The sequence below is a fragment of the Haliotis cracherodii genome, unplaced genomic scaffold, assembly GCF_022045235.1.
Source record: "Haliotis cracherodii isolate W230 unplaced genomic scaffold, xgHalCrac1.p SCAF_8, whole genome shotgun sequence".
In the NCBI taxonomy this organism is placed as follows: domain Eukaryota; kingdom Metazoa; phylum Mollusca; class Gastropoda; order Lepetellida; family Haliotidae; genus Haliotis; species Haliotis cracherodii.
In genome coordinates, this window is record NW_027266341.1 from 30634964 (window position 1) to 30776078 (window position 141115).

The following is a 141115-nucleotide window of genomic DNA, read 5'->3' on the forward strand; positions in this document are numbered from 1 at the left end:
TTCGCTCTAAACAATAAAAATTCACAAATATATTTACTTGCAATAATTTTCTTATCTTAACTATAGTCAATAAAAGCCTCAGAGTAGCAGCTGCAAAGTTCTCGTACCGTATAATGTAATCGATCAGGTACGTTCTGCATGGTTAATTCATCATAAATGTAACCTGAATGTATTAAGTGAAGCCGTGTTGTATTCACAGAACATACGTACTTTCAACTTTATGTCCTCTTTTTGACAATCAATGAAAAAACTTTCCTTCTGTAATTGGCGCCTTAAATGCTCCCCTGATTTTATTTTATGGGTTTTTTTTTATCCTTTTGACAGTGATGAGTAACCGACAGATTCAGGAATTTAGTTTCAATTTTAAATGTAATAAACCTTTCTACAAGTTAATAGTTTGTTGTAATCCCCGTTTCGTACTCTCGCTTGTTGGAAGCAGCTGACGTTAAACGTCAATCAAACATAGGTTTATGATTTGACTGTGTTATGAGATCGGAAAGAAAGAATATATTTCATAAATCATCCCCTTCATGAGTCAGCCGTGCGGAATCCTCGTCAGCAAGGACCCTCAAAAGTGAGGGTTTGGATGTTGTTTTATGACAGCAACATGACACTGTTTTCACGGTTGTCTGTAAATGTCCTAGTCTGTTCCTGACAAACTAGGGGTTGATAGCACGAGGAACTATTAACATCGCTAGCTGTGAGGACCCACAGTGACCCAGATCACACAATGTGACCACCCGATCCCCGATTTGGGTGGATCAGGGACATCTTTTGTTTCTTCGACGCCGCATCACTGTGGATGAATGGGTTTTATCCATGTGGTGAAAAGAACCCGGCTACCGGCTAACTATTTGGCTAACACACCGCCCATTGATTAACCGTCATCCTGTCCCAACAGCGAGTGACAGTGTTCACGGTCGGTTTATTGAGGCGGAATTAAAGTAACCAGAGTTACAGGTATGATATAACACGGGCACAACCCCCCCCCCTCCCCTCCACTTCCTTAGGCATTATGTACCCACTCATTCATTCACTCGCCCAAGCTCTAATGCACTCACTCACTCACTCACTCACCAAGTCATGGCACGCACACGCAATAATGCGCCCATTCAATAGCTCGCTCACGCACTCACGCACGCATTATTTCACCAAATCATCGCTCGCGCAGCCACTAATGCACCCACTCAATAATGTCTCACGCACTAATTTACCCACTCACGCAATAATGCACCCACTCAATAATGTCTCACGCACGCACGAATATAACCACTCAATAGCTGGCTCAAGCAGTAATTTGCCCACTCACGCACTAATGCACCCACTCAATAATGTCTCACACATGCACTAATGTAACCACTGAATACCTGGCTCAAGCACTAACTTGCCCACTCACTCACTAATGCACCCATTCAATAACGTTTCACCCATACACTTATGCACCAACTCACGCACTAATGTAACCACTCAATAGCTGTCTCACGCACTAATATGCCCACACACGCACTAATGCACCCACTCAATAATGTCTCACTCACGCACTAATGCAACCACTCAATAGCTGGCTCACGCACTAATTTGCCACTCACTCACTAATGCACCCATTCAATAATGTCTCACTCATTCAATAATGCACTCACTCAATAATGTCTCACGCACTAATGCAACCACTCAATTACTAGCTCAAGTCACTAATTTGCCCACTCACGCACTAATGCACCCACTCAATAATGTCCCACTCACGCACTAATGCAACCACTCAATTGCTGGCTCACGCACTAATTTGCCCACTCACTCACTTTCGCATACTCACTCTCTCACACACACAGTCCACTGAGACAACTTTGTGTAATTACATAATACAATATTTAAACGCAAGGATTTATGATTAGAACATCAATCGGTACAAACGAATTTATACGAAAAACTTCAGAGGACATTTGCACATTAACTTTAACCAACCATATCAAATATAAACGGAAACATTCGACCGTTATAAACAGATGTTCAAACTCGCATCTCAATCAAACGTACAAGTGATACTTTCAGATGCCACCACAATGGAATAACACCAGGTGTTCGTGTGTATCCTGTCGGGTGCACCTGTCACGTGCGCAGATCAAGGCCACCAGTCACAATCATATTCACAATAGAAGTTTCGGAAGACGTGCAAATAAAAGAAATAGTTGGAGTATGGCGACGAGCACAGCCCAATATAGCCACACCCGATTCACAGTAGGAAGAACCAGTCCAGATTATGCTCAAAAACGAACTGTTTATTTTGTAACTAAATATTGAGATATGTATATCTTTACACACCCAAGGAGTTCGAGGAATAAAGTGAAAGTTATCGCTTGAAAATTGAATTTGACAAAAATTTCAAACGTTATCAAAACGTTACTAGCCTAAAAACAATCGCCGTAAATGTGAGGTCTTAACTCAGCCATGGAACCCGTTTCATATACATCACCATCGGACAAGCATAACGTTCTTTTGCCCGGTACTTTACTGGATTACTAAATACATTGAATAAATGTTATTCAATGTAAACAATCTCACTTAATCACGTCAACCTTGGTTACCATGGAGATAAACGTAAGGCTGAAAACACAACTTTGATACCCATATCAATACATCATCATACTTTTTTACTTTCTTGTTTGATTCCTTTTTTTACAGGGCAGTACATTTGAATAATTGTTACACTTAAAGCTAGAGTTTGTTTAGGGAACAGATGTTGTACTCTAGACGGCGATACTCGATGTGCACAGCTGCTACCAGAACCCTCTGTGGATGGTTCGAAACTAAGATTTGCACCGATCGTGATCATTGGTTTGTTTGCACCTATTGCACCTGTGATAACCGTGTCACCTCAATCGTTCATCGTCATCCGATTACTTTTTTAATTCGTCGACTCGGGGGGGGGGGGGGGGGGGGGGGGGGGGGGGGGGGGCGGGGGCGTGGCGTGGTGGTGGTGGCACACTGTCCGACTAGGCTGGCCGTACCGGCGCGGATTTCTTGTCATGCTTTCAACCAAAGGTGTACCAACCCCAACCTCGGTTATCTACCGGCTGTTTTCATAGCGTGAGTGAGTATGGTTTTACGCCGCTTTTAGCAATATTCCATCAATATCACGGCGGGGGACACCAGTAATGGGCTTCACACATTGTACCCATGTCGGGAATCGAAACCGGCCTTCATAACGCTGTGATATTTACTCACTAACACGCAATTATGACCCAATGGTCAAAGCTGTCAAACCTACTCACTCACTCTTAAGATAGCCCTTACCGCCTCCGTGGTTTAGTGGATAGTCTGCCGGGAGAGCAGAAATTTGGTCGTTCTATCCCTGGCCGCGTCACACCAAACGAATTTAAAAGATGCTACTTGTTGTTTCCCTGCCTGTCGTTTGGCATTAATGGGATTAAACAAGGACTGGTCGGAGTCAGAAGAATGTGTCTGCGTGGGGTATTCATGTTAAACTGAAGCATTGTTTCTCAAGGGGCTAGCATTAAAAAACTAGCGAAGGTCCCGACTAGCACAAGCAGCAAAATACATACATACACACACAAATACACACACCCGTGCGCATACACCCACGCGCATGCACGTCGCTATATATGTTCAATATCTCGAACGCCACAGTAAACGCCACTCCCTCTAACATCAACGAAGATAGCATTCGTCCCCGACTTAACACGCACAGATATAAGACACACATTTTGCATGCCGGTGACACTTAAAAACACCTGTTTGAATAGTATTCATTCTGTGAGCCGCAAAAAAATACAGAATAATTTGTCGCAAGGTGAACAAATGCATAAATGCATATCTTCCATGTAGAATGCACACATTTGTGATGTCTATATTATGGTGACCGAGCGAGTGTTTATCAAAGGTTAAGATGAAACAAAGTCTTGTAATCCAAGCTATTACTCATTTTAGTTTTATTTCATTTCACATTTTATTACCTTGTTGACAGAAACGCCCTTTATTGTACTCCACATTCGTCATAGAGGGGGGTCATTTCTACACCCATAGTGTTGATTTCCGACTTGTATTTCGTCATGAACGAAATGAAATTAAAGACTAATTGGGTCTTGTCCTCTGACAGCTGAAAACTGGAATGAAAGCCTTGCATGACACCGGCTTGTCACCAAGAAGGGATAGACCAGGCAACAGGTCAAAAATAACTCCGTGAGATTTGACACAAATGTGTTCCTGTGTTCGCTTGTCAGATCAAAGAGACCGCCTGTTGTCGTGAGCATGACATGGGTGAATATCTCTCTCCCAACATGTGGGTTCGGAAAGATTGCTGATTGGATAAGTAATGATTGAAAACTCAAAATTGTCAATGATACCTTTTAAATTACTCTTTTATCCCCCACAGTAATAGCTTTTCGTTATCAATTTTACCCTGCAACTTTCATCAGATATTTCAGCGAAATGAAAGTGGCCATTACCCTCGTGTTGTCATGCCTCACTGGTCAGACATAATTGCAACAACACAAAAAAGTAGAAGTTAAAAACAAATAAAAAATAATTTGAAAAACAGAAATGTTATATATATTTGAATGATAATATGTAGATGTAACGTTTAAACGTAACGTTCGGAAATTAAAATGAAAACATTTGTAGGTCAAATAATTATCGATAAGAAAAAAGAATGTTACTGTAAACTGGTTGTATTCCGTCGCCGTCAGAGCCTAGTCACGCATTGTTCAGCTTAGTGTGGGAACCACGAAGACAGCCAAGTATAACCTGTCATGTTACCAGTCATGTTACCAGCCATGTTACCAGCCATGTTACCAGCTATGCAACAATTATGTAACAAGCTAAAGTAACCAACCAATGTAATAAGCCATGTAACCATGAATGTAATCAGTTATGTAACCTTTCATTCGACTAGTCATGTAATTAGCCATGTAACCTGTCTGGTGACCAGCCATTTAACCCGTCAGGTAACAGTAATATAACCAGCCCTGTAACTTGTCAGGTAACCAATCAGGTAACCAGCCTTGTAACCAGCCATTTGAAAAGCCTTTTTGTTTGTTTGTTTGTTGTTTAATGCTGCGCCCAGCAATATTCCAGCTATATGACGGCGGTCTGTAAATAATCGAGTATAGACCAGACAATCCAGTGATTAACATCATGAGCATCGATCTACGCAATTGTGATACGGTGACATGCATCAACCAAGTCAGCGAGCCTGACCACCTTATCCCGTTAGTCGCCTCTTACCACAGGCATGGGTTGCTGAAGACTAATTCTAACTGGGATCTAAGAAAAGCCATGTAATGAGTCAGTTAATAATTCATGTATTCATTCAAGTGGCTATTCATGTAATCACTCAGGCAACCAATCGAGCATTCAGTCTTATAACTATTCATGAAATCAATCTGGTGACTATTCAAGTAACTATTCATGTAATCACTCAGGTGACTATTCAGGTAACTACTCACGTATTCAGTCATGTTACCATTCAAGTAACTATTCAAGTAATCAGTCAGGTAACCATTCATGTAATCACTCAGGTGACTATTCAGGTAACTATTCACATATTCAGTCATGTAACCATTCAAGTAACTATTCAAGTAATCAGTCAGGTAACCATTCATGTAATCACTCAGGTGACTATTCAGATAACTGTTCACGTATTCAGTCATGTAGCCAGTCATGTATCTAGTCAGATAACCACCATGTTATCAGACATGTTACAGCAATGATCGTACTTGGTGACCTGGTTGATAGCGCGGTGTCGTACCTCGACGACGTGTATTCTTGCGCATAGTGTCAATCACTGGATTGTCTGGTCCAAATGGACACGGATGATCCGTTCGTCTAAGATATCAGTGTTCAGAATTGCGTCCTTTAGGCTCGGCAGACCGCGAGTTTGAATCTCAGTATGAGATGGAGTATGATTCTTGGTTTCTCCGCACTATACTCGTCGTGACCGACTGAGACCGGCCCCACTCCGGGCTTCTCTTCCACATTAAGCTGGCACGCCGTGACACAACTGAAACACAGTTCAAATCGGTATTAAACCAAACTCACCAAGTCCCAGAAACGGTCAATGCTGTGTGCTAACTGTGCCTGGTTACCCCTTCTGAGACAACACCTCAGTGCTCGAGGCTTAGCCTCTTGTCACATATCTCATGGACGTACGTGACATTGTCACACATCCACTTTATATGTATTCCCCACCACTGACCAACCTCCCCGTCCCCATGTCCCGTATACTGTCTGTCACATCACAGTAGAATACACTGCATTGCTTTTGTGTTGTCACAATTATGAAGGAGCGTTGCTTGGTACCTTGCGACTTGGTTTCCTCCATGCCAGGGCAAGACGGGGGTGAGTCACGAAGTGTCACGTTCGGATTTCAATTACGACAGGTGATTGGTTGTGATCCTGACCGTGACGCATAAGCTGCTTATCATAAAAAAGACTACAAACACTCGTCAAGTTTGAATGTCATGTCAGTGTTATACATTTTATGGGTCATTTTGCAGTAAGCGACAGCAATACAAGTATCTGGATACGAATGTCGGCCTTTAAGACTGATTTTGAATATAAAACATCAACGTCCAGGAACAACCAGGCTCGATTATCCGACGAAACAGATCTCACCGGCGCAAAATGCAAAACAGCGATGGCAACTGATGAATGGAACACTGAAAACCACTGACACCAGGTGTTCGCGAAAATGGATTGTCATGTCCTTCTCTACCGGTAGCACCCACCACTCACACAACATGCGTGAAAAAGCATTTCCGTATTGAAGATAGCGTTCTACAAATAACCATGACGTCATAACAAATGACGATCGACAAAAAAATTAAACCTATTCGCCCTCAGGGCTATGTAATGCATAATTTATTCATTTTGAGAATGGAAGATTGATCATTAAGAGGACGTCATATAAGAAAGACGGAAATGAAAGAAACGACATTTAATGTCTTGAGAGAGATGCGTGGGCAAGGTAAATGGGTTCCACAGTTGCCTCCCTTAGCCCTGCCAGGAAGGTACTTTCCGGCATGTCGTCAAGGCATACAATTTCATTTTAAGCTAAACACATTACTGCATTTGTCGTGGCGGGACGTGGCCCTGAGCACAACTCACATGTCACATATCAAGTGAGTTAGTGAGTGTGGTGTTACGCCGCATTTAGCACTGTTCCATTAATATCAGGGCGAGGTACACCAAAATGGACTTCACACATTGTACCCATGATGGAATCGAACCCGGGTCTTCGGCGTGAAGAGCGCACACTTTAATCACAAGGCTATCCGACCACCCCTCAAATCAGGTGCAGTTAAGCAGCTTTGGTCACGGAAAGTAGGTGGATGGGTGACCGTGTGTGGCAGCTTGACTCCTGAGAGTTTCTAGGGCTTCGGTCCTACCCCACACTGAAACACATGTTCCATTAGTGGTCTAACCTTTGTCAAGTGACTGTTCGTAATATCCCTCTAATCACCAAGCAATGGATACCCGGTAGGTTGTGATAGTGATGTGAATGTTAAACTTCTAGCGCCTACCCGGACGCTTTGGCTGTATACTCCCCAGGAAGCTGAGATTTTAAATCGAGTGCACACTGATCCATGATTTAACGCTCTGATATCTATGCAATTAAGGTTGTCGTTTGTATATGAAGAGCAATATCAGTCTTAACTCACTGTCTCTGGACCCGTGAAGAACCGGGTTAGAACTTATCTTCAGCAACCCATGCTTATCGCAAGAGACTAATGGGATCGGGTGGTCAAGGTCGCTGGGGTGGTTGATGCATCCCAATTGCGTGGACTGATGCTCATAATCACTGGATAACACAGACCGCCACCATACAGCTGGAATATTGGTGAGAGCAGCGTTAAACAACAACAAACAAAACACTGTCTCTGGTCTTTGGGATGCTATTCAAATTCAGGTTAAAAATGCTGTTTATAGAATAACCATCTGTCGAATGAATCATCGATGTTTGTAATGTCATGACACTCCTTTTGTCCGAAATATAAATCACAAAAAAACTTTCTTACCAACCCTTGTATCCAACCCTTCAACACTAGCGTCGACTCGGTCTTTTAACATGTGATATCATATTGCGTATTTTCCGGTTTAACAGGCGGCGTCTACCACTGACTGTCTGTCACGGTGCCTCACCATCCCAAGTGAAGTTGTTCATGTAGCAGCCTCGATCTCTTTCACCATTCCATTGTGGACACGGACATATTGAAATTCACACATCACTATCCACAAAACCCGTAAATATGAACGATAACCTTCCCCGTGAAATTGTCCTGATTGTATGGATTCCGTACTCACGAATCATAGATATAGAGTTATGTCCCCTTGTTTTTTGAAGTGAAACTTTGTTTATCCAGATGCAATAGTTCGGATTTACAAGTGTTGTGTTATACTGATATGTTCGAAGTAAAGTCATTGTTTGTAAACAGTTCCAATACAGATCGTTTGGATGGCGAAGTTTCTGAAGCAACAGGGTCGGACATGACAGACTGCCACTGCATATACTGCCGTACCCACAGTTAGGCCGTGTACCGATTTCATGGGATTAGCCGTAGAACGATAGTCCAGCAGCTCCAGCCTTTGATGTCTACCTTACACAACTTTTGATGTACAATCGACCATGCTCTTTCTACGAAGATTTCAATGACCGTCATACGACTCTTGTCCAAAGTTGTTTGATCACGGTTGCATCATCCAAGGTCTCAGAAAAGCTTTCAAAACGCTTAAAAGTACACAATTCGGGGACATATCAAAATTTGTCGCATCAGTGACATGAATGATGACCGATGCAATTTTGAATTGTATCGTATGTTCTCGTTTTTATCAGGTGAACAATTGATTTGCCTGTACAAGTGTTTGTGACGAGTGCCACCGGCGGGGCAGGATACGATCGCCCTTTCGCGAACACCAGGGGTCGTCACTATTTGATAGTGATTCATAAACATCTGATTTATGATACATTCGGAATCGTTCAGTGGACTCGGCATTTAGCAGAGATTCATGTTGATTATCAAAAGTGTCTGTCTCTTCTAAATCTGTGTATATTTATAGAAGACACGTGTTAGAATTAACGCTGAAACTACTCAAATCACAGGAAATTACGTTTGGGTCTTTATTGCCTACGAAAAAAAATTCAACCGACATATATGCATGTTGAATGCATTTAAATTAAAACGATTAACAGCAATTAATGTCACTTTCTGCTTTTATAAAAAAAAATATTAATATACATGACTATAATTGTATATTTTTTTGTCTATATGAGAAATGATTACAATCATTTTGATATATAGACCATTCAACGACCATGAATTGCAAATATATCTATAACACCTGTTTCTAGGTAAAATATACATTTACATATTTGACGTAGCTATAATATCAGTTTCAAGAATTCAATGACAGTGATCTGAGCCTCCAAACTCTGCTGATCGTACACTAGTTGGAATGTTATCGATTACTTCCCCCCTCATCGTGGGAATACCGCTGTTGTGTCGGGCGTGTGTAAACAAACAAGTGATTTGTGGTCAAGAATTAAAACTAAGCTAAAACGAACAACTGGACAACCCACATAAATGAACTCCGTTTTCCGTGGGACATTCTCAGAGCAATTTGGAATAATCATTAAGTTTGCTGGAAATAAACTTGAATCAAAGTGCGTAAAGTCAATCTAGACCAATATTGAAAGACGGCTTGTCCACACATTTCAACAGCGCGGTGTCACTGTAGTCAATTAGTCGTATTTGGGGAATTTCCGGTTGTAATTCCCATCATGTTATGCTGTGAAACTGTCCCGAGCATCGACACATTTTCAAAATAGTTTTCATTTTGATCCGTTCCATGATGATATTTAAGATAATGGTTCATGTGATACGCCAATTTGGTATTCATTACATTTCGCGGCGTTCAGTCATGGTAACTTTGCATGCAAATTTAAATAATACTTTCTGTATCTCCAGTAAAATTATATGTCACCCATCACGAGATAAGAGTGAGTGAGTGAGTGAGTTGGGTTTAACGCCGCTTTTGACAGTATTCCAGTTATATCGCGGCGTGTCAGCTTAATGTGGGAGGAAAGCCCGAAGTGACGCAGGTCTCAGACGTTTACCACTTCGGTGAAACCCTCAGCACGGGTATGGTGCTGACAAACCTAGAAACATAATTGGGGCGAACCGGGATTCGAACCCACAATCATAGGTTTCTGGCGTGCCCAAGGGCGTGCTTTAGACGACTGGGCCACCCGTGCCCCCCCCCCCCCCCCCCCCCCCCCCCCCCCCCACGAGATAAGAGACCTAATAGGTAAAACAAATCACAATTATTTCGTTATAATATTTTAAAACTACAGTATCTTAGGAACACAAAAATACAGTTCACAAGCTTCAATTAATATATATTACAGATACATGGCATTAAACATTTTCTGACTTATAACCGTTTATGTTATAACAGCCGTTTTTAGATATAATGTCTGATTAATTGAAACGTGTATGCTGAAAGGTTTAGAAATTATGTTTACAAACTAACGAGAGAAAAATAAGATATTTTGTACAGTTCACACACACGGCGATTTTTACTGAAGTAAGTTGACGTCAAGCGTCTTTATGACGTCACATCACAATAGTATCCGTGCACCTATAAGGCCCCTTTTCACCCGTAGGATCACATATACACTTGAGCAATGTGTACTTTACCAGATATGAAAACAAATGTTCAATTATATTCTTTTATCCACCATGATCTGTCGCCGTATACTAAGACAAATTTTACGCTCATATTAAACTGTTTTCCTTGTGACAATCATCGTACAGGCAAAGGTAGTAATGTGTGTTAATATTTTCTGCGTTTATGACTGTATCTAATATTATATACTTATCATAAGAAACAGTCCAAAATTACACATACATTATATTTGAAATGTCTAGTAGGGTACGCTTACCTTTTCGCGAACACCTGTAATTATCACTATGTGATAGCGATTCCTGAACACATCGTCGGAATCGTATACAATTGACTCTGCTTTTAGTAGAGATTTCTTATGATTATGGAAAGGTTTTTTGCTTTTATTTACTTCAAGGAGGTGCCCAGTAAATGCGTCATACAACAACGTGTTGCTTATTGATTTACACATCGAATTATAACAAGGATGCTTCTGAAAGATATGACTAACAATGACGTTGTCATGGCACCTTGTCGATGCAAATCGTTCGAGTATAAACACATTATTATTTCCTTATTCCTTTTGTATGGACCACTCGACATACTGTGAATTAATCATTTCGATTGCTGGAGTCCACTTTGACTATGAATAACACTGTAACTAAGAAACATGCAATTGTACAACAAACTTGCGCCATATTCTGATCTCTGTGAAAATCGATTTATCGCCACTCTTTGATAAAATATATGTTATGAAATAAAATTAGAAGATAGCTTTTGATATACTGTTGTAAAATAGTAGTAACTTATATATAATTTTCATTGTATATAATAAGGCATATCTTAATCTAAAGAAACCTGGATCAATATATTCATAGCAATTCAACAATTCGAAAACGTTTGCAGAGCTATGACATAGTTGAACCTTCGTCCATTTTCTTAGCTTGTCTTAACTTTTGATGGGGTAAATATTTCAAGACTTGGAAATTGAGATGATGTTTAAAAGCCAAAGGTAAATATAGGAAAAGTGTGCTTAAAAGTAATTTATCAAACCGAACTATCTAAATTAATTAATTAATTTGACAAATTAATCTAAATGGCATATGTTTCTCCGGTCATAGTTTCATATTGTACATGCGCAGTATAAGTACTAGTATTTTAGACAAAGCAGACTCTTTTGATACACCCGCGTTCATTAATACTAATACATATGGAAACATCACAAGCATGGACAAACCAAGGGGTAACAGGAGAACAAAAACATCGTCATGAATATTTATATTGAAATAAAAAACAATAACATTATGTCCTTTACCATGAGAAATAACAGAAGGGTATTTATGATCAAGATTATGCATGTATCCGTTTCGATTTTTTTTCTATTTTGACACTAATAAATCAAATCTTCAACTTCATAAACAAGATTCTCAGATGTGCTTTAATCTAAAATGTTACATATTCTGACGCGTCGAATACAGACACCTGGTTCAGTGGGTATACATTCCTCCTTACTGATTACGGGGGTATTATAAGCATATGATAGATATACACACAACCAGCTATCTGAAATTTGTATTTCAAACTAATCCTACATGAATAAATATGCACGTTTAATTAGTTATATAAAATTTGAAATTTATTAAATCCAGCATTGAGACTTCAGGCATCCGGGCATCAGTTAAAGCATGGTGTAAGTAATTGAAACAGAATATTAACAGGGTTATAGCATAGTACTATGGATGTCGAATTTGACACTGAGAAATAAACGCTAATTAAACTGAGATGCCCTGGCCTTTCGGTGCGACTGGTACGTGGATCTTTCGTTTCGCTATCATTTAGCCGGCTGGCGCAAATTGTATGCTTTTAAGTGCAAGCGAGATTACTAGTTCCTTCACATTGCAGCAGTTATTACAGTTCGCCAACTGTATCAAAGATTTTCCCAGAATAAAACGTCTTAAATGTGTAATGATCATTTGTATGGTCCTCATTAAATGGGGTCATAGCATTCCAGTTGAATGATTTGATAACAAACGCATGTCAAATTTGATTAAGATAATAAATCCGAGAAACATATTTCGCTAATTGGTGATTTGGTGTTTGTTTTTGAATGGTTATATCTTGGAGATATTTCCTAACATTTCAGTTGATGTAAGAATTGGCATATCTCACAAGATCATTGAGCAGGATTTCAAAATAGTCTGGTGGCTTACACAGGCAAGCTTTGACAGATGTCAGTTAAATACGGGTATATTAATACTTGGCACTTAATTTGCTCGGAATAATCTTCAGTATTAATGTCAAATAGTTCATATTTATGAACAGCTATGCTATCATCTGTATGCACTGTAAATAAATATGATTTCATCGGAGAGGTCAGGGATTGTAAAAAGCAAAACAAACTTTGGGATAAACAGTATTTATTTTGAAAACAATTCTACAGGAAGTGGTGATGTATTCCACATAGTCAGTTTATCACAAACGTCTCGTCATTCTCTATCATGTTGAATCGTCAATGCCATTTTTAGCTTCATGATGAAGGTATTAGAATATAATGAGTATTTGCTTATATAATTTTAATAATTATGAAACTAGTTTCAAAGAAGGCCATTACACCAAACAGATTAACATGCCAGTTACTTTGTACAATATTCACTATTGTTATATAAGTTTTTAACAGAAATATAAGATAAGGTTTTGGTAGTGTGAGGAAATAACTTGAATGTTGGAAATCATGCATAAATGCATACGTCAGTTACATATTATCAGTGTCGAATAGTCACATTTCCTCACTGGTCCATACTTATCCCTATATATAGTCACTTCGCTCAATAACTGCCGGGAAAAAGAAAGTATTCACTTGAAAATTCGATTTGACGCAAACATTTCAAACGTTATCCAAACGTAACTAGCCTGTATACAGTTGCCGAAACACTACAAACTAAAGGTCTAAAACACAGCGTTGATACTCGTATCAATACATCGCCTTACTTGATTTCTTTCTTGTTTGTTTCATTTCAAGCACCATCAGACATGGATGTATAGTTATTTTATTTTGCCCTGCAGTTTATAAATTTGCTTTTAACCAAATTTTCACTGCTACTCTCTGCTACTTCAAACCTTCATCGGTAAACAACATTTCTTTTGAGGTGTAGGAGGTTTTCAAACATTCTTACATCAAAACCATTTCAACATTCTGAGCATGTATTTCAAGTTTCCAAAAAGTGCCAATAACATTGCCGTATCTTTCAATCAAAGACACGTGTTATAATCGGCTTCCTGGCAGTAATACTCCTCAGCAATAGTCTTCCCGTCTACATAAGTGTCCATTTCAATAATATATAACCTTCCAGTGCCGATTGCATTAGGTGTAATTGCATTTTTATTCCTCCTAACTATTTTGTTGTTTCTCAGATGTAATCAACGAAGAAAGAATGTTCGCACTGCACTACGTGACCTCTTTCCATCCGAAACATGGCAGAACCGTAATGGTAATCACGTGACTGAAACAACCAATGAAAATGGAAGAAACACTTAAAGCTAATACCCGAACGCTTAGTACGAAACTATGGTTTTCACGAATGTCATTTGCTAGGTTTTACGCATCTTTTATATACTTGTCCTCCGATATTGATGTGGAAAATACTGATAGCGATAGATTGGCGCAATACGAGACTAATTGATGTAGTTTTAACAGCTTGGCGGTTAGCAGCTCCAGCAGTAATTGCGGCAACGTTTCATCATCCGTTTAATATCAAAAGTAATATCCCATACTTAAAACGTCTCGCTCCGTATGAAGTGAGGTGTCAGTTAGTTTATCATAGGGTATGCTATGATAAGTATTCTAAAAGAAATCTGCAAACATTTTGTTGTGATGGAGTCAGTTAATCAGCGACCGTATTGAAGAGGTACCAGTCAGGCGCATTCTTCAGGTCTTGGCAGTTATGGAAAATCTGTCATTCTCAAGGCATTTTTCTCATACCGTTCTAAGGAAGGGTTCATCTGTCCGTAAAAAATGTTATATACTTTACTTATGTGCCAGAAAATAGTGCTCCCGCGTTTGATGTGTATAATCATCTGTATTGGCAGAGGTTTTCTGGTATCATGTCTATTCAATAGAGGTTCATTAACATATGATCATGATCTGGTTGGAATCGTACAATGGACTCTGCTTTTAGCAGATATTCCTTATGATTAGTGATTGGGGTTTATCTCTTTTATTTCGGTATGCCAGAAGACGCATACATGCACTTCTAGAATGTGTATATTCATTAAGTATCTGTTTTTCCAGGAAATCCATAAAGTGACAGAAACTCAATAAGAAGATTGATCACAATTCTACAATGGTTCAGTTTTCAAAATTATCAATATGTTTGTTTTAATAATGGTATTCATTCACCGGGGTAATTGGAATATTATTGTCATATATTTATAGTTTCAGATCATCCTACATCTGTGAACAGGCATCCAGATAGAAAACACCTGATGTCACCCCAGTAAAGTGACATTGATTCGTGAATGTTTGTTCTACACATCCTCAGGTTCATGACGTCTTCCTCTCTTGTGACTACTCCCGCCTCTCTCGTCCTGTGAGTGGACTCTTTTCTTCCTCCCGTGTGACTGGACACTCTTCTCATCTTATGACTGGACTCCCGTCTCCCGCTCTTGTTGGTGGACACTCTTCTTCCTCTCTTGTGACTGGACAGTCTTCTTCCTCTCTTGTGACTGGACACTCTTCTTTCTCTCTTGTGACTGTGTTCTCTTCTCCCTCACCTCCCTCTCTTGAGAGTGGACTCCGTTCTTCCCCTCTTGAGACTGAACTCTCTTCTTCCTGTCTTGTGACTGGGTTCTCTTCTCCCTCATCTTCCTCTCTTGAGACTGAACTCTCTTCTTCCCCTATTGAGACTGAATTCTCTTTTTCCTCTCTAGAGACGGAACTCTTCTTCCTCTCTTGAGACTGAACTCTCTGGTTCCCCTCTTGAGACTGAACTATCTTCTTCCCCTCTTGAGACTGAACTCTCTGGTTCCCCTCTTGAGACTGAACTATCTTCTTCCTCTCTTGAGAGACTGAACTCTCTGGTTCCCCTATTGAGACTGAACTCTGGTTCCTCTCTTGAGAGACTGAACTCTCTTCTTCCTCTCTTGAGACTGAACTCTCTTCTTCCTCTCTTGAGAGACTGAACTCTCTGGTTCCCCTCTTGAGACTGAACTCTCTGGTTCCCCTCTTGAGACTGAACTATCTTCTTTCTCTCTTGAGACTGAACTCTCTTCTTCCTCTCTTGAGAGACTGAACTATCTGGTTCCCCTCTTGAGACTGAACTCTCTGTTTCCCCTCTTGAGACTGAACTCTCTTCTTCCCTTCTTGAGAGACTGAACTCTCTGGTTCCCCTCTTGAGACTGAACTATCTTCTTCCCCTCTTGAGACTGAACTATGTTCTTCCTCTCTTGTGACTGGACGCTAAGAATCGTGTCTGGGCCAGACAATCCAGTAATTGATATTATGAGCAACTTCCTCGTCGTTTGGATACGTTGATGCAGTATCAACCAAGTCACCGAGTCAGACCGTCCGATCCATTAAGTCCCCACAGGTTGCTAGGGACCAAGTCTTACCAGGAATCCTCAACGGAAGCCGTTATCAGTTATCTTGAGAACGAGCATTCAAATAATATCCAACGGTTTTCCATACTTGAAAGTTGTATTCAAAACTCGTAATTCGAGTTATTTCAAAATCCACGTTTTCACAAAAATGGAAGTCAGACATACTTCCTTGGACCATTAAGTGTTTCCTGACATAATAAACAATAGTTGTTTCATTAGTTGTACATGAACTTAAAAACGATGTACGATGTATATATATACAGAGAATATGTGTCTTGTGATGTCAAATAACATGTTTATCTCACGCAGCGTCTTGACAAAGTTCATCATTTTAATAATTGCGCAGCCAGGAGTGAAAATGTTACCTTTTTCAAATCACGAGATGAAATTAACATATTATTTGACAACAAAAACACACAAATGTCCTGTTCATATACATTGTCCTACTGATCTTAACAATCTTACTCCGATAACCATTGTTATTGAAATGACAAGTATGAAAGCAGTTCCTGTACATTATGAAATATCGAATTTATATTTTCAGATACACCATCCCTTAAATACGTACTATATACGTCTCACAGTGTCAGCAGCCCTATTTTCCTTCACCTCAGTCCCATCTGACAATTTAGACTTCTTCAAAACCTTTAAGATCTTAAATAGACGCCAGTTGGTGAGAAGATTAAACTAAACTAACACACAGTTATCCAGAGATGAGATCGCAATATTTCTAGCTAGTTATAGAAGCAAATACTTAACCCGTGAGTCTATTTCATATCAAATTAGCTGATGACACAGATATGTCAACAATGCTATTCTCCCAGCGCACAAATGTTGCATTTCGTTCTGGCACATTGCTCTTGTAAACCTACGCCGAATGTCTGCCGTAAGTGGCTATATAACATCGCGGAAAGCCATGAGCCGTGTCAGAGAGGGTCGGCAAGTACCTTCACGTCTGAAAGCCAGATATCTTCAGCCCAAGGATGTAAAACAAAGCGGTAATTGGCATAATTTCTGTCGCTTATTAATCCCTCAAATCTAATGTTGTTGCTGACGATTTATATCTAACCCTCCAACTCCGGTACAGTCCGTAAGGAGATTGTAAAACAGTTGTTGGGGAAATATCATTTGAAATAATTTCGTATTGCTGGATATTACGATTGGCCTCGCCAGCTGTTTGCCATTGGGTTTGGCAGTTGGTTATTTAATTATCGAAATTCGACTCGTGTCAAAACAAATTAACTCCCACTCTTTTTAAGTGCGGAATAAGCATATGCATAATGTGAATATGGCTCTTTAATAGTTTACATAAAACAAGAAAACGAAATACAGTTATTAAAGGACAATAACATATTTCTTTATTCATTTGATGATATAAATATCAGGAAACAGAGAAAATGTACATTCGAGAATCGTGCATCAAATACTGTTTTATTGCAATTACCAAATTACAAATTATTAATACAGGAGTTTAAGTACTTTGAAAATGTACATACATGTCCCGATAAACTCACTTTTGAACATCAGTGAGTGAGTGAGTGAGCGTTTCAGTTCATACTATTTGCGATAAATTTAAGATTTGTTTGTTTGTTGTTCAACGCCTCACTCAGCAATATCACAGCTATAAGAGGCGGTCTGTACAAATATAGTCTGGATCAGACAATCCAGTGATCGATATTGCTAGCAACGATCGATGCCATCGAGACACGAGGCACGCCATTGTGAACACCCGATCCATTTGGACGCCTCTTACGACCAGCATGGTTAGCTGAGGACCTGTTATAACTCGGTATCCCCACGGAAGAAGGCTGAAGGTGGATGAAAGACCAAGTTGATAGTGCCGAAGCGTACACGGACTGTGTTGCTCATGCTATCAATCACCAGTTTGGTCAAGACTGCTGTGATGTGATGTAGCTGTAATATTGCGTGAGTCAAGAGTCACTCCAAACGTAGTGAATCGACAAATTCGAAAACAGATATGACATCGGTGACACCACATGTACTCATTAAAGGTGAAAGCCAAACAAGTTGTATACGGACGGTCGGGATTCGAGAGAATTGAGGGTGTCGAAGTCAACATGGTACCTTGAACTGTTGGCAATACAACATAGCTCTTGAACTGTTGGCAATACAACATAGCCCTTGACTTGTTGGCAATACAACATAGCACTTGAACCGTTGGCAATACACCATAGCACTTGAACTGTTGGCAATACAACATAGCCCTTGAACTGTTGGCAATACAACATAGCCCTTGAACTGTTGGCAATACAACATAGCCCTTGAACTGTTGGCAATACAACATAGCCCTTGAACTGTTGGCAATACAACATAGTCTCTAGAACTGTTGGCAATACAACATCGCACAGTAATATATTTTTAACACAGTGGTCAGTGTTGAAGAGACGTTGGTTTGTGTGTTGATTGAATTATATTTGTGGTCAGTTCATTTTTGTCCACTGCGATGAACAATCATAGATGATTACTTCAGCAAAAGGTAAGTCAACGAGCTAGCTGAACCACATAGCTTAAGTGTTAAGTTACGAGGACACTAGTTATGTGTCAAGCATGTTAGGCCAGTTCAGCAATTCCAGCAACTTGTCAAGCCTACTGGACCAAAAACGGTAACATCAACAACGTGTCAAGCATGAAAGGTCAAATTCAGTGACATCAGCAACATATCAAGCATGTTAAACCAAACTACACCAGTAATGTCTCAGGCATGTTAGGCCAATTACAGCAACTCAAGTAACGTGTCAAGCATGTCAGGCCAATTACAGCTGCACCAGTGATGTGTCAAGTATGTTAGGCTAAATACAGCAACACAAGTAATGTGTCAAGCATGTCAGGCCAATTACAGCTGCACCAGTGATGTGTCAAGTATGTTAGGCTAAATATAGCGACACAAGTAACGTGTCAAGCATGTCAGGCCAATTACAGCTGCACCAGTGATGTGTAAATTATGTTAGGTTAAATACAGCGACACAAGTAATGTGTCAAGCATGTTAGGCCAAATTCTATCGACAGAGGAAACGTCAGGCATGTCAGGCCAATTACAGCTGCACCAGTGATTTGTCAAGTATGTTAGGCTAAATACAGCGATACAAGTAATGTGTGAAGCATTTTAGGCCAAATACAGCTACACCAATAATGTGTAAAGCAAGTTAGGCCAAATACTGCGACACGGGAAACGTCAAGCATGTTCCGCCCAATACCGCGGCATTGGTATTTTAAACGACTCAAAACAATAGTTGCAAATAAAATTCTAAGTTGACGGATAGTCAAGTTAAAATATATACCCATGGACACATGGGACCGCACCAAGGACAACTATATAAATAAAAGCGACATAACCCTTTCCATATCCGATAGAAATCTCTGCTAAAATCAGAGTAGATTGTAGTATTGCGCAACCTGAAAACTTAACTGCCTAAACCACCACTTCCTCGTCCTAGCTTTACGTTGAATTGGAAGCATTCAGCAACCTGCCAACCACTGGCGGTAGGGGTAAGGCAGGGAGGCTGTTTACTCCCAACATTCTCACCTCTCATGTGTTGACTTCTCCGCTTGACACATGGTAAATCCCTGATAACTTGCTAGTTATAATCATGAGGGTAAATCGTAAAAAAATGTTGATCGGTTTAAGATTGTTTGTCAGCGGGGAAATCGATTACAAGAAAATTTTAAACAAATACAATGTTAACTAAAATATTTTGTTTTCGTGACCTGCTGTCGACGGTGTTGGTTGAACGAGAGAGACTAATTTGCTTAACTTTCAACGGCGTGGTTTCAATGATTCGAATTGGCGTTTGTCGTGGGATCGCAGCCAGGAAATTCCTTAAACATATCACAATGAAAGTTACTTCAGGGTTGGCAGTGAATGGAAATCTCTCATTTGGGCTTTCTTCACGTAGAATGTTTCGCTCTATGTACTCAATACAAAGAATGTGTTGCACAATTTTATTTCAATTTTTACAATGCTGTTTAGATGCCAATGTAGTTGTTCGTTGACGGCGTTGGTAATAATGCGCTTAGCACGTCCACCGTTCTTGTAATTTACAGTTTGAATGGTATTTGCAAACAAATGAGTGTCGAGTCCCTTTTTTGAGGCCGGACGCGTGTAGGCATATAATCAATAAAACTGTACTTATGTCATGTTGTAACCAATTTTGTTTTATATCCTCTCATTTTGCATAATGTAATACATCATTTTTGATTGAAATTATTCACTTGATATTGTGCACACGCAATTGTAGAAATCGTCATGAGGATATAATTACCATAACCTACGTTTTAATAATAATAAGAATAATATAAATATTATGAAGAAGAAGAATATATGTTTCTATGCTCGATATCATTCTCAGAGCCTGAAGTAAATGTGGAGTAAGTAAATATAGTAGACTTATTGCTCATTTAAACTAATTCTTAATACTATAAGCTAGATTTGTTTTTGTAATAATATCTAAAGGAATGGTTGACATAAGGTTTTGATGGTGTAAGCGATATTGAAAAGAGCTATTTTCATTAATGAGTATTTAAGTTTTCATAAAATGTTTTCATAATAAAATATTATTATGGTATGTTTTTTATAGCTTATAGTGTATCTCCTTGGTGAACATACTTTGTTTAAAAACAAAGCAGCAAAGAAGCAGAAAAGAAGCAGCAAAGAAGCGAAGCAGCAAAGAAGCGTCAGTTTATAAAACAATTATTACCCAAAGAATATTACCCTTTTCCCAATGCAAAATAATGCACCCGTATAAATGCATATATTTTCAATGTTAAACATATTTTCTCTCTTTATTGAAAATGTCAATTTATATACATGCATACCGTATTCTAGCGACTTTCAAAAAGATTAAGAAATATTCTAGTTATTTTTTTCAGATGGAAATTAATGTCTATAAACAATGAATTCTCAAGTGTTCTTTGTGATTTGTGAGTGAAGGTATCTATAGGTTTCGTTTTCATTTTGTATGGATTTTTGTTTCATGTAACAAAGACGCGAGTATGACAAACCCCTTAGTTTTGACGTGTTAATGATGCGTACTATCTAAAACATATATGATGAGACTTTGTGGTAATTGTACGAGGCTTTTTGGCGTCATAGTGTTTCCCATTTCTCCCAATATTTTGCTATTGTCAGATTATTCAAAATGTAATGTACTGTTTTACATAAAAGTAGGAATATATACACTGTCAAACGTCTACTTATCCATAATAGATGTATTGGTAATGGGCTATTGGGACACGTTTTTTTCTTGCAATAACACGTACCTTTCTCAGGAAACTTCATTCACATGAAATACGTCCATATGACACTGACACACATTTCCATAGTTTACTTAAATGCATGGCGGTGGCAAACGGATCGGAAGGCTCCTTCGTTTCGCGAACACCTGTGTCATCAGTGCAATATTTTAATAGGCCCTGTGGGTGTTTATAAATATGTAATTCATATACATATTTTCCTGTGACATATATACACGCATGAACCCCGAAGGCAATGATATTTTATAAAATTAATTCCCATGGCAATAAACTCTTCGCAGAGAAACATTTACAATGCAAATATGTAATTATCATATCATCATAGTAGTATTGTTTTTGTCATAGTTTTAATACATATATATCGTTTTTGATGTCATATCTGAAGCAATACGGCAACATCGGGATATGATTGTATATTTGCTCGGTATTAACATTCAATAGGATGTTATGTAGTACGTCCAATATGTATTAAAATGTACATATATTTATGGAAAATATATGTGTTGTCACATACAGTGTAAAAGGGTCTGTGACAACACAGAACATGGGTGTCGTAATGTAACGCTGTGATGTTTATATTGTCGGCCCGAAGGCAGACTCAGCGCAAAAAAAGGATTTATCTGTTAGGCTTTGTTATAATCTATAATTATGTATTTGTTTTGCCAAATTTGACAGTTGTCATCGTGTTAAAGGTACAACCTATTTCTGATCGAGAGATATCATTTATTTAACATGTTTTAACAGATTAATATAATTTATGTATATTGATTGATCTTATAATTGATCTTGTTTGTGGAATCAATTAAACCCAGTGTTTCTGTTTTATACGTTTTCCGTGAATAAATGTACGTATACATTGTGTTTATGCAATAACGTTTTTGTATATAAACTGCGTGACAAAAGAAAGTATAGATCCATGCTTAATGGTGGCTAAACATGAAACAAACAAAAATGGTTATTCGATGGTGATGTATTTGATACGGATACTATTGGCAATATGGGTCTAGGATATTATATACATATATACATAATTTAAGTGTATACTGTCTTTTGCCCGACAGTGTATAAAATGAGATATACTGAATATACTTGTAAATAAACTATTTCAACTTGACAACTGTGAACAGAAATTTACAAATCTGTGCATTAAAGAAAACATATTTTGGTGCCAGTTCATTGTGATGAAGATGTAAGAACCTACATATCATTCATGACTCGCATTAAAAAATAAAGTGACATGCATATAGAATATCTCATTTTATTATTCCTATAGTTTTACTTATCATATATATGCATCATAAAGTAAGTTTAATTAGCATATAGATATTTGGCATACAGTATCTGTTTGTTTATGATACTCTACTTTCCAAATTTGTGTATTCATTCCTATATGTCAAACGTCGTCGTCGTCGTAGTAGTAGTAGCAGTAGTAGTAGCAGTAGTAGCAGTAGTAGTAGTAGTAGTAGTAGTAGTAGTAGTAGTAGTAGTAGTAGTATATCAGTTGATTATTATACATGCAAATTACAAACATGATGGAAAAAATATATAATATCTATATATCTGTCTATATATATTCCAAAGTAACACTGACAAAAATAACACCTCATTCAAAATCCTCCCACAATTTTCAAGTTTTAAGGGGCAGTATCTCTAACTAAGGGCAACCTTGTCTACTTTTACTTGCATACATTATTCTTACTTGAACGTTTCAATCGATATGTTTTTAAAAGGAAAACTCAGATCTTAAGAAGTAGTGACACTGATATAAATATCTGACAAAGTGAAATTAATAACTAGGAGCATTTATCCCTAAACTTCCCATAAACTGTATCGAACAGGTTAGATGTCTTTGAACTGTATAAGTAAACTAGTTATTGGAGGGTTTAGTGAACAGGAAACTTCCGTTCAACTTTCTGTAGAAAAAAACGTGTTAGAACAGTTTACATGGTATCTTTACTTAATCGTCCTTGGTAACCTTAAGTGATCTGTCAAGTATCTAGTTTATGTCAAAATATACATAGGTTGGTGTTTGATCTCCGAGGATGAAGATGCTATGTTTATGATATATACACCATTTCGACATCAGTGACGACCGGGCTGCCAAATGTATGCCAAGTTGTCAGATAAACTGTTATCTGCTAAACATGAAAATACGTACAGAAATACTAATTCCCTGAGACTCCCAGTCAAGGAGTACATACACTTCCTAAAGAGGTCGTCCCTCGGCTCCAGTGGTGATTAATTGTGGTAAATTAATTACCTTAAGCAATTGGTAAATATATAGATGTACAACATCCGAAGCCCACATGTGCGTTTCTATTGAGTACAACATACATATATAAGTATATCTTCCTTCAATCTCCGTTTTTGTTCTGACGTGGGTTCTCTTACTAATATATTAATTGCTATGATGGAGCCACTGAAAATGTTATGTCAATATGGGATATTAGGGAGTCGGGTTTAACGCCGTCCTAAATGGTATTTGATGTAAATGACTGAACGTCAGCATTAATAAACAGAAAAGTAGAAAGTAAATCTAAACGACAATGCCAGAGAATAATCAGCCTCAATTATCCATAGAAACAGATTTCAATGGACGTAAAAGGCGAAAGAAAACCTGGATCACTGAAACAGTGGTGATGTAAAGAGGTCGTAGATGTTTGCACATGGGCATTAAGCGCTGACAATGAACATCATAGCGTTGGAGACTAGAACCCAAACAGGGCCAATGAACCATCTGTGTATTTGGCTCGTACTTAAACATGCGACCCAGACTGAAATAATATCAATTGATATTAGATTATGGTTTAGGATGGAAATATGATTATGTTCGATAAGTAAATAAAAACCTGTGTCATTAAGAACCTTTCAACCTCAAATATATCCTTCACAACTATTGCGTATGGTTATCAAAACTGACATAAACCCGATACACTGCCAACTGTATTTTTTGCCACAATCCTTTTGACATTTATTCTTCTAAAACATGCAAACTTTAAAAAAGAAGAATACAACTTATACTTATGAATCAACCTACAAATCTGACTAGTGTTAGAAATTATTTTTCCAAAACACAATACTCACATGCTACCCTCCATTCGTTAGATACGGTTTAGATATGCTCTTAAACAATGCCGTAATATATAGAGACAGAAACAGCGTTGAGGAAAATAGCTTTATTTAAGAGTCAGTATCAATAGCATCGCAGCTGATATCGGGTTTTCTCGTGAGAACGCCTCAAGGAAACGCATATTTTATGGGGAGGTTTGGAGTACGTTTGGTTGATTGCTGCGTCTAAATCAGTCCCCGGTACTGGGATACCGTCTAGCACTCGACCGTGGTACATTGACACGACCAGAGCAGCAGAAACATCTTTGCTTGCTGATTAAAAACGTAGAAAGGGAGGTCGACTTCATGTACTGGTACGTAATGTCTTGTACTGGCACATGGATGCGGAGGGCTTAGTTTGGCAGTACCAAATATATTGTGATTGATCAAATCATGTGGAATGTGTGCCGTCAAAAGAACATCCCAAACCACCACCATCATCATCATCATCATCATCATCATCATCAACAACAACATTGACAAATACATACACGCAGGTTTACGCTCATGCAGGCTAATACATGCACACGCAAATGTCAAATGTACGCATCCACGCACTTACGCAATTATATACGCATAAAAAGAGCGCGCACACTTCCGCTCGTTTTTCTGGTGCCTTGAAGTAGTCTTGTGGTTACAACGTCCGCTCGTCAAGTCGAAGATCCGGGTTCGATATCACATGGGTACAATGAAAGAAGCCCATTTCTGGTGTCCTTGATATGAATGGAATATTGTCAAAGCGGCATTCAACGCAACTCACTCACTCTCTGTAGTTCCTCTGGAAGGTCAGGGCTAGCCTTTATCAACGTTCATCACAAAAAGACGCAATTGCAAATAAAAAAAACCGCTTGACGCATACCAATTGTGGATAGTAAAATGAATTAATTCAGTAAAGAGTAGTTTGGTCGTGAGTGAATCAGAAGATGATTTGAGTCAGAAGGCGTCACCATTGAGGAATTGAACCCGGTCTTCGGTATAACCATGTTACCCTCTTGGCTCACGACGGCATGGTTGCGCAGTTTTTCATTTTTAATCACTATAATGTTGTTTCTACATATTGACATAGCTCCTTTATCTAACGAAGCGATATAGATCTTCCCGGAAACGACTTTAAGGACCATTAACTTCTTCACGACCTGCTACCTTTCTGTGGCTGACACTAGCAGGACACCCATGTAGTGTATCCCTGCTGATTATTATATGAACTGTGTTGACATGTATATATATCACCAGAGTGATTCGCATATAGATCAACATTTGCATATCATCTATTGTACATCATTGAAAGCGATACTTTAAATGATGCCACGTTCTCCTTCAATCATGTCACTATCTTTTAGGGTTGTTGTTGCGGTCAGTTTGTCATGCGATACTTTCAGATACATCTATTTTGGATTTTTGGAATGTGTCTGTAAAAACAAATCTGGTTAAGGAAAAATTTAAATATAGGTTGGCTCCACCAGGAACCAAATATCAGAAACCAAAGTCTACCATTCCTGATTCGAAATTATCTCTCCCGCTAGATTCCATTTACCAAGTGGATGCTCACAGCACTACACGATTATTCCCTGGTCAGTGGATTAGAGTGCATTCGATTTTCATTCTCAGCTTGCCCTTGAGGCGCTAGAAGGTAAACAGCCACTGTGCCTCTCATCCTACCGGGTACCCATTCACTGCTGGGTGAACAGAGCCACAGGAAACTCCCAGGAGTCAAGCTGCTGAACGCGGTCACCCATCCAACGACTCTCCGAGACCGACGTTGATTAATTTTACCTGATTTGTGACTTCTGCGCTGTACACAGGACCACGTACTACCATAAAATAAAGGTCACAATACGAAGGTCTGGGTTTCGACGTATCATTTATATATCATGGCTATATCTTTTTTATTTCATGGCTCAATACTCCAATGGGTCAGTTCTGGCATCATGAGTCACTGTTTACGGAGTTATTGTTTAGTTACGACTCATCCTTGGCCTTTGCGTGTACACTACCGTCTTCGATGTAACATCGTATAATAACACGATCACCGTGGAGGTTAAACAGTTTTCTCCAGTCTATAAAGTTAACAATGATTTGATTTTATTGTTTCTTTTTTTAAACAACAACAAAAACACAGTCTACATGCTCATGGGTTTCACAAAAATGGTTAAGTGTTACGAGTGATACAAGTAAAGAACCCCAGTTTACTCACTTATACACGGTCTGAATGATACCTATTAATTGGCAGGACATGGATATAGACAACGAGTACGTATGTAGTTACAAATGTACTCTTTTCTCTGCCCGAACCTATACTGAAAGGTGATGCAGTGATACCTCTGACATAGTTAACAAACGAAACTGCTGATAAACCGAAATCCTATCAAGTAGCTTGACATTAATTAGTTACAGTAAATCTGGAGGTTTTCCTGTTATAACTGATTCTCAGCTGTGAAATGTACACCCTGAACTGTGATTATGAATGTCGCATTGAAAGCCCTGGCATATGATAACTCATTTTAAAACTGTTTGATATTGTATATGGAATTGAAAATCCTAACATATGTTTATTCGTTGTCATACTGTTTGATATAATTGTATGAGGAATTGAAATCCTAACATATGTTTATTCGTTGTAATACTGTTTGATATAATTGTATGAGTAATTGAAATCCTAACATATGTAACTTATTTTAAAACTGTTTGATGGTGTATGTGGAACTAAAAACCCTTAAATTTGTTTATTAGCTTTAATACAGTTTGATGTAATTGTATACCGAATTGAAATCCTAACATATTATAATTCATTTTCAATCCGTTTGATAGTGTATATGAAATTGAAAACCCTGACCTATGTTAAGATAATTCATTTTAAACAATTTTGATATTACATAATTATGGAATTGAAACCCCTACCATATGGTAATTCATATTAAAACTGTTTGATACTGCATATAGAACTGAAAACCATAACGTGTCATTCATTTTATAGTGTTTGATATTGTACATGGAATTGAAAACTCTTATATATGTTTTTTCGTTTTGAAAACCCACACATATGATAATTCATTTTAAAACTGTTTGAAAACAGTAACATACGTTTATTCGTTTTAAAACGGTTTGACTGTGAGGTTTGTAAAACGCATAATATCTTATCCCTTTAACTCTTGACACACATGTAAGTAAAACTTTCTGTTCCGTCACATCTCAGTGTGCATCCTTCTACCCCGTGGGTATCAGTTACATAAATATAAAACTCAAATGACAAAGATATATACCTTTATCTATTTCACTTTATTGCTTGACATTCAAGCCGGCTTTATATGTCGTATCTATCCTGGGTGATCTCCACCACGTCTCAGTTATCTAGTGTGTCAACATAAACATAAAGCTACATTCATAACCATTTGCAGGTGCCATCGTTCAGCAGCACGCTAGCAACAACTAGGATAGACTTACTCACGGCTTCTGGGGAATAAACATGAAAGGATGCCATGTGATGTATCTACAAACCATTGTAATTCGTTTTTGCTCTTTTAGATGTGGATCTTTCTTTTTGTCAGAATCATACAATGGACGCTTTTTGTGGAGATTTCTTATGGTTATGAACTTATGAAAATGGATTTTGTCGTATATATTTACAAATATAAGATAGCTGTCGTATGTAGGCATATGTTATATACAGGGTAATATGTTTGTACATGTATATAAAACGTTCTCAGCAGATGGCTATCAAACCACGAATAATTATGAGAACATGTTTTCATTTGTGTTGGTTTGTGTGTTGTATAAGTCCGCGTATTCCAGCTATATAACAGCGGGATGTATGTAATAAAGTTTGGACTAGGCAATTATGGGATCCAGTGAATGATAAAAAGCAACGATTCAAGCCATCCCGGTACACGTGATCAGAAAGTCACCGAGCCTGGCCACCTGATTCATTTGGTTATCTCTATGACAAAGATACGTCTCTCGGAGCATCTTCTAACAGGGACTGCCCACGTGGCAGCCCCTTTTGGTGGAAACATTTGTATCTGTATTTATATATGAGTTTACTTTCATGGTTAGAGTCTTTGTATGTTAACCATGGATCGAGATTAACCAAGCGAGCATAGATCATACTGATAATATCGGGGTTTGTTCCCTAAAAAACAGATCAACAAGATATATTCATGCGTTTTCACCTTCCAACCACCTCCGGACAGTGTCGGACAATTGTAACAATGCCCTCCGATATAAGGGCACAAAGACTAACTGTTATCAGGGCTACTAAAATGTCTTCCAAATACTTATCAGATTGTCGTGCAGTATTCATATCTTGTCGGCGTCCGACCACACAGTCTAGAGACGATGGCCCTTACTGCAACTCCTACCATAATACGGCAACTATACTTCTCACATTACCTCTGAGCACTGGATGACTCCGCCTTGTGAGCGACACCTATACATTAGCTGTATGGAGCCTCACCCCTGACCCCGGAGCTCGTAAAATCCGTAGAATCGGAGGGTAATAATTACCCGCAGAGTAACATACTAACACTGGAAACACGGGTCTGGCGTTGTTTTGTGGCGAAGTCACGGAGACATGTTTGGGAAAATGTTCCTTACTTATTCGTTGAAAGATTTAAAAAAAACTTTTTACTGTTTAAATTCAACGGAAACATATATGTTCGGTTTGCTATATATCCGAGAACAATATCGGCAAATGATGTGGGATTATTGATGCATGAAATGGTATATTGGTCGTGTACAAATGTATATTTCAAAAGACATAAATATAAATATAGCCGACACAGAAATTACGTTGTGGGGTATAACACAAAACAATTGTTTTAATTTAAGTTATTTATGAGAAAATATTTGAAACAACAGACAAAATTTAAAAAGGGAAAAAGTATTCCCTCAATTTAGGGTTTTTTTTGGTCAGTATGTTTAAACTAGTGATCCTATTGTAAAATGTTACACAATAGAAGTTAAGAACAATCCGATTCTGACCTATTCTTTCATATTACTACAGTTAATACGTCATGCCATGACAGATATGGTAATATCAAAGAATTGAGTTGTCATTAACTTCTTTTCAATTGTAGATGATACATTTTAAGCAGCAATAGGAAAGGTTCAATTATCCACAAAATACTCTTGCGTTTCTTATAACGCAAATGTCTCGATACAGAATAATACATCCGAACATATAGCAGAAAAGGAAACATAACTGCCATACCTTCATTGTTATTTTGAGCATTAAACCAAGTCTTTAAAGTGGTTATATTTAGAATTTTAAAAATTATTTATATACAATTGATATTACTTTATCCTCTTGCGATTCAAACACATCATCATAAGGATGACGTAGCAGATGCGTTCAGGGGAGTTAGTTGTAAATTACAGGAATACAACGCATCCATCAAAAGGAAGAAAGAAGTACAGACGGATGAATGAAACCTTTAATACCATACGTCGGTGCAAATTACAGAGGAAACGGCTATTTTGAAGTGATATTTTGGTGTATTTCTTTATAATGACAATGTCTATTCAAACCGGACATAATATTCTTTTCTCTCCTTTCAACATAAAAGACAGTTTCTGCAAAATAAACACGATCGGAGATAAACCACACAAAGGGGAGCATAAACGCTGTTTTTAAACCAAACGGAGTGAATACCCATTTGAAAAATTAGAAATTTGAAACTTGTGACATTATTCAGATATATTTGGCAAAATACAATGTCCACAATACACTTATAATGTCCGTTTTTTGTGATTCACAATTCTGAAATATTATCAATCTCAATCTTTTGTAAAGCAAAACACATTATTTAAACTTTATGACACGGGGCTCATTGTTTGATAAACTGCGTTTTGAGTGAGACGTGACTGATTTACTAAAACGTCCCCTGCCACGGAAAGGCAGTGAATCGAGTCGTTCTTCATAATGCTGAAAAGGGGCCCATTGATGAATATTCATGAGGCCGTAAAATCATTGACATCCGCTCGCTGAGTCTGTAAATGGAAGCATGTCATCGCGGGCTTCATGCTCGATGAAATCAGCCGTTGTATATATCACCTCCTCCTCACACTCTGCACTGTATAGAGTGGTGTGGATTGCAGTATGTACAAACTCCGCCCCGTGCTGTCAAACTGACACGCGCAGTGCGCTAAGAATGCTAATATTGTGTGCGTTTCAGAATTCCGGATGCAGTTAGTGATGAAAGATTATTAAGAAACTCACATGGCACTTTTATGTCAAATATATACATCGGCAACTGCAATTAACATGCTAAAATGTTTGACATTAATGCTAAGACAGCCTCAGCTGATTCAAAGTCGCTGTTGTGCTGATTACACCTGCAACTTGCTGAACAAGACCCATGCATTAAATCCCAGCATAGTGATGATTAATAATTATAATCGATTTTCGACAGTTTGACTTACAATGAACACAACCAGCACACGTGTCATGTTCATAAAACATTTTGTAATGTGTGACTTTATATTGCAGAATAACATTATGATTAAAACAGAGAATAGACTGACGTTTTTAAGTTACATTTAAGAAAAAGGACATAGGTATGAATGGAATAAAGATATATGAACATGGCCCAATAAATTAAACTTAACATTTTTCCCATTTTCTATTTATGAAGTGTATTATTTCCTATAATACAACAGGTGTTCAAATCGAAATTATGTTTGTACTGTCATCGTGTGACGTGCTAGATGTAGTTAGGGTTCATGCTTTGATTACTATAGAGTTAAATGTACATGGAAATATTGAAATGAACATGAACATATTGAAATGTACATCGAAATGTTGAAATGTACTTCGAAATGTTGAAATGTACTTCGAAATGTTGAAATGTACATGAATGTTGAAATGTAAAGTGACAGATTGAAATGAAATGTACAAAGAAAGGTTGAAGTGTACATGGAAATGTTAGAATGTACAAGGAAATGTTGAAATGTTCATGGAATGGTGAAATTTACAGTAAAAGGTTGAAATATACAGGGAAATATTGAAATCAATAATGAGCCGATGCCATGGAAACGATTTAAAAAAAAATCTTTTTATTTGAAAACTGTTTCAACAGCGAACACACATCCGCTTTAAGGATTGTTAGTGTGATTCATATCCCCACACGCCCGATAAAAGCAAAATTCTCGTAAATAAGCCGTTTATTAATTGGAAGAAATGAAACATTTTATCACTCCTTGCATACTGTTTAATATGCGATTTATGGAGGCTGTTGACTTCATTGACATGCCAAGACGAAACATATCAAATTTAATTTGACAAATTGATTAGTAAATGATATAGAAGATTTATCTGAGTATAAATCGGGCATGTTTTGGAGTGTATTTTCATGTTTTAGGCGATTAATATCACATGTTCAAAATCTGCACTAAGCAATTTGGCTCTAGTTTTATTATGCTATCTATTTTGATGTGTTTCCACATCAGCTAAACACTGGCGAAATAATACATTATTTGGTTCTCCTATACAATCGATATCTATTTGAATATACGATATAAATATATAAAGTGACATAACACCCAGTGTCAACATTCAAACATCTCATTTCAAAACGCAAAAATTGATTTTGCATTGACTGTAATCAAAATAGTGTGAACGTTAACACCTAAAATATCAAGAAATACGTGTGATTTATGACTGTTATTCGTATTTGATATTTAATTAACAAGAGAATTCTATATGTCGTAATAGACTGTCTTCCATTTGGGTTCATGCTATGTTTTGAGGCGTGACTTTCTTCAAACATGATCACGCATATCTCTCACAGGTTATGAAAAGATTAAAACTATATTTCAAGGATAAAAAATAAGCATATGACAACCAAATATTCCTTTATGCATGCATATGTAAAAATGGAGGCGAATCATTTCCGAGTTAGCTTTCTACGTCCAATGTTATGTAATTACAAACAGAAATATTTACTGACATATAAAACTGATTATAGAAGCCATGTTGTTGCGCCACCTGCTTATTAGTAATGATATATGTAAAAACTTAAGACAACCAATTACACCGGGCGAGAAGCCTGTAATTGATTGTGTTTAACTAAACGTTAATAACTGACATTAACAAGCAGAGCACTTGACATGATGGCTGTCAATCATTAATATACCTGTCATGGTGATTATGTCATGTAATTTGTGAACCATGTCATGCAGATGGCTCTCGCTCCTCCAAGTGTTAATGTAATTATAGTCACAAGTATAAACACATTCGTATTGACAATGATGTGTTGTGATAAATAATAACGTATCAAGGTAACTGTCTGGTAGAATTTGTATGGCGGCTGAAATGCTGAAAGGGTACCCCCATTTCAAATAAGGCTTGGTGTGAAGAGGTGAGGTAAAAATAAAGAGAGTGTTACTCTTTAATGGTATTTGCATTTTGAAAAAGGAACATGGGTTACATGTTACTTTATAAAAAAAAGTAAACGTAGCATTACCATCACATAGCATGTATAAATCCTTCATAGCTGGGTAAGTCCTTTCATTATAGGAAAAACATTTGTTACCATTTGCTGTGAACGTATGTATCGCTAATGCTGTTGCTCAAGTTGTCTGTATATCAAAGAACTTGACCACCATCGAATACGGCGTTAACATATTGACGGGAAGCTAAATATAAGACAAAGGAATGGGCTACTGTCAGTCAATTCCATGATACGTAGACGTCAAGTTGTACTGATATTTTAATAATGGTCAAAATCACTTTGGCAGAGTATTACTAATCTTTAATCCATAACGTCCTCACATTCAAGAAGTACAAAGGCTATTTTCCGATATCACACTTAATGTGGTTGATTACAAAGTTCTCAAACGCCACACTCTACACCCCTCCCCCTCCCCCTCCCCATCGACCCTCCGGCCACCCCTACTCTTCGACTCCAGATATGCCCCACAACCCCTACCCCATAAAACATAATTACACGTTTAGCACGGGAAGCCATCGCCATTTCTCGCCACAAACCAGAGATATTATGCGGAAGCATACTATACCTTAAGTGTGCACCTTTAATTCATTTGGCCACTGATGTTTAGAAGAGCGAGTGAAGATTCGACCATCTGCTCTGTATCAAATGCTATCCTGCTAAACCCAGCGAAAATTGCCTGCCACTAACTCTATATGCATCAATGGCCGTGTCCAAAACTAAGATAGCCACACTGGTCTAAACACACAACTGGAGGGGGAATGCTGGCCGACCGTCCAATCCGGCCACAAAACTATTGCTTAGAATTAGGAGTTAATTGTTTGTAGATGCTTAGGAGAGATTAAGACTTGTCCTGCCCCAAGGGGAGCCTGTACCGAGTTAGGTTGTGTTTCTGATTAGGGCAATGGGTGGATTAACGAGTCACGTGTTCCAGGCTCTGCCTTAACGATTGTTCTGTGGGATGGAAGAAACACAATTTTGTGCTTGGTGTGATGATGGCTATTGATCTTCAATTATGCCTCTTGTGATGATCATGTAGCAAGAAAGTTTCAGGGTTTTTTTTCAAATGGGAACACCGGTTGTGATACACACAAAAATTATTATGTTTTTAGAACTATTTCATTGAAATGATATGATATGAACAAAGACACATTCAACTCGTGTTGGTGGTATGTACTCATATGAAAATATCAATTATTTAAGAAAGGAAATACTTATTTTCGTGCAGGATCTTGTTAGATTAATTGTCGATTTTGAACCTACAATTCAATTTCAATTCTAACGTGTCGATTCCCAAATTGAAACAATATGTTAACCAAGAAATCTGTACGTAAAACATTTAAGTGTGAAAGCAACAAACAACCATGGAATTGTATACAATCAACAGTTGTATTACACAATGAACTAGGTATAGAAAACAATATAAACTACAATGGCAGTATGCAATAGAGTGGTAGTATATGTTTTCAATTGCAATATAATTTTGATGGCAGTGGTCAGTATCAAATACGAAAACGTTGGTGACAACAAAAGTCAGTGATAACAATATATTCGCTAAGAGTGTTTTCACACGAAAACTGGTTTTGAGACAAGGGCGCGTCCGCTCTACTTATATAGTCTAACCAGGTTCCAGCACTTTCCACACAGTGCCAGACCAGTCCAGTGTGACTAGAACATCACTGAATAGTCCACATGTTTCTAAAACGCTTGCCATCCACCCATGCTATACAGAAAATTCGAACATCTACATACGATAACGTCCTCACCACTGCTTACATTAAATAGTACTACATTCCTGACAACTAATCCTTGTCCAAATACAATGCAATGAACCTCTATTGAATACTGAACAGTAATATTGTAATACAGTTACAATCATAGTTTAATAATAAATTACACAACCATATAACGTGATTTAGTTTTACATGCATGTAATTAGGATATGCATGTTGTATGAATTCACGATGGTATGATATTTCAAAGTTTAAATAAACAACGTCAAAAACGAGTGTGGCTTCGTTGATAAATTAACCAACAGCTGTTGCATCAGTTGTGTTTCAATTGTGGTCATAACAACACACTGTAATTCCATATTCAATGTGATAATCATCTTTACACATGTTGCTACAATTATTAAACAACCCTCATCATATCTACGTTCAGACAAGAAACTTGTCTTTCATGTGTAGAACCTTTGCTTGAACGTCTGATATTGCAAATAATAGTTCAACAAAAGGTAAATTTAAATGTGCCATCAAACCATATGTTTGTCACGGTTTTATAAAAATATAGTCACCAGCTGAGTATTGATCAGCACGTGGCGGGTTTGTTTCGCAAACATTGCTATCAATAATTGTACATTTCTGATACAGGCAAGCCCTGAACTCACCGTGACACGCACACCAAGGACACTGCATGTCCTTACTGAGTCATACGTTTCGAACTTCCTATGTAGTTAAAGAATAAGTGCACCGCTGTTACATGTTTTCCTTTGTTAACTCTTTGGTCACAAGAACCTCTTTAGATGCTATTTGTGCCTTACATTTGAGTTCATATCAGCGGAAATGGAGAAGTATGTTTCGTCATAATGGTTTACTAAGTAATAAATACCTAGCGCCCTTCATTTGAGATACAATGTCATGATCCTTTTTACCACGACAATTCGTATAGCATATTACTGCAAATGTTCCCGGCCAGATAATTGCACCAGTTAAGAATCAATGTAGATCTCCACTATAGACAATTAAATGGTAATGAAATATATACATTTCCAATGATGATAACAATAAACACAACTAATGAAACCATAGACAACCCCCAAGCTTTGACGTCCCGTCCGAACTGTGATAATGCCTATTTGCGCCACGTAAAAGAATTCTTGGAACCAAAAACCTTCTATTAAATGCGTACTTGTGCTTTTGTATAGAGAGTTATGTGTAGGAAGAGATTTGATAGAGACGTCATATGATGTGATGATGATATATATATATAGTGAATATATATAGTGAATATATATATATATATATATATATATATATATATATATATATATATATATATATATATATATATATATATATATATATATATATATTCACTTGTATATACATAGCATCGATTATCTCTGGAAAGTCTAGATAGAAACGTCATATGATGTGATGCTATATATATAGTGATTATATATAGTGAATATATATATATATATATATATATATATATATATATATATATATATATATATATACACACACACACAAGTATGATCCAATTGCAGAAGAGAGTGTTCAATACAAAGTAGAGCATAAATACAGATTTGAATACACCTTCCTTATATCATATGCCTGATGATCGTACGCAATACCATTGGTGCGTGAAACTCAGAGTTGCAAAATGATATAAGGAAAGTGTATTCAAATCTGTGTGTGTATATATATATATATATATATATATATATATATATATATATATATATATATATATATATATATATATATATATATATATATATATATATATTCACTAGCATCGATTAACTCTGGAAAGTCTATACAACAAATCACATTATCTAATTAGGGGTTGCATGAATACAAATAATTATCAGGAAAAGCATTGTCGAAGATAATAGCGCAAGGAAAAGCATCTCCTAGTCCACATCAGCTCTGTAGCCAATGCTAAGCCATTTGGAAACCCATCACGGTGGTTCACTGTCATGGAAACGGAGTAAATACACATTTCTGTATGCAAGTACGCAGATGAATACAATGTTCGTATATAACAGTACATTTGTGTGTGTATGCTCTTCGCCAGCAGGTCGCTACGCACATGTAAAAAGTGCAGGAGTTTACAATAAGTTGCCTGGAGAACTGGTTGCCTGGAGACTGAGTACTTAGCTTGTCGAGTTAAACTGTATGTATTATTTGTATCGACTACATCACAGAATTAGAATGAAGTCGAGACATGGTTCGTTTTACCCGACTATTCGTTATATCCGACATAACCATTGAATCTTAATCACATTTTGCTGTTGAAATTTTATCTAGTTGATCGAAATCTAATGTATTGTTTCTCATCTATAACTAGGAATGACGTGTTGTCAGTGCGAATGACGTTTACGTTAACATGTCTGCAATATGACACCATTGTGGACGCCAAGTTAATATTACCGATGAACAGTGTATTTGTCTTTAATTTCCCTACAGTGTGCGTATATAATGATATCAGATGTTAATTAATATCAGTACATATTTATTTTCAAAATAACAACATGGCATGTATAATATCACCAAACAAACATTATTATACGCAGTAAAATATTCGTTTTCATTGAATAAAATGAGAATTATTCTAAAACTATATCTTCATGAGTTGATGTAAATGTGCTGTGGGTTACGCGGCATTTCATATTGAAATGGACATTCGAAAGCAGAAAGTGATGCTAAGTAAAACTAAATGCATACCGACAAGTTCATTAAGGATTTTTCAATGCATGTATTATTTACAAAAGAACCAATTTTAATTACAATATGAGTTTATCGACTTCTCAGCAAACATATACAAAAGGAATGCGAAGAGAGGATAGTGAAACTGAATACAATACTAAATTGACACAAATGAAATAAATCAACGTCAGATCACCTGACCACAGCCAAATTGATATTGTTTGACGTTTATATTAGCAACACGATACGTTAATTACCCGTAATGTCACTCATCGGTATATTAGGCTTATCGTTCAATGTCATAGTGATTTATCAAATATCCCCGTATCGGAAGTCTAAATTAAAACCAGATTTCTTCGGAAACCTAAATTTGTGTGACATAAGTATTCGGTAGTGGTACCTCAGTGCGTAATGGCATTGTAAGTACGGCCATCGGAGCATTTAGTGCATTCTGTCAGAGAGCCGAACACAACAAGTGTTTATTACAAGAACACTCAACAGCCCATGGCCTAGCTGCTCTCCTTGCGGGACCCCTGCTGGTGCCGTTCGACGGAACATCGGAATCAGTGAAAACACGTGTAGTTCCTGCTCCGATTTCAGTCAAGAAGGAAACACGAGAAAAGCTGGGAATAACGTTCAAAGCAGGAAATTATTTAATCATTTGATTTAAACAGTAACTGTGTTCGGGTGACTTTCATCGGGTCGGAAACACCGTTTCGTACCGTGTGACCTTCACCGAAGAGTTAGATTGATCGTGTGTTTTTTATGAGCGTATTATAGTGATTTATAGTATTATTTCAGAAGAGTTTTTATTTTATTTTTTTGACGACTGACATACGGTTTTATAGATGGACAAAATAAATAACAGCTTGTGAAGTTAAGTACACACCGAGTGACATGTACTATTGGGTCCTCATCACATATTGTCGATCAATGTTAAAAGTAGTAACACCCTTCTGATGTATCGAGGTCGTGTATTGCAACAAATCTGTTAAGCGAAAGCTATTTGTGAAAATGCATATGTTAGTTGCAAATATGACTATTTGTGATTTGGTTTTACCCGTTGACGATTGTAGCCGACGTATCAAGAAAGGTATACCAGATTCGACATATGTTTTATGAAAATCTGACGAAGTAATTTTGAAATGTTTATGTTTGGCCAGAGTAATTGTAACAGAAGCGTCATCAAAATTATACAGAGTACATATGTGGAATATATACTACTAAAAAGAAGTTAAAGAATATACGTTTTACAACAGTGATATGAAAAAAGTAAATAGGTGCTCTTAAACTTTGAGTTGTATTTTGTTTGTTTTGTTTTGTTTGTTGTTTAACTCAGCACCCAGCATTATTCTAACTATATGACGGCGGTCTGTAAATATTCGAGTCTGGACCAGACAATCTAGTGATTGACATCATGAGTATCGTCTTGTGCAATTGACATATGATGGCATACATCAGAGACCATATTATATGGTCTCTGCATACATCAACCAAGTCAGCGAGGCTGACCGGGCGATCCTATTAGTAAATGTATCTGATATCAAATATAAATACAACGTACGGCCTGTCGGTAAATAAGATGGGTTTTAATATAAAACAAATGATGTCAACGAAATAGCAAAAACACAAACTATTCAAGAAAATGTCTCTCCTAGTCCTACATCGGGTCTTTGTATTTTCGTTCAGTAGAATCAAATAAGACTGTAAAGTTGTTAGTGTCCTTAGTCGTCTATAGTACATCTCGCAGAAGGATTATAAAAATAACAGCATCAACGCGATAATGGGTCGTCCATTCGTCTATACAAAGCATATGAAATACCCTTCTGTTAATAATATAAGGATAACGGACTAGTCGCTGTGTAATGGCGTTACCTAATGCGCCCCCTGTAGGATAAATAGGGGATCAAGGGGAGATAAATCTTTCAGACAGGCGTAAGTGAGAATAAGCTTCCTGCAGAGAAGGTATTGGAAGGATATGTGTCCTTATGAAATTACTGGTGTTTATATGGGGGGCCGGCTAGGTAGGATATTGAATGTAAGGCGATTCTTAATGGTAGACGCGTTGGAATAAATGTTACGAATATCGGTCACTGCATAATTTTATAACTTTATATGTGGTCCTAGATTTCGTTGTGATTTTGGTCAGCCATTTTGCGGGGTCTGAAACAGATTCTGTTTCGGTAAATCCCTGAATCAGTTGTATTTATTACTGACAACTGATTTACTAAACAAAAGGGTCATTTATTGTGTGTAAGTGCAACATATATACTGTCAGAGTCAGTGGAATTCTGCATGTTTTATACAAAGTGGTACTTTCGCCATATGGAAGAATCCCCAACAATAGCTCAATTGTTAGTACCACCGTTCTCTTACTATCTTTGATCTATACTAAACAGCAAATGAAAAAATAATAATCAGTCATTCATTGTTTTTTATGCTGAACTATGTTAACAAATAACGTCAACGCCAGAGTATAACCAGTCTCGATTATCTAATCAACAGATTCCATTTAGCGTAACAGGCAAACCAGCAGATAGAACTTTCATCATCTGTTGTTGGTTGTTCAGCTGGGATGGTAGATGCTGCAGCTAAAATAACTTTTGTCAAACAATGGTTTTCATACGGTAATCATAAACATGCTATAGATCCTGTTTTCGGGTTTAATTCAAACAAACAAAGACTTACTGGGGATATGACATCGGTCAGACTCGTTTACCCATACATATGGGTTGCATCAACATGAACTAAATGTATCCCTCGTTATAAGAGGTTTCCAGTCAATCATATATACTGCTTGAATCTGGGATTTCTATTTTGAAGCATTCAATTTTATTGAGGTTAGTGTTAAATTGAGATTTTGTTTTAAAACGCCTTGTAAGCGGACATTTGAGTTGAAATATATTTGAAATGAATAACCTCAATAAATAGATTTTGAATATTTGTGTATTTATTATGTGTTTGTGCAGTAGTTAATACCATTGTATGGACATTTTTTGCTCATGATCAATCTAGTTTTGTGTCATGATACATATGTGATGTTGAGCTTACTATTTTATTGTCCAATTCTGACAACATTATATTTAAGTGAATTACCGGTCAATGGAAAGTATACACCCATTTTTGATGGTGGCTAAAAGAGAAACCAAAATTAAATGGTTATTAGATGACGATGCTGTAGATAGAGATATCCAAGTTGTGGTTTTTTTCGTTAAGTTTGCAGCGTTTCGGCGTGTTTTCAGCCCATTAATTCTTTGACGTTTTTATTTTGTTGGTCAAATCTAATCTTCTTTCTGTATTCTTTCTTTTGCCTGTCATTTTATAAGTTGTTCCCGTCGATGTATGGCTGATTTTAGACGACCCGACCTTTCTCATTTAATATGGACGACATCGTGTTATTGCCAGTGCCATACTTTCCCTTTACAGCCGACTAGGACTGATGGTCGGATGGGACAGTAGTCAGTGGGTGATGATAAAAGCTCATGTGATCTGAATATTATTTTATGCAACAGGAGTGCGACATATGCGAGGAAACTTATGAATTTAAACCAACAATAATTTGCGCTTACTTTGTCGCCAAACTCGTTCATCTCTATGCAGCTGGTGTTGAATTGTGTTCACATTATCAGCCACTGTGTCGACATTATACAGAAAACGCTTCAATCAAAAGACATGTGCATATGTACATACAGACGACACGCCATTTTCATAATCATTAGAGTGAGTGAGTGAGTATGGTTTTACGCCGCTTTTAGCATTATCCCAGCAATATCACGGCGGGGGACATGGGCTTCACACATTGCACCCATGTCGGGAATCGAACCCGGGTCCACGGCGTGACGATCGAACGCTTTAACCACTAGGCTACCCGACCGCCCCCATAATCATTAGAGATCTGTGCTTCAAACAGCGTCCATTGGCATGAGCATAGGTTTATGGATCACATATCCGGTCATCTGCGACAGTAGGACCACTAAATGAAGTCAAGATAAGTACATATAAGCGACAAAACCTTTTCCATAGTCGTAAGAAATCGCTGCTATAACAGAGTCTTTTGTTCGAATCCGAATCTGTCAGGAACATATGTTTAGGAAACTCATCTAAGCTTTCCTGCGACTGTAGGACCAGGGAATGTACTCAGAAATTTAAATACACTTTTCTTGAAATTACAGTGGTAAATGTTGGTTGAGTAACTATTTAGATGGTTTACTGAGAACTGCTCACGAAAGGCCGAGGAAGGTTACCATTGTATGCGAGTAAGTGAGTCATATTAGTCATATCACAGCCTGCCAGCATATATTAAGTAGTGAGGGTGTGAGTATCGTTATAATATCCATGTTGGTAGTGTGTTATGATGTTCTACAGTGAAACCACATGAGTTCGGACCCCGTTAATCAAGTCAGACCGCCTCCGTGGTCTAATGGTAGAGCAACCGCCCGGAGAGCGGAAGGTCCGGGGTTCGATCCCCAGCTGCGCCATACCAAAAGACGTTAAAGGATGGTACTTGTTGTTACCCTGTCTGGCGCTCGGCATTAAGGGGCTAAAACAAGGTCTGGTCGGCTCGGAGTCAGTATACTGTGTCTGAGTGGGGTATTCATGTTAAACTGCGGCATGGTATCTCAGTGTGCTAGCACTATAAATCGGCATCAGTCCGGACTAGTACAATCAGCCACATCATGTGCTATATAAGTGCAATAATCTTGGACGCGACGTAAAACCCCATTTCACCTCACACCTCACCTAATCTAGTCAGTTCGTCCCCGCTGGGGACGTTAATTTACGCAGAGCAACGCTCATTTATCCGGGCATTGGGTTTTGTTGTATACGGAGTACCAGATTCATAATATCGAAGCTAATATGTGAGTCAAATGCCTGGCCAAGTCTACCAGTAACCGAAGAACATCTCAACAAACAACTGTGTGAAGCCCATTTCTGGTGTCCTCCGCCGTCATATTGCTGGAATATTGCTAAAAACGGCGTAAAACCAAACTCACTCACTCACTCACTCAACAAACAACGTGAGGAGGAACCGATTATCTAAATGGCAAAGTGGCAAAAGACATGTCCATAACCATTAAGTATACAGTAAACTACGTTTATAACGAACACACTTATAACGAACTGACCGATATAACGAACTTATTTTTTAGTCCCAGCCATTTGTTGTAATTATGTTGTACATATGCTTATAACGAACTACGGTTATTACGAACTACAATTAGCGGTCCCTTTGAGTTCGTTATAACCGTAGTTTATTGTATATGCTAAGGGCAGAGTCCATAGTTCGATTCTCACCATATCATAAGCATTTGTTTATGAATAAACTTTCAAATGGTAATGATACCAGGTTTTCAGGAAACGGCGAGCCTCATCGGATCCTGGTTTGCCCCGATTATGTTTCTAGGTTTGTCAGCACCATACCCGTGCTCGGGGGTTTCACCGAAGTGGTAAACGACCGAGACCCGCATCACTTCGGGCTTTCCTCCCACATTAAGATGACATGCTGTGATATAACTGAAATAATGTTAAAAGCGGCGTTAAACCCAACTCACTCACTGACCCATCGGTAGCTCATAGAATATTGCTCAATCATTGTAGTGATAATATAAACAAAATTATTTACCCCTAATAATACTCTTTGTTAATTTAACAGATGCAAGGTAAATAGTCCAGGTTTCGTAAAATCTTACACCCTGTCCCCATCATCTTCATGATGACAAGTGATGCCGGGGTGTCATTCAGCAGAGTGCTAAATCCGCACGGCTTGAAGCGCTCGTTAAATATCCAACCCAAGAAAGCAAGGCACAGGCATCCAATAGAAGGCGACGAGTCAATATGGTTCACGTTACATGCTTCTAAGGACCTTGACGAGAGGGATCAATTCAAATTCACTAAAAAAATTATTGGTAACTGTGGAGAGCAGAGATATTCTGCCCAGTCAAAAAATTTATCAAATGTACTTTTTTTCTGGGTTTTTATCTAACAGGGGAGGTAAGGTAGGCTAGTAGTTAAAGGGTTCGCTCATCACGCCGATGACCCGGGTTCGAATCCCTGTATGGTTATGATATGTGAAACCCATTTCTGGTGTCCCCCGCCGTGATATTGCTGAAACATTGATAAAAGCCGCGTAAAACAATACTCACTAACTATTTTTGTAAATTGTCATCCCCACGAGGGTCACGGTCAAAACAGAAATGACGTACGATAGGGCAAGGTAGTGGTAGTTTAGCATATTCGTGGATAAAAAGAAATTTACCCAAAATTACCCATCGTCATCCACTACAATCGAGAACACCTGGTTTCATCAGTGATGCATAAACACATGCTTGTATACGATAAATGAGCCGGGTGTAAACAGTTAAGGCACAATACGTTATTTTACTGTATATAATTTGTTTTAATAATGATACAAATGCTACGTTATATAAATATATACCTTAATAAAACCTTGGTATGACCTACACAGAAAGGATACCATTTCTCATTTCTCATGTACTGAACTAATTTACAGACACTTTACAGTTAAAGGGAGACAACTAGTGAAAACATTAGGCATCTAAAGCGTACGGAAAATCATAAACACAGTAAGTTGAGGTGAGATAAAAATGGGGTTTCACGTCGCGTTCAAGATTATTGCATTTATATAGCGGCGTGCATGCATGCACGTGTGTGTTTGGCTACTTGTACTTGTCCGGACTCATGTCGATTTATGATGCTAGCCCACTGAGATACCATGCCGCAGTTTAACATGAATACCCCACTCAGACACAGAATACAGACTCCGAGCAGACCAGTCCTTGTTTTTGACACTTAATGCCGAGCCCCAGACAGGGTAACAACAAGAACCACCGTTTAACGTCTTTTCGTATGCCGCGGCCTGGGATCAAACCCCGGACCTTCCGCTCTCCGGGCGGACGCTCTACTCCTGGACCACGGAGGCGGTCTAAACATAGTATGACGTAACAACATGTATGTGCTACAAGATACTACAACGTAATTATAAATATTATGATGAGTCCCAGTATCTGCTATACTTTTATTTGCTATTTCTGTAGATTATATGATAAGAACAAATAAAGATATAAATAATATAATATAAACATATATATAAACATGTTGCTGCTGATTAGGTCAGTAGAGCCAAAAACAAAAGAAACAATTTTAAAAAAAGACATTAAAAACATGGCGACTGGTTTCGAACCACAAAAAAGCGGACATGTGTTCTTGTTGATGCTTATCACTCAGTGCGCTTTATGACAGACGGAGTTGCTTCCCCTGTTACTAATGGCAAGCCACAAGAAATGCACGCGGAAGCGAAGGGAAAATGGATTGTTATAAGAATGTCTCACTCAATACGATGGAAGATTTTGATAAGCTAACCAGTCTCATCTGTGATGAAGACGCTACCTTTGATATGGTTGTGTCGTACGTGGAAACACGGAAATTTTCTCACAAACGTTACATAGATAAAGACATATATGATCTTCACCCATGTGTGTATCCGGTTATCAGCGCCGCAGAAAAAGGTCATGTGACTATTTTGGACTTTTTGATCAACTCTGGATTCGATCCAAACTATCGGAGAAATGAAAGGTTCTTTAAGCGCATGCCTATTCACTGCGCATGTCGAAACGGACATCTCGACGTCGTAAAATCGCTGGTCGACAACCATGGAGTTGATGTCGACTCAAATGACGCTGAATCAGAGACGCCTTTGTCGATGGCGATTTACAACGGTAGTCTTGACATTGTCCGGTTTCTTGTCGAATCCCGAGCAAATGTATCCGGGGCAATGCATTTCGAACGGACATCACCCTTGCATGTGGCGGCCAAAGAAAACCAACCAGAGATAGTGAAATATCTCATTTCAAAAGGTGCCATGGTAAACGAGGTCAACAGTTACGGATGCCCTCCCCTTCATTACGCAACGTTGCATGCAGATATATGCGTTGTTAGGATTTTGTTAGAGGCGGGAGCGAAAACTGAATACCTCGGTGGTAACACGGCGTTCTCGACAGCAACACATCGCGAGAACTTGGACATGATGAAATTGTTGTCTTCATTCGGAGCAGACCCGGAGGAGGAGGACTGCAACGGATACACTCCTCTGGAGCTAGCGATTATATATGAACGCTATGATATAATTCGGTATTTGGTCGTGGATTTGAATGTCCGTACACACAGAAGACGTTGTGGATATTCGCCATTGCACATCGCCGTCGAGGTGGGAAATGATTCTGCGGCCAAGCTTCTGTTAAAGTCGGGATGTCCAGCAAAGTTAGACTACTCTGGGTTCAACGAGGGACTACCAGTTACTAAACAGATTGTGTCGCATGTGAGACGAGTCGCTAGAATTCCAAATACACTAATGAGACTCAGCTGTTGGAAGATCAGGGATCAACTTGGTCGGAGGATTGCAGAGGTGGATTGTCTCCCTTTGCCACGTCTATTGATTAACTATGTTAAGCTTTCTGATATTCCTTAAGAGCTGCAATTCAATCGATAGAAGGAATGTCTCATGTCACAAGAATCGTTGTTTGCTAGTATATTGGCTATTAATGCTGTAGCCACTTGTCAAATTTATTCACACAAGCACAAGGGGGCACGGGTGGCCCAGTCGTCAATAGCGCCGCGATTCACTGTGCAGAGTTGCGTCCCCTGGACACGCCAGAAACCTATGATTGTGGGTTCGAATCCCGGTTCGCCCCGATTATGTTTCTAGGTTTGTCAGCACCATACCCGTGCTCGTGGGTTTCACCGAAGGGGTAAACGACCGAGACCTGCATCACTTCGGGATTTCCTCCCACATTAAGCTGACACGCCGCGATATAACTGGAATACTGTTAAAAGCGGCGTTAAACCCAACTCACTCACTCACTATTCACGCAAGGTCGACATACGCTTGTGTGTGTAATGTAGGGAGCATTTAAATCTGTGCAAGAACATCCACGTTTACTCTCTGTATACCGGGTTCTTATTATGTTTGTATATGAGCCTAATACGCAACCACATTCTTTTCTTTAATATACTAAAGCCGTACAGTGTTCGAGTAACATACAGCTTAATATATTTCAAAGATAATATATACAAATGATGATTTGCAGTTTTCTACCATTTTTTGTCAATGCTGTCAATCAATCTCGTTACTTTCAGTTCTCAAGGCGAAGTCTGTTTGTTTAACGCGGCACCCAGCAATAGTCCTGCTTGTAAATAATCGAGTCCGGTGCAGACAAACCAGTATTTGATATTTGGTACGCGGTCGAGCTGCTGTCTTTTCCTGCACATCGGTGAGGTGAGGTGAAATGGGCTTTCACGACGCTTCCATGATCATTGCACTTATATAACGACGTGTTTGTCTGCACGTACTTGTCCGGACTTATGCCGATTTTATTGTGCTTGCCCATTTGAGATACCATGCCGCAGTTTAACATTCCCCACTCAGACACAGCATACTGACTCCGAGCCGACCAGTCCTTGCTTTTGCCTCTTAATGGCGAGCGCCAGGCAGTGTAACAACAAGTACCCCCCTTTAACGTCTTTTGGTAAAACGCTGCCGGGGATCGAACCCCGGACCTTCCGCTCTCCGGATGGACGCTTTTCCACTAGACCACGGAGGCGGTCTCTTCATACGGAACCGGGACTCTATTAACTAAATAAATGAGTATATAAAGTTGATTATTATATCATACTAACAAGAAATGGGATGGTGAATTGTGGCCAAGCGGTTAAGCGATTATTCACAACGCTGGTTTCCCCACGTTGGGGACGTGTGAGGCAACCCTGTGTATTGCCGTAGCATCAACACCACTATGACTCAACCACTTGAAGTGCTTGTTATAGACATGTAACATTCTATTATACCCATGTAACCCCGTGAAGACACGGGTTAGAGTTGGTCTTCAGCAACCCATGCTTGTCATAAGAGGGGATCGGGTGGTCAGACTCTCCAACTTGTTTCATGCATGTCATCGTATCCCATTTGCGTAGATCGATGTCAATCACTGGATTGTCTGTACCAGACTCGATTATCTGCAGACTGCCATCATGTAGCTGTAATATTGCCGAGTGCGGAGTTAAACAAACAAGTAAATATACCAACGTTTCTTGCTGCTGCTGCTGCTGCTGAACACCTTAAGATGGGGATTGTAACCCATTGTTCTTGCGAGAAGATCACGTCGATGAACTACAACGGACACTTGTTTATCGCTTGTATAAGGTCACGGATTGATCTTTCATAAATATCTTGATGCCATCTTTGGAATGTGTTTTTGAATCAACTTCCGAGTACAGGAACCTAAATAGACCAACCACAGTTCTGTACCAAATGAGACATGTTCTAAAATCTATTTAGACACATTCAGCAGAAGTAATGGTGTCAAAAACCACAAAATAAATAGGAAAAACACGGTCATTTTAATAGCAGGGTGAATGTAGATTTTAACACATCAACTTCTTAAGTAATATCACCCAATCATAGCTGCTACCTTCTTCAATGCACGCTCTACCGCACAGCTAATTCCGATTCACAGAGTGGAACTCTGTCCAAATGCTCACCCTGCTTTTTCTAAAGTTTGTTCAGCAGCAAAATAATGCGTCAATAAAATATCCCGCACCAGCATATCGGCATGTTTGTGATTGCACTCTTTCATTGCAAGTGTTTTATGACATCACTGGGCCAGTAGGAGACATTTTTTAAGCGCGCTGTATTGCCCCATATTCGACGCAGATGGTATGCTTGTCATGTCTTCATGGTGGTATGTTTTGCGCTGTGAGTGAGTTTGTCTTGACGCCGCTTTGAACAATATTTCAGCTCTGGTACTTCGCGTCAGCCTGAGGTGAGGTGAGGTTAAATGGGGATTAACGTCGCGTCCAAGATTATTGCACTTATATAGCGACGTGCATGCACATTGTGTGTGTGTGTGTGTGTGTGTGGCTGCTTGTACTAGTCCGGACTGATGCCGATTTATAGTGCTGAGATACCACTGAGATAACTCACTGAGATACCATGGCGCAGTTTAACATGAATACCCCACTCAGACACAGTATACTGACTCGGAGCCGACCAGTCCTTGTGTCAGCCCCTTAATGCCGAGCGCCAGACAGGGTAACAACAAGTACCATCATTTAACGCCTTTTAGGTTGACGCGGGCGGGGATCGAACCCCGGACCTTCCGGGAACGATTACGGTCTGCCTCACTTTCCTCCCATATCAAGCCCAAACTCCCTCTCGGCAAGTTAATTCCTACAATGGCCACTGTATGCTGAAACCGTGCATATGTTCCGCAACTTATCGTTTTCTTCTGACTGTTTGGCCGCCGCGTGATTGGTCATACAGTGTCACCACACAGTCGGATTATGAAAGTTAATGTATGGGTGTTTCTAAGTCACAGTGGACCGCCTCCGTGGTCTAGTGGTAGAGCGTCCGCCCGAAGAGAGGAAGGTCCGTGGTTCGATCCCCGGCCGCGTCATACCAAAAGACGTTAAAGGATGATACTTGTTGTTACCCTGTCTGGCACTCGGCATTAAGGGGCTAAAACAAGGGTTGGTCTGCTCGGAGTCAGTATCTGTGTCTGAGTGGGGTATTCATGTTAAAACTGCGGCATGGTATCTCAGTGAGCTAGCTCTATAAATCGACATCAGTCCGGACTAGTTCAAGCAGCCACACACACACACACACACACACACGTGCATGCACGTCGCTATATAAGTGCAATAATCTTGGACGCGACGTGAAACCCAATTTCACCTCACCTCACCTAAGTCACAGTAAATCGAGCGTCAGTGATAGCTTCAACATAGCCTTCGGTCGTATCACGTAACGTTAATATCCATCATGTTTAGTTAACTGAAATAGAGCATTGAAGAGCTTCAGTTTGCATTGTGTCATGGAAATGTCCAATGCTACGGTGGCAACGAGATTGCACGGGTGTGTTCGATCACCAAGTATTAAGTCCATGTTCGAGGATACACCGGAAATACCCCAGGGTAGTGTTTCAACATGGCCATGACCCCGGGGTAAACATTTACTTGCTGACGTTCACCATTGCTGCCCAAGATTACTGATTAGTTCATCTTGCAAGTTCAAATTGATATTGACATATTGACGCTCATCTCGGGACTACGGCTTAATAAATACATCCATTCTAGGGGACTTATTAACAGCCCCTGGCGCTCAAACCAAGGACAACTCTTCATTGACTACTACAAGACAAAGCCTTTCTCCTTATGTAAGTCGGTAATGATCTTGGTCGTATATTGTAAGTATTCATGGTATGTTGGGTTATTTCGGGTGAAAGGAAAATATTGCTTTTCTGACATTTATCGAGTTCTGTTTTCATTCCAAGCCTGTCTATAGCTGTTGCTGTTGGCTGACGTCACAATGAAGATGTAGGGGATATATTACGGGGTTACGGATGAATTCTACCTCAAGGAATACCTGCATTAAGTACTACATGTATAATGCTGTTTTGGACTTCCTTGACTTCAGTACATCTCGGGTGGTCCAGTCGCACAAGTCGCCGCAATTCGCTTTGCAGATTGAGGCCTGTGATCGTGGGTTCGAATCCCGGTTCACCCCGATTATGTTTCATGGTTTGTCAGCACCATACCCGTGCTCGTGGGTTTCACCGAAGTGGTAAACGTGTGAGACCTGCATGATTTCGGGCTTTAAGCGGACACTCAGTGATATACTGGATTAGAGGCGTTAAACCAAACACACTCACTCACGCACTCACTCACTCACTCACTCACTCACTCACTCACTCACTACGCCCCGGTCTAGAGAGTCTGCCCGGAGAGCGGAAGGTCGGTGGTACATACCAAAAGACGTTAAAAGATGGTACTTGTTGTTCCTCTGCCTGGTGCTCGGCATTAAGGGGCTTATACAAGGACTGGTCTGCTCAGAGTCAGTATGATGTGTTAAAGTCGGGTATTCGTGTAAAACTGCGGTATGGTATCTTATGAAACTGATATGCCGTGATATAACTGGAATACTGTTCAAAGCGGCGTTAATCCCAACTCACTCATTTTAATGCTTCTACTTTGTTTCTCAGCAGTATCTGTTCAGAATGACTTGCATTTAGCACGTAATATACGGAAAATTCTCAAATTATTTCCTGAACTATCATTCCTGAAGCCATTCAAGGCTGTATAATAGTCGGTCTTGAATGCTTCACATTCGCGGTCCCATCACGGCGGCTGGTGGCAACACTCCTGGCATGTCACCCGTGTCGTCTGCTCATGTCATCCGTGTCGTCTGCTCATGTCATCCGTGTCGTCTGCTCATGTCACCCGTGTCGTCTACTCAGCTTCCTCGCCGCATGATTGTTGTTTGTTGTCAGGGTTGACTTCTGTATCGACGTCATCATATATGCGAGTCATTATTCTTTCTTATAGCTGTTTCGACTGGTCATCACACATTGATTCAGAGAAAGGGTCTCAATGGGCTTCATTCCAAATGTACTTGGTATTTCACACTTCTGGCGTAGTCGAATGATACGGCACATTTATCTCACACACAAGTCGGAAATGATCGCATTCGTCAATATCTGATACTCCAGAATGTGTATTTTCCCCATCAATTTTATGGCTGACAATGGTATTGTCAACAGTACTGCTTCCACCTTTGGCTGTACATTGGTAAACACATGCTCTTGATATATTTGGAATGGTACAATCGACTCTGCTTTTGGCAGCGATTTCTGATGAATATGGAAAGGGTTTTGTAGCTTTTGTTTTTAGACGAACAACTTTTCATGTTTTGCCGGACAGTCAGTTGCCAGACTGAAACTGTGAATCAATTGTCCATCAATAAGCTACCTGCTGGTCACGTGCACTGCGACAGAGGTTACAGATACAAAGTGAACAAGACGGGACCCAAAATGGAGCCTTGAGGAACACCACACTCTGGAACAGAGTTGTCAGATAATGCATTGTCAAACTGGACAAACTGACTTCTATCCGTCTGGTATTAAATACACCATTTCAGGACAGAGCCACTGAGTCCGTATTCATGTTGCAAAAGTTCTTTCAGCTTCTGTTGGTGGAGCGTATCGAACGACGCCGATACGTCCAATAGCATCAGCATTGAAACATTGTCAGTCCACCGATTCCTTAGGTTATTGAGTACAGAGTTTAAACCAGTTTCAATGCTATTGCAGGGCCTGTCGACAGACTGATATTTTAACCATGAGATCTTTTTTCTGAAGATGTAGAAAAAAAACGAAATTTTTCTTGTACGTTTGAATGAAGTGTTAATTTGAAACAGGACTGTAATGATTTAAAGCCTGAATTTCCAGTGAAGGCTTCTCACAAAGAGGTCTGACTTTAGCCTTTATGAAATTGTATGAAACGGTTCCCGAGAGAGTCTTAAGTTGACAAATCTTGTTAGGAAGGAGAGGATAGTATCGAGGATCGACAGGAGAACGTTTGTTGAAACAGGATCCAGACCACAGGATGTTAGCTAGCCTCAAGGGTACTTTTCTTGACATTGCACTCCGTACTCTCGTGAAAGCAGCAGTGCCAGTAAAATCCGTTTACTGGGTAAATGTCCTTCTGTCATACAACATGGGAATACAATTGTACCTTTTGTTATCCTTGTTGTCCCAATGTTGTTGGCAGTCCTCCCAATCATACCACTGCTAGTGCTATCTTCAGAAACTTCACCCAGACCTGTCCTGCTGTTAAAATCTCCAGCTTTGAATATTTCAGATTCATACCTGCAGTTGATCTATTGAGTTGAATATCGGGGTGAAATCTAAACAAATGGTGTTTCTTCGAGTTGATCTATTGAGTTGAATATCGAGGTGAAATCTAAACAAATGGTGTTTCTTCGAGTTGATCTGTTGAGTTGAATATCGAGATGAAATCTAAACAAATGGTGTTTCTTCGAGTTGAATATCGAGGTGAAATCTAAACAAATGGTGTTTCTTCGAGTTGATCTATTGAGTTAAATATCGAGGTGAAATCTAAACAAATGTACGTAATTTTATTACGAGTTTATACAATAACGACTGGCTCGTATAGGCTTTCTCCGTTCTTAACATTCATAACTCTTCAATCCACAACTACTTCCGTGAACCATGCTGGTTTTCTACTTAGCGTTTACACAGGTCTCCACTGTGTATATTTTCATTACCAAGCTCTCTGAGGCTACCTTACCCCAGTCCACAGGTACGGCGTAACTACACGTGTCCAGCACGACAGTTAATAAGGCCCATTCTATATATATTGTGCATCTGCGTAACAGTAGCATATACTATATATATATATATATATATATATATATATATATATATATATATATATATATATATATATATATATATATATATATATATATATGTGTGTCGTAGGAAATAATTAACATTATGCTTTATCAACTAACAATTAATCTATCAAACATAATACCCACAGTGCCTCGGGTAATTGATCCACAATGCTTTCGGGTAGCACGTCTTTTATTCGCCATATTGAAAGTTCCCGCACATGAATTATTTGTATACCTACCCACCTCGCTTTGAACAATCATCTGCATGTTATATTTTATTACTTTCTCACCATAGTTTGCCTACATACTTGCCTCCCATCCCTACCTTTGGGGACTGATTGCTGATTTGGGCCTCAAAACATTCTCCCACAGGAGAAACTGTTTTGGCCCCCTAAACAATTCCTTAAGTACCCGGCGTGCTAAGGGTAACCCTAGCAAACATCCGGCCTGTTACTACTTAGCTCCAGGGTCAGCGACAATCAGTCCTCCTAATTACCCAATCCTGTATTTACGTTCACAAAAACACATATTTTTCACATATTCTTTTTCTATGTCATTGGTTGAATAAATGGTGTTTCTTCGAGTTGATCTATTGAGTTGAATATCGAGGTGAAATCTAAACAAATGGTGTTTCTTCGAGTTGAATATCGAGGTGAAATCTAAACAAATGATGTTTTTCGAGTTGATCTATTGAGTTGAATATCGAGGTGAAATCTAAACAAATGGTGTTCCTTCGAGTTTATCTATTGAGTTGAATATTGAGGTAGCATTTAAACAAATGGTGTTTCTGCGAGTTGACTATTGAGGTGAAATATTAACAAATGGTGTTTCTTCGAGTTGAATATTGAGTTGAATGTCGAAGTGAAATTTGTACAAATACAAACTCAATATCTGTATCAAAACTACTTTGCCTCATAACACTACATGTAATAACATCAATCAAATGTGGGATAATTCTACCACACCAACTATGTAGTACACAAGTACAGCTTCACCACCATATTTACCAGGAGAATATAACCATGTTGCAAACCGAACAACAAGCATCTGATGTTTCAGTATTCCCTACACTGATATGTGGGTAAAATGTCTCTTTAGTTACACGACAACTATGCCTATTTATTTGCAGCAACGTCAAAACGTCATTCCGGTGTCACAGCTAATCACACCCAATTGCTTTGATATCCGGTGGACAGTGGGTTCTATCCATCAATGACAAAAAAAACAATGTCCAATGTTGATAGTATCCACGTTGTCATTAGCGTTCTTTTTATCCACTGAGAACTAATTTCTGGTACGGTATCACTTCATAGGAATCGATAACAAAGTTCGTCACGCTGTACCCGCGTCTCATCACGGAAAGCCTGTCTCATCATCTCCATCATTTTACTTTGCCAATTTCCTCACTAGGTTCGAATATCAGGATAACACAATGAACATGAATACATATTTCGGATTGCATAGGACGACACAATACACTCTTTAAAAAATTGTAGGGTTGGAAACAAACACTGTCCTATTTCAAACCAAAACGGTTGCAATACAAAATCAGACTCAAACATAGCATACGAGTATCAAGAGAGAGCTAAGAATCAAATGATGAGAGGTGACCACTTTTTGTTAAAGATATTTTTGTCATCCTATAGCAATAAATTTCTCGATTCAATATATGTTTTTAAGTAGTTTTAAAAGAATATCTATATCTTTGTTCCTTTGAATCCACTTACATGAATATGCCTTTTTCCCAATAAAAGTATATGATTGATTAAAGTATTAGTTTAGTTAGAACCAAACCAAATAAGATATTTTATCAATTTCTTTTTTTGTGAAAGATAATTGTTAAGCCAATGTTCAAGATCATTTCCGAAATTGTTTAGTTTCATTACATCCCAAAAGACATTGCTACAGCTTTAGTAATTTAACTCGGTGCATACACCCGGGGTAGAATAGGTCCTCAGCAGCCTATGCTTGCCGTAAAAGGCAACTATGTCGTTAGAGGCTACTGACGGGATCGGGTGGTCAGACTTGGTTGATGCATGACATCTTATCCCAATTGCGTGGATCGATGCCCATGATGTCAATCACTGGATTGTCTTGTCCAGACTCAATTATGTTTAACGCCGCATTCAGTAATATTCTACATATTTCACGCAAATGGGATACGATGACATGCATCAACCAAGCCAGCGAACCTGACCACCCGATCCCAATTGTCGCCTTTTATGGCAAGAATGGGTTGCTGAAGACCTATCCCACCCCGGATCGTCACGGGTCTATCGGTGGAAACTTAAAGTGATGCAGGTGTTTCCGTCTTTGTGAAACCCAGGAGCACTGATATGATGCTGGCCACGGTTCAAAGTCTTTATTTATCAGTATGAGATTTCGTCGGACGATGTGTCAATATATTGAACAAATGATGCACGCTGCACCTGCTCTCAGTAACGGAGAGTCCAGAGGTTAAGTCATTGGTTGATGTCGAAGTCCTGGTTTTAATCCCCACTTGGGGATCATCCCCGCCGTGATATACCTGATATATTTAAAAAAATGGCGTACACCACTCACACACTTACTCACTCAGCCACTCACACACTCACTCACTCACCCATCCACTCACTCACTCAGCCGCTCACTCAGCCACTCACATACTCACTCACTCACCCACTCACTTACTCACTCAGCCACTCACTCGACCACTCACTCAACCTAGCTGTCAAATACGAGTGTTGATATATAAGTTCTAAGCCTAAAAAAGGAATAAAGGACGTGATAGATAAATCTTTTATTGTGGGCTTGATCACTACACATTCCTCATGTGTGTCCATTTTCCGAGGGTCACAGACCACAAGCTGGAAGGTGTGACCAACGTCAACATATACACAAAGTCGTGTCAATAGACATACACTCTCTATCTTCTAACAATCAGTGTTTCCATGGCTGTGCCTAAGTGGTTTCAATAATACATCTGTGAATGATGCCTTCAGCGATGCGGATACTGACGCACAACGTACATTGTTATTTTCTGTATATACTTTTGCCGATGTAACGTCCTGTCAGTAAATCGTTAAAACACAATCAGTACAACATAACAATACGAATGGATGTTATGTCAATATGTCTCCTTTCAAAGACAGTCGATTGTCTCATTTCATGTTGGAATCGAGAGATCCATCTGCAGTACCCAACGGGTTAGATTGAAATTATGAAAACTGTAAGTAAAGATAATCAGGTTTGCTAAGCTGTATGTTCTCCGGTGTTAAGCGCCATTGGTTGCGGAGAGTAGTTGGATGGTTGAGCGAGTTTCTAGAGCACTAAATCACACGTAGCACACGTGATGTCTCCTTGTACAATTGACTGTTCGAAATGTGTCTTTGATCACCCAGCAGTGTGAATGGGTGCACGGTAGTATTGGGTGGTTATGTGACTGTTAGCCTTCTGGCGCCGAACAGGCAGCATGGGATATTATTATCATTATGTACAGATTAAAATAAAAATTGCAGCAAAGATGGTTTGGGCGATCCTTGCACAGTCAGGCTGGTTAGGCTCATCGTCAGGTTCCTTTGCCCCCTCTATACGCAGCCCAGAAAGCGAATGGGACTTCTCCCAGGAACCGCTGCCAAATCGAACCCACCCTTTGCGGAGAATGTGAAGACTCCCTAACACTGCAGCCTTGTGCATTACCCAGATTGTCAGGAGTGTATTCCTGTAGCAAACCCGGGTACTCTCCAAATGTCGGTCAACAGATTGGGAGGTATCAAATCTAAGGCACCGATAGGGAGTCGGAGAACTTGGTACCTGGGATGCAGGCGAGGCGAGGTCCGCATATTTGCCAAGTTTTTCCAGAATCTTGTCAATCACATTAGTGTCAAAGGGACAGAAAATTCAATAATATAAATGATTTCATTGGACAAGATCAGGTTTGCTGGCCTGGATACGTCTGAGGCTATATACGGGCTTATTCCAAGGAATTTTGTATTAATCATTTTCCATGACGCCCTATACATATATTGGGTCGTACCATGGATGGACCTCTGTGTCAAAACCACAAGCATGTCGAAGACGGTAATAAAATGATCGAGCCAGTCCAACATGTCGTTTAAGATACTGTGTTTGTGCCAAAGCTGGGCATCCACTGACAATGTGTTGGACAGTCTGATTAAATTCATTACATAATCTACAGATCATATTCACATTTTGATGCAAAATCACACATTGACGGTTTCGAGTTGGAAGTGACTGGTCATGATCCTCAAACAGAAAGCCTTCTGTTTCACTTTTCAGGCCAGTCGACGTCATCCACGCGAAGGACTCTGCAGGGTTGCTCTCAACACACTGCACATAAACTTGATGCAGTGCTCGTTCATATAGCCCCTCCTTGAAAACCTGTGTTTGGGCCGATTTGATATGTTACTTCGCTTGGCTGGCAGACATTTCTGAACCATCTAGCACTATGAATCCATCAACAAAATCAACATTGACATTGAGATTATGCCCCACACAATTTGCTCGTTTAAAAGAAACTGTGGAATGCCTTGTTTTCATCATGAGTCTTGACATGCTTCACAATAACATCATCAGACAAATAAATGTGTGCAAACGTGAACAACACACTTCTATCATGAAGAGCCTTTACGGTCAGGTTAAACCACGCTCTCCCATTATAACTGGTAAATATAAGCGACTGAGGGGAGAGCGAGGGTTGTGGGATCTTTCGTCTGAATTGTTGTTTCGTCAAATCAATACCATCAAAAGAATACGAAAGGGTTTGTGGCTTTGACATTATTGCTAGGGGCTAGGGTTGAGCTCTGAACTCCAGACGTATCTGTGATGTGCGACTTTGGGCATTCTAGAGTTTGTCTATGAACTGCATCCATAAGTACGTATAGTCCTGACCTTCCAGAAGAAGATCAAAAACTCTCAAAAACTACCAGGTCACAATTCCGATTACGAATATTGCATTTGTCGGACATGCCAATAAGCACCAGAAACGGTCTCGACAAGCAACAAGGAGAATCTGTTTAGGGCAAACCTTTTAGGTTTAATTGACAAACAGAAAAGCAAGCTACCAAAGGAATCTCCCTGAAATATTCCTCTTCTAATAGTGTTATTATACAAATTAGCAGGTTTTGCAACTTGGGACTGTACTGTTTTGTACTTTTTTGATGACCATGGAGATTGATTGTGCAAACTTGATCAATATACATGTAAGAAGAAATTTCAATTTTGTTGTATTATATTGGCGACTGCAAGGCTTGATCTCTGACAGACACTTAGTCTATATGTAACTGTGTATTGATTTGTTGATTCCAATAAAGCGTTAACGATGGGAAATGCACTTATTGGGTTTGGGTATCGATCGGGGTGATGTCAGTTATATAATTGTAACCAGTAATAGCGACGATTAGTTAGAACTACAGTACGAACAGAGAATATCAACATATCGATATTTCTTAACAGATAATATTTGCATTTATTCGTTTGTGTTGAGGCGTAAGGACGCCTCCGTGTTTGCTAACTAAATCCCATGTTAGGAAGAGAATTTTTGGATTTCAACTTCTTTATTATGAGGAACACAACGTTTCGGAGTAAATGTTTACCCCTTCATCAGGTGAATGAATGCCGTATGTGTATCACATCTGAATGCCTTTCAAAGACTTCAATCCCATGTACATTAGGAAGAGTTTTTATTAAAATATTTCGTGCTAATGAGAGTCCATTGATTGACTATATACATATGAAGATGTGTTAAGCAGTTTGCATTTTCAATATCAATTACGAAACATGTGTGTGGGATGTTTGATTGACGAACAATGTATATTCTGTTTTGGAGAGCAAGTTATGTTTCGAAAATTCAGTTCAGGTTTGACGTCAAAGTAAATCTGCATTGAATATGAGTTACAATTGAATTATATTCTCCTACCAAAAATTATACGGAAACCACTACGGAGAAGTTTTCACCTCTTTCTTTGTAACATTGTAAAGTATTGTTTTGGCATAACACAGCATATACACGTTACAAAAAAAGACTTCGTTCTCTGGTTATGATCACACATAACCAAATGTTTTCATATAGACTGTAATAATAATGTTATTTGGTTTTGAATAACAAGGCATTCCACAGCTACATGTACATGTTGACAGTGGCTAGCTTAGCCAGTTCCTTTTCAAAGTACAGAATGCTAAACACACTACCCACGTTCCGCATCAAATGTCACCTGCTTGAAAATACCTGTGGTCACATTCAGCCTACGTCATCATGTTAAAAACGACTGCAGTTAATATTGAAAAACATGGTCAGTGATGTACATTTAAAAAACATGAGCGTCTTACACAAATCCGAACACAGCTGTCTCTACGAAAGCTGCTGGTCGAGCGACTGATTCTGATTTGGCGTAGTTGACCTTGAGGAAGCCAATAAGCTATGGGTACTTCTGCTACGGCACAAAACGTAACCTGGTAACCTGGTAACCTGATTCGTATTTGATGATTGTTTCATTTACCGCTTATACAACATGGACACAATGAAGCCACAAAGAACCAAACCACAATCACATCATTTTGATATATAAGCCATTTAACATTTTTCAATTTGAACAAGAAAAAGCAACGTTTTATAGTCTGAAAGACCCATGGCCTCTGGACTTACAATGCTAAGAGCTCTCATTTAGTAATTACTTCAATGTAGACTGCCCTGAGTTGCGATGAGTTTCCTAGATAAATAAAAGCGTCAAAACCTATTTCAAAGCGCATCTTTGCTAAAAGTAGAGTCCATTGTATTATTTGGACAATATTATGTGTTTATGAATCACTGTGAAATAGTGATGATGCCAGGTATTTGCAAAAAAGTGAGAGTATCCTGCCCCACTGGTGGCACCTTCACAAACACATGCAAAGGCAAGTCAATTGTTCACCTGATAAATTACGGAAACATATGGTACACGTCAAAATTGCAGGGAATTGCATCGGACGTAATTTTGTGTCACAAGATGCTTCAAATTTGGAAATGTCCCACACATAAAACGTTTCAAGATGCTGAGTCGTATGCCGCTCTTTGAAGCACGTGTTTTGTGTTGGAATATTGTTCTATCGCTGTCACTGACAACATTATTAATAATGCAAAGGGTTATCCTTAATCGTATTTCTATCATAACAGAAAACGATAAAATGGGACTCACCATATATGTTACACGTGAAGATCCGGGTTAGGATGGATCCACAGCAACCCACGTTTGCCGTAAAAGGTGATAATGCTTGTCGCAAGAGGCGACTAACAGGATCGGGTGATCAGGCTCGCTGATTTGGTTGATGAATGTCACCGTATCCCAATTGCGTGGATCGATCCTCATAATGTCAATCACTGGATTGTCTGGTCCAAACTCGATTATTTTCAGACCGCCGTCATATAGCTGGAATAGTGTTGAGTGCGGTGTTAAACAAACAAACTTATATATGTTGATTAGCAGCTGATGTCATGATCGTGTTTACAATACAATTAATAATGGAGTTTCGTTTGAAGAGGCTGCGGTACACCTGCGTGACAATCGAGATGCAGGGTTTTTAGGGAAACGTGTTCAAGTCAGGATTAGTACGTTATGCAGTAGGAGCCATTGAGGCGGAACTCATTGTCATTGAGGGGGGCACGGGTGGCCCAGTCGTCTAAGGCGCCGCGATTCGCTGTGCAGAGTTGCGTCCCTTGGGCACGCCAGAAACCTATGATTGTGGGTTCGAATCCCGGTTCGCCCCAATTATGTTTCTAGGTTTGTCAGCACCATACCCGTGCTCGTGGGTTTCACCGAAGTGGTAAACGTCTGAGACCTGCAACACTTCGGGCTTTCCTCCCACATTAAGCTGACACGCCGCGATATAACTGGAATAGTGTTAAAAGCGGCGTTTAACCCAACTCACTCACTCACTCATTGTCATTGAAGAACTATCTATTGATAGTGTGTGCAACGAATGACAAATAACTGGCTATCAACTGTAATTTCCTTCATGAAACAGGTATATTTTATTCATTTTATGTTGGCAACATCATTTATACAAGTTCTCTATGTAAGTATTTCAATGACGACGAAAATACAAAATTTACTGTGTGACTTTGAGCGTGACCTTTGGAATCCGATTTATGGATTTATTTGGTTCAAATATTGATTGGCCGCTTTGTTCTTATAACCGCTTTATCAATCTATTTTTCAGACATGCCTTGCACATGTAACATAACATGATAACATTTTTCTGTTATGTTAAAATAAGTAACGATCACATCCCCGCATTTATACATTAATACAAAAAAATATTCAGTTTGGGATTCGATTATATTTACCGAATAAATCAATATTGTAAGGATCTTTACAAAGAGCATACATCGATAGTGTGTACATGCAAGAAGTAATCTTTTTGAATTGTAGCGGACCATTGGTGTTTCAATCATGCCTTGCTCTGTTTTCCTACGGTTCGGCGTTCTCTGCGCATTCGTCTCCTTGTGGCATAAAATCATGTCGTACATAGTCGACTGCATGAATCGATTCTGTGTTCATTGTGAAAATGGTACTGAAACGTATTCAGTACAATATTCGTGTGACACTACGACTTGGTTCTACCATCGATTTCAACCACAGAATTGTTCGATGACGCATGACTCTTCTCCCGTGCTGTTACCAATTAGAAATAAAATATGTGATTCCGTGTACCAATAAGCAGGTCCATTGTGTGGTTGTACCGAACTAATTCAACCTAAAGCATGCCGTGCATTCTGTTACTGGTGAGATTGTTTGCTACAATGTCCCGCCAGTTAGTATCCTGTTTCTATTACGGAACCGAGATGACCGCCTCCGTGGTCTAGTGATAGAGCGTCCGCCAGGCGAGCGGACGCTCGGGGATTCGATCCCCGGCTGCGTCATAACATAGATGATGATATTTGTTGTTACCCGTCCTGGCGGGTCTAAAAACAAGGACTGGTCGGCTCGGAGTCAGGTTACTGTGTCTGAGTGGGGTATTCATGTTAAAGAGTGGCGTGGTATCTCAGTGGGCTAGCATTACAGAATCGGAATTAGTCTGGACTAGTTTAAGCAGGCACACACACACACACACACACACACGCGCGCGCGCACACACGCACACACGCATGCACACACATATGGACGTCGCTAAGTGCAATAATCTTGGACGCGACGTTAACCCCATTTTACTTCCCCTCACCAGACCTTAGAACCCAGCCACTGTCTGGGCGAACCAGGGTTCGAACCTATGAATAGGCCACTCATGCCCCATGGTATAAAACATTACTGCAGCATACCGCCATCGTTTGTATGATATGTACGGGGTGTCATAGAAACATACATATCATAGTGCCGAACATAGACAGTATGTACAATACTTTCGCATACTTCAAATAGGTTTATTAGGAGGATGCATATACAAGTAGTAGAGTATTGAGCGGTGGAGGTCCACATTGGAGCGTATACATATTTTGAGCCTTCCGTATCTTCCTACTGTGCTGAGTGAGTGAGTGAGTATGGTTTTACGCCGCTTTTAGCAATATTCCAGCAATATCACGGCGGGGGACACCACAAATGGGCTTCACACATTGTACCCATGTCGGGAATCGAACCCAGGTCTTCGGCGTGACGAGCGAACGCTTTAGCCACTAGGCTACCCGAACGCCCCCTACTGTGCTGAATAGGTTACACATTTTAATGTATACTTGTAATAGCAGAGTGAGAGTCTCATCAAGACTCATCTCCAATGCCGTTCGGTTTGAGTGAGTGAGTATGGTTTTACGCCGCTTTTAGCAATATTCCAGCAATATCACGGCGGGGGACACCAGAAATGGGTTTCACACATTGTACCCATGTCGGAAATTGAACCCGGGTCTTCGGCGTGACGAGCGAACGCTTTATCCACTGGGCTACCCGATCGCCCCTCCGTTCGGTTTGACGCATTAGTGATAAATATGATGTCCAATGCATGTCCCTATTTTGACTTGTACCAATTTTCTCCGTGCCACAGGTTGGGCAGGATACGCTGACCTTTTCGTGAACACCCGGTATCATCACCATTAGGTAGGGATTCATAAACACATGCCCATCACATAGTAAATTTCAATAAAGTACGCCATTGACAAAAGATAAGGTTCTAAAGATAAACTGTTTTTTAATAAATTTATATGTGACTCTTTTGGATGATTTGTTTGTACCAGTACCGTTTCGGTTTCATTAAGGAAGAGAAAGATGGAGACAGAAGCTCGACTGTTTTTATAATAAGGCGAGTAGAATGACAAAATCGAAACAACCAGTCATTACCGCTGATGTTACATGATTGCTTGTGACAAACGTACGACTTTTTTCTGGCCATGGAGTATGAAGATCATACATTAACATATCTTAGTTACATGGAAGCAAGGCATATTATGTACAACTGCATGTATTATTTATGATTGAACAAAACATAGATAATTTGTTTAACACACTTATTTGTGTAATATTTGTGAGTGAGTATGGTTTTTAGCCGCTTTTAGCAACATTCCAGCAATATAACGGCGGGGGACACCAGAAAGGGGCTTCACACATTGTACCCATGGCGGGAATCGAACCCGGGTCTTCGGCGTGACGAGCGAACGCTTCAACCACTAGGCTACCCGACCGCTCCTTTGTATACTATTAACAACCTGTGGAATTTTAACACATTTCGGTTATTTTGACAACATCTAGCTAACAAATCGGTTCCTTCGATTTTTAACATGATGATAATGCACAAATGCATGAAATTCATTACCATCATCGCTACTATCACATAAACTACTTTTCCTGTCAATCAAGGTACTTGGCTCCAAAACCCACTTCAACTGGTAGCCTATGACATGAGATTCTTAATTGAATTAGTGAGAGCTATTAGGTTTTACATAATTTATTAAAATATTGTTCAAACTACAAATTCGGATTTTAATTTTCCATATGTGACAGTTTTGGATGATTCAAACGTTTCAGATGACCATATTTGTAAGTACTGATCGTGTAATTTATTTGACAGATTATATTTAAGTGAATGGACGGAGTTCAAACAATGCTAATGGCTTAATGCCATATTTACTACGTGGCGAGATATCTCGAAGAATTCATTAAATGTTACTACAGGGTTGGAAGTAGAGGATATGTCAAGGCAATTATGAATATAAATGTAATATCACATATGAACGGATTTCTGTCCAGTGAAAGCTGTTGTAAGATTATTTACAATAAATAATATATTTGAAAACAATTAGTATCACTGGGACATTTCTCACTGCTGAATACTACTCAAAAGAAATTTAAGATTATTATAATGTGAGTATGTTAATCTGTCATGACAGCTTCCTGGGAATTACTTCAGAGGACTTGCATTTCTTCCAGTCTTATGTCTTTACGGCGTCCAGTAACGTCAAATCGTAAACACGTTTCCTGATTTAAAAGCCCAAGTCGTAAGAAGAAATAATTTCCGTGTACAATTATCTGTTAACATGATTATTCAAGAAGTCAAAATGTTCCAGAGTAGTTCAAGTGATACGAGTGAATGCGTCTAGTACCCCAGGTGCATCTTTTATTCCGCATGACCTTTGCCGCCAGTCCATCCAAGAGCCATTGTGTACCTAACGAAGCCAAAGAAAACACTTGAAGAGTTACCATCACTTCCTTTTGTCGCCCGCTTCCTTCCAGCCAATCAAATTTAACACGGTGGCATCTTGTCGAAGATCGATGGCCTAGTCTTTCCAGACACGAAGGGTAGGTTCACCAAAACTGTGAATTCCTTGCGTAAACCAAGCTACTGGAGATGCAACCAACATATTAAACTACAAACCATTCTTGCGCATGTTTATGAGAATCCAGAAGAATATATAACATGTGGTTTTGAAAGGTCCCGTATTGTTTGTGTCGATATTAAGTACCCGATTCTATTGTAATGCTGTGGATATGATAAATTCATGAGAAGCTTTACATCCAGATCGATCTCAAAATCATTGTGTTTCCGTATCCATGTATATAGTCTAGCGGGTAGAAAATCGATTTCAGGACAAACACGGTGACAGAGACGGCAGGCACTGCTGGGCCGTGTGTTCAGAACCACGTTTGCTTTTTACTGTCCCATAAACAGTGGATTTGAAGATCAGTGGAGACTATTAAGGTAAAGTTTGAAATTTATGTTGATTATTGTGTTCATGTCGATATTGTGGGTCGGTCAGCTACACGCGTGAGTGTATATAGAAAACGGTTTGACATTGGAAGCTATGTCACCGCAAGTGGATACCCGCAGTAAGTTATCCTTGTTTCTTCCACTGTGTTATGTAGCACCGTTTTCACGTCGTGAGCGTACATCTGTTTTCTTCATCACAAACGTTGCTTTTCCTGTTGTTGTGGACACCTTCTGAAGTCTGGGTTTTGGGCAGGTTTTATATACATCTTTCAAAAATACGAATAATGACGCCATCTATCACTTCGACACGAGGAACGGTGTGGTATTTCAGTGGATAAAGCTTTCGCTTGTCGCGCCAAAGTCTCTGGTTCCACTTCAGACATATGAAGCCAGTCTTGGTGTTGACCGCCGTGTTGTCACCAATGACATTTTGAAATCTCATGGACCGCCTCCGTGGTCTTGTGGTAGAGCGTCCGCCCGGAGAACGGAAGGTCCGGGGTTCGATCCCCGTCCGCGTCATACCAAAAGACGTTAAAAGATGGTACTTGTTGTTACCCTGTCTGGCGCTCGGCATTTAAGGGCTAAAACAAGGACTGGTCAGCTCGGAGTCAGTATACTGTGTCTGAGTGGGGTATTCATGTTAAACTGCGACATGGTATCTCGGTGGGCTAGCTCTATAAATCGGCATCAGTCCGGACTAGTACAAGCAGCCACACAAACACACACACGTACATGCACGTCGCGATATAAGTGCAATAATCTTGGACGCGTCGTTAAACCCCATTTCACCTCACCACACCTTGAAATGTCAAGCAGTACAGTGTAGATGTCATTATGCACTTGTTTTGTTGCAGAGTATCTGAAGCTATGTTGACATATGATGCAATTTGAAAGATAAAAGTCCTTGAATATAATTTTACAGTGGAATCAAAGATTCCAGAAACACGTTGCTCTTACATGTAATCACGCGTGGGAGAATTTGGTTAAACACGCTTTGCATTTCTTCAGGTTATGTGTGAGCAAGCTGCGACAGGTCACGCAGGTCCGGAACGTTATCTCACTGTTGTGAAAGCAACAGATATGAGATCTACGGTCGACAACACTCTGCATTGCGAAATGCTGTTCACTTGAACACTTCTTTGGCCAGAGTATTATATCTCCATTATATTACTATAGGACCAATTTGCAACTATACTTTCATTCGTAACTGTCGTCAAGGAGTGGTTGGATAACCTCGTGGTTAAAGCGTTGGCTCGTTACGCCTAAGACCCCGGTTCGATTCCTCACATGGGTACAATGTGTGAGACCCTTTTTCCGTTATCCTCCGCCGTGATATTGCTGGAATATTGCTAAAACGGCGTAAAACGACAACACTCACTCACTCATTAACGTAACTGTCGTCACTAATTCCACCTTGCCTATAATTGTAATAAATTTGGACATGATTTCTCCCGCTCCTCAGAGCTATCTGACAGGATAGCTAAGTTTAGCCTAGTGCCATCCGAATTCGGCTAAAATACGAACTGTGGCAACGAATGAGTAAAAGGCACTGATCGTAACAGAGTGGAGATGCAATGGTGCATTGAAAATCGAGAATAGGACCCATAATTATCTAAACTGGAGCATCGGTGGTTTCTAAGGCGCCGTAATTCGCTTTGCAGAGTTGCGTCCCTTAGACGTGTCAGGATCGTATAATCGCGGGTTCGAATAACCGATTTGCCCTGATGATGTTTCCACGTTGTTCGGGAGATCATTTTTGTCATGTAAGTGACTCAAATACTTATTGTGATATTGTTCACAGGGACACAGATTACATCGTATGCTCATAGACATGAATGAAAGCCAGATTTAATACCCACGTATGTGTTATGTTACTTTTTGTCAACCTGAACGTTTTCTCATAGGCTGCGATCCGACGACAGTACACATATTGATCATGTATTCATTGGCCCTCGGTATCGAACGAAATGAAACAAATACTACGTGAAGTTTGTTTGTAAATTTCACTTCTCCATGCATATTGTCATTCGCCGCCTGTTGGGGAACCACCTTGTCCCTACTGCGTTAACTGTGTCGAGGGTTTACCGCGTGGCATGCCTCCTGTCTTGAAATTAATTGTCAACAAGAATTAGTTTAATTCATGCTTTTAAGATTTGAAGGACAATCCGGAAATGTTTCTTTTCACGTTGAGGCTATTCAGAATAATTATAACATTCATAATTACCTTTATGAGTTTATAACATGCATCGACTGAACTCCGAATGTAAGACATATTAAAGAGTGATTTATTCCAAAATCTAAATACAAAGGTCAACTCCTATTTCATTATCGATTTAGTATATATTGATATTTCGCATTAAAATAGGTTTCGTTATTAAGTAAAAACTATATTTAAAAGTTTAGACGAATTTAAGACTCAGTTATGTAGAGGTGTCGCCGAGTCCGCACAAAATGAATGTACTGGATTCACTGGAACCCGTCATCATTTCCAAAATAATTATTTTTTCGTTTGCTGAGTTTTTAAATTTAAGCTGGGCTGGTCGCATTAATTTCATAATGTTGAAAAGCGTATCAGTTTTGTGACGCATGAACTTTGTGAAATGCTGTCCATGCATGTATTAATGCTCAGGTTAGTTGAACATAAAAGAAATGGTTGAGGAACTTGAACTTCTTGTTAATGAAGTACCTATGCCTGGTCGATGGCCACATACATGCCTTAAGTTTATCGTTTAGATTTGTAACGTGTGATACCACCATAATAGCAGTTCGTTTTCTACAAATATTGAAGCATGACTTTCCGTCCAACTTTCTTCAAGGTTGAGTCTTGATGTTAGTTTAGACTCGCCCCTCCTCTTAAAACAAACATTAACAAGATCAGGTCAATGAAAAGATCAATCCACGCCACTTTTATGTTCCTCGTTAACTTGTAAAGTGAAGTAGTGTTTGAGTCACCAATCAATGGTCTGTAGTCTGTATTCCTGGAAGTGCCGTTCAACCAACAAGTCTTTACAATAAATGTGTACGACCAACCCGCTCCTCAAAACTTAAACGCAGTAACCCCAAGATCTAGAAACCACTACACATTAGTTTATGAAAAAATAAAATCAATTGTTTGTATGTTGCGTACTGTTAAAGGCCTGACGCTGGCTATTTTTCAAATGCAACAACACTCGCACGGCATCCTCTAATCATTCTGAGGGCGTGATGAAAATGTTAAATGTAAAATTCTTTGGAATAGCCCCGTAGACAGCCTCAGACCTCTCCAAGCCAACAAACCTGATCTTGAAATTTTTTTTATGAATCCAATCAAATCATATACATCATTGAATGTCTCTTTTGACACGAACGTGATTGACAAGAATCAGGAAATACATGTTAAATATGCGGATCTCGCTCACGAAATGTCACGCTTGCATCCCAAGTACCAAGTTGTCAACATACTCAACCCTCTGAATACCTGCCATTATGAAGATTGATGCACTGGTAACCGTTAGTACTTTTATACTATGAATACTAAGAACAATGTTTTGTTATTAAATTAACTTCGTTATCATTACCCGTATACAATGGTATGTGATCAAAGAAATAAAACCAAAAGTAGTAAATCCTATTGAATAAAAAAACAATAGGCAAAGAAGCAAGTTATATACAATCCTTAGGAACATAAGAAAAGGATTACTTAATTGTGAGATAGTTACATTAATCAGCTTCAAAGAAGAAGTCTGTATGAAATAACAAGAGCTAATTAAGCTCAAACCAAACCTTTTTTTTGTCAATAGGGGTGTAGGTTGTTTAAAATAATCTGTGGTAGACCAAATAGGAAAGGACATTTCTGTTTCTTTAGGACATATGGGACGTAGGCCAAATGGGACGTAGGCCAATAGGGGATGCACCATTGCTCTCGGTGCCTTATGTTTGCTACCTATAATCTGTTATCTGACATTAGGAGAGTACCCAGCCATTCGCTGTCTGGGGTGCGTGTAGAGGGAAAGTGCCTTGAGGATAACCAGACTGTGATAGGATCACTCACACCCTTTTTGCATTTATTTATTTTAATCTGTATATAATAATCATAACGATGATAATGATTATGCTTATAATGATAATGAAATACTCTTTAAAGGGTATCATCTTTCAACGTCTTTTGGAATTTTGCGGATCGAATCACCGACATTCTGCTCTCTTGGCAGACGCTCTATCCGCTGGACCACACAGGCTTTGCTCAACTGAGAAACAAAGGTAGTCGATGTGCAGTCTATTCTCAATGCACACATAATACCCACAAGGCTACCCAGTGTGTTAACTTAACAATTACGCATATGTATAATTAATAGTATGCAACTTTTAAAAATATGTTTACCACGTATGAAAATACGTGTAATCCAAAGAAAAACATAATATTGTGCTAATATTGAGCAAATATTAATTAAGAATTGACCTTCACTTTGTGTGAGTTCATTGGAGTATAAACCTCCAGAGAATGAGAACTGTACGAACGTCGGAGCTTGCGACCTCACACAATGTGAAAGTCAATTCTTATAATTTATTTAACACCTCAAAAGATGTAGGCCAAGATCTGATCACAATTTTATTTAGAAGGTGTGACTTCATGTTTACACTGACAGCCAAACAACAACCAGCTATTTTGCGGAATAAAATAGTTCCTCAAAAGGAGAGGTGACATGAGCGTATGGATGGACAACTAGCTCTTCAGAAACATCTTACACACATGTGTTCAAATCATATCCTCATTAGATGAGAAAGGTCTGTAAAGAACTACCTCAGTAAGTCAGTCACAATGACAGCGCGCCGTAATACATTTACATCAAGTACAAGACACGATAAACGTGACGGGAGACATTACCGAAGCTGTTAATGAACCGTGGCGGTTACATGTGTTAGTCATCATTGATCAACTGGCCAATCATTGAAAGGTGATTAAAGATGCGTCAAACAGACACTAGGATAAATTCGTAGATTGCTGGAGACGGTCCCTGTCAGCCTAGACACGGATCGAGTCGACACTACGATAGTTTGGATGTGCATTTCTTCGTATGTTCATTAGGATGGGCCATAGCGAGGATGTTCGTGAACAATCATGCAGTCAAGCTCTCTGACTTTTCTCAATGTATACTGAAACGCTGAGACCAAGATTAAAGGTTCTGAAAGATCAGAAATAACGCTTATGTATGTTTTCGTTTTCCACAGGAATGTGGAAGTAGTCCGTCAGTGTTAACGTCATTTCAAGAACACTGTCTTGTCAAAATGTCAAAGTGTGTCGTTCATACACTTATGAACGTCAATTTCGCGGTCATGTGACGGACCTCTCGTCCAATGGAAAAGCCGTATATCGTCAACTTCAAATTAAAAAAATATTTTATGTTGTGTGGCGACATTCAAATGTGACTTCTTGTAGTAATATGACGTCAGACAACATGATAACACTGTTATATTTATAAACCGATGTTATTTCCACTACCACTTGCTTTAGTGCGCGACCTGTCGTACCACGTGACTAGGTAACTGCTTAAATAGCGGCCATTATCAACAATCACTTTGCACACGCACCCGCCGAGGATTTGCAATATCACTCAAATGCTCGGAGAAATTAATAGGATGATAGACAGACTGTTTGCTTTATTGCGCAAGGCAATAATGATAGTTGGTTTAACAGGAATGCAATGGCTACTGCAAGCCACGCAAATGCGATGACACACTATTGATCAAAATTACATACGCGCATTCGTTGTTATCCCTTTAACACATAAGTGGTACGCTTCGACAAACTTGGGCTTCTCTCAACCGCACTCGCGAACTCACTCTTCCAAACACATGGTCTAAGAAAGATGTGTTGAGCATGCGCGTGTCCTGTGTTGAGTGTTTGTTGACGGGTGCACGTGGGGCATGCGGAGGTCATTTCCGAATTTGACACATCGGTGACAAAATTGATGTCCGATGCTAATCCCTGTTTCGGTATGTACCGATTGTTTCAGGTGAACATATCACTTGCCTTTGCATGTGTTTGTGATGTACTACCGCTGGAGCGGGATACGCTAACGTTTGCGCGAACATCTGGTATCATCACTGTTAGATAGTGAATCATAATAATAAAAGTGACAAAATCATTTCAATAGCCACAAAATCCACAGGAATTCTCAGCCACATGCTTTTGATACAGCCTGGATGAGTGAGTTGGGTTTAACAGTATTCCAGTTATATCGCAGCGTGTCAGCTAAATGTGGAAGGAAAGCCCGAAGTGATGCAGGTCTCAGACGTTTACCACTCAGACGTTTACCCACGGGTATGGTGCTGACAAACCTAGAAACATAATCGGGGCGAACCGGGATTCGAACCAACAGTCATAGGTTTCTGGCGTGCCCAAGGGACGCAACTCTGCACATCGAATCGCGGCGCCTTAGACGACTGGGCTACTCGTGCCCCTAAATACCATTAGGTACCCACAGTATTCCTAAAGCACATGTTAGCACCAAATACTATTGTTCATCTAATAACAACTGAACTGTGTTCCACTTCTCTATAATAATAAAGCGACAAAACTCTTTCCACATCCAAAAGAAATCTCTGCTTAAAGCAGAGTCCAGTGTAGTCCAAGGGAGCGTATCCTGCCCCATCGTTCGCAACCGTCACAAACACATGCAAAGGCAAGTCAATTGTTCACCTTAAACAACACGGGAACATATGGTACGAGTCAAAAAAGGTAATTGCATCTAACATCATTTTTGTCACTGATGCGTCAAATCTTGAAATATCCTTCACATAAAACTTTTTGAAAGCTTGACTTTGGCCTTTAAAGTTCTAACCTTGATCAAGCAACTTTTTGAACAACTCCGCAAATGTTCAGTAGGTGTATTTCTTTGTATGAGCGTGAATTGTGTTTTATGCCACTTTAAGCAGTATTCAAGTCTTATCACGCCGAGGGGACATTGTTCCCATGTGTCCTTCCTCGCGAATTGGGAATTCTGGAACCTCTTGACTACCCCACAACCCATAAAGGACCACCTCCGTGGTCTAGTGACAGCGCGTCAGCCCTGAGAGCGTAAGGTCGGTTCGATCCCAGACCGAGTGATACCAAAATACATTAACAAATCACAGTTAATGGTACCTGCTGTTACCCTGGTAACAACGCTATGAATTAAGAGGACACAATAAGGACTTTGTGTGTTTGTGTGTGTGGTGGTGGAAGGGGCTGGGACTATACTACTGTCGTTAGTCCGGCCTAGTGCTAACACCTACGAACGAACGGACGCTAAACCCCATTTCACCTCACCACCACCGTCTATAATTGGTGTGTGTCGGAATCCCGATGGAGCAATGCTTAAGACACCTCAAAATAATTGGCGGTATGTACACTCATGGAGAAACATAACACGACAGAATTTCTTCTTTCACTTAATAGTACACAAATATTGATACATTTCTAAAGGTATTGTCAAAGGTTTCCATGGAAGCCTCCACAGTCGATAGGACCGGACGTCAGTTGATAGATTTGTCAGTCCGAGGAGGCCCGAGGCATTAATTATGCGTGATGTGGATAAGATTAACTAATTACACTCTTAATAATCGAAATACGAAGAGACGTTTTTATATGATCAAAACTTTTAATTGGAAATGAATAGATTATTGTGTTTACCTACCCCCGATGTTTAAAAACAGAACAGGTTTGTTCGTGAATAAAAGTAGGTGACATCGATTGTGTTACTTTTTACCATTGCCACATCTTGAAAAACATATAAAAGCTGAACAGGGTTGGTGACACAATCCTACATATAGCACCTGGTGACACAATCCTACATAGCACCTGGTGACACAATCCTACATAGCACCTGGTGACATGATCCTACATAGCACCTGGTGACACAATCCTACATATAGCACCTGGTGACACAATCCTACATAGCACCTGGTGACATGATCCTACACATCACCTGGTGACACAATCCTACATATAACCTGGTGACTTGATCCTACATAGCACCTGGTGACACAATCCTACATATAGCACCTGGTGACATGATCCTACACATCACCTGGTGACACAATCCTACATATCACCTGGTGACTTGATCCTACATAGCACCTGGTGACACAATCCTACATATAGCACCTGGTGACATGATCCTACATATAGCACCCGGTGACACAATCCTACATATCACCTGGTGACACAATCCTACATATAGCACCCGGTGACATGATCCCACATATCACCTGGTGACACAATCCTACATATCACCTGGTGACACAATCCTACATATCACCTGGTGACACAATCCTACATATCACCTGGTGACTTGATCCTACATAGCACCTGGTGACACAATCCTACATATAGCACCCGGTGACATGATCCCACATATCACCTGGTGACACAATCCTACATAGCACCTGGTGACACAATCCTACATATCACCTGGTGACACAATCCTACATATCACCTGGTGACTTGATCCTACATAGCACCTGGTGACACAATCCTACATATCACCTGGTGACTTGATCCTACATAGCACCTGGTGACACAATCCTACATATCACCTGGTGACACAATCCTACATATCACCTGGTGACACAATCCTACATATCACCTGGTGACTTGATCCTACATAGCACCTGGTGACACAATCCTACACATCACCTGGTGACACAATCCTACATATCACCTGGTGACACAATCCTACATATCACCTGGTGACACAATCCTACATATCACCTGGTGACACAATCCTACACATCACCTGGTGACACAATCCTACACATAGCACCTGGTGACACAATCCTACATATCACCTGGTGACACAATCCTACATATCACCTGGTGACTTGATCCTACATAGCACCTGGTGACACAATCCTACACATCACCTGGTGACACAATCCTACATATCACCTGGTGACTTGATCCTACATAGCACCTGGTGACACAATCCTACATATAGCACCTGGTGACATGATCCTACATAGCACCTGGTGACACAATCCTACATATCACCTGGTGACACAATCCTACATATCACCTGGTGACACAATCCTACATATCACCTGGTGACACAATCCTACATAGCACCTGGTGACACAATCCTACATATCACCTGGTGACACAATCCTACAAAGCACCTGGTGACACAATCCTACATATCACCTAGTGACACAATCCTACATATCACCTGGTGACATGATCCTACACATCACCTGGTGACACAATCCTACATATAGCACCTGGTGACACAATCCTACATATCACCTGGTGACATGATCCTACGTAGCACCTGGTGACACAATCCTACAGCGCCTGGCAACATGATCCAGCGACATATGTGATGTATACGACTGTGCCGATCCTTGTTTCGACATGATCCCATTGGCGAGTTGCCAATTCTGTTAGCTAATGGCTTACGATAATTGTATCTCTTTTGAGTCAGAATTTCATCATACAGAACAAAATTAAGTATCTGTGGTTTTCCAATTCAGTATGCATGATCTGAATGTTAATGTCGTTTTCGGTTGGGTTTATATTTTACGCTATTTTCATATTATTTCGACAGTCAGAGTCCCTCTGATCACAGACATACATTGTACTGGTAGGGGTGTCACGACAAAATCGAAATATTGATATATTGCTATTGATAAGCACTTAAAGTCAATAAGTCGATTTTTAAATCAGTTTCCGATCAAAAGTATCGATTTCAGTTAGGAATATCGATAGTTTCGATTGTATTTACCATACCATGCGATTGAGTCACCGAAACACGCTCGCAAACGCAGCCAAGTGGGGATTAGAGTTAACTGCCCTTGATTCTTGGCACCCTGTCTTTCTTAAAGTAAAAGGCGGAGGGTGACAGTCAAGTGGAGGTTGTGACAAACTTGGGTGGAAAATCGAGTATTTGGAAGTCTTATGGGTATCACATTCAAAGGAAAGTTCAGTTCAAAGGTATAATTCAACTCTAAAATCCATCTAAAATGAAAACTGAAACTATCGATATTTATCGCAATAGTTGCTTTCAATATGAATATTTATCGCAATAGTTGCTTTCAAAATCAATAGTTATCGCAATAGTTGCTTTCAATATCAATAGTTATCCCAAAAGTGATATCTATACCAATAGTCACCTCTACGTACTGGTACACACTTTTTATGAAATCTTCGAGTACAGGTATAGTGCTGAGTGATGCTTGGAAATACAATCTCGTGTCGCTTCATTGGTTTGTTTCATTTGATAGAGAATGAATATTGTGATACTGGGACGGGTTTTTTTTAAAATCTAGTCATAGCGACATACTTTATCCACACACATTAATGCAAAACGGTTTATTTTCTAGCTGTCCAAACTGAGTATTTCCCATTTGTATATACAAGCGTGTTCCATATTCATAAGACATCTTGGATGAAAGCAGAATCGATTGTACGACTCTGACTATATCATGAGCATGTGTCAGTGAATAGTGATGTTATTAGGCGTGAGAGTATCCTGCCCCATCCATGGCCCCCGTCACAATCACCCGCAAACATAGAGAATTGCATCGGATGTCATCTGATATCATATTTATCACTGATGATATTTGGAAAATTCCTCCACATGTCTAGCATACAACGTTTCGAAAGCTTTACTGACGCCCTGAGTGTTGAAACATTGGCGAAACAACTTTTGAGCATGAGTCGTATGACGCACTTTGAAATCTTCGTAGAAAGTGCATGCTGGATTGTTCAGTTGGCAGACGCGTGACATCATGCACCGTTAATGTAAAAGAAACTTAGGATCAATAATATTTTAACGAGCATCAAATGTTTCTTTAAACACACCCCACAGTTCAAAATATGTTTATAGCGTCTCTATAGCATAATTTCCCTTCAAAACAAAGGCACAAAAAGCCATCCTCACTTGTGTTGATGGAGGAGCGGCAGGTGAGAGCAGTTTCCCATGGCTGAAGCAGAGTTTGTTATTTCGTACAACAAATTACTCGTCTTTGAAGGCATTTTATGGCAATCAAAATTCCAAATAGATATTCAGCTTATTTTCATATATTGATTCCATATATTAATGTCTTGAAATCAATACTGGTGAAATATGAGTCCTTGGTACTTTACTCGCTCAGGAGCATTTATTATTCAAAATATGAACATTCCTGGGAATACCTTAGTAAAACGCATGAGGTCCTATTTCGCGATTCCTTCAAGAGATTCCATCATGTGCTGTAGCTCCATCAAGCACGAACATCCCCATCAGACATAACCCTCATAAGAAAAAATCAATACTGCAAATTGTCTATAGTTGTCATAGTAACGTCATGCTTTGTGAGGTTTACCATTCTTTTATCAGATTAGGTTTCAACGCTTGCATGCTTATAAAACGATTTAATCTTTGATAATGATTTCCTGTGATTCGTGATTGTAGGTTACTGGCTATGTTCGAATATAGACGGCGAGATATGAACATATCACCTGAAGTATTGACATACATATTTACAGGTCCATTATATTTTCAGTAAGCAACCTTGTTATTAGAAACATATTGTTATGAATAATAATGTATCGACTGATAATCGATCCGAATATGCATACCTGTGCAAAACTCGTTACAATGATTTATAATAGAGGTTTTAATTATATTCAAATTGAGCATACGATCATCTTGAATTAGTTGACGAATTGAATAATGCCTCACCGAACTGAACAAATGCTTTATCCACAAACAAACATCAGAGGCGTTCAAATTGGTATTATAATTGCTATTCAGTGTTATGTTGCAATGAATAATGTATTTCTGTAGAAACTTATTAGTTGGCTTCTGTCAAAGGAAGCAAAAACTCATAAGAAGAGGGTATTATTATGAACATGAGACGGATCATTTGCGATCGATAACAAAGTAATAACGTTACGAGTTTGGTTATCGGGGAATATTTGAAATCCTCGCCTGTGCAAGCAGTATATTATGTCCAAATCCACTACAAATGTGTTTATAATGGAACTACACACACGTTTTGTCTGACCAAAGCTGTATTTATTGCATGTCCTGCCTAGACTTCTCCATCCTTATCTTTTACACAAATATTTTTTAAATGTAAAGCCAGCATGTCGCGCCAACATGGCAGCACCTATAAAACCTATAACACAGAGACACAGGTTTTGTGTTAGTTGTTTATCCCCGTGCTCAGCAATGTTCCAGCTGAATGACGGGGGCTTTACATGATCGAGTCTATACCACGGCAACGACCCATGCCTTAAGCTCAGCATTAAGGGAACAGAATAAGAACTGGTCTGCTCAGAGTGTCTTAGTGGGGCGTCCATGTTAAACTGCGGTTTCTCATTGGACTTGCACTATTAAACTGTCATTAATAGTAATGCACACACAAACACACACAAACACACGGGGCAGTTGTGTGATTACATTACTTCACAGTAACACTTTGCCAACCTCAGAGTAGAAATGGACATAACATCGTGTATTATGCCTACGATCTCATTTGAAGAAACGCCAGTTGCTGCTTTCAACACAAAAGGTGCCTCAATGTACCTGCTATTGTTTCAAAACAAAAAGCCTTCATCCGCGTCATCAACGAGGCTCCCAGGTTGTTTGTTAAAAAAAGAAATTCTTACTGTTCTTTCTGTTCCAATTACATACATATTGTTTAGAAATGTCGAGAGAAAACTGGTGTAATCAAGTGCACCTATATACCCTATACCTCGCCAGGCAATACAGATTAATTCCAATATATATTCCACTGTGAAGCGTTTATTGACCAAAGAATTAGACATTGTTGATACAAATACCTCAACTGTCCATACATGTCGAATCGGAAACGCATTTTGTGTAGTCTAACATTAAATATTGACAGCAACGTAATCGGTTCCTAACAGTGTTAAACATAAGGTTAAAGTTAGTCATTTACTCTGTTCCGTCACTCGATTCATTGTTCATATTTTATGTGTCAACCATTGTGTCGTTGCTCACGGTTATCACTGACGCTGGTTTTAAGAGAAAATAAGAATCCGAGACGCCTAAATTTGCTTAGTTTGTGTCACTTGACGTGCAAATAAAATCGACTGTTGATGTTACGCCAGAAGGGAGACAACCACGAGTTCTACTATGATAAGACGAATAATGTCAATAAAGGCAACAAAACCGCTTCCATATTCACACGAAACATCCGTTGTAGGATTCTGACTATTTCATGAGCATGTGTCTATGAATAATTATCCAACAGTGATGACAATAGGTGCTCACGAATAGGTGAGCGTATCCTGCCCCAACGGTTGCAACCGTCACAAAAACATGAATAGGCAAGTCAATTGTTCACCTGACAAAACCAACAGGAACATATGGTATAAGTCAAATTAGGGAATTGTGTGGGACACTATTTTTGTCACTGGTGATACAAATTTGGAAATGTCCTCCACATGAAGCTTGTTTGAAACTTTTGGGTCGCAAGGCCTCTTTAAACTCTTGGCAGAAAGAGCATGCTCGAGTATACCTCAAAAGCCAGGTTATGTGTGCTATCGCTGGTACTGCTGCGTTTGTCGATGCAGACATATGAAGCAACCTCCTCATAAACAATGTTGTTGTGAAATTTACGATAGAGGCTCTCAATTTCAATCGTAAACATCCACGTATTGTCTCTTGTAAATAGACCCTAGTAAACAGCAAATCCCATGTTGAAGCAAAAGCTAAAAGGATACTTTGAATAATTAACATGCTGTTTCATACTTCTTTCAAAATGTTTTGCCATTGAGTGTAAACCAAGAAGAGTTCAAGTAGAAGATAAACCTACAGTGTTTTGAAATTGGATGTAGTCCCTATGTAGTGTAGACACCTCTTATTTTAATTTGGAACCGAGCGCTTTAGTGCATTGCGAGAGAGCACCATTTCCAAAGAGCTCTTGTCGACATGGTATTATGGAGATAAACCTACTGTGTTTTGAAATTTGATATTGTCCCACTGAAGAGCAGATGCCTCTTAATTTACGTGGAACCGAGCGCGTTCAAATATATAAATACGAGGAATCTACTCTACTCTATTTCCATCCTACCACGTGAACACGAGTACTTTCTCTACACAGGGTACGAAATATCTTAGAACATTCCGAAAAGGGGTCATAGGTAGTTATAAATGTAATAAATGTTACTCAGGTTCAACATTAACATACCTACAGTCTTCACTAGTTAAAATATGTGTTCATACACAAAGCATTTCAAAAATAAGTTGACTAATAAGCCTCTTAACTAAGTCTAAAGACGTATGTTTTAATTTCATCGCAACCTGTTGTGCAATGTTTGGACTCACCAAGTCATTTCTTGAAAATCAGCTCGACAGTCAGACGAGCCGGCTACTTTGACACAGAGGATTGGATTTGACCAGTTAATTTCAAGATTTGTCACAGTTGTGACCCAGAAACAGTGGTTCATGTAATATTTGCTTAGTTGAGCATGTGCTGAAAAGAATTTAATTAAGTTTGATAAGTTGTTATGATCAAGTTCCTTGAGACTTCAGTGATGTCAGGACATTGTTTCCTTGGCCTTTAATTTTGTAATCTCATCATCAAAGCAGTCAGAGTTACGAAGGAGAACGTCATACCCTCGCAAAAACATCCGATATCACAGTACCATATTTCCTCTATTAGTCGCTAAGCGCGCTGTTAATTTTGCGAGAGTCGTTGCTCTGGCGAGTATTAGTGACAATGCGTGTATTAAGGATCCTGCGTGTTATAGAGGAAATACTAAACGTTTTACAGTTCCTATGGGTGATCGATCGGCGGCCATTTTTTATGAATCAATATGTAGGCTATCGACGTATTCTTATGCACGTTTTTGTGTGAAAAGGCTTAAAATATTAAAAGAGGTTTCTTTAGCAAAAAGGAAACGTATTTTCAACCAATCAGAATAAATCATTCTTCAATGCCATGGTAGAATGTCTCTCAACTGTCTCTATTCACTTTGATTTTACTTCTCAGCCAAAGGAAAGTATTAAGGAAGTCAGTAATGTTTAATTATATGGACGGACAGGCAAATGCTTTTATACATATCACGTTACTCTGTCGGTATAATTAGCAAATAGACCAGGCCAGGCGACGATTGTGAAAAGGATTCGAATGTTATATCGACGGTGAATCTGGTTGTCTCACTCGGCTCTCTACTCCAAGTCACCACCCATGAGTGTTTTGTGTAAATTGTGTGAATGGCAGGTGCTATCGTTATGGCAGGAGATGCTTACCCTTTTCGCGAAGGTTGGTGTCATGTCTGATTTTCAGTGATCCATTCTCATAATTTTCAACGCTATTTTGCCTTTATGGCACAACAGAATCTGTTTCATCAGATAATCCAGACTCCCTTGGCTCGACGTGTTATATTTATCTCACTTCATACCAAAGACAGAAGACTGCATATGTCAAAATAAAACAGAGAAACTATTTCAAATATGAACAAATTCACATACTAAGACTCTAACGACACCTTGTCATGTTAACCGAGTATGTGTCGTTTGATGATGCCCTAAGGATTGATCAACGCTGTTGGAATAAGATGACATTTAGTTGCTTCTTACGTCAAACCAAGGTTGCTGGTGACCTATATTCTTTCCCTGAATCAATTCCGCAATGTGTATTTTAGTGCAACCATGTCAAAAAATATTTAGAGACAAAGATGTTTAAGTTACAAAAAGATATCTCCATTGAGGATTCTCCTGTTGTTATTTTGGGAGTGAAGTAATTTGTTAGGAACACAGATTGATCAGTTGTTATGTTTGGAGCAGGACAGTGAAGCATCACGTACGTAAGTAGTGAGAAGAATCTGTTAACTCTTGTCATAACCGTTAAGATGGATTGAGCGCTTTGTATGTTCACGGTACTCTGGCGACACGACATTGACTACATTGTTATCAAGAATACTCGAAATCTAAGTACTTATTCAATGTACTTATCGTCGATATTTGTCTTTGTTATGTAAGTTGGCATGTGAAAACTTTTTAATGACCACCCATCCGTGGACGGATGATCATTATTATTTTCGAAAGTGAACCTGGTGATCTTCTTGGGTGGTTTAAAATTTAGCTCTATGGTTTCAACTGCAGATTATCTGTAACGAATTGGAACTTTTACTTAACCCTTTTCCGCATTGAAACTTTTTAGCTCATGCATTAATTCTCAGCACATGCATTACGAATGTAATGGCTACAACGATCAAATCGTACATAAAGCATTTGTAGTTCGAATAAATATGCATATGGGTCAGTTTAAATGCAGCGTTGATATCAAAGCACGAAATTAAAAATTCTCATGAATTACAAATGGACTTTATGCAGTATGTGTTGTATTTATTTGTGTTCATTTATTAATTTATATTAACGTTCAGGCTGTATTCCAAATCTGTTTACGGCATATTGTGTTATCTTGATGTATTCTAAGTCTGATAGATATTGGTTATAAATAATTATCCTTGTCCGCTCGCTGCCTCCCACATCATTTGTAACTATTTGGGCGTTATCCTTTACCTAAAATCAACATATATCCCAGGGGAACAGATGGCATGGGTGTCTAGAGCACAGACATTCGCAGTGCAGAGTTGTGTCTCTTAGCAGTTCCAGGATCCGCATTTAATTAGGATCATTGAAGTCAGTCAGCACAACAGACATGCTCATAAGTTTCACGAAATTAAACCAGGTGGGAAACGTACAATGGATCCTGCTTTTGGCGGACTTTTTTATAAATACGGAAAGAGTTTTGTCGCATTTATTTACTCACTCAATGTAATATGAAGAAGATATTCTTTGCGGCGTTAACGTTAACGCAGAATGAGCTTTCACACGAATGAAATGATGAAGTCTATCTAACAGTCCAGGGATGACCATGACTGGTTCATCACTTGCTCATTTTTTACACATCCATAATATCTGCATACTTGATTTAGGTTAAAACAGTGTTAACGCCAGAGAACAGCCAGTCTGGATTATCCGCCGACATAGATTACATTGTGGCAAAGGCAAAACAGTGATGAAAATTACATGAATGGTAAAGAAAAGGTTACAGTCGGTCTAAATATTATATCCTACCAATTAATCTGGTTATTGGTTATATATGGTTATATATATATATAACCAATAACCAGATTAATTGGTTATATATGGTTATATATATATATAACCAATAACCAGATTAATTGGTAGGATATAATAATTAGACCGACTGTAACCTTTTCTTTACCATTCATGTAATTTTCATCACTGTTTTGCCTTTGCCACAATGTAATCTATGTCGGCGGATAATCCAGACTGGCTGTTCTCTGGCGTTAACACTGTTTTAACCTATATATATGTCACAAGGCTGTTGTCAAATGTAACGTCAGCGCTGTGACTCCGTGCGCATTTAAATGCAAAAGTAAAAGTCTTTATGTTATCTCTATAGCGATTTGTTTCAGAAGCAGATATCTCAAAACTGTCTTGCGATGGTGTTCGTGTTTCATTTGACGGTACAGGGCCAACGGGTATTTCTGTCCTTTCATGTCGAGAAATATTCCAGTAGTGTCCGCCAATTCCCTTTCACTGATTTACCTGCCTGTACTAGAAGTGACGGAGACAAGTGGGACCGTCTCATTTGTTTCATATTTTGATTAATGCATAAAGATTCAGGGTGACAAAATATTCTCCATAAGACTGTATGACAAGAGGGGTGACTTCAACTTTCCAATAGTCAACTTTCCCTTTGTCGAGCACTATTCCAGCAGCTCCAGCCTTTGGTGTTCACATTTCACAACTTTTTAGATATCGAGCATGCTCTTTCCACGAAGATATCAAAGAGCGTCATAGAAATGTTTTATGGTAGACTTGTGTAAGTTATTTCCCTATTCGACAATCGACGACAACAATATTTCCAATGCAGTCACTATTTTGACTTATGCCACATGTTCAAGTGTTTTATTCTGGTGAACATTTGACTTGCCGTTGTATGTGTTTGTGACGGGGCAGGGTACGATCATCTTCTTCTGCGAACACCTGGTATTATCACTATTGAATGACCAACACATTCTTGTGATCTGGTTGGAACTGTACAAAGGACCTTACTGTTAGCACAGCTTTCCTACAATTATGAATAATGATTTGTTGCTTTTGTAAGCCATATAAAACCAGTTATTTCTAGTTAATTTATATTATGACATCTTTGGGCGTGTTTGACATTGATACTTCTTGTGGCTGTCATATTGACCACATGTATAAATTGTGACTTCATCGTAGATTATTTTAATACACTGATGTATGCCTTTATATTATTACTTACAAAGTGTCACTGTAACTATAGACATATTGGAAGTTTAACGACGAGGAATCTCAGTTCCAATGTTGTCTTGTACACAATGGATAAAATGCTTCCGTGGGGTACGTGGATTATTAGAATTTTGCTCAAAAAGTGCTAAACAAATCTCTAAGAAGTATGTAGCAGCAGATTGTAGATGACAATTTCAGTTTGTACACATCAGTGATCGAATTTATATCCTATGCAATTCCTTTTGTGACTTGTTTCATGTATTCCCGTGCCTTCGCATGTGCTCATGGCGCAGGATACGCTCACGTTTTCGCAAACACATGGAATCACGACTATTTGATGGCGATTCATAAACGCATACTGATGATGTAGTCGAAAATCGTACAATGGATTTAATATTATCAGTTCGTGTATATTGACGTTATTGGTCTTATCTAGTATGTGCAATCAATGTAGATTGAACTTTCGGCTTCGTCCCTTCTCACATGGCATCGACACACTAGTCTAGATTTTCATGAAGGTCGAGACTTAAACAACCGACAAATTAACAGAATTCATTTGCGTGTAACGTACATTGGCCAAACGTACATTTTGTATAAAGTAGATTCAATGTATACATTGTGAACAATTAAAACAATAGGTTATTTCGCACTACGGAATGTGATCGGTTATCAGACAATAGATGTATTTCCTAAGTCAGCAAGGCCCTTTGTCAAGAATGTAATTCATTTACCTGATTGTCAGGATGTCATTCATTTATCTGATTGTCAGGATGTAATTGATTTACCTGATTGTCAGGGTATAATTGATTTACCTGATTGTCAGGATGTAATTGATTTACCTGATTGTCAGGATGTAATTGATTTACCTGATTGTCAGGATGTAATTGATTTACCTGATTGTCAGGATGTAATTCATTTACCTGATTGTCATGATGTAATTCATTTACCTGATTGTCAGGATGTAATTCATTTACCTGATTACCTAAATAATGTAAATTGCTGAAGGTATGTGATATAGTGTCTCCTAGAATTCTGTAAGGGACTTACTGTGATTAATTGTAATGCAGGTATTGTATGTGTCCTTGTAAATCCAGACGGCGTTTCGTACTGAAGACTAACGCGATAGGTGTTTCATGCTAGAGTGGATGAGCCAAAACGAGACACAAGAAGTCATTATAACTCGACAGACCGACAACACTGGAAACGAACGGAGAACTTTGAAATAGATCAATTAACGAGTACCTCAATATCACTGTATCTCACGTACACAAACGTTAATAATTAATCAAGTTTGTATACCCGCCAAGATCAATATGCAAATAAATACCATGTCTTGGTAACCGCAAGTCTTAGTGAATAAAAGGATTGCTTACAATTATGTCGATTTTTGCTTCAGAGTTATTTTCATTTCTAGCAAATGCCATGTGTTTTGGCGTTAGTAGGATACCTGTGACCCATTTTCTATGCTAAAGATATCTGCTTACAGGACATGTGGTTTCTCATTGGTCAGGTAGAGCCTTTGACTGATGTTTTGTATACAACAGGAATTAATAATTACATGTGATGCATTTTTCAAGACGGGGTAAGCTAACAGTACAAATTTCTTATCCTTACTTAGTATAATGGATGCAAGCAGCAGCAATAATATCCATACCTTTGTCTCTCAGGGTAATGAAATATTTATTTTGACGAGGAAACCCAAACAGGTTCTGCTCTGAGCAAAACTGTTGAAAGGGCATCATTATTAATTCATACCTTTCCAGGCTCAAGTCAGGGACAAGACATCCTTACGCGGAGTGATATGCAGCTAGGATAACACGCGAGTTGTGGTAGTGTGTGTGGCCAGTTGCTGTGAGGTTTCCTTCGCGACTAGCCGCCATCTTTGATTTTGGAACATGTTGACGGCCAAGCTTTTGACAATGTGGGATACAGGAGGTTGGAACTTTAAGGTAAACGATTACGATTTGAAAATATGTGTTCTTTAACTAGTTGCACAATTCTCACAACTAGAAAAAAGAATAACAGTGGGAAACGCCACATGACACTTAAACTGTTTTCATAAATATTTAGTGAGTTATTATATTTTATCTGTATTTTTACCAAAAAATCAATAGATTTAGTTAGACAAAAACATGAATGTGTTATTGATCAATTTCAAGAGCAGGAAAACACATCTTGTCGAACGTCCTGTTCAACTTTTATGGCAACGTTCTTATCATTGTTATAAAAAATCTAGTTATGTCTAGTTGACGTTAAAGGATATTACTTGACGTACGGACAAGGCTAAGATGTTCGTCATGAACATGTGATGTAGTGGCGACATAGAGACTACTTACATTATATTTATATATTTATATGCAAATTAACAACTTGTCAAATATTTTTAAATACTTATCATCAAAGATAAAAAATGGCTTGTAGATATTTCCATATGGTGATGAAATAAGATGATTGATACTGAACAACATGATCTGAGAAACAGACGGAAGGAACATGGCAGTCAATGATTGGCCAGATTCTTACATAGGCCGCGACTCACAACTGTTCATGCCGGCAGTGGTGTCAGACTCTAGCGCCTCTTATGTAAGGGGCGACCGCCTCCGTGGTCTTGTGATAGAGCGTCCTCCCAGAGAGCGGAGGTTCCGGGGTTCGATCCACAGCCGCGTTATATCAAAAGACGTTAAAGGATTGTACTTGTTTGGATTGTTGTTAAATTGTCTGGGTCTCAGAATTAAGGGGCTGAAACAAGGACTGCTCGGCTCGGAGTCAGTATAATGTGTCTGAGTTGGATATTCATGTTAAATTGCGGCATGGTATGTCAGTGGTCTAGCACCATATACTCGGCATAAGTCTGGACTAGAACAAGCAGCTACACACAAAAACATGCATGCACGTTGCTATATATCGATAACAACTTAATTATACTGTCATGGCGACGTTTCGGTACACGTTGTCTTGTACCGTTGTCAAGCAAGGCTGAAGAATGAACATGACACAGAACATCTATCGTAGGTGGAGGGTTAACAGTAACAACAATTGCATAAGAGATTAACATGAGTAGGTTAAGTAAAATAACAGTAGGATGATACTGTCCACCATGTTGTTACAGTGTCATCCTTCTGTTATTACTTAACAGAGTCGTGTAAATCTCTAATGCAATTGTTGTTACTATTAATCCTCCACCCTCCATATACATTCTGTACCATGTTCATTATTCAGCCATGTTTGACAACGGTATAAGGATCAATACGGAAACATCTCCATTACAGTACAATAACAAAATTATTATCCATAAATTTTGTCTACTTTGTTATCCCTCAACTTCTAAGTAATGCCAGTCAAACGTTCAAAGAAAAGTTTTTGATGTATTTGTCTCCTGTTACATTAGGACTCTGATTATTAATTTGGCCAAAGGCCAATGTACATAAATTCAGCAGGATGTGTTTTACAGTGACATATGGGCACTTTAATTTTACTTTTGAACATTTCTTAACATAAGCATTATAACAGCCTCTCTCACACACTTGGCACATTTGATTAAAATACTCTTCCTGTTACCAGACCATATCATACTGAATTTACTCGCGTTAGGGTTATTTCAATAATACTTCATTAGTTATGGTATATTTTTTTATCTTAAAGCGGTGAGGGAGCAGTCGGGTAGCCTAGTGTTGGAAGCGTTCGCTCGTCGTGCCGAAAACGGGTCCGATTACCGACATGGGTACAATGTGTGAAACCATTTCTGGTGTCCCCGTCCGTGATATTGCTGGAATATTGCTAAAAGCGGCGTACAATCATACTCACTCACTCACTAAAGCAGTAAAATGAAGGTACACCAACTTATGTTGGTACTCATCTTCCAGTATTCAAAGCAGACAGTTTATACAGCCGATTACAACTAGCAATACCACTGCCTTACCGCGTTGTTCATCAATGGCAGTTCCCCAATTCTAAATATTAGACTTTATTGAAATTTTTTGTGTGTATATTCACGAACCGCTATTGTACATAAATAATACTCAGCTGCAAGAAGTGATTACTATTCTTGATGCAGACATAGTTTACTAGATTCACAAACTCTTGAACACCAGTCATATGGTTTAGAACCCTCTGATTTGTGTCTATAGTGGATAGAGCGTCAGGTTACTGTGTCTAGGTAGGGTATTCTTGTGAAACTGGTGTATGCACGTCGTTATGTAAGTGCAATTACTGTTACCGCGTCGTTAAACTATTTTACCTCACCATCTGATTCGTGTCATGCGACAGGAATATGAACATATACTCAACATCATCACAAAAGGGTCACCTAGGTATGTAGATATGTCTGAGTATGTTGACAAATACGTTTAAAAATTGAAGAATATGTTATTCATGTATGTGCCACAATAACTGAATGCTTTTTTGTCACTTGGATATTGGATAACTACAATTACTAACAAATGTGGTTACGATTGTATACTGAACAACAAAAGTTCCTGTGACATTGAATAAGATTTAATGCAAAGTTATGTTTTTTACCAAATCTGAAACAATTTCGGTTTGCAACATATAAAAGACCCCTGTAAGTGTTCAAATGGTATAATTCGCCATACTGACTTCAGAAAATGCGTGATTTCATAAAAACCATGAACATGCCCAAATATCAATTACAAATCAATAGCGTGTGTGTCCACCTCTGGTTGCGATGCAAGCAACACATCTTCGTCTTATGGAATGGACCAGGCGTCGCACAAATTCCTGTGGGATATCTGTCCATATCTGCTGGCGTCGATCCTTCTCGTCCCACATGTGTTCGATTGGTGAGAGATCAGGGGAGCGAGCCGGCCTGGGGATGACATTCACGTTGTTTTGTTGAAGAGAATCCTGAACAAGTCGAGCAATATGAGGCCGGTCGTTGTCATGTTGAAAGGTTATGCCTTGGCCATGACGAAGCAAAAAACGGTAGAAAAACAGGGCCGATGATCTCGTCGCGGTAACGCTGTCGATTGATTTTTCCCTCTACCACTATCAAACGGATTCTCTGTCTTGCTGTAATCCCACCCCGTACCATAATGCTGCTGCCCCCGAACCAATCTTCCAAGATACAATTATTGACGTAACGTTCACCCCGACGTCGGTACACTCGAATTCGTCCATCAATGTGGCTGAGGTGAAAACGAGACTCGTCAGTGAATAGAACTTGTCCCCATTGCATGGCCGTCCAGCGTAGACGCTGTCTGCACCACTGTAGACGTGCTTGACGGTGGTTTCCTGTCAAAATGGGACGTCTGGTGGGTCTTCTGGCGACAATTCCTGCACATCTGAGGCGACGACGTACGGTTTGTGAAGATATACGTCAAAGGCCAGGGATGCTTCTTGCAGTCACTGTTGCTGGCTGGAATCGATTTCGTAGGTGTGTTGTTCGAATCCAGTTGTCTTGTCGATTATTGGTTACGCGTGGCCTGCCACTCCGAGGATGGTCTGTGACTGCATTCGTCTGTTGCCAACGTTGCCATAAACACCAAATGGTGTTTCTGTGGACGTTAAATTGTCTTTCAACATCACGTTGACTCGATCCTGCTTCAAGCATACCAATGGCTCGCAGATGCTCATTTTCGGACAGGCGTGGCATTTCGTAGTGTTGAATAATAGCGTCATTTTGTTGTTTTTCTGAGTGGTTGAGCACGATGCTAAACAATGCATATGGCATCACTTTAACGCACATGTTTTATACCCATTCTTGGGTAGTGAAATGCAAGGAGCTTGCATAAAAGTCAACTTTTGCATAGAATGCATGCTTTTCTGTAGCAGTTGCGTTTCTGTGACTTGTTTCTTTACATGTACTACAAAATTGAAAACCAAAATTTACTTGTTTGAATAATACACTAAACTATTGGTGTCACAGGAACTTTTGTTGTTGAGTATATATGAAACAATGAACATGTACCCCAAAATCAAGAAGGTTCACAAAGACAAACTATTGTTGATATGTTCATCCAACAGTGGACTTCTTTTGCTGTTTCGTCAAGTAAATATGGCTACTATTAGTTCTACAAATCATTATTATCTACTGAAAGCTATTTAATAGATGTGAACCTGTGAAAGTTTAGAACACATAGATTAATGATTGAACTGGGAAGACCCAATAATACACCAAGAAATAAGAGATTTAGTGGGCTATGTAATTCAAATTAAGTGGAGGATGAATATCACTTTTTATAGATATATACTAATATCGTAACCTGAGAAAAATAAACCTAAAATGGTTCTAATTTGTTCATCCAAATGTAAATTAATTTGTTTCTGTAATGAAATCAGTTAATACAAATATTGTTCGTAACTTATCAATGTATATTTATCATGCCATGTCAATTTAAAAATAATTAAAGTACAGCCTCTGATCTTGTACTTTGCAATGTATGTACTGTGACCTGTGACCTTTCAGTATTTAGAATACAAAATATTGATTGATTAAATAATTAATTGATTACAATCAGTGAAAAGTGGAACATTTAAAGCGATAAAAAAAACTTTCCACACCACAAGCCTAAACGCCACCAGTGGTTTAGTCCATGACAATACATGGCAAGTGAAAGTCAATGCGGTTACAAAATGGTTCATTCCAGATGCAAATGAACTGCACTCTTGAAAGTTTCTTATTATCAACGTGACCCTTTCATAATGACGCTGAGTACATGTACCCCAAATGAAGAGTGGTATTGATCAACGTACGTGAATTACATAAAGGCTACTTCGTGATCACTGCAGTAGTGGGATCTAATTTTTGGGATAATGGGATGTAAAATTATACTTTCCCTTTTCGCGATCCCCTGGTATCATCAGTGATGTTCGCTGATCCATACATATGACTTGCAGCACTATTTTGCCTTTTATGCCCAATGAAATCTGTTTATCGAGACCGATCATCCTCTTGCGTTGACGTTTGAATCAACACTATGCATGCCCATGGACATGTATGCGTTACACACACACTACAATTACAAACCCAGCGATATTATTGTCACTGTACATGAGAAAATTCTCTGAAATGACAACTCTCAGCTACAATTTATACATTTGTTCTATAATTTGAAAGTGAAAACTGATTACTTATATCAATATTGTCTTTATATAATCATGAAACATTAGTCCTTGACATAGTTCTTAAGTTTTGTCTGATTCATTGCAATTTGGGGACACTATCATGTCAGCAATCCTGGTGGCTCTAGCCCCAAAAGCCTCTCTTAGGCGTTCTAGAAACCTACCAACTTGGGTTCCAGTCCCTGTTTGCCCTCATTGTGTTTCTAGGTTTGTGGCACCCTACCTGTGTTCGTCGGTTTCATCGGTTTCACAACGTGCGATGGGTGTGTAAGTAAAAGCAACAAAACAATTTGCAGATTCAGTTGTGGGATTCCGATTATATCATGAGCATGTGTTTATAAATCATTATCAAATAGAGATGATACCAGGTCTGCCTAAAAGGGGAACTGTTTCAACATTTGAGACAGAGTCGTGTGGCGTTCTTTAAAATATATTGATTCCGACTATATCATAAATATGTGTTTATGAATCAGTGAACATACCGGTTGCTCGCAAAAGGTGAGCGTATCCTGCCACGCCAGTGGCACCCTACACAAACACGTGCAAAGGCACGACATTTTTTTCCCTAAAAAACAAGATAACAAATGGTAAAAGTCAAAACAGGAAATACATCAGACACCATCTTTTCACTGATGCGTCCAATTTGGGTATGTCTTCCACATGTCTACCATAAAACGTTTTGAAAGCGTTAGTAATGCCTTGAATGTTGTAACCCTGATCAAACAACTTCTGAGTCGTATGAGACTCTTTGCTATCTTGGTTGAAAGAGCATGCTCGATTGTACATCAAACGTTATGAAATATAGGCATCGAAAGCTGGAGCTGCTGGCATATTGCTCTACATTAACAGAATGTTGACTTTTGGAAACTCGATATCATCCTTCATGTCATATGGTTTAACAGAGAGGTTTTTGTCAGTCTGAATCTTAATGCACAGATCTAACAATGAACAAGATAAAGCGTTTTCTCTGGTGTCTTAAATTTCTCTTCCATAAACTTCTTCACCAAATTCCCTTGTTTTTGATTTTGCCAATCTAAGCAGAAATGCCGATTCTTATGCATATAAATAGAGATGAGCAGGAACAGCATAGATAAATATAGATAAGCAAGCACAAAACGTGACCATGGGATGCCAACTGTTTGCCTGAAAATCGTATCCCCAAATTTCACATATTGTGTTCTCAATAAACTTCAGACGATATCGGCTTTAATTTTTTACAAAATTGCTTTTGGCTGTTGGCTGTACCATATAAAGCGACAAAACCCATTCCACATCCAACAGAAATCTCTGCATAAAGCAGAGTCTATTGTACAACACATAAGCATGTGCTTATGAATCACTATCAAATAGTAATGATACCAGGGTTTCGCGAAAGGGTGAACGTATTCTTCCCAACCAGTGGCACCCGTCACAAACACATGCAAAGGCAAGGCAATTGTTCACATGAAAAAACACGGGAACATGTGATACAAGTTAAGATAGGGAATTGCATCGGGCATTATTTTTGTCACTGTGGGTCAAATTTGGGAAAGTCCTCCACATGCCTACCATAAAACGTTTTGAAAGCATGCTTGATTGTATCTCAAAAGTTGTGAAATGTAAACACCAAAGACTGGAATACTGCTCGTCATGAAGGGAAAGTTGACTTTTGGAAAGTTGAAGTCATCCCTTTTGTTATACAGTCTTGTAGAGAGTGTTTTGTCACCCTGAATATGCATTGATCTAAATAGGAAATAGATGAGGCGGTCTAACTGGTCTCCTTTATTTCTAGTTCAGGAGGGTAAATCAGTGGAAGGGAATTGGCTTTTTGATCGTTATTGAACGATATCAGATCATCGGTATACCTGAAGCTTAAGTTAAACTTCTTGGCCAAATTGCATTGTTTTCACTGCCAATCCGAACAGAAATTCCAATTGGTTCCCGTGGGGATGCCTTCTTCTTGCCTAAATGTCTTACCCCACCCACATTTTACGTAGATGTTACCAATGAGGAAGTCCAGCATTTCATGAATTGTTTTCTCAGTAAACTCCAGATTATATTTCATTTATCATAAGGGGCGGTTGGGTAGCCTAGTGGTTAAAGCGTTCGCTCGTCACGCCGAAGACCCGAGTTCGATTCCCGACATGGGTCAATGTGTGAAGCCCATATCTGGGGTCCCCCGGAGGCGTAAAACTATACTTACTCACTCACTCACTCACTCAATTCATTTTTCATAAATTGTCCTGAACCTCTGAATATAGATACCTAACTGTATCGAATTTCACCACGTTTTGTAACAAAATGGATCAGGGAATGACGTTTTCCTTAAGTTTGTCATTTTGGATAGTGGTGTACAAAGTTGAAAAATCAAATGTTTTGACCGAATGGAACATGGTTGTTTTCTGAGATTTAAAAAAAACTGACGGCATGAGTTTCAGATAGGTTTCAACGTTTTGAATTGTGCATAATAATGTATATTGGAGGAGGAAAGTAGTTCACTATACAATGTTTGCTGAAAGTTGTATCTCAAACGTTGTTGAAACATTTTTAGAAATATTGTTTTGTTTCCATACTTTGGAAAAAAAACACTCATCGCCAAATCCTAGTTTACACAAACAATTTCTGATCTTTGTAACCCAATTTGCCTTACAATCTTCATCATAGATACACATCATATTATAACATTTTCTTGACATGCGACATTCAGACATTGTGAGAATATTAAGCCAATATTTAACACATGTATAAACGGCATTTACATGAATCGGGTATATTCCACATTTCACAAAAACTCCATTGTTGGATGCTGACATATTTAAACCAAGAAGCCGCTTGCAAGCATATAACTGAACTACGCCGAGTGTTTAACGTTTTCAACCCGTTTTCAGGACGTAGGGAATTTACATTTCTCAAAATAGCTATCCAAACCCGTTTAGCTTGTCAAGCTATGCTATCAAAGGTTTTTGACCAGTTGAGCAGATTGTTAAAGCACAATCCTAAACAACTTCAATCCTCTCATTTTTAATAAACCACTTTTCGACACGTGATAATCCACCGCAATGTTAGAACACGGCAATCTTTGCTTTAGACATATCAACTGACATTTTCCACGTGTCAAAATTCTAGTCCAATATCTAGTACATTTAACTTTCTTTGAAGATTATATACATCAAAAGGTATCACGTCATCAGCAATAAGGGAACATGAATAACGTCAGGATGTAACTGTACACCATCTGGGCATTCATGATCCATCTGAATAACTAACCCATTTATAAAGAACTGAAATAGAGAGGGGCTAAGCACACAACGTTGTCTGACAACAGTGGGGCAATTAAAGCAATCAGACATGACATTTTTTGACCGAACACGTGATTTAACATCCCTTTAAATTGATTCTAACATTTTACCCATTGTTTGTGCTTAAACCATGTTTAAAAAATACAATCCACAGACGATGACGTACGGAGTCGAAGGTCTTTGTGAAATCTATGAAGGCCACATAAAACTTGCCATCCTTGCATGAGAGAAAACGCTGGACAATAGCATTTGGAACAAAACAGTTACCTGCGGTAACATAACCCTTCCTGAATCCAGATTGACACTTATATATTTTGAATAGGCTATCCGTCCAATACACCAACCTCTTCCCCAAAATTGAGGTAAATGCTTTGCTAATAATACTCAAAAGACTAATTGCCGTGTCAAGAATGGTTTATCTCCAAAGGTATTATGATGCCAATTGACCAAATGCCAATTGACACCGCTATCATACATGCAATTAAACAATATCTCAAAATATGGAGCGATAACGTTTGCTTTAGGTATTCACATAAAATATGTTCTATGCCAGCAGATGTGTTGTTGTCTCAAATACTCTCCAATAATTCATGCCTTGTTACGGGACTATCAAGAATGTCATGTGAGATGTCTTGTTTGGCTTTGGTTTATTCATTGCCATTCCAATATCCCATGAATCTGACTGGATCGAGTCCTAAGCTGTTGATAACAGTGTATTGAAATATTCAGCACATTCACCCACAGCGACAGGATTATGACTGCGGGTACGACCAGACACGCATCTGACAATGTCCTCAAATCGATTCGAGTTGGTGGCTGATTTGATTAATTCCTCTCTGATACGTTGCTGGTGTAGCTCCGCTTTTTTCTACAAAACGATCTATACTCATTACAAACTCTGTTATTCATGGCTTAGTGTTCAGGTGTCTTTGTTTTGAGTGAACGACAACGTTCCTGCTTTTTAACAAGGCACTATCGTCATACCATGGGAAGTTACATGTGCGTCTTGTCTCCATTTTAATCTCTCGTCTAAACACACCGGCAGAAGAGCGTATACCATCCGTAACAAACTCACTGCTTCCGTGCTCTCTGTGCTGCATTGTCCAACATATATTTAGATCTGGTGACGACATGCGAGTGTTGAATGTCTGTTAATGTCTCTCACTTCATACAGACTTGTAGTTCTCACTATGCTCAGAGCTAGGGTTAACATATATTTCATGGTTTAGGCACTGGTAGATGATCGCAGTCGGTGCGGGAGAGTACAGTAAATTCTCAAACAATTTGGATAATGCTCGAAGATGCTAAAGCATAGTCAATAACACTTCTCCAATAGTGCCAATACATGTGAAATCGTCAGATTCTCATCCGAATCTGCCATTTAGTATATAAATTGTCAAGAATTGAACACATTTCTAAAAGGGATTTGCCAAAAGAGTTAACATTAAAGTCACAGGATAGTCTTGGCTCATCAAATTTCGATATAATTTCGCTCAAATAATCATCTCCTTCAACGTAACAGATAATATCGTCTGTGACGTAATCTCGATTTCTACCTGTTCTACCTGATCCCCGAAGGATAGAGGTTGAGTATTTATCCAACACACTACGTAGGACGTGCGATAAATCAACACCATTATTACTATCTGTTTTGTTCTACGATGACGAGCCCTCCAGTTGTACTTAGCTGAATACACATGATTTGTGTCTATCATAACCAAACATTTCGTTGTCAAACAAAATTTAACTTAGCATCGTGACAACATCGGCAAGAAGAGACAAAAACGCGACTTGAATCTGTATATATAGTCAATGTTACAAAAGGGTGATAACTCTCAGGGCCCATCAATATTCCATGCCGCTAATAAATGAATTTATCCTGGTATTATATCTTTTTAAGCGGCTAAATATGATTAATATACATTTTAGCAAGGGCAATTTAACTAGAACCAAAATAACCCCGAAATAACGAGCAAACTCCGATATCTTGCTTGCAGGTAAACAAAACGTTTTATATTGTTGAAATTGTCTGAAATCTCAGGTGTCCCTCATTTTATAATGTCATACCTGCTAATGAAAGAACAAAAGTCGGTATAGAGTTTACTACGAAGTCCTCCAATATTTCAGGAGCAGAAACAGAGTTTTGCTCGTCATGGCCCTGGCCACACCTCTATTTCCTGATGTCAGGGGAGTTAGTCTTTCATGTTTGTCTTGGTCGGAGTACACGATCCTGGTCCCCGGATGCTGTTATAGTAGAGTCGGTGTCACTGACATTCGCCACAGCAGCAGAGTTTGATGGCGGGGGCAAATCTTCCACTATCAGGCGCCCACCCTTGTAGAAGCCCTTCTCGTTGTCGAATCGTAGAGCCCGTAACTTCTCACGCTGACGTAAAGTCAAGTCATTTGATACACCAATATTGATTAAAGCAAGGTCTGACCTACGTTTAAAGACCGCAATCTTTTATCTGAATGTCCAAACCGCGCTATTATTGGTCTTGTTTTTCCATGTACAGGTTTGCAAAGTCTGTGGCACTTACGATATCGGACTTTGATTACACTGATTCTTACTTTTCCCCAATTAAACAAATCTTCATGGATGCCACGTACTGCAGATGCTAGTCACTTTTTTTCATTAGAAGTTGTATCAAGTTGTACATACATGGTTTCCAAAGACGTTACCTCAGCTTGAAGAAAACTACCTTTGTCACAAATGTCAATTTTGTTTAATGACATTTCTTCCATTAAAGTGTTTTAAGAGATTCTAAGGCGGCTTCTAAATGTCGTGGATTCCACATCCCAAGCACATAACAACATCTTGGGTACCCAAAACGGCCTTATTCTTGATACACTAGTATGTGTAAACCACAATGAGCGGGGTATTGAGGGATAGACGTCATTACTGTCAACAGTGTAATTGGGGTGGCAATTTCCAATATTTTCACATAGCCATTAAAAAGAGTCCTTGCACACACCACATACCTCGCGGGTCATAATAACACCTGGTCCAAAGGCTGGAAGCAGCCGGGTCATTGCAGTGAGCCGAAACGTGAGATCGTCGATGAGTGTCCACGGCGATGTTTGGTCAAGTCTCTCCACTTGACGATGTTGGGTCATATCTCTCCACTTGGACAACTCGTAAAAGATACAGTCTGTAGAAGCGAGTTTGGTTTTACGCCCCCCTCATGGTTTATTCTCCCTCTGTGTTTTATTGTACGATAAACAACCCCTACTAGTCGTTTATTTCATAAATATAATATTTAGTTTTTTGTCTGGTACATCGCTGAGCGATTTGTTGTGTACTCCATGTTTGTAATTTCAAAATTTTGCTGTCAATTAACGATTGATTAATTGATTGATTGTCAGGGCTACGTGGTAAATAAAGTTAATGATAAAGTGTTAATTCAGACCCAGTTTGTTTTGAAATAAAACATCTTTTATTCTGAATGATTTTCTTGTCTCCTCCCCGATGTGTGTGTGTATAAATGGTGATGAAAGCGGGTTATTTTTTCATGCATACTCTGTATGTCTTCATTCTGAATATATTTACTTTTCAAATATCCTCAAAACAATAGCGATTACATTTAATTTATAATAAATTATTGAAGAATATATCAATTGATTTCCTTTCTTTGTCGGCCGTTATTATCCATGAAAATCTATTCACTAAACCCTTCCGTGGTGATTTCAATAGAACTGTGTATATAGTTATTTCTGACGTAAGAACAACGATTTGAACAATGCCGTCCAAAAACGGTAGAAATAACGAAATCGGACATGGATACAATTAGTTTGAATATACTATATATGTCAAATAGTGTTATAACGTAGTGGAATATTTCAGAACAGTGGTATAATAAAGGGAAATATTTCAAAATACTGGTATCAGGAAGAGGAATATTTCTAAATAGTGCATACAAACGAGTTAGAATGTTTCAATTTAGTGGTATTAGTTGTGAACTTTTTCAAAACAGTAAGCATTAAGTGCAATGATGCTCAACAGCGGTATAGAAAAGTAGAATATACATTATTGCAAAATTGTCAAAAACAGCGACAAGGCCGTACAGAAAAGAAGCATACAGCGAAGTAGGACGTATAGAAAGTATAAACCGAAATGAAGTTTCTACATCGCATATGTCATATATTGAGAACAACTATGCGAACATTTGACGAGCATATGTTTGTATTCCTAATATATGATATTTAGGATATGTAAATAAAGCGACAAAACTCTTTCCACATCCAATAGAAATTTCGGCAGTCGATTGTGCAATATCCGACTATATCATGGGCATGTGTTCACGAATCACTATCAAATAGTAATAATGCCAGGTGTTCGCGAAGAGGTGAGCGTATCACGTCACGTCGGTGGCACCCGTCACAAACACATGTAATTGTTAAAATTAATTGAACTTATAAATATGCTTTCTACAATCGCAGATGTTTTGCACCGATACGATACCACTCCGTGTGAAAATTTGAGGGCACTCCCAGGAGGGTACGTGACATGATTTTTTAATCTGCCAATTAACATGAATATTCTAAGTTATCTGAACAAGTGAGTGCAGTATTCAGACGGGCATCAATATGTCTATATCACGAGAAAAAAATATAATCGAGGAATTCCATAGATTTTTACAAACCGGTCGTTTCTGAGCGCCATGCGTCATCAGATCTTGATGCAGATGGGCATCATCTCAAAGATCTGATTTCAATGAGATTGTGCTTAATTTTTTTTCTTAATGGCCGGTATCCATGATTTACCACCCCAACGTAACGCCGGCGCATATTGACACCCAACTCGGTTGTTACCGTCGACCGCCATCGCCACTCCCTTCAATGTCTATCAATACGTCATTTCCTTTTGCACTGTCCTATATGTACCTAAATGGGCCACACATACTACATGAATATAGGAAAATTGAACAATAATCAATAAGTATTGTTTCACGTCAGCGTGATATCGACAGTTGGTATCGACTCAGCGGCCATATTGGTGCTCACGGGATGTAAACAGCAAACATCTTGGGATTATTGACGTGCTTACTGAGCATCCCAGTACATTCTCAACTTAACACTATCTCAAGGACTTGCATCTCCTTATGGGACATTGTTCACACATCGGTTAACAGAAAGCAGATCATGGATTGAAAATGTATATGAGTCAGTGAGTTTAGTTGAACGCCTCTTTGAAGAGTATTTCAGTTATCATTATGATTATTGTTGTTGGTGTTGTTCTGAAAAATCAAGGGAACATAATGGTACAATTCAAAATAGGGAATTGCATCATTTTGGACAAATGTGCGTCAAACATGGAAATGTTCTCCAAATGTCTACCTTAAAACGTTTTGAAAGCCTTAAAGAGTCCATAATCATAAGCAATCTCTGCTAAAAGTAGAGTCCATTTTACGATTCCGAGCATGAGCCGATTCGTGAGCAAGGTGGGCGGATCCTGCCCTACCGGTGACACTGTCACAAACACATGCACTGGCAAATCAATTGTTCCCGAAAAGGACGGGATCATGTGATACAAGTCAAAATAGGGAACAACACTGGACATGTGTTGCTACAGATGAGTCAAATTTGACATGCCCTCCACATATCTGGCATAAAACGTTTTGGAAGCTTTACTAAGGTCTTGAATTGCTAATCCCGATGAGTCAACTTTTCAACAAAAGGTGCATGACGCTCTTTGCCACGTAAAACAACATTATCAACTTTTGAACGGGACTTTAAGGTATAACTGAATGTGTCTATCTACTGAGTTGCGTCCTAAATCTCAGAGAGGAATCGGATGAGTTGTTGAAACTAAACAATTGGTTACGTGTTAACCTTAAAAATGTACTGGAACTATCATAAAAATGAGTGAGTGAGTTGTTTTACGACGCCTTTAGCAATATGCCAGAAATATCACGGCGGGTGACTACAGAAGTTGGCTTCAAATATTGTACCCATCAAAAAGTACCCTGTACTCCCGTATGCGCTCAAATTAATTTATGTTTAGATGTATTTGTTTGTTGATTAACGTCGCAATAATGTGGAATATAGCAATGGTCCAGCTGTTTGTTGGCGGCCTGACTATCCATTAGTTGATATCATGAGCATCCATATACGCAATTGGGGTACAATGACTATCAACCAAGTCACATATCCCGACCACCCGATCTATTCAGTTGCCCCAAACGACAAGCATAGGTAAGTACTCGCAATACATACGGGTATATTTAGCATGGATAATCTTATGGATATTAAGGGATCGACCATTTGGTACCCACCCCTCCCCCAACCCACACCGCACCACCTACCACACACACACACACACACACACACACACACACACACACACACCAGAATATCAAAACATGTTATTGTCATAGCTTATTGATATAACTCACAATGACGAACTACTGCATTGAATATGTTACGTATTCAACGCATAGTTCGTGAAAGGAATTATTAACAGTGAAAATACCAATTGAGCAGGTTTCGAGTCATAAACCATCATGTGAATAGGGCACGTCAAACCATCACGCCCATTGGTGCCATTACTAATTAGTTTCCAGCTCAATCGATGAGTCCGCATGGAAAGTGTAGCTCCACCGATTTATTTTGAACACAAATGAGCAATATTAATCTCGTTAGTAATGTTTGTATTGCATGACATAAGGTATTAGGTGTAAGCGTTCTGAAAATATGGTTTCATGGTGAGAAGTATGATACACATAAACACAGCCATGGCGTACTAAAAACGGTTATGTATTTCAAGTACTATTAGGTCTCCGGTTCCAACGCTGATCATGTCTGGTGCCTGTCTCCAGTTTAGAAGTGTGTAAGAGGTACCACGTGTGAGATTGAACACTCAGTAACACAGAGACACACTGCTCGACTCATATACATAATGACATTTGAGTAGGCAGACTAACAAAGAACGTTTCAAGGATTTGACTTAACCAGACCGCCGTCGTATAACAGGAATACTGCTGTGCGGCATTAGGTAACACACAAACACTTACTATTGCAGACAGACAGACAGTCTATTGATAAACTGTCTGTCTGTCTGTCTTACTATTGTATGCAAATTGTGTGAGTGGCCGGCGATACCGGTTGAGCAGGACATGCCTTCCCTTTTCGCGAAAAAAAGATGATAAATGATCCATTTAAATAAATTTCATCACTTTTGTAACCTTTACGCTCAATGGAATCTGTCAGGCAGATAATCGAGACTGATTATTCTCTTGCGTTGACGTATTGTGTTAGTAAACATGGCGTGTAAACCATTTGGTGTCTGGAAGAATCCGGTTATAAAATTCTTTTATGGATGTTGAGATTGATCGGAAGTTGAATGAAGATGTATCTTTCCTTGTTTAATCTATGCATCCATGATTGGTAATTACTTTGACAAAAAGAAGGGTAAATGCTTCAGACGAAGTGTCGCGACGTTGACAATGCAATGTAAGTCGTGATTGTCATGTGATTTCCATTTCTTACAACGTATATGTAATTAATTTCACTCATCCATTGGAGATGAATACCACATTTATTTCAAAGTTCATCTTTAAATACTGAAACACAATGTTTAATACATTCATACTTCTACCAATTCCCTAACTAAAGTCCAAGAACTAGTTAATAGTCAAACCATCCCAGTATTAGAATAAGCTATGTAAATGTATATCTTAAGGAAGAGAATATGTGGATGGCAACTTCTTTATCAGAGGTTACAACGTTTCGGAGTTTATACTTACACCTTTATCAGGTGAATAATTGCTACGAGGAAGAGATCGTATATATGCACCTATATAAGAACAACAAAAGTAATAATATATCAAAGGTGGAAACTTAACAATGTGAGCCAACAAATAATTTGCGCTGATTATCAGTGGAGGCCGGGGGATGGGGGGGATGACAATGGACAAATGGAAGCAAGCTAGATAATATGTACCAACAAAGAGCAATGCAATAAATCCCAAGTCACTAGGCAGATAGGTTCCCTGGTCACGGTTCGTGGCTGGCTGGTGTCAGCTGATGTCAATGGCGTCTTGTAGTTTTTATCTGTTGATAATCAGCGCTAATTATCTGTTGGCTCCACTTGTTGATTTTCCACTTTTGTTATGTTATTAATTTTGTTGTTGTTTTTACAGGTGCATACATACGTTCTCTTCCTTATGTGTATCACTTCTAAATGCCTCACAAAGACTTGGGTGTATTTATTGTTCACTGATGTGAGCTACCTCCAATGTGTTTAAATATACACATGTTGTGAGCCCTGTCCCACGTATCTCTGCAAGCGGTTCTTATGAAATACAGAACGAAATATTAGCTTGTCATTTCAAGTCTTAAGTACACATTGAGTATAGGATGATAATACATGGCCATCACATACAATTATTTATCCTATAATGGGTAGGTTTCTCAGCAGGATAAAGCCAACGGATAAAAACGATATCCGTTGGGGTCATATGCGGATAGAGATACAAATATCAGAGGGCAAGTAGGACTACTTTCACTGTTTATAAACAAACATGGCTTCGCCCTCGTCATTCGGCGATCGAGTCAGAATTAACCATCGGGAATCTGGATAAACTACAGGGATAATTGCTATCATTATCAAAAGAACAGTCTAATATACTGAAAATCAGTGTCTAACTGTGACATAGCTAAGGAATTTTATATGTTTTGGCGACTTTGGAGATAGAAATTTTGAAACAATTTTGCGAGGGCACGAGGCCTAGCCAAGCGGGATCAGTAGCCATATCTGTGCTTGTAGACATCTGCAGCTTGAAACCTTCTCCACAAATTAAAAAAGTTTGATTTGGCCGAAAAATGTTTGAATTGTTACCTTGTTTCGTTTTGTCGCTGTCTGTACATCTGACTACACTTCTTAACGTTATGACAGGAGAGGTCGACTGTCAACAACGTCTGACCGTGGCCGTGACGTCTCATAGACTAGGGTTAGAGTAGCTTCCCTTTGACAAAGGACAGTTACTCTAGCGGACAGACCGATGGATTGCCGCGAAAGGCAATTAAAAAAAACTGGCTCGCTAAATACAATGTATATTCCTTATGCAGGATATTTACCATCCCCAAACACACTCGCGTGATAACCTCTATAATTGTGGTTATTACTTTGAATATAACATTTTTAATCATAGTTATAACATTCACTATAACATTCTTAATTGTTATTATATGTATAGCAAACATCAATCAATAATACACTACGCAAAGGTAACTTAATAGTTAATAATTATTGAAAGAATGATAATATTTTTGGACATTAATAATACAATCACTGGTACATATATACGTTATTAACACACATATTCTTAGTGAGTTTGTATTGACGCGAAGTAATCAGTAAGAGTGGCATTGTATGTAGGAGTGGAAATAGCTTGGTAAAGTTGACTTGTCAATTCACAGTTCTTAAGGAAGAAAGAGTTAACTTAAGTATTTGAACCTCCTTATTCATTGGCAGTTCTACTTCTAGGATGTCACTTAAGTATATCACATTTACTAATGGAAGCGACAAATGCAGTTTCCACGATCACAAGCAATCTCTGCTAAAAGCAGAGTCCATTGTACGATTTCCACTATATCGTGAGCATGTGTTGCACGAGCAAATATGCATTGTGCAAAGTGAGAGCTTGATCGTTTTAAGTTGACACTTTTGTTAACACTGCACAATGTCCCTTTTGTTGCCATATTTTGAATGGCAGTTGAGCAGGACTTTGTTACATTTACACGAAGTGTACCTTGTAACCCGAAGCGACAGAATGTTTTCATTTAGAACAAAAACTGTGTGTTTCAATGTTGTGGAGACCACGGGGTATGACGGTGATAAATTGAATTGTGTAACTTACTACCTTCGTGACAAAGGTAATCGTGAAAATAGTTGATGTCAGGGAGTAAAAGATATGCTATTGGCTATGTCTAAAGTTTGGTGCAGTTTGCCGACATACATTTCGACTTGTAAAATCGCTTTTAAACAAGGTATGTCATTGTGCATACATAACCATACATACATATACACATGTTCATGATATAGTCGGAATCGGACAATCTACTGTGACTTTAGCAAAGATTTCTTATGAGCATAGAACATCTTATTTTTCAACTTTGTATACCACTATCCCACATGACAAACTTAAGGAAAAACTTCATTCCTTGATCCATGGGGCTTTCGTTACAAAACGTGGTGAACACAGATACAGTTACGTATCTATATTCAGGGATTCTGGACAATTTGTGAATAATGAAAGCAAATGCCATTAGAATTTTACTGAGATAACAATATGTGAAATGCTGGACTTTTTCATTATCTATGTTGTAAAATGGGGGGGGGGGGGGGGGGGGCGTTTAGGCAAAGAGTAGGCATATATTCCAGCAGCTCCAGCCTTTGGTGTTTACATTTCACTACTTTTGAAAACAATCGAGCATGCTCTTATTTAATCAAGATTTCAAAGAGCGTCATGCGACTCTTTCTCAGAAGTTGTTTGATAAGGTTACAGCATTCAAGGTCTCAGTGAAGCTTTCAAAAAAATATGCTAGACGTGTGGAGGACATTTCTAAATTTGACAAAACTGATGTCCGATGCAATTCCCTATTTTTACTTGTACCACATGTTCTCGTGTTTGTTCAGAGAGTCCGAGAGTCTTATAACGTGATCCAAATTCACAGCCACTTACGAACGGCAGTAGAATGGTGTGGTGTCAAGTACTATTCTAAGCTGGGTCCCTACGATTTAAGTATTACCAGTGATGGAATATACATTTTACTTTGCTTAAACATTTCAGTCCAGTGGACACACATTCTTTATCAATCTTGCAATTACATTGCTGGAAACATTGCAAACGTAAGGTCAACAACCCAACTATGATACTTGCATCAATCGATTAAAATCGAATAACCATGTTTTGTTCTTTTCATTTTTAGTATACTGTCTTTTGCACGGCAGTTAATGAACTTTGTATCAACATCTGTCTACATTTGAATATATATTGTATACTGTATATATATTTATAGATTATATTTTATATTCTGCTCAAGTTAAATAATCAATGCAGTCCGATAGAGTCTAATGCAATCCAGTGAAATCCATATATGATATATTCTTTAAAACATTTTATCTGTCACTCCAATCATAAATGGTTTGGATTAAATCTTCTTTCCATATCCTCTCAAAACCTTGAACAAATTTATTCCAGTGTTAAAGAGGGTCAAATGGCAGCTCTCGCTGGTTTTGAACCCATTTTGTTGATCTGTCCATTCAAATGTTCAGGTTTAAATAACTCAAACAGTTTACCATGATGACATGTATTAGTTTCAAAAGGTAACACTGACAACATCATACTCCACCTCGACTGAAATTGGAACCAGACCACGGAGCATCCATAGTCACCCTTTAACTCCACCTTTGGGGTTATCGTTTATATTTACATTTAATATCAAAAGTTACCTGTAATCTGTATCTTGTTTCAGATGCTGGCCTTATCTCTGTTTGCTGCATTCCTGATGTTCGAGTCCATTGCCGTCACAGGTAAGACACACTTACTCTGGATGTAATGTAAACCTATCGCTCGGGGACACAGGGAGCCCTTTCGTCTAAGGTTCCAGGATTCGCCGTGCTGAGTTGCATACTTTGATGTGCCAGAAAATTATGATCGTGGCTTCGAATCCTAAAACCGGAAAAGCGTCTACTATTGTCAGCACCATACCTGTCCTCGATGGTTTATTTGGTAAATCTGTCGCACCTGCATCACCTTGGGCTTTTCAGAAAATATACCTACACCCAACCGTCGCTCCTAATTGTAATAAAGAAGTTGTTCATCCATATATCTTACCCTTACATAATGGCCCAGACTCGATTATTTACAGACCGCCGTCAAATAGCTGGAATATTGCTGAGTGCGGCGTTATACAACAAACCAACAACAACTTACATGAGCTATGGCCCAAAAGGCTTCTGATACTACTAAAACGAGTCAAATCCAACAGTTATTGGATACGCCGGTGAGGAGTAAATGGATAATTAATCGGGGTCAGTTTTTTAAAATGAATTGATTTTAACTATCTGAATTAATTTTGCATTATCGGACCCTAGACCCGAAACCTATGAGTCTTGATATCTACTCCCGATATTTGTTTTTGAACATAATCGTGGTTGTTGAGTTACAGTTACAAAAGCCAGCGGGAAATAATAATAAATCGAACAATTACAATAGGGCGCTGAGCCATTGAAGCTCGAGGCACTAAAATCATGATCTGGACATATTCGCATGTTATCATCAGCCCTGTCAATAATTACAGAAATACCTCTTATCCTATAGGTTACAGAGGACCTTTTTAACTCCGCGGAAAGGTAAATCTTTCCTATGCTAATGATTGACGTCACAGTTTGCCCAAGAAGTTATTTTCTGTATTGACGTCATTGTTTTAATGTCTAATGAATACAGATACATCTCTGCTGCGAGTGCTCATAACTATATTAATCTATTAATCTTATTCGGCGTGACACAGTGTCCTTTGATGTATTTGTCTCTCCTGAACACTGAAATGTATACGTCTGAAATAACGGTATAACACAAGGTGAACTGAATTACCCTTGCAACGTGAGTCAATGAAACCTGGATCTATTTTATTTGGCCCTATACAAAGACTATTTGTATTATAGAAATTGAATAAACAAATGAATTATTGAAGCGTTTTCCAGAATAATTCCAACAAAGAGCAACAATTGTGCTCATTTCAAAACTCTGTCTTTGAGAGTTATATATTATCAGGAAAATGAAACCACCCGCATAATCAACAATAAAAATGATATGATTGTGTCCCTATCACTGACTGATCAGGTAATCTGCAAACATTATTTAATTGTAAAACGAATGGGAGAGTGGGCTGCCTCTTTGATTGGTTTCAAAGCGTTATGAAATGGCTGTGGTCCCGGAAGCCATCCGAACTTTCTTACAACTTATAAATATTTTTTCTTTATAGTATCGTATCTATGTTTTCTTAATCATAAACTTCATTTTGAGTGGATATCCATTGGCGAAGTGGACACCCATTTGTAAAATAATATATCATGACGTCATAACATTCCAGAATGCCTGTCTCACAATTTTGAGAGTTCACGAAGCCCGAGGCCACTTGTGACTAAAATGTTACAATTCCGATAAACATTATTTTGTATATAATGTGTAGGTTTCTTGACAAGTCAAAGCCAAGGGATACAAACGATATCCGCTGGGGTCATGTACGATTACATATTCAAATATAAAATGTCAGGTGGGCACTACTTTCAGTGTTTGCAATACATAAAGCGACAAAACCATTTCCATATCCAATAGCAATCTCCGCATTCAGCAGAGTTGATTGCACGATTTCAACTATATCATGAACATGTGTTAATAATTCACTAACCAATAGTAAGGACACCAGGTTATTCACATGAACAACACGGGAACTTATGGCACAATTCAAAAACTTGACCAATCGGTACATGTCGAAACAGGGAATAGCATCAGACATCATTTGATGCGTCACATTTGGAAATGTCTTCCACATGTCTACCATAAAACGTTTTGAAAGCTTTACTGAGGCCTTGAATTTTGTAACCTTGATAAAACAACTTCTGCGCAAGAGTCGTATGATGCTCTTTGAAATCTTGGTGAATGAGCATGCTCGATTGTATCTCAAAAGCAGTTAAATGTGAACACCAAAGGCTAGTGCTGCAGGAATATTGCTCGACATAAAGGAAAAGCTGACTTTTGTAAAGTTGAAGTCATCCCTGTTGTCCTACTGTCTCTTGGAGAGCGTTTTGTCACTTTGAATCTTAGATCTAAATATGAAACAGATAAGGCGGTCTCACTGGTCTCCTTTTTTAGTTCAGGTGGGCAATTGCGGGCAATCAAGTCAGAATAACTGGGACGATTGTTATTCTCATCGAAACAATAGTCTGAGTTAAAGAAAATATTGTTTTTGATCTTCTTATTTTAATAGCTAAATCGTTTATATATTTCTGTAGATTTAAAAAAAATATCTTTGCTTCGCAATATTTCAAAAAGATGTTTGTCTGAGATACAAAATTGAGAAGAATGTAGCCTTTATGAATGGTAATGTAGCAACATTTTATAAATCATGGATCTTTTATCACATATTGTATGAAGAAGCAGAACAGCAATAACATATGTATCTCTTTCTTATATTTGTTTCTTGCCAGGATCAGTGTTTGAATACTATTTTGAATGCTTGACTGTGTGTATGTTTTGTTATATTTCTTAAAAATCACCTTGGCACCATTTCCAATACTTTTTCTTATTTTTTCCCAAATGCATACACACATTGTCTTCAGAATGTGAGGGTGACCATTGTCCTGGATGGCCATCCTCTTCGTGTAACAGGGAAAAGGGGAAATATAAAAAACAAAAAAAAACAAAAAAAACAACAACAATAGTCTGAGATACAGAGGGTCAGTGAACAGGTACGTATGTTAGAGGCATGTTACATGCTAGGGCAACTTTGGAGATATAAATTCTGAAACAATTTACCGAGGTAAGTTTCCATGTCTGTGCTTGTAATGAGGTCTTTTCTCCAATAATATCCTGTTCATTTCAAACAGTGGGCCGAATATTTTCTTGTTTCATTTTGTCGCTGGTTGGACACCTGACTGCATTTCGTGACGTCAAATCTGGCCAGGCAGACTCAGACGTCTGACTCATACGTCAGACACAAACGTAATGTCTTATAGACAAGAGTAGCTCCCTTTGATATAGGACAATTGTTCTAGCGGGAGGACCATTGATAAGCGCGAAAAAATGCAAGAAGAAAAAAAATGTAAAGACAATTGTTTTGTCAATATGAAGTTACGCCACTGCCTAAAAACAGGTTTCAGTTCGAACTATTTTGAACGATGTGGCTGTCCGATTCACTAACGTCCAGACGTATTATATTAAAGTACACGTTCCAGGACAACTTGCTATGATTTGGCACCCTTTGTGATAATAGGTTTTTCGACGACAGAATTGTGGAATGATAGAGAGGTTATAACGCTCATGTGTTCTGTGATGGTAAATATCATATCTTGTATTAGGAATTAACACAATAGAAATAGCTCGCAAACGCTCACTAAATATATGCTTATCAGGAATAAACGCGTATAGCTCTCTAATTACAATGTTTTTAATTAAGACAAGGGTTGTTACCATCCCATAACACGTGAATACCTCTATGTATGCTTATCTCCTAAATGACACTTTATTTGAATTACATAAAAATAACCAGAAATAAAACTAGATCTGAAAACCAGTTTGTATATAGGCAACAAACACTTCTTTCTTTTACCGGGTGCTACTGGAAGGGCAGGACATACATGTTTGCCTTCTCGCGAACACCTGGTATCAATTTATGTACTTTTCACAACTATTTTGCCTTTTAAGCTCAGTGGAATCTGTTTCGGTGGATATGCTGGAGTGGTTACTCTCCTGGTCTCGACGTTCCATATTTATTACTTTTGCATCAAAAACTCGTGGTCTCTTTTCTAAACTTCGGCTGATATTATGAATATTTAGTTTATTCTAAAATTACGCTATTACGCCAAGTCAATATGATGTGTGTTTTTGAATATGAAACAATGGTATGATCAATATGAGATGTGACATATGAAAATGGCAATAACGAACCCCTGTGCGATTTGATATGCTTTTGCCATGGCCTCACTTTATTTTACCGGAATTCAGCACGAGGACAGCGAAATCGTGCGGCATTAAAACAGTTGAAATTTAATTAAGACATGAAACTGCTATCCTGTGTAAACACATTAACATGTATCTATGTATTATTTAATACGTTTAACTCAGTATTCATTAGATGAAGGGGACAAAGAAGTACCCCTGTAACATCGTCACAAACAATAAAGATGTTATCCACAAAACGTTTCATGTCGTCAAAAACAAGTTACATGTAACAATATGTTAACCAAGAAATCTGTTATTAAAAGAATGTTGTGTGAAACCAACAAACAACCAATAAATGGTATTAATCAACACATGTATTACAAAATTGGCTAGGTTTACTAATCAATACAAATTACTGCACACCAATTACAATAGTGGTAGTACAACATTCATTGGCAATATGTAATATGATGGCAGTGGTCACTATCAAATACAAATACATTAGTGATAGAACAAGTCAGTGATACTAATAACGTCATCCAGAACCACCAGCTGTCAAGCTTCCAATATGGGCCTACGCTGGGAATCCTTGGTGATCTTCACACGAAAGCCGGTCTTGATGTCATAAAATGTGAGATGAGACAGTGAGTATGGTTTTACGCCGCTTTTAGCAATATTCCAGCAATATCACGGCGGGGAACACCAGAAATGGGCATCGCACATTGTACCCATGTCGGTAATCTAACCCGGGTCTTTGGCGTGACGAGCGAACGCTTTAACCACTAGGCTACCCGACCGCCTCGATGAGACAGGGAAACGCCCGCTCCACTTATATAGCGCAACAAGATTCAAGAGCTTTCCACACAGTGCCAGACACGTTTAGTGTCACAAGAACATCACAGAATATTCCACGTTTCAATAATGCTTGACACCCATCCATGCTATTCCAGAAGTTTACGAATTGAATCGAAAATAACATTTTAGTCACAGATGCTTTAATTTTTAACAATATTCCCTCCACATTTCTGCCATAAAACTTTTGGTAAACAGTTCTAATGAATGTAATGTTGTAACCTTGATCAAACAAATTTAAACAGAAGTAGAATCTTTGAAATCATCGCATAAAGAGATACGTACCTCACTACGGAAGTATTGACACCAAAGGTGCATAGTTGTGTGTCACTGAAACTTTATGCCTGTAAATATGAAACAGATGAAGCCGTTTTACTGGTTTCTTTTGTTTCTAGCATAGATACAAGGGAATTGTCTATTGTCCATTATTGAACAATATCATATCATCGATATACCTGAAGCTTAAGTTAAACTTCTTGGTCACATCACCTGTTGCAGACCCGACACTGGTCCATCTTCTGCATTGATGTGAATTTGGTTTGTGTTTGTGTATGTCACACTGTAAACACACAAACAATTTTTTGTCAAACTTTGAATACCGGATGCGAATTTTGAAAATGATTTTTCAACATTAAAACTAAATAAGTGTTTAATATTTCTCCAGGTATATATAAAGCTTAAAAAGATTTATTTAACGCCATTTTGAAATGTATTCCACTCATATCACTGAAGCTATTCTTGTCAACATGTGTATGTGACGTCATATTTGCATAGAGACTACCTGGCTTTTCAGAACGTTTCCGAAATGCAGTCTTATGTCAAAACGACGACAAATGAAACAAGGTTTACAATTGAAAGCCGTAAGTGATGCAGGTCGTCGAGATTTACGACCCACGATTCTTGATGTGAACATCGATCACACAACAACTAGATCGCGGCGAGAACTTAGGGACAGAGACCGTACAATCTACCATAATACAGTTAAATGTTAGTGTGTGCTAAAGCTGAATTATCATTCAAATTGGAGCTAAACCCATACTTGACCCTTGTTATCCTCAGATGGGGCAACAACTCCTGTGAAGTACCTCTATTATGTTGGCGATCAACGTGTTGCAAACTGGTCGAACGCAGTGGCCAAATGTAACGAACAGAGCGGAAAGTTGACTGGAGACATCGACATTGACGACTGGGAACTTCTGTATGGCATGAGCAGGTACGTATGTTTAATAGCGATCGGGTGGTCAGGCTCGCTGACTAGGTCGATGCATACCATCGTATCTCAACTCCGTCGATCGATGCTCACAATATCAATCACTGGATTGTCTGGTCCATTTATTTACATATCGCCGTGATATAGCTGGAATATTGCTGAGTGTGGGGATACAACAAACAAACATCTTCTCCCTTACACATACGACTTATTAACGGAAAGAATTTTTCTCAGATCGACTAAACACATGACAGCATCATGCAGCTGACATATTGCTGACTGCAGCGTTAAACGACATTCACTCACTCACAAGGCAACCAAGACTACCCTACCTATCTACTCTCGGGGGGGGGGGGGGGGGGGGGGGGGGCACGGGTGGACCAATCGTGTACGGTGCCGCAAGTCTTTGTGCAGTGTTGAGTTCTGTAGGCACGCCAGATTCGAGGTACGAATCCCGGTTCGCCCCGATTATGTTTCTTGGTGTGTCAACACCATACCCGTGCGCCAAAGTGATTGAGTACATCATTTGGGCCTTTCCTTACACATTAAGCTGACACGCGTGATATAACTGGAACACTGTGCATAGCGGCGCTAAACCCAACTCACTTACACAATCACTGACAATTATTATCTCTACTAAAGAAAATGTATCGTTTACTCTCAACTGTATACAAAAAGTCTAATTTCCTAAGGGGTAGGGAATTTCCAACTGAGTGTATTGTAGTGTTTACAAATAAAATTCGCTTTGCAGATTGATGTTAAACACCTGATTTGATTGGGTGAGTGTGTGAGTTGGAAAATCTAACGTCGCACTGGCATTATTTCAATGGGCCTTTAAACACTATTGCGGAAAGAAAAATGTTTTGAAATGTGCATGTTTATAATGGTTGGTTGGTTGGTTGGTTTGTTGTTTAACGCCGCACTCAGCAATATTTCAGCTATGTGACGGCGGTCTGTAAATAATCGAGTCTGGACCAGACAATTCAGTGATTAATATCATGAGCATCCATCCACGCAATTGGGATCGATGACATGCATCAATCAAGTCAGCGAGCCTGACCACCCGATCCCGTTAGTCGCCTTTTACGACAAGCATAGTCGCCTTTTACGACAAGCATGGGTTGCTGAAGACCTATTCTACCCCGGAATCTTCACGGGTCATGTTTATAATGACACATTGACATTACCACGTATGTTTATATCATGTTTAACCTTTCAGCATCTTCTTGGACGACAACTACTTCTGGATCGGCCTGGAAAGACAAGCGAATAAGGATTGGAAATGGCTTGGTGGCGCCGATCTGGATTTGAACATGACTGCTTCATTCCCCTTGAGGCCTGAATTCAAGGACAATATCACGTGGGATTGCGTGCAGTGGAACGTGAAGGAACCTTTCTACGTCCCTCAAGGTTGCGAAGTCCCCTCGCCTTTCATCTGCGAAATTCCTGGTAAATACCAATATCATTCACTTATGATGTTTGTTGATTAACGCCGCACTCAGCATTATTCTAGCTATTTGACGTCGGTTTGTAAAAATTCGAGTAACAATCCAGTGACTGATACCATGAACATTGATCTACGCAATTGGGATATGATGGCAAGCATCAACCAAGTCAGCGGCATCATTGACGTCATTCGAATATTAGTGTGACGTATTGTTGGAATGACGTCAAGCTAGCCACGACGTCATAGCTGTTGACATTATTCGACAATTGTGGTTTTCTAAGACGACAGTCTTGATCATTGCATTTTTCTAAATGGAACATTTAAAGGATTAAGAAATAACTTAACTATTACACTCGCTTGTGGGTCATATTGAAACTCGTGTAGGAATTCATGTATCATCGTCGCTGAAAGGGGTCTCAGCACGAAGACGCTTGTTTCACCAATTCTTTAAAACACATTTTTGGCAACACAACACAAGTAACACAAGAAGGGAGTTCACAAGAAAAGACTGCGAAAATGTTTTGTTTGGTTCTGTCGCCAACACAAATGGTTAGTTGGTGCTGAATCAACTTGATAATTCATATGTTTATTATTTCTATCTGCCCAGCAACTAAATGTGACTTCAAAACCCACGAGGGAAAAATGTTGAACGAAACAATGCTGCCACTTGTAGGTAAGTGCCATTTTTTTTATTTCCCGTATATATTGTATGAAAATAAAAGCGACAAAACCCTTTCCATATTCATAAAATTTGTTTGTTTGTTTGTTGTTAAACGCCGCACTCAGAAATAGTCTAGCTATATGACGGCGGTCTGTATATAATCGCGTCTGGACCAGACAATCCAGTGCTTGACATAATGGGCATCGATCCATGAAATTGGGATACGATGACATGAATGAACCAAGTCAGCGAGTCTGACCACCCGATCCCGTTAGTCGCCTCTTAAGACAAGCATTGTCGCCTTTTACGGCAAGCATGGGTTGCTTAAGACCTATTCTACCCCGGATCTACACGGGCCCCTTGAAATCACGCAGAGTGGATTGTACGATTGCGACAAAATCATGAGCATGTGTTTTTGAATCACTATAAAATAGTGATGATACCATGTGTTCGCGAACAGAGTGAGCGTATCCCACCTGTGGCACCCTTCACAAACACATGCAAAGGCAAGTAAATTGTTCACCTGAGCAAAAAATGACGAGAACACGAATTCATTTTTTAATAAATATTCTAATGATTTTTGTGTCCTTTGGTATCCTTTAGAGAACACATTTACTGTGTTTTAATCTACAGTCTCAAGTGGTTGGGTAAGACGACAGACCATCGGCATGGGCTCCCAAGAAATTTAGGACCACCACTCCCAGTGCAGATTGCGTACATTCGTTTGATCGTGATTATTAGCAAGTCAGCGCGGTACCCTTGCTTGTTGGTGAACGTGTGCGACCTTCATCGCCACGGGCTTTAATGCCGTAACTGAAATACCTTTAAACGGCTTTCAACTCTAGCCCACTCAATCTGTTGCTCTCATGCCGAGGAATTCTAGTTCCTATATTAGATGCGATCTGATTAGAATCGAATAAGTCATGGTTGGTTTGGTTTGTTTTTTAACGCCGCACTCAGCAATATTCCAGCTATATGACGGCGGTCTGTAAATAATCGAGTCTGGACCAGACAATCCAGTGATTAATATCATGAGCATCGATCCACTCAATTGGGATCGATGACATGCATCAACCAAGTCAGCGAGTCTGACCACCCGATAACGTTAGTTGCATTTTACGACATGCATAGTCACCTTTTACGGCAAGCATGGATTGCTGAAGACCTATTCTACCCCGGAATCTTCACGGGTAATAAGTCATGGTAGAGTAAGGATAATGTCATGACCTGATGAAAAAGAGTTAATAATTTTACTTACCTAGGTCTTTTGATATATGGTTTTACTGTTATTCTAGTTACCCCGCCAGCCCCCGGTGCAACCCTACCTGTTCTGTTGGTCTCGAACAAGACCCACGACCAATGCAAATCTCAGTGTGAAACTGAATACCCTGACAGCAGCAACTATGAGTGTTGGCTGTACCAATATGACAGCAACTTGGGCGCAACCAGCTGCACGCTCGTCATCAGTGAAGGCAAACCCGTCCTCATCAACATCCAAGCTGGCACCAGCGTGAACCTGTACACCAAGTACTGTATTGAAGGTATAGTTGGAGACGACATTAAGCCTGGCCCTCGGTACACCTTCAAGGTGATGTCCTAAAGGGACATAACTCTCTTAAAGCCCCTTCAAGGTTTTGTTCTAAAGGGACATAACTCTCCCCAGTACACATTTCACCTTATATTCTAAAGGGACACAACTCTCCTCAGTACATCTGTAAGCTGATGCCTTAACGGGACATAACTCTCCCCACAGTTTACGGCTATGTCCTAAAGGGAAATTACTAAGCAGTACCAGGCAATGCAAATAAAATAACCCGAGAGATTGGTTGCTTTTATAATAATGTATTTGGATGAAGTACTGTGGTACCTCATTAGTAGGGACGGGGTGGTTTAATAACTATTTTGACATCAGTACACCGTACACCTCTAAGGTAATGTCCGCAACAGAAATAAATCATCCCAGTACATATTCAAGGTAAAGTACTGATTATGACAAATTATGACCTTTACATTTATCATGTAAGTTACTCTAAAATGTCCAAAAAATTAGATTTGGCATTCTTAAAACTGATACTGGGAGAAGATTATATTTCCATTTGCATGTTGTATTATGTATGTTGTATGCCTGTGTGTGTATATTTGTGCACTTGGTGTTAATATGGTTTCAGTAATAATTACTTTGCAAAAGTTGTCAATGTTTTGTAGTAACATGTCTGATGGACATAAGCATATCACGATATGCATAAATTAGTGATGGTGCCCAAAGAATGCTTTCGAAAAGAAACGGAATCGCTGTTATTTACTCGTTTATTATCCACTTTGTGGCTTACTGTATGTGCCTTACAGAATGGTTGGTTAGAACTGTACTTGTCACCAGGTATATTATCTGTGCTTCGTGTTCTTTAACGCAGTCACATTTTAATGCCAAGGACTTCGTCCACCAATACGATCTTATCCCTTCATCTTCGTAAAACCGCGTTAGGGTACGAGACATACGATTGTCTTAGCGCTAAGATAATTTGGGGGACAACATCTAGGGCACCGTTTCAGAAAGGGATCTTAGTGACTTGATTGTCGTAAGGCTTACTGAAGTCGTAAGACAAAGGTCGTTTCTTGGAACCGGCGCCCTTTCTGTTCGAAAATGTAATAAAATGGATTTCATTATAAATTTGCCCCAAACCTGGCTATTATCCTGCGCAGCCAGTTCAGCCTTTGTCAGGTCCAGCAGCAGAATATGATGTAATGATGATGAAGGAAGTTGATAACTCGAAGTTTACCTAGGGAGGAATTGCACGCAGAAAAAGGCTACAAAGGTCTCCTGCAATAGGTGAAGTTTTAACGTCTCTCTTCCGCAGTTGAAAAGTTCACCGATTGCAAAGACGGCGAAGAATGCATCTGCGGCAATGTAACGTCCAACCCGACGCCAGAACAGTTGGAAGAGATCTTGGAAGAGACAAAAGAGAAACTGACCGTACCCACAAAAAATCTTTCTGCAACTATCCGAAAGAAGACCAGCGCGGCCGACGACCGACCCTCCTCACAAACCATGGGTTACTTTGGCATAACAATGATCACTGTCACCCTTGGCGGGCTTGTACTGTTGGACTGTACCTCAATGCTACGGGATTTGAAAATTATGATGTACAATCTACAATGCGCCACAGGCGGTGGAAAGGACTTACCGCCCCCTACAACTGTCCACGTCAATCTTCAAGGAGGTCCAAAACAGAGCTATGCGTGAATGGTACACTTAATACATGACCAAAGTAGGTTGAGACTGCGTGCAACTTCCCCCTGGGTTTTCTTCAAAACTATTTTTATAATATTTCAGAATGTATCAACATTTATGTTAATGTAAGTTGCTTCCTTTTAACCCCATTTTATGGCACAGAAAAGCAACTTCTGATTCTGAATCCCAGTCTCAACCTTTTTTGAAATGGTGTTTTATTTCTTTGACAAATATCATTTAGGTGTGCAGGTTGAAATGAATATCATGCTTTAGCATCATGAATTATCTATTATGCAGGATGTGATATCAAACATTGATAAGCATTTTGATATACGTTTGTTGTTAATATTTCTACATATGTATATAGCAAGCGGAGGCAGTCAAGATCTATATATTTTCCTTTGATTATGCGGTAAGATGGATTTACGGGTTGTATATAGACAAACAAAAGGCCGAATCAATATTTATGCACAAATGCGAACCATGGTCCAGTTATCCAATACACTGATCTTCACAGGTATTGCGAGATGTGGATTAAAGCTGGTCCAATAGGTAACATACGTTGATCGAAATATATTAATTTATATTAGTTATTATGATATGTTATCTACAAAGAGTAGCCCAAACAATAAGTAGCCCAGTGGTCTTAGGGGACATAGGTTTGATTACAGAGTTTCTGCCCTTGATAGTGCCAGGATTAACTAAACATGGTTTCGAATCCTAGATTCGCCCAGAAATTTCCTTATTTCGGTAGCATCATATCCGCACCTGGGGAGGTCACTAAAGAAACACGTCATGAGAATAAACCTACGAATAAGAATCTGGAGTTTCACTGAAATGGTACGACCTCCGTTATAAGAATCTGGGGTTTCACTGAAATGGTATGACCTCTGTCATAAGAATCTGGAGTTTCACTGAAATGGTACGACCTCCGTCATAAGAATCTGGGGTTTCATTGAAATGGTACGACCTCCGTCAAAAGAATCTGGGGTTTCACTCAAATGGCACGACCTCCGTCATAAGAATCTGTGGTTTCACTTATCCTCCTCCCGTATACAGTGCATTCATTCATTTTATATTTCGAGTACTTATATTTACTGTTACAACAGTTCAAATGATTGTTCAATCTCATTAAAATCAGATATTAGTTCTCGCTACCGCTGAACAAAGATCTGAGGACATCCCATTACGGGTCATATTAGACCGACCTTGTGCGAACTCTGTTCGACCAATGGAATGACTGGCAAGAAGTCGACATTAGCCAATCAGAAGGCAGCTTACCCGTGCTTTACGGCACTAATTTCAAATTGGCGACTACGCTTCAAAACATATTTTGACAAATTCTCGATTAAAAATTTGAAACCTGAACAATACCTGGCTGATAGATGGTCTAGATTGTATGGATTCAGTCGTTAACCCCGTAACTATCGTTCGGAATACCCCGTGTAAAAAGTTTTCAAGGATGAATGATTAGAAATCACATTCCGACTGTCACTTTCATGATCTGGTAAGCGACGCTCTGATTGGTCGGATGAAAGGTCGGTCTGACGTGACCCCTACTTGGATGTCCTCAGATCTTTGTTTAGCGGTAGCGAGAACTAAGATCTGATTTTAATGAGATTGAATGATTGTACCAAATGTCAACACCCATCCGGTGCATAATATCCCTTTGGGTACAATGTCGCGTTCACGATGTGGATTTTGGCGATAATAGTTTATTTAAAAATAAACCAAGTATGAAGAAACCACCTGAAAAGAAACAGAACTGACTTTGACGTCTTCACATCACATGAGACGGATGTACCTGAAGAGAAACAGAACTGACTTTGACGTCTTCACATCACATGAGACGGATGTACCTGAAAAGAAACAGAACTGTCTTTGACGTCTTCACATCTCACGAAACGGATATTGAAGGGTTAATTGTAAATGTGGCCAACGTCATGTCATATGTTTACCACAGCGATGTGTAAGCTACTGTTTGGAGATTTTTTAACTATAGTTTTACACGTATGCATACAGATCCACATTTGCAAATCGTGTGCGTTCTCCTATTTAGTTTGCTTTCTTATGTGACACACTGAACACTTTTAGAATATCTTTTAGCTTGTGTGCCTTTGTTTGAGCTGCGATCCATAGACTTACAGAGCGTTGAGTGCTGGACCCTACTGGCGTAGAGTGTTAATCGGGTGTGGAAATGGGTGCGTGTGTAGCGTTAAGGCGTTTAGATGGGGTGATATGGAAATGGTTCTTGGGTGCACGGGCGTAGGAACATGCAGTGTTGGGATGTAGATGGTCGATGCATGTTTCTGATGCATGTTTCTGATGCATCAGGATGATGTTAATGATGATGGTAAGGATGATCACATATTTTGCTTCAGTGGAGCTACCTTTGTTTTTAAAGGTTAGACTTTACGCCATATTCCAACGTGCACACTAGTGCAAAACTGATTATTTTGCCGGAATCGGTATTTGTAAATGGTTCTTTTTCTGAAGAAAGAAGGGATAAGCATAACCTAGATACAACAACACAATCAGTCCAATACTGCATGAAGGTATTTGGAAATCGGAAACACTACTTTGAGTTAATTGTAATATGGTCATTCTTGTAAACGGGGGCGAGTTTGGATTTATTCATCTTGCCCAAACCCAATATTCTTATCCGTCTTTGTACAGCGTAGTTTCACTTCACGACGGACAGTGGTAACCCACGTCACACAAGAAGTTCCCATAAGTTTAACAGCTTTATGCTTCGACAGCTAGAAGTATTTCATTGACCAATTAATCTATAGGAAACGGAAATCTGGGTCAAACTTGAATTTACCGACATCTGAAAACTTGATCGCGGCAAATGCGAGAAACTCTGATGACATACAAGCTGATGACATACAAGTACCTGTCACATGTTATATCTGCTTTTGGAAGAAATGAAATAATCAGTGTTATATATAATTCTTGGTTAACAAGTACTATGGATCCATTTGCCACGTAAACTTCGTAGTGAGTTAAAGTTTTAAGTCACATCGGAAATATTTCAGCCATATTGTGACTATCAAGAGTTAAACAAAATACATATATTGAAACTTATATAAAGCCCTGTCAGCGAAGGACAGTAAAATAGCAAGAGTGAGTGAGTGAGTGAGTGAGTATGGTTTTGCGCCGCTTTTAGCAATATTCCAGCAATATCACGGCGGGGGACACCAGAAATAGGCTTCACATATTGTACCCATATCGGGAATCGAACCCGGGTCTTCGGCGTGACGAGCGAACGCTTTAACCACTAGGCTACCCTACCGCCCTAAAATAACTAGACTTATCACAGAAAAAGATATAAAACTAGTATGGAATCATAAAAAAGATAGCACTATACATAACAAAACGGGCTATAGATCGCCAGCAGCTGAAGCTGGGCCACCATACTGGACCAAACTGGACCATGGGGACTTACAGTACCTTTGCTACAGGCATGGACCATAAGCTTCGTAAGTGACGTCACCATTATTATTTCAATAATTCTAACTTTGAAAGTTTTTCAATCCTTCGTCAGCGCAATCTGATTAGATTCTTTGTTTGGCCCTGTCGCTCGCATGGGATCACAATGAAGGTATGATTGGATAATTTCTCATAACAGAATGATTGTATGATAATACACTGGATATTCAAGGAAGGACAAATGCTTTTCGTTGGATACCAAAATCAAAGAATCTGTCGATATGGATCCCTAATTAGTATCATGGTATTACAATAGGTTACCGGCTTGACGATAACACAATTACAATGGATTTGTAATGACGAGCATTACTGCAAATGGGAAAAGTCAACCGGTCGTGATTATCCACCGAAACAGATTCCAAAGCAAAATAGCGGTGAACATTATTTATCATCCAAAACTGGCCCCCACAGGAAATATTGCTTGGATTAGATCAAGCGATATCTACACTGTAGATACTGCTGCAATTAAATTACATCACAATGCTTTGCAGACCATTGTGACGTCACGGGTTACCATGACGTCACAATAAAATGACATCATTAATGGCTCTGCTACTGAAGCTGTTAGTAGTACTTTTTACACTGAAGACACTGCTAATTACTGTCCTCAAATTGAATGTGAAGAATGATGTTGGATGAAAAATAAAATCTCACCCTCGTGTCTTTTGATTTCCAATATAGCAACACTCGTTGATAAAAGTGGCAAAAAGCCTCGGCAAGCCTCGGAATTTTTCCACTTTTATCAACTCGTGTTCATATATTGGTTATCAAAAGACATTCGGGTGAGATTCTCTATATGGATGGGTCGCTGAAAATCAGTGATGACACCAGGTGTTGCTTATGCTTAGTCCTCATCCAACTTCATCCGAGTTATTGCACCTGTGTTACATCTGTCATATCTGAGGTAGTCTGTTGCTTGACGCCTGTACATACACTATGTGCATTATATAACGGATATTATTGTGTTGTTGACGTTGGTTGTTTGTTAGATACTTACTGTTTTACCGTTAACTTACGCACGAGAGATGTGTCATTCTATAGACTTTTTCATTGTTACCATGACGATATAGTATGTCCTAGATCTGACTAAAATGACAAAAATCGTTGGCATCTCAAAATAAGTGACGTAGTTGTATATTATTTAGAATTATGCAAATTGGAGACAGGTTTAGGTATTTATTGATCATAAGCGTTATGTTTTAGACTGAAATGCCACACTGAATTATCGAAACATGTTAATACATTCTGGGAGTATAATAAAAAAAATCACTTGTATACAACATGTGTTTTATCGTGATGTGTTTGGGGGTTTTCATCGCCAAGAACGGTCCAGATGCATGTTTATGTGAATAAGATCGCATTGCCACAGCGACTTTCGGTGAGTGAGTGAGAATGGATTTACGCCGCTTTTAGCAATATTCCAGCAATATCACCGCGGGGGACACCAGAAATGGGCTTCACACATTGTACCCATGTCGGGAATCGAACCCAGGTCATCGGCGTGACGAGCCAACGCTTTAACCACTAGGCTACCCGACCGCCCCACAGCAACTTTGGGCTTGACGCGAAGTTTTATCAAGATATTTCAGCGTTTCAGGTTAACGCCGCAATCAGCGATATTCTAGCAAAATGGCCTATAAATAATCGAGCCTGGACCAGACAACCCAGTGATTGATATGATGAGCAATGTCCCACGCTGTGTTGAAGAGAGGTTAAAGGTACCAAACAACACCTAACAATTATGTAAATAATAGAAGTGACGAAACATTTTCCATAATTACCAGAAATCGCTGTTGAAAGCCAAGCCCATTGTACAATTCCGACAGTATCGTATTTGTTATTGAATCAATATAAAACAATGGTGATGGTAGCAGGTGTTCCCTAAAAAGGTGAGCGCGCCCTGTTCCATCTGTGGCACCCGTTTCATGCAAAAGGCAACTCAGTTGTACAATGTTGTAACAGATCCGGGGTAAAATAGGTCTTCAACAACCCCTGCTCGCCGTGAAAGGCGTCTATGTTTGTCGTAAGGGGTTGTGTAGAACCCAATTGTGTGGATCGATGTTCAGGATATCAATCACTGGATTGTCAGGTCCAGACGCGATTATTTACAGACCGTCGTCATATAACTGGAATATTGCTGAGTGTGGCGTTAAATAACAAACCAACCAACCAACCAACCATTATAAACATGCACATTTCAAACCAACCAACGTTTTGTCACATTATGCATTATGAAACAGCTGAAGTGGTTTCATTCGTCTCTTCTTTTTCTTGTTCAGGTTGGTAAATCAGTGGAAAGGAATTGCCTATTTGACTATCATTGATCGATGTCAGATCATCGGTGTACCGGAAGCATTAGTAAAAACTTGGCCAAATTCCCTTGTTTTGACTTTGCCAATCCGAGCGGAAATTCCATTGCTCGATTCCGACTATATCATGAGTATGTGTTTATGAATAACTATAAAATAGTGATGGTACTAGGTATTCGCGAAAAAGTTAGCGTTCCCTTGTTTTGACTTTGCCAATCCGAGCGGAAATTCCATTGCTCGATTCCGACTATATCATGAGTATGTGTTTATGAATAACTATAGAATAGTGATGGTACTAGGTATTCGCGAAAAAGTTAGCGTATCCTGCCCGTCGCAAACACACGCCAGGGCAAGTCAATTGTTCACACTGAATAGCATTCATTTTAAATATTTAATGAATGCCCTTCGACGCTACACTTGCGACGGGGCGGTCGGGTAGCCTAGTGGTTAAAGTTGGCTGGTTGGTTGGTTTGTTTGTTGTTTAGCGCCGCGCTCAGCAATATTCCACCTATATGTCGACGGTCTGTAAATAATCGAGTCTGGACCAGACAATCCAGTGATTAATATCATGAGCATCGATCCACGCAATTGGGATCGATGACCATGCATTAACCAAGTCAGCGAGCCTGGCCACCCGATCCCGTTAGTCGACTTTTACGACAAACATTGTCACCTTTTACGACAAGCATGGGTTGCTGAAGACCTATTCTACCCCGGAATCTTCACGGGTCTAGTGGTTAAAGCGTTAGCTCGTCACGCCGAAGACTTCGGGTTCGATTCCCGACATTGGTAGAGCCCCTTTCTAGTGTCCCCCGCCGTGATATTGCTGGAATATTGCTAAAAGCGGCGTAAAACCTTACTCACTCACTCATTACACTTGCGACCGACGTCAGACTGTTGGTACCGAACATGTAGTTTTCTGGGAGAGAGGTGATGTTTTGTTTGACACAAACTATTTGGTGCCAGACAATGCTTCATACAAACCACAAGACACTATTTATCAGATCATCTGGCATGCCTAGTGATGCGGCTTTTGAGATATACCATGGGACAAATTATTTCGAGTCGCTTAAAGAAATGTTAAAGGGTCGGCCCTTAACCAAAAATGATTTCGGACGGTTTGAGGAGCTAGTCGTTACGAGTCGAATCCACTGATAATACATTTCCTTACCACTTTGGAACAACATAGCAACATCAATTAAACGTAAATGTCATTCCAAGAAAAACTTTCATTCAATATTTAGCCAGGACTGTATTGTCAGTGTCAGTTTCTAAACAGATGTTTTGCAAATGCTGAGTCAACAATGGTCCTGACAATAACGACATCCAACTACAGAAATGTCTTGTACTGAAACACATTGCCATGCTCAGTTGGGTTTCTTCGTCTCTTTACTATCGATTGTCACCAAGTTTCTAAACCCTTCTGAATTATTTACCGGTTACCATGGTGATGTCACGTTAGACGGGTGATCAATATCCAGTATTGACTAATGTAGACCTACGTCACTTGCAATATATTTTACATATCAAATATTAAGAGAGAACAATTAAAAAAGACATGCTGTTTTGTTCCTTACAATCATTGTCATCAAGGACTGTGTACGAGGTATTTCCTCAAAGAACTAACAATTAGCTTGTGGAATCAATAAGCAGCACGCAGTATGGTACACATAATGAACAACACATGATTACTTAAAGTACATATTGGAACTTGATTATAAATATTTGTCACGGAGATGTGCTCCAGAGACCAGGGTGTCATTTAACAACAATGAAGTAATAATGAAAACGAGTTTGTATCAATAAGCGACAAAATAGAAGATCAAAAGCCCAATTTACTCTGAAAACAATCACTGATAAAACTCAGTGAGTGAGTGAGTTGGGTTTAACGCCTCTTTTAACAGTATTCCAGTTATATCGCGGCGTGTCAGCTTAATGTGGGAGGAAAGCCCGAAGTGATGCAGGTCTCAGACGTTTACGACTTCGGTGAAACCCACGAGCACGGGTATGGTCCTGACAAACCTGACAAACCGGGGCGAACCGGGATTCGAACCCACAATCATAGGTTTCTGGCGTGCCCAAGGGACGCAACTCTGCACAGCGAATCGCGGCGCCTTAGACGACTTGGCCACCTGTGCCCCCGATAATAAACTGAGAGCAAATACAGATGCTGATTAGCTAAGCAAATGTATAACAGTAATAAAATGAAAGTACCTAAAACAACACATTGATAAGATATTGACAAGATACGCTGACAGCTAACTAAACCGGCTGCGACCAGTTATAACCAGAGAGTTAACTAACTCAACACTCTAAACGAATAATCTCGTCTGGGTTAAATAGCGGGAAATAAACCCAGTGGGCCTCTCCCTAAAATAAGTCTCTTGGACAATGAAATAGGCGGCAGATGTCTGAATAACAAACTTTTCTTATAAACTGAAGATTCAGTCACTTTGACTTGAAAGAAAAGTCTAAACTTCCCGATGATATAAGGTACATGACCTACGGAGTATCTTGACTCAGTCATACATGACCAAAAGAGTAACTTTTACTCCCAATAGTAACCAGGTGCTTGACCTAAACTAGCCAATCGCGGGAGGTTGGCTATCCACGGGTTAACAGATAAACGGAGTAAGAAAAATCTTAGCTAATAGGTTTAGCTCAATACAACCAGAGTAAGTCAGTACTAGATAAATTAGATAAACACTGCCCCGTAATCACTTAGGAACGAAACCTGAGTTTCGAATGACCACCTGGTAGCAAGACGACCCGTCAAACGACGCCTGGAGGTAAAAACACGTTTGCTGTTGTTTGTGGTGGTGGTGGTGGTGGTGGTGGTGGTGGTGGTTGTGTTTTTAAGTGTTTAAGAGGTCGCCTTCTGAGTAAGCAATTCTGGCTGACCACTACCTGTTTGGGACTCATGTGTGTGAGTAGGGTACACATATCTATTGCGAGTTTTAGTATTCATAGAGTGTCTGTGTTTTGTATTGATATGATTTCTATTTTCGTGTATTGATATGATTTCATTTTTATATTTGCCCCGCTGTTTATTTGCGTTCGAGTAGCTTTCCATCTCTCAGAAATAGTGTTTGCTTGGCCATCGCTATTGCATCTCTTGGCTTTAGGGTGTTTTGGGGGAGTTTTGAAAGTACAAGGAGGGTGTAACTCTTTGTAATGACTTTCTGGTGGCGTGTCATCACAGTTGTAACACGTACTAAGACCCTCATGGCTTGAGGGGGGGATTTTTCTGAGCAAGGTCTTCATCTCGGGTGTTTTTGTCAAGTCATGTCTTTTTCACCAAAGGGTTTGATGTTCCCCAGAAAGATAATATTGCCTGCTCTCCTCTCAGTTTCAATGGGAGTTCTCCTGTTCCTAGAGAAGTGCCTGTTTTCTGCACATGTGGCTAGTATTGGGGCTTTCTCTTGTATTCTGTCGAGGCGGTTCACGACAGTAATTTGATGCTGAGTGAAAGGCCACACAACCATAGTCTGGTCTGAAAAGTGATTTGTAGAGGTCCAGCTGAGTGTCCCTCGATGTGCCCCAAGATGTGCCTGAAATTGCCCGTAATACGCCCCGGTCTTTTTAACAACTGTTTTCCACATGTTCTATATGTTTGCTCCAAGTGTGGTGTTGATCTAGGATCACCCCAAGAAATATTACGGATTTTTCGAATGTGATTGATTTGCCTTTTATGGAGAGTCATGGTAGCATCTTTTCCCTTGCGTTTGAATAGAACTCCCACAGTGTTTTCACTTTTCGCTTGGAAGGGTTAACCCCCATTTATTGCACCATTGATCTACTGGTATCAGGGCTGACTGGAGTTTTTATCGGATTTGTGAAATATCTCTGTGATTTACCCATATTGCTCTGTCATCCGCGTCATTGATCATGATTCTAAACACGGTTGGGCTTAATGCTGCCTTGTGGCGTGCCATTGTCCAGTGGCATAGGATCAGATTGATTGTTCCCTATTTCAACTGAAAGCGACCTGTCTTGCAGGAAGCTGTCTATGAAGTGTCGTTTTCCCTTCTAGTCCATTTTGTGCTAGTGTTGTGAGGAGTCCGCCATGCCATACCAGGCCGAAGGCTTTCTCTAGACGTGAGTGGGGGCACGGGTGGCCTAGTCTTCTAGGGGGCCGCGTTTTCGCCAGAAACCTATTATTGTGGGTTGGAATCCCGGTTCACCTCGATTATGTTTCTTGGTTTGTCAACACCATACCCGTGCGGACGTCAGGGGAGAGCACTCTGTCCAGGTCAGCAGCAGGAAGCCAATAGCGTTGCGAGCTTCATAAAGTGTTTTCTAACTTAGGGAAAACCCAAATGGCGAAGTAACCACTCAATCAAATAACAAACAACATCAACAACACTACTAAACTTTTACGGGAGATGTAGGTACCAAAATAAAGTGCTGAACATTAGCTATCCAATTGTATCACTTCAGATTTACCAGATATGCACAATTATTGAGGGGCAAAAATTACTATGAATACATGAGAAGGTACTAGATAACCCCTCTAATATGTGAAAATCAAAGTCACAAAAACATTTCCATCACATGAATAAGGCAGCCAAAATATATGAAATATTACATATCAAATCAATACATGATACATTTGGATACAGTGTGATACAGTGTGCCATTAAATCGACAGAGAATAAATATTTCGGGTCACTAATTCTCAAACAAGGAATGCAAACATTGGACAAACGACGACCGCCAGACTTTTGCAGAATGGTGACGGAAGCCGGTCAATTAAAGAAGAGGGGAGCTGTGCGGTCACTGGTCCGTGACTAGACTGATTTTCTGGACTCGGTGACAATATTTCTGTATACAACAGACAATATTTCTGGGGTCTGAATTCAGAAACCTGAACATCGATTTCCGACCATGGTCTGGGATCGTGTAAATTTGAGATAAAACAAAATATTCTGAAACATAATGAAAAGGTATCAACTTTAACTCGAAAACAGAACAGAGGTATTTTGTGCTCAAGTCCATCTGCAAACACATCGAATGAGATTAGGGCTCGTATGACGACCTTTTTTGTGTTTGATTATCTCATGCCTGAATACCCAGAGCAACGGCTGGGACTTTATCGAAGAACAATACATTGTCCATGAAATGCTTTAAAAAAATAATAATTATGTCTCTGACCTTTGATAAGAAAAGAGGTTGTCTCCAGCTGATAAAAAGGAAGAAGTTGTCAGCCACAAAAAGAACATTGTTGTAAGACGTATTTATTTTAAAATTTAGGCGCATAGCTTTAATAAAAGAAATATCCGTAGGTGAAAACTAGCAAGAACATTGTTGCAAGACGTATCTATTTTTAATTTAGGCGCATAGTTTTAATAAAAGAAATATCCGTAGCTGAAAACATAGCTGGTTACCAAACAAAATCCTAACCCGTGTCGCTTGCAAAACCCCATAAAACGGATCCGATTGTCCTGATGGTTGGGATGTTGGAAGCCATTCTTCCGTGCCCACGTCCCTGTAGTTGCCACTGATACACTCGCAGTTATCTGTTTGTCGAGCGTGAAATTGACAGTCAACGCACAGGTGCTCTAAACACAAATCGATCATCATCCGTCCGGGGTTCAAATCTATCGCAAATCGATATGAACAATATGCCGGAAACATAACAATTACCCATGCACATCGCACTTTTGAATAAGTTGCTTTTTTCACGCCTGACTGACTGCAAGAACGCAGGTATGTTTGTCATTTAGTCTGTCCTTTGAACATTCACGCCGCCAGATATTTGACGTCGGCCTGTACATCATCAAATTTGGGCCAGACAATCCAGTGGTTGATCGTATGTGCAACGATGGCAAGCTAGGAATTGTATCAACGAGACGAACCAACCGATCCACGGGCTGCTTACAGATCGTGATGTGACATTTGTCTTCAGGGCCGTCTACTTCGGCATCCAGGGATAACAGGCACTGTACCAGAGAACACATATTAAACGGGGTCAAGGCACAGTTCTACAATACATATCAAGCATATGCAATGCACTATATATAGTACATACATCAAGTCAGGCTCACTGACTTGGTTTATGCATGTCATCGTGTCCCAATTGCTCAGGATGTTAATCACTGGATTATCTGGTCCAGATTCGATTATTTACCAACCGCCGTCACAAAGCTGGGATATCGATATTGCTGAGTGCGGCGTTTAACAACAAATAAACACACAAACAAAACACTAGAGTATCCAGATCAAGCATGTGCAAGGCGCTATGCTAGGGTACAGACATCAAGTATGAGAAGGCTCTGTACCAGAGTACACAGATCACGCAGGTGAAAGGCGTTGTGCTAGAGAATAGACATCAAGCATGTGCAAGGCGCTATACTGGAGTACATATTTCAAGCAGGTGCAAGGCACCATGCTAGAAGAGTGCAGACATCAAGCAGATGCAAGGCGCTATACTAGAGTAGAGACACCAAGCATCAGAAGGCTCAATACCAGAGTACACAGATCACGCAGGTGCAAGGCCCTATCCTAGAGTACCGATTTCAAGCAGGTGCAAGGCGCTATACTAGAGTGCAGATTTCAAGCCTGTGCAAGGCGCTATACTAGAGTACAGACATCAAGCATGAGCAAGGCTCTATACCAGAGTACACAGATCAAGCAGGTGCAAGGCGCTATGCTAGGGCATGTGTGTATAAAAAACACTCTGTTACACAACAGACACTCTTCACCTCGTTTAAAGTTCAAGGCAACTTTAAAGAAAGGTAAATTCGACTGCGCCTAAATATGTTTTTATCTGGTAATAGAAACTGTCATATAAGCATACAAAGCTAAAATATATGACCAGTCAATCAAATTATGTCTTATACTGAATAAGCATTATTTGAGATTCAACGTGTTAATGTGGGGTTTCAGGTGAAAACATCTCATGACTTTTTTCAATGTTAATTGTATGCTGACAACGCAAAGTAATGACTTGTTTGACTAATACACTCAAATTACCCTCAAATTTCAAATTTGTTTTGGATGGCAGAGCAGATCTCCCAGGGATAGATTTATATTGGATGCTTTGAATTGTTTATCTACAATATGAACACCTTTCTAACGTTGCACTGGCTTACACACGTCTAATCATAAATAAAATATTCTGCTTCCCATTTTCGGTCTCATTTTATGACCGCTTCACTGCGCACTTATACAGCACTGTTGCACTACTTCCGTTTCACCACCAATATGGCTGATATCAACACAACAGGCGTCATGGATTTCGAATTTTTAAAGTCGGCAATTTTTCCGATTACTATTGTCCTTAGTTCATTCCAAGAAACAAAAGTACATAATCCCTTTTCTGTTCATTTATTATAAAAAATCACAGAAAGTTCCACCCCAGAGAATGAACAACCTACTTTTGCACCAACCAAGTCGCTGGGGGCGGTCGGGTAGCCTAGTGGCTAAAGCGTTCGCTCGTCACGCCGAAGACCCGGGTTCGATTCCCGATATGGGTACAATGTGTGAAGCCCATTGCTGGTGCCCGCCGCCGTGATATTGCTAGAATATTGCTAAAAGCGGCGTAAAACCATTCTCACTCACTCACCAAGCCGCTGAAGGAAGAGAGGCTGACAAATTGAACTTGGGTAGGACGACTACAACTAATAACATCAGATAAACTTCAAGAATTATTGAAAAAGCGACAACAACTCTGATTACCATTATTACTCGAGTTTTGCTTAGAATTTCACAATGAAGCAAGCTCGTGAAAGAATATTTTTCTCAAAACCAATTTTATAAACTATTCCCACAAAAACAAGAGATGCAAAAGACTTTCTTCTGAAGGAAGCCGGGCCGTTTCGCAACAATAGACGAGGCTCCTGGATGGCCGACCCAAATCAACCCGACTGAGTTGGCTATTTGATTGTTATTGAACGATATCTGATATCATCGATATACCTGAAGCTGAAGTTAAACTTCTTTGCCAAATGACTTTGTTTTGACTTTGCCAATGACCGCCGTCATATAGCTGGAATATTGCTGAGTGCGGCGTTAAACAACAAACCAACCAACCTAGGAAAGGAGACACCCTCCATGCCTTCTTGTATTTAAATTACCAGGTGATGGTCATAGATCGGACAGTTGCTGACCAAGAGTTTCCAGCATATTGAACCACATACATGTTTTGACCCCCTAAAAGATTTGCGGGTCACCAATGGCCCATTTACCGACTGGTGGTAGTGCCGGTTGATTAATCTGGACGCTTTTTGTCACCACCTGATGGAGATGCTGCCGGGGCAAGGTCGCAGCTAATCAGTTAAGACACCCCTATATAAACAGCACCGTCAGTGACGTCGGCAGAGAGGCAGAGAAGGGCACTGAACAGGAGCAGAACAGAAGAAACGGCATAAGAACACCAACAGTCACGAGCAAACAGCCAACAGTTGACTCATCGCTCAGGCCAGCACACTAGGACCAGCTTTGGTCACACTTGGTCACGCCTGAAACAGCCCATAGCCTCTCTCACGATCTCTGTCACGCCCTTGTTAACCGTGAGTAGTACCAGCGTATAACGAGCCCTATTATTATCATTATTACAGCTGCTGAAACATTAGACCGTTTTGTCTGTTGTACCACATATAGTGCACTTTAGGGTTCTATGCTACACCTTCTAGACACTCCATGGCGGGTGAGGAAAAGGGGTGCTGATTTTTCTTCCTTTCGACGTGGCTTCCCAACACCCTGGTTCAAAACGGGGATATATAGAGTCTGACAATTCAACTGACGAAAATACGACCAACCAATCTGACTGTTGGCTACGTTTCTTGACTCATATTGCTGAATCCGTTTGCAATCTCCAAAGGTATTGCTGGTATCTGCAGAGAGGTTACAAATGTCACCTAGCTTCGATCCGGTTCTCACCTTGTGGAATGTGCACGGAGACAGCAATCCACCAATCTACTCAAATTGAAAGCGTTTGTAAATATTAAGTTTGCTGTCTCTGAACACAGGACACTGAACTCATGCAAGAGAATCGTCCACGACAGGGCTTGCTGCCTGTCTGGGATGACCGGCATGACTGAGAATGAAATCGCCAAGGAACTTGCCCAACAGTCTGTCACTGCTGTCAAACGAATTACTGTAAAAAAGGATGGTGTGGTTGTGCAGACCAACACCTATCTCTTCACTTTCCCCCATTCGAAAATTCCATAATCGATCAAAGCCGGTTACTGTAGCATTGGAGTGGAGGTGTACATCCCCAATCCACTCTGGTGCTACACCTGCCAAGCGTTTGAACATGGAGTCCTGTCATGCCTCTGCTGGTTGTTACCGCTAGGGTGACAAGCACGAAGCCACTGACTGAAGGGGGGATATGAAGTGTTCAAACTGCGGTGGGAACCATATGGCCTTATCTAAATCCTGCCCTGTGTGGAAACGCGAGTCAAAGTCGAACACAATCTCTCCTACCATTAAGCAAAACAGAGTGGTGTTGGTACCACTGCAACCACCTCTGTCATTTGTTACTCCGCTGCTGTCTCTCGTCCTCCTGTCACCAATGCCTCTATCGATTGCCAAACTGACCTGTAATGAGTCAAGTCTGTTCAGTCACTGCCTACCGCTTCCTTACAAAAAACAGCTGTGACACCTTCGTCTGTGACTCCACCCAAACTTAAAACTGTCAAAAGTCTCAGACTCCCAAACCAGTTACTGAACCAGAACCAGATTTAGTTATACTTTCAAATTAGGAAAAATGCTACTTGAAGAAGCAGCAGCAAAAGGAACATCTCCAACTCCAACTCCAACTCCAACTCCTTTAGAGGTCCCAGTAGAGGTCCTTAACTCCTTTGGTCCTCTGGAGGTAAGCAAGCAAATAGGAGAACCACAAAGTCCTCCTCACGTTCGCGTGACATTTCCCTCGTGGAAGCACCACCACGAATCCACAAAACATAATGCAATGGAATTGCAGAGGTCTGAAGAAGAATATTAATAAAATACAACTTTGAATCCAAGATTTTAAACCATAAGCTTTTTGTCTCCAAGAAACATATCTAAAACAGACATATCCATTTGATATCCGTCAATACAGTTCTTACCACTCGTTTTCCCCTCCTGATGATAAAGCTACATGAGGTTCTTCTATCCTGTGACTGCCTCCGTGGTCTAGTGGTAGAGCGTCCGCCCGGAGAGCGGCAGGTCCGGGCTGGGGTTCGATCCCCGACCGCGTCATACCAAAAGACGTTAAAATATGGTACTTGTTGTTACCCTGTCTGGCGCTCGGCATTAAGGGGCTAAAACAAGGACTGGTCGGCTCGGGGTCAGTATACTTTTTCTGAGTGGGGTATTCATGTTAAACTGCGGCATGGTATCTCAGTGGGCTAGCACTATAAATCGGCATCAGTCCGGACTAGTACAAGCAGCCACACAAACACACACGCGTACATGCACGTCGCTATATAAGTGCAATAATCTTGGACGCGACGTTAAACCCCACTATACCTCACTTCACCTTCTATCCTGGTGAAGCAGGGCATAATCCATAGCCCTGTTTCACTCAGCACTACTCTACAAGCTGTTGCTGTCCGTGATACTTTGAACATAGTGTTTACACTGTATTCACTGTATATTCCGGCGGCACGGGTGGCCCAGTCATCTAAGGCTGTGCAGAGTTGTATCCCTTGGGCACGCCAGAAACCTAGGATTGTGGGTTCGAATCCCGATTCGGCCTGATTATGTTTCTAGATTTGTCAGCCCCATACCTGTGGTTGTTGGTTTCACTGAAATAATAAACGTCTGAGACCTGCATCAGCATTAAGCTGACACGCCGTGATATAACTGGAATAATGTTAAAAGCGGAGTTAAACCCAACTCACCCACTCACTCACTCACTGTATCTTCCAGCTTCCTCAAATATTCGTCAATCAGATCTTTAGGCTTTGTACGATCAGCTCCCAAAGCCCTGTATCATCATGGGCGATTTAAACGGTCAGAATCCCCTATGGGGACGACTGATTATAATAAGGGAAAAGTCCTTGACGATTTTATCTCAAACAATGATTTATGTATCTTCAGTGATGGTTCTAATACCTATCTTCATCCTGCCACTGGAACATACTCTGCCCTTGATTTGTGGAAGTGACCATTTTCCAACAATACTTACAACTATTAATCTGTCTGACGAACCACCTTCAACAAGGTGGAACTTTACAAAGGCCAACTGGTCTTTATTCCAAATATACTGAACCACAAAAGAAACATCACCATGGATAGATATATGAGAAACCTTATTTGTCCAAACACTGTAAACAGACTTTGAGACATATTAAAAAGATGAAACTTGGCAAAACTTATCATCAGGGTTGAAATTAAAGTGTCAAATGTTCTTAAAGTGAAACGCAACACTAGTCTCTGAGAAAATGGCATCACAACTCAGTATCTCGTGTGTTCGCCATGTGCATTGATGACTGCCGTGCAACGTCGATACATGGGATGGAAGAGGCGGTTGATGAAGGCCATAGGCACTTGAGCCCGCACTCTGAGAAACGCCTGACGCAGTTCAGCTGCAGTTGTTGGCCTTGGTCGGACGTCATTCAGCCGTCTTTGAATCTCGTCCCACAGGTGCTCTATGGGATATAAATCGGGACTGAGGGCAGGCCACTGCATGGTTCTGATGCAATTTTGCTGGAGGAAGTCTTTTGTTGCTCTTGCAGTGTGTGCATGGGCGTTATCATGCTGAAACTCGTGGTTGTGGCGACGTGCCAAATGAGGTATGGCGTGTGGTCTCCAGATTTGATCAATGTGCCAAGCTGCTGTGACACCGATGTTCTGGAAGACCACAGGGCGCCCGACACCATGATGCTTGGACCACCCCACGAGTCTCTCTCAACAACACAAGCATCCTAATAACGTTTGCAACGGCGTCGCCAGACTCTCTCTCTCTCTGCCATCTGCTGTTGAGGTACAGTAAGGGCTCTCGTCTTCACTGCTGGTGGCACCAACGCTGGTGCTGTGTTGCCAAGCGAAGACGGTCAGAATGGTGTCAGAATGGGTCCTCGGTGGGGCCTGTGACAGTGGGGGTGTCTGCTCGTCAATCGTCCACACTAATGTGTCGCTGGTGTGCCTCCATGGTCTGTCGAGCAGTTTCCGCAGCAGTAAGAAAGCGATCTTGAGGATGCTGTCGCACAATCTGAGGATCCTGACGTCGGGTGGTGACCCTTGGTCTTCAACTACGTGATCTGTCATCTGTCGTGTTGGTGGTCTGGTACCATTGCTGGAGCTGGTATATGGTCCTTACGTGGACTTGAAATGTATTGGCTACTTGCCGGGTGGTTTGTCCAGCTTGCAATCGTCCAAGGGCTTGGTGTCGATGATTTCTTGTCAATCTTGGCATGTGGTAGCAATTCAATAACGAATGAATGTTATCCGATCTTGATGGATTTTTATAGGGCAAGAAATGGGGGAACGTATGTGCATTTCAATTTGCACGTAATTCACGTGAATTGGGTTACCATAGCCGTTGCCGTGATGCGTTTGATCGATCAGTTTTATTGTCATCTGCTTAGTTTTTTTTATCATCAAATTTCATTTTTCCGGAAATGGTATTGTTAAATTTTATAAACTTTGACAAAAATTAGCCAGATATTTATATGACAACTTTTCATGCAATGTTACTTGGGGTGACGTTTCTTTTGCGGTTCAGTATACTACTATATGTACTATAAACCTAAAACCTGAAAGTTTCAGGAATGTTCCTGATCCCATACAACTTTCTTTCAGATAAATTAAATGCTGTTGGAGACGAAAGCATTCCTAATTTCTCTGCAAACACTCATATACGTAAACCATGGTTTGATAATGATTGTAAACAAGCTAGAAAATGGAAGAAAGCTGAAAAATATTTCCGACGACATCCTACCGTCCACAACTTGACTAACGTTAAAATCATGGGGGCCAAGGCGAGACGTATCTTCAAACAAAATAAACAACAATCCTGGAGGAACTATGTATCAAAAATCAGTTCCCGCACACACATGTCCAAGGTGTGGAACATGCTTCAAAAGATTAAAGGCAAAGGATCTAAATCTAGAGTTTACAATCTCAAACATGGTAACAAACTTTAAACTACTTGATCTGAAATTGCCAACAAACTTGGTGACACTTTGGCAAACCATTCTCCACCATCAAACTATACTCCTCAATTCTAGAGGCTTCAAAAACAGCAGGAAATGAAAAAAGTCAATTTTAACTCTGAAAATGGTGAGGAATATAATGAAACATTTTCAGTCCATGAATTATATACTGCCCTAGGACAATCTCATGACACTGCAACAGGAGCCGGCAACATCTACTATCAGCTCCTGAAACACTTGCCCTATTCATGTTTGGAAACATTACTTAATATATTTCATGAAATATGGACAACCGGAAATGTCCCTCCTTCGTGGCACAATGCTATTATTGTTCCTATTCCAAAGCCTGGACGGGATCATACAGATCCATCCAATTACCGTCCAATATCATTAACTAGATCTGTTTGTAAAACCATGGAGCGCATGGTCAACAATCGATTGGTCTGGTACTTGGAGAGCAATAACCTCAATGACATCCAGTGTGGTTTTCGAAAAAAACCGAGATGCATTTAGAATCATCTTTTAAAAATTCCATTGTCAACAAACATTATATTGTATCAATCGTTTTGGACCTAGAGAAGGCATATGATACAACGTGGATAAATGGTATTTTCAAAAACATGCATGAATTTAGATTAAGGGGGAGATTACCTCAGTTCATATCTCAATTTTTTAACAACGGACAATTTCAAGTACGAGTGGCCTCTACCCTGTCTGGTAATTTCGATCAAGATCAGGGCGTCCCTCAAGGCAGCATACTATCAGTCACAGTTTTCAGCCTCAAAAAATAATAGTCTCACTAAAGGATTAAATAATAGCGTTGATGGTTCACTTTGCGGACGATTTCAATATTTTGTGTCGTGATAAGAATATGAATACAATAGAAAGACAGCTACATCTCTGTCTTAACAAAATTCAACAATTGGTGAACGAAAACAGCTTCAAATTCTCAAAATCAAAAACAAACTTGGAATCAGAATTCAACCACACATTACAGTAGCTAAAAGATATGTAAATATTATATCGACCTCACTCCAACCCAACTAAAAAATTCCGAAACAAATCCTTTGGTTTATCAACAAGCATACAACCAATTGCAGGTCCATTTTTACAGACTGGTCCAAGGATGGTGGTAAAGTTGCAAGTGCAAGTCATTGGATCCAGAACTGTCTGGTCATGAATCCGAGATACTAGTTCTATCTTTACTGTTGAGACTAAAGCTATCCTAACAGCACAGACCTATGTTCAACAACCAAACCAATCTAAACATTTCATCATCTTCTCCGATTCATTGCCGTGCCTTCAAGCACTTAAAAGTGTCTCCTCAAGTCATCCTATAATCCTAGATATTTTAGAACTTTTCATTGATCTTTCTACTGGCCAATGTGACATCATCTTTTGCTGGTTGCCAAGTCATGTAAGCATAATAGATAACTCAAAAGCCGCAGCTGAGGCAGCTCTTGACAAACAGTTATCTCCACTACTTATCTCGTACAGCGATTTCAAACCAGCTATTAAAAGTTATACTCGGAATGTCATGCACAAAAGGTGGGATACCCAGGTAGGGAGCAATAAACGAATAAAAACACACAATCGGTCAAATCTACATGGGTTGTCAGGTAAAACATGAGGAGGTCGTTTTACGACGATGTCGTATTGGCCACAGTCGGTTTACACACGAATAACTGCTTAAGACAGATGAAGACAAACCTACTTAGTGTATCCCTTGTGGTGATAGGTTCACCATCAAGCATATATTGCTTGACTGTGTGGTCTTTACAATCGCAAGGGATTCACATTGTCAAAGTGTAAATCTGAAAGATCTCTTTTCCCGTGTCAGCGGGCATCTTATTATCAGCTTTTTGAAAGAAATTGGTCTGTATAATAAATTTTAAATGCTTGTTTTTAAATTTGGTGTGATGACTATTATCAACTGACATTACTGACGGCTCTGTCCAGGGGGTTAAAGTGTCGTAAAATTATTGTCCCCCTGTGTGGCACGTAATCCCATCATAATCGATGTAACTATCATCAACCAGTGTTTTTAAGCCAACTCATTGCTGAGTATTTCTTAATATTGGCTAGTATTGTGCACAACCACCAGTAGCTAAAGAGATGACGTAAATCATGTTTGGCTATCGCGCAGGATATTGTACAGTGTGTCCCCATGATCCCCTCCCAAGTTTTGGTTGCTGCTGGCCTGTAGCCCGTGTTTTAAAACTGAAATCATGATATTATTATGCTCAAATATGTTTCATGAATTGTTTTTAAAAATCACTTTGCACAAATAACTAAATTGTGAATATATTAACCTGGTCTCTTCACTATATGGCTGAAATAATGCCGATGCAACTTTAAATTTTAACTCACTCACGTATTTGGAGGGCTCTCAAACGTAGTATTCCATCGGTTTAGATGTCTTGTGAAACTGGTACTTGTATTTAGCTAATGATGCACGTGCATGTCACGATGACACGGGTTGAGGAGTGGAGAGAGTTGTGAAAAAAACAGGTTTTCTTTCAGTCAGCAATACATTAAACTCCAGAGAATAATCAGTCTCCATTATCTGCCGAAACAGATTTCATTCGGCGCAAAGGGCAAGATTTTAGTAAAAATTATGAATGAAATCCCCAATATGAATCTTTGTCACGGTCTGGTAGCTTAGTGGTTAAAGCGTTCGCTCGTCACGCCGAAGACCCGGGTTCGATTCCCGATATGTGTGAAGCATGTGCATGCACGTGAAGCCCATTTCTGGTGTCCCCTGCCGTGATATTGCTGGAATATTGCTAAAAAACGTCGCTGAATATTGGGGGTTCCCGGTTGACGAAACGCCGTCTGTGTGCAACTCGGAATAGGCCATACAGGCAACGTTGGTAGGACAGGCGACCAAATGAGTCAGATGGTCAGGCTCTGTCACTTGGTTAATTGCGGGACACCACACCCCAAAGGCATGGACTGTTGCCGGTATATCAATCACTAGATTATCTGCTCAAGAGTCATCTACAGTCCGCTGTCACACAGCTGGAAAAGAGCGCGTTAAAGAAAGAAACAATTCTGTCGTATTTCACACATTATTTCTGTACGTATGAATTCAGACGTGTTGTCCGATTCAATATCAGTGTTAACTTGTTACACAATACGCCAACACAATAACGATGTTATAAGAGTGTGCGAACAGCGTCCAGTACAAATGTGAACAATTTTTCAGTTATATCAGTTCAGTCAGCAAGCATAAGATTGGAGTAGTTAAGTATATTTCTTCTCATTTTGATTCCGGAATAACTGACACACATATGGCAAATACACGTATCTAAGGAACAGACCTCACAGCCAGCTGTTTCAGCATAGGATAAACATATGAGGATATGTGTCACATAAACAAACTGTATTTATGTTTGCCTATATAATCACCCCGACGGATGATGATCGACCTCACAGATTACCACAGCATCCAACAACGACCAGGTTGATGAATGTACTGTCATGACTGCTTCCAGGCACGACGTCCCAACGGAAATTGATACAGCAATTATTTATACAAAATACCTCGTTCTCTTTTATATGTAGTCGACTCAGAGACAATATCAGTATCAGAATTTGCCCGAAAGTCACTCAGACCTCCTTTGGGGATTACGTGTAAGACAATAGGCCCTCCAGCTACCTATGCCTTCGTGATACTATGCATTCGTACGAGGCGACGAAATGGATCCGGTTGTCAGGCTCAGGGACTTGGTTGATTGCGTGTCAACGTACCTCGAAGGCCGGAACTTTGCTCATGACATCAACTACACGTTTGTATTTATATACAGGCCGCCGTCATACATCTTGGAGACCGCCTCCGTGGTCTAGTGGTAGAGCGTCCGCCCGGGGAGCGGAAGGTCCAGGGTTCGATCCCCAGTCGTGTCATACCAAAAGACGTTAAAAGATGGTACTTGTTGTTACCCTGTCTGGCGCTCGGTATTAAGGGCTAACACAAGGACTGGTCGGCTCGGAGTCAGTATACTGTGTCTGAGTGGGGTATTCATGTTAAACTGCGGCATGGTATCACAGTGAGCTAGCACTTTAAATCGTCATCAGTCCGGACTAGTACAAGCAGCCACACAAACACACACACGTAGATGCACGTCGCTTTATAAGTGCAATAATCTTGAACGCGACGTTAAACCCCATTTCACCTCACCTCACCTCACAACATAAACAACAGATACACATTCAAACTAACCGGCTTTTTGTTATAAATTACAGTGGACAAAACCCTTTCCATAATCATAAGAAATACAGCAGTATGAGTCCGAGTATAACTTAATGGTGTGTTTATGAATCACTATCAAATAGTGAAGACACCAGGTGTTCGCGAAAAGGTGAGCGTACCCTGCCCACCGGTGACACCCGTCATAAACACAGGAAACCTGTGAAGACCCGGGTTAGAATTTGTCTTCAGCAACCCATGCTTGCCGTAAGAGGCGACTATTCTTGTCGTAAGAGGCGACTAACGGGATCGGGTGGTGAAGCTCACTGACTTAGTTGATGCATGTCATCGTATCCGATGATCGATGCGTAGATCGATGCTCATGATATCAGTCATTGGATTGTCTGGTCCAGGTTCGATTATTTACAGACCGCCGCCATATACATGTAGCTGGAATATTGCTAAATGCAGCGTTAAACAACAAACCAAACCAAACCAAAATAAATCCTAAACACATGCAAAGGCAGGACATGTGTTCTCAAACACGCGAAGGTATGGTTAGTCAAAATAGGGAATTGCATCAGACATAATTTTGATTGCTGATGCGTAAAATTTGGACCTGTCCTTCACATGTCTACCATAAATAAAACTAAAACCTTGGATGTTATGACCCTGATTACCTCTGAGCGATGGTCGTGTGACGTTCTTTGAAATATTCGGAAAACGAGCGTGATCAAAGTTGAATGTAGACACCAAAAGCTGGGGCTGCTGGTGCATAGTTCGACATGAAGGGAAAGTTGACTAAAATGAAGCTGAAGTCATCCCTCTTGTCATACAGTCTTGATGATAGTTTTTCACTGTGAAACCTTATGCATAAATCTAGATATGAACCAATGAGGCGGGGGTAAATCAATGGAAGGGAACTGACTGTTTTACCATTATTGAACGGCATCAGATCACCTGTAACTGACTGTTTGATCATTCAGTTCTCTTTGATTGATTTACCCACGCCTCATTGTTTCATATGTAGATTCATGCATAAGGTCTCAGTGAATATAGTGCAAGGCTACGTGTAGATTTCAACCGCGCTGAATTGAATTTGGTACCGTACAACACAAAAAGTAAATATTAAATAGGATAGTCCATTTGTCGAGTGAAATAGCATGTTTCTCTCATCTCGTGACGGAGGAAAGCAGACATTTTCACTCGTGGCTACGTCACTCGTGAAAATATTTCATTTCCGCGGTCAATCGATGAGAGAAACATGCTATTTCACTCGACGCATGAAATATCCTCTATATCGTTCAAGACGATGTAGTTATTCGGCAGAATCCTTCATGTCACAGTGGTTTATTTTCGGCATTCTGATCAGATAACCCGATTGT

The 141115-nt window shown here is 39.5% G+C and overlaps 1 protein-coding gene across 2 annotated transcripts; it reads left to right on the forward strand.

Annotated features, from left to right (window-relative positions):
• Positions 1–64865: 64865 nt before the first annotated feature.
• Positions 64866–121388, forward strand: LOC139449687 (uncharacterized). Of its 2 annotated transcripts, XM_071231187.1 has the most exons (8): positions 64866–64955; positions 84994–85179; positions 105064–105121; positions 111165–111318; positions 112535–112764; positions 113370–113435; positions 114719–114964; positions 116279–121388. In XM_071231187.1, the coding sequence occupies exons 2-8, from the start codon at positions 85126–85128 to the stop codon at positions 116662–116664; spliced, it is 1194 nt and encodes a 397-aa protein (XP_071087288.1). In that variant the 5' UTR covers positions 64866–64955; positions 84994–85125; the 3' UTR covers positions 116665–121388. The 2 variants fall into 2 exon arrangements, with proteins under 2 accessions (XP_071087288.1, XP_071087289.1); XM_071231188.1 differs by lacking the exon at positions 84994–85179.
• The last annotated feature ends 19727 nt before the right edge of the window (positions 121389–141115 follow it).

Coding starts and splice junctions, on each gene's coding strand:
- LOC139449687 (XM_071231187.1), top strand. CDS start 85,126: ATGTTGACGGCCAAGCTTTTGACAATGTGGGATACAGGAGGTTGGAAC. Junction 105,122..111,164: donor CGAGTCCATTGCCGTCACAG/GTAAGACACACT, acceptor TGTTATCCTCAG/ATGGGGCAACAACTCCTGTG. Junction 113,436..114,718: donor AACAATGCTGCCACTTGTAG/GTAAGTGCCATT, acceptor CTGTTATTCTAG/TTACCCCGCCAGCCCCCGGT.